Source organism: Phascolarctos cinereus, unplaced genomic scaffold, assembly GCF_003287225.1.
Source record: "Phascolarctos cinereus isolate Bilbo 61053 unplaced genomic scaffold, phaCin_HiC Scaffold_2;HRSCAF=192, whole genome shotgun sequence".
Taxonomy (NCBI): domain Eukaryota; kingdom Metazoa; phylum Chordata; class Mammalia; order Diprotodontia; family Phascolarctidae; genus Phascolarctos; species Phascolarctos cinereus.
The window spans coordinates 211220118-211364296 of NW_027555625.1; the positions used below are offsets into that span (position 1 = coordinate 211220118).

Consider the following 144179-nt stretch of genomic DNA (forward strand, 5'->3'; position numbering starts at 1 on the left):
ACTTGGGCACTATAGTAGGATATGGGGAAACATTCCAAATGAAAAATAAATTCCTGCCCCAAGAAGCTTATATTCTTCTGGAGTATACAATATATAACAAATACATTAGATATATGTGATATGATATGTTTATCTATATCTATATCAATCTATACACGTGTGTGTGTGTGTGTGTGTGTGTTGTGTGTCTGTGTGTGTGTGTATGTAGGGAGAGCACTTACAGCTGATGAAGATCAGGAAAAATGTCATGAAGGAAATAGAGGACTCTGAGGCAAGAGATGGAGTTGTCCAGTTTGGAAAACAGCTATGGTTCAGATAGGTAAGGAGTTGGACCAAATTGAATAGTATTACTAGCTATATAGGTATTCATATTAGGAGGTTTCATTCCTCTCAGTAGAGTAGGAAGAAAGGGGGTGGGAATAAAGGGTGGAGTTGTGGACATGAGGATAAAGGAAATTTCCTCATTGTGGGAAATGTGGCAAGCAGCAGCAACTTAAACAGTCTTTAAGCCAGAGATAGTAAGAGGATTGGGCAGCTGGTCAGAAAGAGACTACAGGTGACTATAAAAATCTGCTGGATAACTAGGAATATCAGGATGCCAATTCAGAAGAAGACAATGATGTCAAACAGTTACAAAAAAAAAAATGAAAGAAAAATATGAATTGGAAACAAACCCAAAATCAAATAACAGTGTTAGAGGAAAAATAGGTAAAGAAATGTGAGTAAAGAAATAAAATTAGGAAAAGACTATTTACAGCTTGGGAAAAGAGGCACAAGAAGTACTAAAGAGAATAAAATATTGTTTGATCAAATCATTTTTTAGTATTAGATTATTTACTTTCCAATTACTTTTTAGTCTACCTTTCCATGTCCCTTTCTTACATATAATTTTTATTGCATCATGATCTTAAAAGGATGCATTTAATATTCCTGCCTTTTTGCATTGGATTGTGAGGTTTTTATGCCCTAGTACATGGTCAATTTTTGTTTATGTCCCATGTACCATGAGAAAAGTATGTTCTTTTCTACCCCAATTGAATTTTATCCAGAGGTCTGTCATGTATAACTTTTCTAATATTCTATTCATCTCTTTAACTTCTTTCTTACTTATTTTGTGGTTAGATTTATCTAGTTCAGAGAGGGGGAGGTTGAGTTCCTCCACTAGTATAGTTTTGCTGTCTATTTCTTCCCCCTGAACTTCTACCCTAAGGTTTTGGATGCTATACCATTTGTTGTATATATGTTTAGTAATGATATTACTTCATTGTCTATAGTGCCTTTTAGTAATATGTAGTTTCCTTCCATATGTCTTTTGATAAGATGTATTTTTGATTTTGCTTTGTCTGAGATCAGGATTGCTATCCCTGTGTGTTTTTTTTTTTTTTACTTCAGGTAAAGCACAATATATTCTGCTCCAGCCTTTTACCTTTAACCTGTGCGTGTTTCTCTTTTTCAAATGTGATTCCTGTCAACAATATATTGTAGGATTATGGTTTTTAATCCTTTCTGCTATCTGGTTCTGTTTTATGGGAGAGTTCATCCCATTCACATTCACAGTTATGATTACTATCTTTGTCTTTCTCTTCATCCTTCCACCTTCCCCATTTATGCTTTTCTTTCTCTTTTCTCCTTTTCCCTCTTCACTAGTGTTTTGCTTTTGACCACTGCCTCTCTGCTATTAGCCCCCTCCCTTTTCTTCCCCTTTACCCTTACTACTTCTTTCCTTCCTTCTATCTCCACTCCCTTTTTTCCCCTTTTCCCTCCTACTGCCTATAGGGCAAGTTAAATTTCTATACATAACTGATTGTGTTATTCCCTTCTTGAGCCAAATCTGATGAGAGTAAGGTTCAAATAATGCTCATCTCCCTCCCTTCTTTCCCTCTGCTGTAATAGGTTTTTGTGCCTTTTCCTGTAATGTAATTTACCCTTGTCTGCTTACTCCTTTCCTTTTCTTTCAGTACATTTTCTTACACAAGATTAATCCATTTACTTGGATCTATTTAACTCACTTGATTAATTTTTTTTTTAATCATTACTTCAAAGTCAACTTATATCCACCGCCTTTATGTATACCCCTTTAACATGGTGTAATAACAATACAGTTCTCAAGAGTTATAAGTGTTATCTTCCCTTGCAGGAATGTAAACAGTTTTCCCTTATTGACAACATGTTGTATTTTTCTGTCCTGTTTACCTTTTTATGTTTTTTGAGTCTTGTATTTGGAGATCAAATTTTCTGTTGAGCTCTGGTGTTTTTATCAGGAAGGTTTGGAAGTCATATTTCCTTTAATATGCATCTTCTCCCCTGAAATATTGGGTTCATTTTAGCTGGGCAGTTGATGCTTGGTTGTAATCCAAGCTTCCTTGCCTTACAGAATATCACATTCCATGCCCTATGGTCTTTTAATATAGAAGCTGCAAGGTCCTGTGTAATCCTGACTGTGGTTTCCATGATATTTAAATTGTTTCTTTCTGGCTGCTTGCAACATTTTCTCTTTGACCTGATAATTTTGGAATTTGGCTACTATATTCCTTGGCATTTTCATTTTAGGTTCTCTTTCAGGAGGTGATTGGTGGATTCTTTCTATGGCTATATCACTCTCTGGTTCTAGGACCTCAGGGAAGCTTTGTGATTTCCTGAAAGATACTGTCCGGGATTTTTCGTCATGATTTTCAGGTAGACTAATGAGTTTTAAATTGTCTCTCCTTCATCTGTTTTCCAAGTCAGTTGTTTTACCAATGAGATATTTTATATTTCATCTATTTTTTCCATTCTTTTTTTTCTGTTTGACTGATTCTTGCTCTCTCATAGAGTCATTAGCTTCTGTTTGCCCAATTCTAATTTTTAATACATTGCTTTCTTCTAGTAGATCTTGTACCTCCTTCCCCATTTGGCCAATTATATTTTTTATTGACTTGTTTTCTTCAGTGTACTTTTTTTCCATTTAGTCAATTGTATTTTTTAGGGACTTCTTTTCTTTAGCATATTTTTTTTTTCCATTTGGCAATTTATATTTTTAAGGACTTGTTTTCTATAGTTAATTTTTGTCCTTCTTCCAAGCTATTGACTCTTGCATACCTCTCATTTTTTCTTCTACCTCTCTCATTTAAAATACTTCTTGAGCTCTTCTAAGAAGGCTTTTTGGGCTTTAGCTCAGTTCATATTCCCTTGTGAGGTTCCAGATGTGGGTTTGTTGACAGTGTTGTCCTCTTCAGAATTTCTGCCTTGATTTTCACTGTTCTCATAATATGAATCTATCATATGTTTCTTTTTACTCATGTTGTTTTCTTATTTCCTGGCCTTTAAAGAGATTGAACTCTCCTGCTGAGGAGCAGAGGGCACTGATCCAAGCTTCTTGTGTTGGGAACCTAGGGCCTGATCACTGGCTTTGTGTGCTGGAGCCTCTGATGTTGGTAGTTGGAGGCTGTAGGGTTCTGGCAGCTTACCTGGTTTTGCTTTGGAATCAGCAACACTAGAACTCTAGGGGTAGGACTGGGCAGTCTGGCACCTGGAGTTTGCCTGCTTTTCCTTTCATTTTGCTTTCTTAAGCTCATTTCAGATGGATGTTGCAGAATGTTTATCCTCCTGGGACCCCTTGGAGCACTTCACAGAGTTTTACTGAATCGTGGGAGACTGCTGTAGAATGCTGAGGCACCTGATGGTTTTCTAAGCTGGTTTTCACCAGTTCCCTGGCCCTCACTGAGGAACGTGGGGGTCCAGGTGTTGGTGTTTGCCTCTTTCAGCACTTGGGTTTCAGGATCTCCTGATATGCTGAAGTGGTGCTTTCTGCTAGCTTGCTGGAATGTCTCCCATTCTGTACTGCTCCCCTTCCCCCAGGGCAAGAGTGATATTTCTTGTTAATCCCTCAACCTACCTGGGTTACTGGACTGCTGCACTCCATCTTTATTCTGGTTCAGCTGTTCCAGGGTTTTTCCTGGGATGATATTTTCTGGGCTTTCAGAGGTTGGTAAGGGAGGGTAAGAGTGACTTACTTCTTATTCTGCCATCTTGGCTGTTGGAAGTAGAAGTTAAGAAAATAAAATCTTAAAAACAAAACAAAACAAAACAGAACTGGCCAAATGAAATATAAGAGGTTTAAAAGCTCACTGAAGAGAGCATTCTGGGAAGAAGGTGGAGCAGGCCAGAAAATTTCAAGTTCTCAAGATTTTCCTTTCAAAAGAGATAAAATAGTATCTCAGGGCAAACATAGAGTGGTTAAAATAAAAAAGAGTGGAGTAGAACAGTGATCCTCCTAACACAATCATAGAAAAGTTGAAAATAAATCGCAGGATGATGTTTCCTCCCCATGAAGAGTAAACACCTCCATGCTAAGGACTACTTAAGCAACAAGCAGCAATGCACTTTAACAAGTGTTAAACCTTGGGGTTGTTGGGTCGGGAGGTTGACTCAGACCCAGCCACAAGAACTTTTACCCCAGAGACAGTGAGGAGAATTGGGTATCTGAGCTGAGGATGATGAAGATAATCTCTGCTGACAAGGAACACCAGACCTAGCTGTGCTGTGGAGATGTGGTGAGGATTAAAAGGAACCAGTACAGGTTGGGTGAATGCAGAAATATTGGCTGTGAGCACTAACAGGAGTCTGGAGGTCTTTTGTTTTGTTTTGTTCTTTTGGCTAGGCAATGGGGTTAAGTGACTTGCCCAGGGTCACACAGCTGGTATGTGTTATGTGTCTGAGGCTGGATTTGAACTCAGGTCCTCCTGAATCCAGGGCCAGTGCTCTATCCACTGTGCCATCTAGCTGCCCCAAGGCTGGAGGTCTTGACTTGAGTTCAGGGTCAGAGGGGAGAACTGAAAAGGATCTGAGATCAGAAGTACCATCCCCCATACCCCAGGACTAAAGGTGATTATAAAAACTAAACTATTACAAAAAAAAATGCATAGGCAAAGGACAAAGAATCCAAACATAGTGAGAACTGCTATGGGATTAGAGAAGACTGGAGTTCATCTTCTGTGGAGGATACTGAAGCAAAGAAACCCTCTTCTACCCAAATAGTAATGTCAAATGGTCACCTGACCAAAAAAGAATTCATTGAACAAAATATTTTAAAAATCAAATAAGAGAGATTAAGGAAAAACTAAAAAGAAAAACGAGAATGATCCTAGAGAAAAAAGATTATGAAAATTAAGTTAACCATTTGTGAAAGGAGATCCAGAATAGTGCTTTCTATCATTCATTTATTTATTTATATGCTCATTTATTTATTTATATATTTGTTTGTTTGTTTATCTATTCATTTATTTATTCATTTCTTTGTTTATTTATTTGCTTACTTATTCATTCATTAATTTATTAATTTATTTATTTGTTTATTTTTATGGCTGCATGCTCAAAAATTTTTATTGATAGATATATGTAATTTAAAAAAATGTTTAGATGCCTTTACTCCAGGGACTCTGCTGAAGAAATCAGACTTTCTTGGATATCATTTATCACAGTGTCTTTAAGATCAGATGTCATCGAACAAGAATTCTAATCTACTGCTCTATAGATGTTTTAGAATTCTGTTTTGGACATGTGAAGCATAAGATGCCCACAGAACAGCCAGTTAAAATGTCCAATAGACAATTAGTCATGTGGGACTAGAGATCAAGAAAGAAGGTTAAGGCTGGATAAATGAGAGATCCAGAATCTTAAGGAAGAAAATGACTCCTTGAAAATCAGAATTGGGCAAGGGGAAGCCAGCAAAGTTATAAAAAATGAAGAAATATGTGTGTGTATACATATTTATATCTTCATATATATACACTATATATGTATATATATATATATATTTTTTCGTATATACATATAGATTCTTCATATTTGTAACAAATAAATGGAAGACAATGTGAAACATTTTATAAGAAAAACAACTGATCTGGAGAACACATCAAGAAGAGAAGACATCAGAATGATTGGATTACCTCAAAGCTATGATCAAAAAAAGAATCTTGATATGGTAATATAAGATATAATTAAATAAAATTGTCTTGAAGCATTAGAACAAGAAGAGAAGGGAGAAATAGAAATAATCCACTGATCATCATCTGAAAGAGATCCTATGAGGAAAACTCACAGAAATATTATAGTTAAATTCTGAAAGCAACAGCTCAAGGACAAAATATTATGAGCAAAAAGAAAAAAAAATACGTATGTCAGTACCACAATTAGAATAACACAAGACCTAGCAGTGGCAACACTGAAAGACTGCAAGTATTGGAGCACTATGTATCAAAGAGAAAAAGAATTGGGCTTCTGGCCAAAAATATCATACCCAGTAAAGCTTAGCATAATTCTGAATGAAAGAAACATGGATATTTAATGAATTGTCAAACTTTCAGCACTTTGTTTAAAAAAAAAAACTGAACTTAATAGAAGATTTGACATACAAGAGCCAAGAATATAAAGTACATACCAGTGACTGATTACAAGGGATTCAGTAAGGATAGACCACTTACCTTTTATGTATGTAAAATGTAAAACCTATGTCTAAGATTGTTATTGGTATTTAGGTAGCTTAAAAGCAAAATTGGGGCAGACTTGAGTATGATATGACTTCAAAAAGTAAAATCATTTAAGAACAGCTAAAAGAATAATTATCTTATGCAAATGAGGTGTGAGACAAAGAAGCAACATAGAGGAATTAGGTGGGAAGGGGAGCTTGAACCCAGGAATGGGTTCAAGAGGGAAAAATACATATACACCTACAAGAGTATAAAAGTCTTCTAAATTTAGAAGAAATAAAATTCTAAGGGGATAGGGAGGGGGGAGGGTATAAAGAAGGAATCTTTAGATTGGAGGGGAGAGAATAGGTAAAAAGGTAGATATAGAAGGGTGTTTAGATGAGTGGGAATGGGAGAATAATGGAGGCATTCTTGAGAGAATAAGGGAAAGATCATTAGAGGAGAGGGTGAGGAAATAGGTCAAAGGGGTGTACAAAAAAGGGCTTTGATTTCTGAGAAGGGGAAGATAAAGGAGGGATGGTTGTGGGCTGGTAGTTTAAGTAATAAGAGGGCAAGGTAGCTGGTAGTAGAGGAGTTAGGAGAGATAAGAAAAAAGAGATATGCACAAACATAAAAACAGATATTAGGAATAAAATCTCTTAGGGAAAGAATATGTTTATGTGTGTATGTATGTATGTATCTATATATGTGTACATATGTATATATCAATATTTCTATATAAGTATATCCATGCTTAAATGTATCCTGGGAGGGGAGGGAAAAAGAGGGGGAGGGAAAGAAAAAAGTAAGAAGTGTAAGGCAGAGAATAAGATAAAACTTACAAGGAAGCAAAGAAAAGATGGACAGCTTTCAACACTGTATCTAATATATAGACTTAATTGAAATGGAAAGTTATTGCCATATGTTTGGAATCCTCTACTACTTACTGCCAAGCAGAAAACATTTTTTCTTTTTTCTTTGATATTTAAGTTTATAATATCTTTCCTTTTCTTTTCTTATTCTTATTGTGTATTTAAGTTTTAAGTATTCAAGTCTAAAATAAAAAAGAAAAGAAAATTTTAAAAAAGGCTCCTGAAGAAAATAATTCCTCAAAAATTAGAATTGGGCCCTTCACCCTCCGGAGCCAGTATGGGTCACATTCAGACCAACACTGTGAAGAAGGCGGCGTGAGTCATCATTGAGAAGCACTACACCCACCTGAGTAATGACTTCCACACCAACAAGCACGTGTGCGAAGAGATCGCCATCATTCCAGCAAGAAGTTCCACAACAAGATTGCAGGCTATGTTACTAATCTGATGAAGGGATCCAGAGAGGCCCTGTGAGAGGTATCTCCATCAAACTGCAGGACGAGGAAAGAGGAATGATGGACAACTATGTCCCTGAGGTGTCTGCTTTGGATCAAGAAATCATTGAAGTGGACCCTGATACCAAAGAAATGTTGGAACTCTTGGACTTTGGTAGTTTGTCCAACCTGCCAGTTACCCAGCCCACTGTTGGGATGAACTTCAAAACACCAAGAGGAGCTGTTTACTATTTACTTCTGCTTTCTTTCCAATCAACTTGGGAACCCCCCCAAAAAAAATTAGAATTGGGCAAGTGGAGGAAAATGACTCCTGAGACATCAACAAATAATGAAATAAAAAAGTTAAAAAGTATGAAAAAAATAGGAAAAACAACTGACCTGGAAAATAGAGCAAAATGATATAATTTAAAATTTATTAGACTACCTGAAAGCTATGGTCAAAGAAGGAAAGTAGAAATAATATTTCAAGAAATTACCAAGAAAAAACTATGCCATTTTCCCAGAATTATAAGGTAAAATAGAAATAGAAAGAGTCTACCAATCACTACCTGAAAGAGATCCCAAAATGAAAACTCCAAGGAATATTATAGCCAAATTCAAGCAGTCAGAAAGAAACCATTTAAATACCATGGAAAGGTCAACCAAGATTTAGCATCTGCAACCTTAAATGAGAGGAGAACTTGGACAATAATATTCTGAAAAACAAAATAAATGGGATTACAACCAAAAATAACTTATCCAGCAAAACTGAGTATTATCCTTCAAAAGAAAAATTGATATTTAATCAAATAGGAGACTTTCAAACATTTCTGAGGAACAGATCAGGGCTGAATAAAAAATTTGACTTTCAAATACAAGACTCAAGAGAAAAATAAAAAAAACATAAAAGAGAAATCATAAGGGACTCAAAGGAGTTTAACTGTACATTTCTGTATGACAAGATGTTAGATGTAACTTCTAGTAATTGCATCATTAATAAGGTAGTTAGAATTATTCTACACAGAAAGAGGGTGAGAAAGTCAAATACGTTGAGATGATGTAAAAAAAAGAATAGTTGAAAAAGAAGGATGAACTAGAAGACGGTTGAAGGGAAAGGAAGAATGGGGGACTTTTTTCATATAAAAGAGGAATGTAAGGAAGAGCTTTTAAAGTAGAGGGGGAAAGGGGTGATGGCAATGTTTGAACCTGACTCATTTAGATTGCTTTGAAGTGGGAACATACATATGTATATGTTTTATATGTGTGTGTGTATGCATATATACACAAATACATATATACATATACATACACACACACTCAATTTGTAATAGAAATATCTCTTATCTAACAGAGAAGTAGGAGGGGAAGGGGATAAAAGAAAGAGAGGAAGTGATAAAAGGGAGGGCAGATAAAAGAAGAAAGTGGTCAGAAACAAAACAGAATTTAGAGGAGGAACAGGATGAAATGAAGAAAATAAAATGGAAATCAATGCACACTTGGTAATTATCACAGTGAATGAGATGAACTCACTCTTAAGATAGAAGTAGATAGCAGAATGGGTTAGAAACCAGAATGCAACAATATGTCCATTACAAGAAAAACACTTGAAACAGAGAGATGCACAGAGAATTAAAATAAGGGGCAGAAGAAGAATCTATTTTGGTTCCGCTGAAGAAAAAAGGAAGGGTCGCAATCGAAATATCAGAAAAAGCAAACGAATAGATATACTTAAAAGAGAAAGGTAGGAAAGCTACATTTTGCTAAAAGTTACAATAGAAAATTAATTAATATCAGTAATAAACATATATGGGCAAAATGTCATAGAACCAACATTTTTATACTGTATTATTTTTATAATGGTATTTTATTTTTTTTCCCTAATTACATGTAAAGAAATTTGCAACATTTACCTTTGTCAGGTTTTGAGTCCCAATTTTTTTTCTCCCACCCTCTTTCCCTTTCCTCCCTCCCTATCTTCTTGCTCTCTAAAATGGAAATCTGATATGGGTTATACATGTACAACCATATTAAGCATATTTCCACATTAGTCTTATTGTGAAAGAATAATCTGAACAAAAGGGAAAAAAAACAAAAGAAAAAAATGTGAAAAAAGTATGCTTCAATCTGCATTCACACTCCATAGTTCTTTCTCTGGATGTAGACAGTATTTTCCATCATGAGTCTTTCAGAATTGTCTTAGATTACTGTTTTGCTGAAAAGAGCCATGTTTGTCAAAGTTGAACATTGCACAATGTTCCTGTAACTGTGCACGGTGTTATCCTGTTTCTACTTACTTCATTCAGCATGAGTTCATATAATTTCTCCCAGGTTTTCCTGAAATCTGTTCTTCATTTCCTATAGCACAATAGTATTTCCATTACACTTATATTCCACAAGTTGTTCAGCCATTCCCCAATTGATGGACATCCCCTCAATTTCCAATTCTTTGCCACCACAAAAAGAGCTGCTATAAATATTTTTATACATGTGAGTCCTTTTTCCCTTTTTTGTGATTTCTTCAGGATACAGACCTAGTAATGGTATTGCTGGATCAAAGAGTATGCACAATTTAAAGCCCTTTGGACATAGTACCAAATTACACTCTGGAATGATTTGATCAGTTCACAACTCCACCAACAATATATTAGTATTCCAATTTTCTTATATCTTCTCCAATACCCATTATTTTCCTTTTCTGTCATTTTAGCCAGTCTTCCCTGGCCCTTCATTACACATATTTATTGCATCATGATCTGAAAAGGACACATTTAATATGTTTTGCTTTTTTGTGGTTTTTGTGTAGTTGCCATGTATCACCAAGGAAAAGTTATAATCTTCTTTATCTCCATTCAGTTTTCTCCAGAGTTCTACCATATCTAACTTTTCTAAAATTCTACTCAACTCCTTAACTTCTTTTTTGTTTATTTTATGGTCAGATTTATCTAGTTCTGAGGAGGGGGAGTTAAGGTCCCCCACTAGTATAGTTTTGCTATTTCTTTTTGTAACTCATTGAACTTCTCCTCTAAGAATTTGGATGTTATACCACTTGGTGCTTATAAGTTCAGTAGTGGTATTACTTCATTGTCTATGGTTCCTTTTAGCAGGATGTAGTTTCCTTCCTTATCTCTTTTATAGGTCTATTTTTGCCTTTGCTTTGTCTGAGATCAGGATTGCTACCCCTGATTTTTTTTTTAACTTCAGCTGAAGCAAAAACAAAACAAAACAAAACAAAGAAACAAACAGCTGAAAACCAAAAACAAAACATTCTACTCCAGGCTTTCACCTTTACTTTGTGTATATCTCTCTGCTTCAAATGTTTTTTTTTTCCCTTTTGTAAACAGCATATTGTAGGATTCTGGTTTTTAATCCACTCTACTATCCACTTCTGTTTTATGGGAGAGTTCATCCTATTCCCATTCACTGTTATGATTACTAACTGTATATTACCTTCCATCCTATTTCCCTTCCTTTTCATACTTTTCTCTCTCCTTTTCCCCTTTCTCTTCTCACTAGAGTTTTGCATTTGACCACTGCCTCTCTCAATCTGCCCTCCCATGTATCAGCCGCCTTCCCTTTTCTTTCCCCTTTCCCCTACTATTTCTGGCCTCCCTTGTATCTACCCTTCCCTTTTCTTTCCTTTTTCTCATCCTCCTTTCCTATAGGGTAAAATAAATTTCTATATCTACTTGAGCATGTATGTTTCTCTCTCTTTAAGCTGAATCTGATGAGAGTAAATTTGAACAATGTTTACCACACTCCTTTCCTTCCTTCTATTGTAATAGGTCTTTTCTGCCTCTTCACGTGATGTAATTTACATTATTTTACCTCCCCTTTACTCTTCTCCCAGCAAAATCCTTTTTTTACCACTTAATTTTTTCTAATGTCATTACATCAAAATCAACTTATACCCATACTCTTTTTCTATGTGTAACCCTTATAATTGCCCTAATAAAGATATAATTCTCAAGAGTTATAAGTATCATCTTCCTTTATGGGCATGTATACAGTTTGAGGTTTCCCTTATTGAAAAACTTATTTTTTTTCTTTTCTGTTTACCTTTTTATGCTTCTCTTGAATGTTGTATTTGAAGATTGAATTATCTGTTTATCACTGGTCTTTTCATCAAGAATTATTGAAAGTCTCATATTTCATTGAATATACATCTTTTCCCTTGAAAAAGTGTTTGATTTTGCTGGCTAGTTGATTTTTGGTTGTAATCCAGCTCCATTGCCTTCTGGAATATGATTTTCCAAACCTCTGATTCTTTAATGTAGAAGCTGCTAAATCCTGTGTAATCCTGATTGTGGTTCCATGATATTTGAGTTGTTTCTTTCTGGCTGCTTGCAGTATTTTCTCCTTGACCTGATAATTCTGGAATTTGGCTACAATATTCCTTGGACTTTCCATTTGGGGATCTTTTTCTCAGGAGGTGAAGAGTGGATTCTTTCAATGACTATTTTACCCTCTGGTTCTAGGATTCTAGGGCAGTTTTCCTTGATAATTTCTTGAAATATGCTGTCCAGGCTCTTTTTTTTAATCCCAGATTTCAGGCAGTCCAATAATTCTTAAATTATCTCTATTGGATCTATTTTCCTTGTCAGTTGTTTTTCCAATGAGGAATTTTGTATTTTATTCTATATTTTTCATTATTTTGACTTTGTTTTACTGATCTTCAATGTCTCATAGAGTCATTTGCTTTCATTTACACAATTCTTATTTTTAAGAAATTATTTTCTCTTCTAGCTTTTGTACCTCCATTTCCATTTAACCAATTCTATGTTTAAAGGAGTTGTTTTCTTCAGTGGATGTTTTCCCTGTTTAACCAGCTGTATTTTTTAAAGAATTGTTTCTTCAGACAATTTTTTGTTTTTCCTTTTCCAAGCTGTTGACTTTCTCTTGTGTGCCTCTTATTTCTTTTCCAAATTTTTCTTCTACCTTTCTTATTTGATTTTTAAAATCTTTTTTTTGATCTCTTCCAAGATTTTTTGGGCTTGAGACCAATTCATATTCACATTTGAGGTTTCCCATGTAGGCATTATGACATTGTTGTCCTCTTCTGAATTTGTGTTTTGATCTTCCCTGTCACCATGTTCTCTATGGTCAAGGGTTTTTGTTTATTTGTTTGTTTTGTTTTGGTTTTTTGTTTGTTTGTTTGTTTTGCTTCTTACTCATATTTTGGTTAATTTCATGGCTTTTCAAGTTAAGCTTTGCTCTTGGGGTTCAAGTGGCACTGTTCCAAGCTCCTTTAGCTGGGGGTCAGGGGTCTGGGACCATCTAATAAATAAAGTGATAGATTAGTGGAATAGGTTAGGTACACAAGACACAGCAGTCATGACTATAGTAATCTATTGCTATGGCTAGGCCACCTTCTTCTGCATTTCTTTTCATTAATTCACTTAACATTCTAGACCTTTTCTTCTTCCAGGTTAATTTTGTTATTATTTTGTGTAGTTCTACAAAACAATTTTTAGTAGCTTGATTGTTATGGCATTAAATAAGTGAATCAATTTAAGTAGAATTGTCATTTTTATTATATTAGCTTGGCCTGCCCATGAGGAACTAATGTTTTTCCAATTAGTCAGATCTGATTTTATTTGTGTGAAAACCGTTTTGTAATTCTGTTCATATAGTTCCTCAGTTTGTCTTGGAAGGTATATAATAGGTAAAATTGTCCAACCAAATTCTATCCATGACACAAATATGGTTTTCATATGTAAAGCAGGAAGAGTAAAAAAATGGAGAAAGAAAAGTACAAACCAATTTCCCTAATGAATATTGATGTGAAAGTGTTAAATAAAATACTAACAAGGAGATTGCAGCAATATTTCACAATGATTATATACTATGACAAGATGGGATGTCTACCATAAATGTAAGGCTGGTTCAATATTTTGAAAACTATCAGCATAATTATCCATGTCAATAACAAAATTAACAAAAAACATATTATATCAATAGATGTAGAAAAAATCTTTGACAAAATACACTTATTCCTATTAAAACACTAGAAAGCCTAGGAGTAAATGGAGTTTTCTTAAAATGATAAGCAGTCTCTCTTTAAAACAAAGAGCAAGCATTATCAGTACTGGGGATAATCTAGAAGCCCTCTTAATAAGATCAGGGGTGAAAGGAGTATACCCATTCTCACCACTATCGTTCAATATTCTATTAAAAATGCAAAGTCTAGCCATAGGGCAGGAAAAGTAAATTGAAAGAATTAGAATAGTCAATGATATAACAAGACTTTTACTCTTTGAAGATGATATGATGGTATACTTACAGAATCCTAGAAAATCAACTAAAATAATTGTTGATTTAGTTAATTACACTAGCAAAGTTGAAAGACATAAAAGAAATCCACATAAATCATCAGCATTTCTATATATTACCAACAAAACCCAGTACCTAGAGACAGAAAGATAATTTCCTTTTAAAATAATGGTAGACAGTGTAAAATATTTGAGAATCTACCTGCCAAGACAAACCTAGGTACTCTATGAATACAATTACAAAACACTTTTCACATTCCAGAAAGACAAATTAAAACAATTGGAGAAATAGTAACTACTCATGCATAGGTTAAATCATTATAATAAAAATGACAATTCTACCTAAGTTAATTTATCTATTCAGTGCCATACTAATCAAATTACCAAAGAATTATTTCTTAGAGATAGAAAACAATAACATTTAATATTTTATTTTCTCCAATTATGTGTAAAATCAATTTTAACACTCATTTCTTAAAGTTTTGAGTTCTAAATTTTCTCCCTTCCTTCCTTTCCTACACTTCATTGAGAAGGCAGAAAACAAGCAATTTGATATAGTTCATACATTCGCAATCATTGAAAACATATTTCCATGTTAGTCATGCTATGAAAGGAAACACAAAAAGAAAGAAAAAAGAATGAAAGCTTTTTTTTTAAGTATGCTTTGATCTGCATTCAGACTATATCAGTTCTGTCTCTGGAAATAGCATTTTTTCATCATAAGTCCTTCAGAGTTTTCTATAGTTGTTCTAGTATTGCTGAAAATAGTTAAATCACTCACCACTGATTATCTAACATTATTGCTGTTACTACATGCAATGTTTTCTTGGTTCTGCTTATTTTACTTTGTATCGGTTCACATCTTTCAAGGTAATTTTTTTTTTTCTGAGAGCATCCTGTTCATTATTTTTTATAGCACAATAGTGTTCCATCACAATCACATGCCACAACTTGTTCAACTATTTTCCAGTTGACAGGTATCACCTCAATTTCAAATTCTTTCTACATATATGTCCTTTTCCTTTGTTTTTCTCTTCATATGTTTGGGATGCAGATCTAGTAGTGGTGTTTCTGGGTCAAAGGGTACGCATGACTTCATAGGCCTTTAGGCATAGTATAAACAAATAATAACAAAGTTCATCTAGAAGAACAAAAATTTAGAAATACCAAGGGAATCTATGGGGGAGGGGTAAAGTTATGTGGCCTAGCAGTACAGATTTCAAACTGTATTAAGAAGTGGTAATTATCAAAACAATCTGATACTGGCTGAGAAATAAACTTGTTGATTAGTAGAATGTATTAGAAATACAATACACATTAGTAAATGACTATAACAATCTCATCTGATAAACACAAAGATTCAAGCCTTGGGGGCAAAAACTTTTCCACTTGAGAAAAACTGCTTGGAAACTGGAACACAGTCAGGCAGAAACCAGGTACTGACCAACATCTCACACTGTATACCAAAGTAAGGTCAAAATGGGTAAATTATTTAGAGAGAAAGGGTAATGTTACATCAATTAAAGGAAAAATTGCCTGTAAGGTCTATGAAGAATTATAAGAGATTGTTTATATTGAGTTAAATTTCAGCCCACTCATTGTGGCTGCTGCTTTGGAAATTCACTCACAGGATCATGTGGTTTTGAGGTCACTCCAGACCCCCCAAATGAGATAATTTTTAATGCACTCAGCTTAGTGCTTAGCTCATAGTAGGCACTATATAGATACTTCTTCCTCTTCATTTGCTTACTTTCCCTCACCTTCCTTCATCTTCTCCTCCCTTCTTGCCCCTGCCCCTATGGTATCTCCTCCCCACAAACCACTTTTCACCTCTTACTTTTGAAATAATAATTAAATTTCTATTACCATTGCTTCTAGGAAGAGAAATTGATTTCCACATAGCTACTCTCACCATTACTGTGAATTCTGGAAACAAAATAGCCTTCTTTAGCCATCAGCTACCTATGTGGGTTGCCTCTACTTAGTAGCATGTATACTCCTTAAGGGAAGTACTCTGTCTCTCCCTCCCCCTCCCCCTGTCTTGCTAGCACTTTACATGGAGGCAGCTAAATGGCACAGTGGTTAGAGTACTGGACCTGGAGCTAAGGAGACCTGAGTTTAAATCTGGCCTTAGACACTAGCTATTTGACCCTGGACAAGTCACTTAAGCTCTGTTTATCTCAATCCACTGGAGAAGTTAGTGGCAAATCTCTGTAGTATCTTTTCCAAGTAAACTTCATGGACAGTATTAGCATGTTATGGTCCCTAGGGTCATGAAGACTCAGATATGACTGAATGGCTGAACAACAAGCACTTAGACAGTGACTGGTGCATCATACATGCTTAATAAATGCTTTATTCATCATTTAAATCAACTAGTGAATCTGGTCTAATAAACAAGTTGAACTACTTTGTTTAAAAAACACCAGGCATTTGACATAATTGACTAAAAAAATGACTCACTGTGGAGTCATACAGGCATAATCCCAGTGAACATTTATCCAGCACATGTTGTGTAATAAGAACTAGTGGGTACCACTGAGAAAGACATAAGTAGATAGTTCTTCCCTTAATAAGTTTATAGACTAATTTGGGACAACAGGGTGTGGGAGAAAGAATGTTCTGACTGAGTTATGGTAAGCAAATTTGCCTGAGTGATGCCCAAGCTAGTAACATAATGGTAGACAAAGGCAGGTATTGAAAGGAGTGTAGGTTTTGAATTTGAGCTTCTAATCTCAGTTAATTAGATCTGAAAGAGCTTTCTCTTACTTAACATGCCATTCTTTATTCTTGACCTTGTGAATATTCACTGCATCTTTTCATAATTAAATCTTGATTTTGTCTTGCCCTAAGACGAATAAAAACAAAACTAAAGTATTTATTTTCAAGTAATAAATCAGAGAGCAATTATCTTCATTAAATCTAGGGATTGTCAATGCTTTTAAATTCCATATGGTCCAGTGATTAGGAAAACATTAATAACTCTTTTTCTTAATATAGCTTCATTGAATGCTGGGTCAACTGATAAAAAATTTACATTAAAATGATTTTAAAAGTGATTAAGGTCCTGATTAAAAAATTCATGGACTCTCCTGCCATATAGAGGGTTTTAGTTTATACTAATAGATGAGTTTCATTTCTCATTTCTTATAAAATGTAGACTAGTTAAATCAGCAGTTGTTAATATTTCCTTGTCAAATTTCTGCCACTTAGTATCTTTTGAGACCAAAGGTGTGTGCCCATGTAATGAGGATTGCAAGATTATGACAAAGAGAATTAAGATTCCTTCATTTTCTCAACTGATATGCATTTATTTAATCTCCACTATATGCCAGACACTGTACTAATTCTCTGGATACAAAGACAAAAATAAGAGTCTTTGACATCAAGGTGCTTGCATTCTATTAAGGGAGATAGTGCGTGTGTGTGTGTGTGTGTGTGTGTGTGTAGCTGAAAATAAGCACAAATCCATTAAATTGGAGAAACTAATATATGAATGGCATCAGGAAAATCTTGATGAAATAGGTAACTTTTGAGTTGATCTTTGCAGGGAGCTGAGGAGTCTGAGAGCTAAAGAGGATGAGGAAGCAGTACATTCTACTTATAGAAGATAACTTGAATAGGAGAATGCTGTGTGATGAATGGCAAACAGGCCAGCTGGGATTCAGTGTGGTATATGATTGGTGATAATGTATAAGAGTCCTGGAAAAGTATGTTGGAGTCAGGTTATAAAGGATTTTATTTTTCAATATATAATCAACAAACATTAATTAAACATGTGCTAAGTGACAGACATTGTGTTAAGTGTAGGGAAAAATGGAAGAGTTTGTATTTGATGTCTGAGGAATAGGGAACTTCTGGAATTTATTAAGGATTCAAAGAAATCTTCCAAAAAAAAGGTTTCTCCTAGACAGATGTGCTTCATAATACCAGTGACTAAAATTTATTTAAAAAAAGTATTATTGGTCATTAGGAAGGAGAAATTTTTTCTTCTTCTTTCCCTTCCTTCCTTCCTTCCTTCCTTCCTTCCTTCCTTCCTTCCTTCCTTCCTTCCTTCCTTCCTTCCTTCCTTCCTTCCTGCCTTCCTTCCTTCCTTCCTTCCTTCCTTCCTGCCTTCCTTCCTGCCTTCCTCCTTTCCTCTCTCCCTCTCTCCCACTCTCTTTCTACTTTCTCTTCTTTTTTTCTCTCTTTTTCTTTCTTTAAAAACATGTTGGCTATTTATAGTGTATTGATTGTGCGATTTCTAGTCTTTCTGTTTTGGTTTGATTTTGAAGATAATAATCATTTCTATAACTTGAAGTTGTATTGGATAATTTTAGTTACATGTTACAGAAACACAAAAATACCCTTCCCAATTTAATTATGTGCATACTTTAGGCACAATTTAAGTGGTTAGAATCATACTGAAAATTATTTTAATTTAATGATCTGAGAACTGTGATTTTTAAAAATATTTCAATATAATTGATTTCCTTTGCAATACTGTGTATTTTTTTTTAATTTGTTAAAAACATTGTTATGTTAAAAGGCCCATAGACTGCCAAGGGGGGTTATGATACAAAAAAGGGTTACAAATCTCTGTTTAATAATCTATTTCACTTTGTTGCATAAACATAGTAAATAGCTGCTTCACATTCCATTTAGCTCCAAATTTTAATATCTTACAGCTGAATATTAATTAAGACATTTTTATTCAAGGTATTTTGCTAGATACAGAAGGCCTACATCTACAGCATTCTCCTTGCATCTAAAGAGATAAGAAAACAAGAAACACAAACACATTGAACAGTCATATAATGATATGCTATAATATATGAGATTGTAAGGTGGTTAACAGTTGATTATTAGATAAAAGATCAAAGGATCATGCATCTAGAGTTGAAAAAGATCTGGGAGATCAAACAGTTGAACCACTTCATTTCACATATAAGGAAACAGAAGACCAGCAAAATTAAGTGACTTCCCCAAGGCCACAGAAGTAGATTCCAAAGTGGGATTTGAAACTATCTCCTTATGTTGCTGATCGAGTCATCATTCTACTGTGCCACATTGCTTTAAAGATATAGACATCTGCTATCAATAGGGAGTGTGACAGTAGTGTACAATATGAAGAAAATTGCATGAGCAAAGTAGAAGCTACTGTCAAAGGCACGCACCTAACTAATTTGAATGGAGTTCAGGAAGATAGTGGGGAATAAATTTGGATAAATAAAAAACAGCCAGTTCTATTCAGAGTATAAGATATTTTACTCTAAAGACAGAAGGTTTACATCTGTAATGATGGAGCTATTTCTCAAACCAATATTACTACTGTTGGTTGGTTGGTTGTTATCTTTCATTCTTGAAGAGGAATAAAATAACCTCACCGTGTTGGAGTCAAGGTACAGTGTTCCAGATGATTAGTTGCTGAAGGTGGTGTGAATGGGAATAGAGAGTAAGAAATGGAGGTAAGGGATCTGTGGAGTAGTTGATGGATAGATTTGATAAATTAACCATAGAAATGATAGCTGAAGATGTAGGAATGAGCGACCTTTCATAGAGAAGGAAAGAGAAGGAAGATAAGAAGATAAAATAAATATTCTTGATGCAAATTTGAATTAAGAAATCATGAAGAGGATGAAGAACTAGTATAAAGTATACCATACTGGTATAAAAAATAATTTCTATCAGTTGTTAGAAAAAAACAACTACACATATAGGAGAACACACAGAGAGTGTGAGGTCTCTGGCACCAAGGGATGACAAGGGTATTGAGGAGGAGAGAGTGGTCAAACATATGAAAAACAGTAGATAAGTTATGGAGAATGAGAAGCAGCAGACAAAACAAGGAATATGAAGACTGAAAGGAAGGTCATTGGACTTGGTAATTAGTGGTTTTAATGACTTTTGGTGAAATAACTTCAATAAAGTTTAAATAATATGTATGGCAACAAAATTTCAAAGGATTATAAAGACAAATGGTAGTGAAGAATGGAATCATTGTATTATAAACATTTTTTTTCAATAATTTTCACAGGGTAGGGCAATGGGAAATGGAATAATACTTGGGTACGTCTAGACAAGTCAAGAAAAGTTTTGTTGCTAATGTTTTTAGTTTTTTAGTTTTTTTTTTACTTTTTTATTAGACAGAGAAGAAAGAGATGGTAGGGAGGAATGGTTGAAGATACTCGAGAAAGAGTGCATGATGATTGCTTGATCAACTCAATTTGTCAGACGTTTCATTAAACATCTATATGCAAGGCACTTGAATGAATGAGACTGAACGATTTTCTAAGGAGAAACCTTCCAAATTTATGAGAGTTATGAACTTAATATGTATATTTCCAGACAATAATTAGGGGAGCTAAGGATGAAGTCAAGAAAAAGAAAAGTTCACTTCTCTAGTAAGGAGGTACAGCCACATAGGGCACAAAGTATAAAGTAAAGGGTTATCAGCTACTTCAATTAGGCTATTAAAATAATAAATAGAATGGAAGTTGATAGGGGGCAAAAATGTTATAATTTTTAGCTGATGTACATTCTGATCTTTATAATTATATTTTTGAATGAAATTGAACCACGAGGATTACAAAAGTATATATTTCTTTTACATTGAAAAGTGATTAATCAAAGAACTTTAGAGCTAGAAGAAATTCTAGAGCTCATCTCTACCAATCCTTTATTTCCACCTAGAATATGAGACCCAGATAAAATCATAAAAATATAAAATTTGATCTGGAAACAACCTCAGAGATTATCCAGTTAAATTCCCTCATTTTAAAGATAAGGCAATAGAGGTCTGACAGTTTAAATGACTTGCCTAACATTACACAGGAAATAAACAAGAGGAGCAGGATTTGAACTCAGCATTTCTATCTCTAAATCTACCACTGTTTCTCTTTGACCAGGTTGATCATAGGCTTAGAATTAAAAGGAAAGAGGATTCTCATGACAATTTAGAAACATAGATGCTATTTTTATTCCTATTTTAAAGTTGAGGAAATTGAGGCTGACAGAGGTGACTTGCTTAGAGTCACACATGTAGTAAATTTATGAAGCTGGATTTTAACTCATGTGTTTCAGACTCTAGGCCCAGAATTCAATCTACTTGTCCACCTAATTGCCTCATAGAGGCATTAATAGTCATTTAGTCCAACTTTCTCATTTTACAGATTAGAAAACTGGTGCCAGCAGAGGCAAAATTATTGATCCAGGCTTGCACAGGTAAGTGTTAGGTGACAGAGCCACGAATCAAGCCCAAACCTTTAGCCTCCATGATCAGCTTTCTTCTTACTGCAACAAACTGAGATATTAAGTGACTTGACTGAGGTCAAACAATTCATCACCAGAAGAGCAAGAACTAGAACCCAGCTCTCCTGCTGACCACTTTAACATATACTCAATGTATCAGCTGGCTTTGACTGTGCGCTGTTCCCCCTGATACTAGCACTGGAATGGTATTCTGCTTCATTGGAATATTATACTGAGGAACCAACAGAAGACTTAAAATGTGATTCTCCCTCCATAATTCGTATCTGACCTCATTTCCCTTTGGCCAGTGAGCTGAATCACTCTTATGCAGTTAACCAAAGTTTTACTGTTGCAGTGACAAAAATGGAGTCCCTTTGCTCTTTTGTAAATAGACAATTTGTGATGTAGAAGGCAGAAGCCTTTTGATTTTCTCTCACTGTTCGCACTGTAAGAATCCTTGAACATGTTCCCCACCACAGTTACAAAAGAAAAGGGGGAGTAAGGTGAATGGAGATGAATGGAGCCTGATAAAGAAATAGCTAACATATATCACATCGTCATTTAAAGATCAATTTTAAAATGAGAATCAGGGAAACAGGATGTATCGATCTACCTAGAATCAATACCAGAAAGTCATTTCTATGAGAGTTGACAAAACTGGTTGAAATGCCTTTGAGGCTCTGTAATTCAGTAACTGGTAGGGCAAGCTTGAATGATTGAGGAGTCAGGTATTACTCTGGTAGGGTCACCAGGAGAATACAGCTAGTAGAATCCGTGCTAGGGGGCTCTGAAGTTCAGCAGGAAGGAATGATTTCCCCATCAGCCAGGTGGAAAATATTTGTTTATTTCTTTTACCTAGCATGTACATCTCCTCTAATTACTCTGGCCACTTATACGAGAGTCAAAAGAAAAAAGAAAGAAAAACAAAAAAGCAGAGAGGTGAGAAAGGATAGAAACTCTCTACCACGAAGTGCAAAATAGGACTTGATATATGGAGGAAGGAAAAGAGAGAGGGAGAAGGAGAAGGAGAGAAAGAATGAGGGAGAGAGCAATACATGTACATTTTAAAATGCTTTTGTATGCTATAAAATATTGTGAAGCTCTGTATACTTTTTAAAATAAATCCATGAGAGGTCACTATCCCTACTGCCTCCCATCTTATACCCATTTAAATTTTCAGGTTAATAGTTCTGGATTTGGTTAGAGGTTCTGGGTTGAAATCCTTGCTACTTGCCTTGCCAATGCTACTTTATCTCTGGCATATAGTTTTGCCTTTTGTAAAATGAGGACCCTATAATCCTATGTTTCACTTTTCTTATGATTCTAATCTTTCCTACCTCTGAGACATCATGACTATGTGGTCTTTAACAAGTAACTTCCCAGAACCCTAGACAACTCTTCAGATTTGTCATCTTCAGAGACAATGCTGCTTCTGTGAATTAGTATAAGAAGCTCCTATACCAATGAAATTATGTATCCAATGAAAAGGAAAAAACACACACATATACATACATACATACATACATACATACACGATCAGAAATAGTAGAATAGATAAAGTAATTAGAAGAGTATATACAAGAAATCTATCAAACTCCAGAGTTGGTGGTCACGAAATTTCTAAACTATCCTATACAAAATGTTTCCTCAGTCTTTATCTGGCCTTAAGAAATAACTGCCATATATCAAATGTTTTAACCTTAGGAATCCACTTTACATATCATTGGATCTTCACAAGCCTGGAAAGTAGGTGCTATAAGCAGTATTTCCATACTTGTCAGGAAGACTCAGAAAGTTTAAATGTTTTGACCAAAGTCTCAATGCAAAGAAGTGTTAGAGGCAAGTTTAAATGTAATTCACACCTGATTACAAATCTAGCACTCTATTCATTACAGTATATTGCCATCCTTAGTCTCTATGAGTTAGAAATGACAACTACTAGCCTGTATCTTTTAGGGTTCCAAATGAAAAGTATTTTTCTACATAGAAAAATTGCTAAACTATGTTGGAAAGTTTTCCCACCTAGGTTCTTGAACTGAATTCATTAATTCATGCCTCCAGTATTGACTTTCACTCGCAATCATGAAACCTTCTGATCATCGACAAATCACATTTCACCTATATCATTATATACTTCTTTCTCTGATTGGATATATTAGTTCTCTCTTCATTCCATTCCTTAGCACTGAATATAGTAAATAGTATTTGCTAATATATACTTATTTCCTTGCTTCTTTCCTTCCTCCACCATTTCTGCACACCACTACTATAACCAAAAGACAAATACAAACAGAATCACATAAGAAAAGCACCTCACCTATTACTCCACAGGAAGAATAATTCAACATGCAAAATAAGCAGCCCCAGCATCACAAAATAAATCACCCTTCATTATAACACTGAAAGGCTCATTTTATGTTAATACCTATGCTTGGATGGTGATGAGGTAGAAGATATTAAGGATGGTTGGGATTTGAAGACTAGGCAGACCCATTAGTATGGAGTAGTTAAGCCAAGAAGGTCCCTACTGTCAGTAATAGCAGGAAATTTACAGAGATGGGTAGAAGCTAGGAGTTGGCAGCATGGAATAGAGAGAAATCTCTCTAAATTCTGGTGCAATATTTCCTTTGCTTGGCAAAAGACTGATCTCAGAGTAAAGGATGAGGTTAAGCCATTATTGTTGTTGTTAATCAGTCATTTCCAACTACATGACTCCATGGATTTCACTGTCTATGGAGATTTCTTGGCAAGAATACTGGAATAGTATTCTTTCTTCAATGGATTAAGCCAAACAGAGGTTAAGTCACTTACCCAGGGGCACATACCTAGTAAATGTCTGTGGCGGCATTTGAACTTAGGTCTTCCAGACTCCAGATCTAGCACTCTATCTACTGAGCCATCTAACTGCCCAGTTAGGCCTATAGGCTTAATTTGATCCTCTACTATGAGACCTCAAAGTAGTAGGGAAAAACAGCCTGGCCATTCATTGAAGTGTAATTATGTACTCTTCTAGTTGGGGAAGCCTGGTAGAGGACTTTTCAGAACAGAGACTTTGAATCTTAGAATTACTGCCCATGCCCAGTTAGGAAGCGTATTGGTCCACAACTCTTCTGGGATATACATTATTCACTCACTTGGGATGCCAAGGTCTTGGGATCCCAGCCAATAAAATGAGGCAGTAACTATTGGTATGTGAACCCTTGGAGAATAGCCATTGCCTTCTTTTGATACTACTTTAAGTCCTTACCTGTTTGTCAAAAAATTCTTACAGTGGCTCTAAAAAAAACCTTGAATCCGTGACCAGAAAAAAATTTCCCTTTGCTGAAAATCACATAAAAAAATCTGGTGAGAATATTTCACTGATTTACTGTGATAAATAAAAAGATTACTATATTCTACCATTGTCATTGAAAGGGATTGTCAGTAAGTCTATCATTTCATATTGGAAGTGCTTTTGAAGGTTTTTTTTACTGTATATCTTAAAATATATTGCCCTTAAGTTCTTCAAAATGCGAGTCAGTATCTTCCTCCTATAGGCGGCCTTTTCTGACCTCCTCTTACAGGTGTTACTGCTTCCCCTTCACCCCAATAAAAATGCATTTGTTTTGTGTACATATTTATATTTCTTTAGTAGTATAAAATATATTCTGTTTCTTGTTAATAAATAAAATACCTTAAGGGGAGAAGTGTTTTCTTTTATTTCTGTGTCACTAGAGGCTGGCAGAATTCCTGGCAGTTAGCAGGTATTTAATAAATGCTTGTGAATTGATTTGAAATTTATCATTCTAGTGCTCATTCCCACCAACTTCTTTCCATGTGTTATAGTGGAAAGAGCCCTGACCCAGGGCTCAGAAGCTTTGAGTCTTCTTGGTTGAAGAGCTCCCTAGTGGCCTTTAAGCAAAAACTAGATTTGCACTTACTTTTGGAAATAATACAAAGGAATTTCCAGTCTAGGTGGCCTTTGAAATCGATTGTGTCTGAGTGCCCTTCCCACTCAGATTCTAAGAGCTCATTCTCTTAGTTCTGGTTTTTCCATTCACTATAACTATTACCTGGTACAAGTTTCTTCACCTCTGAGCTTCCATTTAAATAGATAGAATACTGTCTTCACTACTTCACAGCAATGTTGCAAAGATCAAATTAGACAGTATTTGTAAAGTGCTCTACAATTATGAAATACCAATGAGAAGTATTATTATTACAAATTAATTCTACAAATACTTATTTGTACCCAGTGTTCACAAGGCACCTTACTAGTAAATTATGGTTATATTAGATGATAAAAGATCAGAAGGGCAAATTAAGCCGAAAGACACCTTAAAGTTTCAGATAATATAATTCCCTTTTGTACCAACATTGTTATCAATGCAATTAGGGTCACCAGGGAACTGGAGTTGATAGTTAAAACAATAATTACATACTGTGTAGTTAATGGATATTGGCTCAAGTTGTAATCCTGTAGTGCTTGTCTAGTTAAAAGTTGTGAATAAAAGAAAACAAAACAAAGCAAGAAAGCTTAGTTCCATCACATTTTATGAAATGAGATAAGGAAAATTCTAAACAATGAAACTTCAGTAATTTTTGTTGTCCCTACCACCACCCCAAAAAACAAAGCAAAACAAAACAAAACAGTAGAACTCAAGAATTTTTTATTTTATTAATTTATTTTGATTTATTAATATTTATTTCCATATGCTTTTGAGTTTAAAATTTTTCTCCCCCTTCCTCCACACTGCCCTCCCCAAGACAGCACACAATCTGATATAGGCTATACATTTACATTCCCATTAAACATATTTTTCACATTAGTGAAATTGTAAGTAAAAATTAAAATCAATAGAATGAATCATCAGAAAGAGGAAACAAAACTCAAAAGACAAGGAAAAAAAAGACAGCAATTCAACTTCCATAGTTATTCACAGTTATGATTACTATCTGTGTCTTTTTCTCCATCCTTTTTTCCCCATTTATCCTTTTTTTCTCCTTTCTCCTTTTCTCCCCTCACTAGTGTTTCACTTTTGACCACCGTCTCCTTCAGTCTCTCCTCCCTTCTACCTTTTTACTCTGCCATCTTGGCTCTTGGAAGCAGAGAACTCAAAAATAATTAAGGTCCTCATTGACAACCAAGAAGAGGCAATAGAGAAGAAATTCAAATCTTACCTGAGGTTTCAAATTAAATTCTATCCAAAAGAATGAGCACTTCAGGTAACAAGGAGGTAAGGCCAGTTACAACTAGGGTCACTAAAGACAATTTAAAGATATGTTTCTGCAGGTACTGAGGGAGGGTGAAGTTGGTGTATGTGGGATAGCTGGGGGGGTCAAATCTCATCAAAGTAGCATATCTATACCATACAAGAAAACAACCATATTTTACTGCCAGAAATGTCACAGCTAAGGAAGAAAAAGCCAGAGTGAAGACAAAAATAGTCCATGCAATTTAAAATTTCCATCTTTTATCACAATGGTCTCTATGATTTATCTGGTTCAGACATTTTTCATGTCTAACCATTTAAGTCTTAAAAGCATTTTAGCAGTAAAAATCTATCATGCTCATCTGAAGTGAAAGGAATTATTTTTGTTTTTGTCTGTGGATCAAAACTGGCATAGACTTAAAAGAAGACATATGAAAATTGACAAAGAAACAGCATCCATATGAATTTTTAATATCATTGTACAAATCAGTAATCTCTTTGCAGACAGACAAACCTTTAGGCCAGCAGTTCTTAACCTTTTTTAATGTTATGGATCTCTCTGATAGTTTGGTGAAGCCTGAGGACCCCTTCTCAGAATAATGTTTCAATGTCTATATTCATAATTGAAGAAAATGCTAAAATAAAGTCAGAGCTTACTGAAAATAAAGAATTTTTAGTCTATATATTTGACTTTTCCCATCTAAGTTCATGGATCCCCTGAAATCTCTTCATGGATCCATTGTGGGGAGATGAGCCCTAGGTTAAGAATCCTAACATAGGTATACACCCTCCGTAATGTTGTACCAATATCACTTTATAATATCATCTTTGATATATTATAGCTAAAGCCCACTATAACCTCATGCAGTATTATTATAACGTAATTTGATTCCAAAGACTAAGACACAGATGGAAAGTCAATGAGATACCAAACTGGTATTCCGAGATCACATGCTAATTCTCCCGAAAATTAGTGGATTTACTGTTTGCATAAACAGTAATACAATGAAGCTAACTTCCTGCCATGAGTTTGTTTCTCCTAATGTCATCTTTTTGTAGAATCAATGCATGACATTAAATAGGATATACCTACATAAAGTGAGGTGAATACAGTGGCCTGTTGTGTACTTTTATTAATTCAGAAAATTTAAAATATAAAACTTGAAGAGAGCAATTTATTCTAAACAGCTGTGAATGGAATATGTTGTTATGATTGTCTTCAACTGTGCAGTGACTTTTGCCTCACCCTGTGAATGCTGATGTGAAGCCTTCAGTTAAGGAGAAAAAAAGGTCAGAGAATTAAGGGTTTGTCATCTAAAAACACCAGGAGGATGAAATAGTCTGGTCCTACAGATGCAATAAAGATTTACAACATCGTTTGTTCCCTCAGCAGTTTTCAAAATACATGTGATTTCTTAATCTGATGTTTTTAGCTGTGAGAACATCATAATCACATTGAAATGTTCTAATTACAGATCTCATTTTCAATTCTCGGTATATAAAAACCTCTTTTTTATCTCTTCACTGCTTTCACCAATTCTGCCACCCCATCCTCACCCCCTTCACTCTAAGGTGCAGGATGATCTGAAACGTTATGTTCTTTCAGAAATGGATTTTCTTTGAAGTTTCTCACTAATTTTCTTCCTTTGACTAAAACTTCATTTATTAAAAGAATGCACAAAGAATGAAAGGGAGAAAATATCCCAAAAAATTATGTGTGGAGAATGATTTTCAGATAGAAACAACAGTTAGATAACTCATGGGAAGCTCTTTGGGATTTTTCTTTTCTCTGACTGTACATTGCCTTGTTTTATTTAGACATCATCTTTTAAACTCATTACAAATACATATATAACATAATTATGTATAATTATGTTATATACATGGTCAGCTATGTGGTGCCTAGCCTAGAGTGCCAGGTCTGGCTTCAGGAAGACCTGAGTTCAAATCCAGCATCAGAAATGTACTAGCTATGTGACCTTGGGAAAGTTTCTTAATCTTGTTTGCCTCAGTTTATACATCTATAAAATGAAGTGGAGAAGAAAATGGCAAGCTACTCCAATATCTTTGCCAAGAAAACCCTAAATGGGGTCAGAAAGAGTTTGATATTACAGACAAATGACAAAATGATATATAACAGTAGTGTATGTGTATATATATATATATATATATATATATATATATACATATAGATATAGATATATAGATATATAGATATACATATTAGATATATATCTATATTTTATCTATATGTATATGTTTATATCATATGTGTGTCTATATGTGTATATGTACATGTGTGAGTATATATACACACAAATACAGAGCTGGAAAATAAAAAGGAAATGTGTTGTGACTGAAGTTCTATATTGTGAAACAGCGAGGTGGCACAGTGGATATGAGTGCTGGACCTAGAGTCAGAAAGACTTGAGTTCAAATTTAGTCTTAGGAACTGATCAAGTGTAAGATCCTGGGAAAATATCTTAACTTCTATTAGTCTCAGTTTCCTCATCTGTAAAATGGGGGACATAATAGCACCTTTCCTCCCAGGATTAAATGAGATAATATTTGTAAAGCACTTAGCATAGTGTCTGGCATATAGTAAGTGCTATATAAATGTTAGCTATTTTTTTTTTCAGTACACATGCTTGAATATAGTTGACACCATTTTTGCTCATCCACCTCTTACCCATGAGATTTTACCTTCTCATTCTCCTTTGCAGGTTCATCACCTTCAACATACATACATACATACATGCAAATAGATGTATAGATTTACATCTAGATAGATAGACAGATAAATGAAAAAATAGGCATGCTACCATCCTAACTGTAGGTATATCCAAAGGCCCTGTCCTATATCCTCTTTTATTTCTCTCACCCCTCTCTGACTTGGTAAATACATTAGTTCCCATGGGTTTAATTATTCTTTCTATGAAGTTGACTCACAGATAACTCTCTCATGCATAATCAACTCAATATATCCCAAACTGAAATAATACTAGTCTCCCAAGGCTACCTTCTTCCAAATTATATTTTTTCTGTTGAGGGTAGCACCACCCTTCCAGTCAAACCGATTTTGCAACTTCAACATTATTCTTGACTCCTCATTATCCCTGAGAACACATATTTGATTTATTGTCAGATCTTCTAATTTCTATGTCCACAACATCTCTAACATCCCTTTATCTCTAGCCACTTGACCACCACAGTAATTCAGGCTCTCATTTCCTCACATCTGAACTATTACAATATCATCACTTTCCTATATAAAATAACCCAAATAATTTCCAATGGCTCCCTAGGGTCTCTAGGATCAAATATAAGCTCTTACGACTTCACTTTCACAGTCCTTTGCAACAAGGGTCCAAACTATCTTTCCAAGGTTATTATATATTATTGTCCTGCCTATACTTCATGGTCCAGCCAATTTTGCCTTTTTGTTGTATTTTACACAAGACACTCTATCAACTGTCTCCATGCCTTTGCAGTAACCTTAATCCTTAATTGTTAATCCACATAATATGAGTACTTTTATTTCATTTAAGTCTTAACTTAAACACCACTATTTACATGAAGGCTTTCCTGAATCCACTTTTCCTTCATTGGCTTACAGTATTCTCCTCTCCTCCCAATTTTATGTATATATTTATGTATGAATGTCTACTTTGTTTCCAATTTTTTACTATAAAGAAAATTGCTATTATAAATATTTTGGTATATATGAAAACTTTTTATCAATAGATTCCTTGGGAATAAACCAAGTAATGGAATCTCTAGAACAAAGGGTATGAACATCTTAGTCACTTTATATACTTAATTCTGAATTGATTTCTAAAATATCTGTACCATTTCATAGCTCCACCAACAATATGAATGTAGTTCCTTAACCCTTCCAATACTGAGTATTTAAACTTCTGTCATTTTTTCCAATTTAGAGGATGTGAGGTGAAACCACAGGATTTTTTGATTTGCATTTCACTTATTACTAGTGATTTGGAGCATTTTTTCCATGGTTGTAAATGCTTTGCAATGCTTCTTTTGAGAACTGTTTGTTCATATACATTAGCCACTTATCTATTGCAAAAATAGCTATTACTTTTATATCATTATTCATTAATTGTTTATAACCATTAGTTATCAAACCCTTAACAGAGAGATTTGATACAAATATTTTTTTCCCCCATTCAGTTAATTGTCTTCTTATCCTAAGTACTTTAATTTTGTCTGTATAGAAGCTTTTTGGCTTTATATAATCAAAATTATCTGTTACATCTTTTGTAACTACCTTTCATGTTACTTAAAAATACATCTTCTATCAACAGCTAAGAGAGTTACATGATATAATTATCTTCCTTTTTTGTAGTCTGACCGTTAATATTATGGTTGCACATGAAAAATGGACTTTTCAAAAGTTACTTAATGTTGAATACCTGTCATTTTATGAAGACAAATTAAAAATATATGTCAAAATCTTGTGAACCCAATGGAAAAAATCATGGAAAACAATTGATTGGTACAAAAGTACATATTGCAAATAATTTTATAGGTACAAAATGTTGCATCATTTATTGTATGACAACTATTTTTTTATTTTGTACCTTTTAATTGCACACTACTATAGGTGCTTAATAAATGCTTGTTGATTGATTAGATATACTACCTTGCTCTTTGCTATCTGTGAATTAATAAGAATGCCATCTATTTCTTCAATCAATTGGTTACAAGACTATTAAATAGACAGAGCTCTATAGTAGACCACCATAGAGATATAATATGATAACAGTAGTAGTAGCTAAAATTTAGTGCTTCTAGGTTTATAAAGTACTTTACATATATTACGTCATTGGTCTTCAAAACAGTTACTTAAAGTAGGTGAAACTGTGATGCCCACATCACAGATGAAGTAACTGTTGCTGAGAAAGGTTACGACCTTCTCGGTGTCACAATGCTAGAAGTGTCTAATGCCGATTCCAAGGCCCTACCCTCTATATACTCTGCCACTATGTCTAATACTGATTCATTCACATTTTACCATGAAAATGCAACTCATAATGAATCATATCTGTATTATCATCTAGTTCTCATTTCTCCATCTTGTCTACAAGTATATTAAAAATTTCTTTGCCAAATAGTTTAAGTTTATACATATTATGCCTACCATATTCCCATTACTTATCAGTCTAGTAACCATAATAACAAAGGAATTGATATTTATTTGGAATGTCTTATTCTTAATGAATCAATAAGGTGTTGTAGTGATTATTATTTCCCTTTCAAAATGCTTACAGACTTTCTTGTAAGTCAGCCATAGGGACAGAACAGTCACAATGAGGTACAGGAAAATGTGATTTTTTTTTCATTCTAAGAAAGGAACCTATCAGTAAACAGATTAAAAGATTTTTATTGATTTGTTAGTTTGTTTACTTGTTTTTACTGAATAAGAGTGCTAGCCATGATCTTTGTGGCTAAAATTTATTACCACAGCATTTATTCTTCTAGCAGTTTTACAATCTATAATTTTCAACATAATGGAAGCTAAAGAATTTTTCTGAAACAGATTTTGCAATATAACCAGAGTCCCTCAGCAAATTTACACACTGCCCTTATTTAAACATTTTGTCTAAATTGTCTATTAATTCTGAATTATTGGCTTCCCAAGCTAAGAATTTTGCCCATTGAGAAACTGTTCTAATTCAAATCATCCTGTCATTAAGTCCCTTATTTTTCAATTAGCTTAGACTACAAATCTGATTTATTGTTCAAGCTTAATATTTTGGAAAGCATTGCTATTCATCATAAAATTAATCTTAATGTTTCTTAATCTATCTCCTGCACATTTTGAAGTTTAATTTACTTTCCATTATTTTTGCATTTTATTTCATCAAAAGAAAAAAAATCATCTTGAAGTTACAAAGTCAGCACATAAAATTTCTATGCTAAATACTTCTTTTTTTTAATTTATGTAAAGTAGTTATCTTATACCAATCTCCCAGTCCAGAAAGCAACCATAATGTGACAAAAAGTTTTTTTTTAATTAACTATGATAATGTAACCACATTACTGATCCTTTTTATGAACTTTGAACTTCTTTCTCTGATGGAATTAAAAGAAGCAACCTTATTAGCTATATCACTAAAGTCTTAAATAGTTAGGGTCTGCAGAGTTGTAGGTGTTGCAATCCATGAACTGCCTTTAAAGAGGAAAAGAAGGGAATTTTTCTCCTCCACATGCAATCAACTCCTTTGTTTTTAAGTGGAGCATTCCTACTAGTCAGAGATACTACATTTAGCAGAGGACAGAGAAACACAATTCAGATAGACACAGACACCTAAAGAAATTAACCTTGGGAAGTGTTTCTTAGGACTCTGATCCCTGGTAGCACTGTTGGACTGTGATGAGGGATAGACTCTAGAATCCTAACTGAGTAACCTATGTGGCAAAGATACTGCATCCAAGAAAAGCAGAATGGCTCTATAAAGAAAGGACTTTTAGATCCCGCAGTACAAAGAGTCATGAATTGCCTCCTTGGTATATGTGTATTTGAGCACACTCACAAATCCCATGGGTGCTCTATGCATTTTTGAGAGTGTACCTAGCGTTTTTTTTTTTTGGGGGGGGTTTGTAACCTATTGTTATTCTATCACACTAAACACCTTTACTAAGAGACAATTGTAATTACTAAATGAGATTGATTGGAAGCACACCAGTTGGGGCCTGTGGTCTCTGGGGTTAGTAGGGTAAACCTACAGAGTTATCACTAAAAGCTGGAGTTATCATCCTTTTTTTAGAACTCAAATGTAAAACTGTGAGGCATTGGGAGTAATAGAACTACAATTCTTAATAAAGTAAAATTTATTGATTCATTTTAAATATCAGTGAGATCCAAATAGTTTCAAAACACAGCATTCTCTCTTAATTCCATTTTGCAGTTTGCAAAAATATACTGTGGCTACCCTTTCTAAAATATTTCCTATTTATACTGATTAGATGGGCTCCATAGTCATGGATCTCCTTATAGATTACCACTTTTAAAATAATGAGGCAGTTCTAAATTTGGGGATTTCTATAGCCAAAATGCTTATGTGTTATTGCTACCATTTTTGATGTAGCCCTGTCTGTATCCTTGGGGGAGGGGATGTTTCAAGGAAATTACAGATATAATGCTAATAAATTTTGTCCTAGAATGAGTTTTATTTAGGGATTTGGACAGTTCCCCAGGCAGTTGGGGGAAAAATATTCCTGTAGTAGACATCTGCAGTGATAGTTAAATGTTAATAGAATACATGGATATGTATGAAATGTATTCAATAGGTTAGTGAACCCTGAATTTTAAATATCATAAACCACATCCAATTATATCTTTCCTTAAATGTTTAATGTATTATGTATCCATTTGCTGCCATTCTCCCTGCCCTGCAGAGACCTCTAGAGCTGGCCCAAATCATTAAGCTCCCTTTGAAGTCACCCAATGCTCCAGGCATAGATCAGCTAGGCAGGGATGTGGAATGAGACAAGAAGTAGGAACCTGTATAATTGTGATTGTAATTTTGTAATTTTTTGCTTCCCTGAACCTTTCCCTGGGAAGCAAAATTAATGCAACATATTCTCATCCTACTCTCAGGGGAGTAGGGGAAGAGAAGGGCATAATTGAAACCTTGTAAAATTATTTTCACAAGTAAAATCAAAAAGGAACATTTGCTTTCATCTTGTGGCCCCACCTTAGTTTGGTCTTAAATTTCTAACATTTCTCAGCAGATCCTCAGGCTCACTCTCTGGAATCCTTTGTGTCCAACAGAGGAATCTGAATCCCAATAATCTGGGTTCTTTATTACCTACTCATGTTGGTGATTTTAATATGTCTTTTGCTTCTTTTGGAAGAAACTATGGTGTTAGTGTTGCTGGAATATTTGTAATTGTAACAAAAATTCTCATATATCCAGGACCTTTTCTGTAGCATTTATAAGATGTAAAGGAAAATAAGAGATTTTTTTTAATGGAAAAGGTCTAACCACTAAAGATGATTCTTTACAGGCTCCTCCTTACATGTGTTATACATGTGTAGTTTTGTTAAATATTCAAATGTTTTCAGAAAAAATATATATGTTGGTCAATGGAGCAAAGAAAAAGTCAGGGTCATAGTCAATAATGAGTGAACAGACATGTTTAAAGCACTTTGCAAATCTTGAAGCGCTATACAGTTATTATGATTATGATTATTAGGTTGGGACAAGCTCAGAGTACCAGTATGGGTCAGCACAAACAAAAACAGTTAGGAAAAGAATCATGTAGTTGGGCTTTCCTAGAGGAATATGGAATCAGAATTATTATAATATATTTAAGAAGGAAGAAGTACAGTTACCAGGATTTATAGAATTATTACCTGCCTTTTCTTCTTCTGCTATTGTTTCATTTTTTGTTTTTTGTTTTTTTAATACTTGGGGGAAGGGAGATTCTTAAAGCAAGAGTTCCATGTATTTCTGTGGTTGTTCCACTCTTTAAATAGGATCCTCAGGAATCTTCCTAGGAGGAACTAAGCCACTTGGCTCTGAACTTGCTAGAATCATGCCTTCTCAAATTTATCCCATCTCAATTCCATTCTGCCATGACATACACCAACAACAAGAACCACAATCATTTATATAGTGCTTAGTGTGTGCCACTGTATTAAACATTTTACAATTATGGTCTTATTTGATCCTCACAACAGCCCTGGGAATTAAATATCATTATCTTCATTTTACAGATGAGGAAACTGAGGCAAATAGAGCTTAAGTAACTTCTCCAGAGTCACACAGTTAGTAAGCATCTGATTTGAACTCAGACTTTCCTAAATCCAGGCCCAGTGTTCAATGCACTATTTTACCTAGCTGCCTCACCCACTTTGTTCTTCTTGCTCTGAGTTCTAATTAAAAAAAATAATAAACTCATTATTATTGATTTCCTTGTTGCTTCATTCATCATTTTTCTGACTTCCTGGACCAAAACATCCTTCCTTACCTTTCATTGCCTTATATGTATTGTTTCTCCTTATTGGAGTCTGAGCTCCTTTGAAACAATGTCTGTCTTGTTTTTATACATGTATCTTCCAATACTACTAGTAAAGTACTTGGTACACAGTTAAATACTTAATAAATGTATTTTCATTCATTTTGGGAAGCTTGAAGAGTGTGAGAATGATACTATCTGTTTCTCGAAGAGTAATGTTAAAATTGAGAATATTAGGTGAATGTAAGATATGTAAGGTTAAGATATTTACTTGTATATCTGTTGACAGATGATTTCTTTTCTTCACCACCAACTACTCAGGTTATTGAAATCCTGGCTCTGGGTATGTTTGAAAAGCAATTATGAGAGAGAGAAACAGAAACAAAGAACAGACCATGTGGATTAGTTATTAAGTGTGTTCAAGGAAGGCAATCATTTTGAATATAGAGCTAAATCAAAATATAGTGTAAAAGTATGATCATTTGATTGTGAAAAAACTTTAAATTGCACATTCAGTTTATCAAGAATGGGTTCTAAGAGCACATCTCAGGCAGATCATCCTTTGTTGCCTTTGGGACTGATTAGAGTGGCTAGAGACCCCTGAGTCCTGGGTCTTGGGTCCCTGGATCCCTAGTGAGCAATATTAGCACTTGGGCAACCTTGATAATGAATTGGTAATATTGCATTGCTATAATTATGAGCACAGGGAAATCTAGATAGGAAAAGAGAATTCTCTATAGGAGAAGCCTAAGGAACCAGATACTTGATATAAGCACGTGTGGGTCCTTATGAAGAATCTTCTCTCTACGAACATTTCTTTGTCTTGGAATGAGATGCAAAAGGAAGTAGTCAGGGGAGAGGGTTTTTAACCCCTTCTCATGTGCTGGCCTTTTTTTTTTCCCGTTTTTTTCCTAAGCCCTAAGAAGAACATCTTTCAGAGTTTCTTTGGCTGTATTCCTTTTAGAGAATGCTTTCTCTAGCCAAGTTGACTTTGTCACCTTTCAGGCTTAGTTTGAGACCTAACTACATAAACACTGAAAAATGGTCTTAACATTATACCACTCATAATCAGGCAATTAAAAATTCTACTTTGATATCCACAAATATTGTACTTACACATAGCAATTTGTAAAGAAAAAAATATTAAACTGGATCAAACAATAATACATATAAGATTAATTATTAAAAGATACACACATCTACGCAGTCAAAAATATAAAATATAGGAGCAGCAATAGCTATTCGTCTTGACCCAATCTATTGATTAGCATTAACATCTAAGGTAATGATTCTTTTTTAATTTTTTTTAAATTAAATAATTTATTTTTGGTTTCCAACATTCACTTCCATAACATTGTGAGTTCCACATTTTCTCCCCATCTTTCCCCTTCCCCCACCCCAAGACAGCATGCAATCTGACATAAGCTCTATATATACATCCATATTGAACCAATTTTCACATTAATCATGTTGTAAAGAAGAATTAGAACCAATGGGAGAAACCATAAGAAAGAAGAAACAAACCAATAGAAAAGAAAAGAAAAGAAAAGAAAAGAAAAGAAAGAAAAGAAAAGAAAAGAAAAGAAAAGAAAGACCAAATAATGGGTTTCTATCTGCATTCAGAATCCATAGTTCTTTTTTCTGGATGTGGACAAAATTTTCCACCATTACTCCTTTGGAGCTGTCTTGGATCCTTTCATTGCTGAAAGGAAATGAGTCTGTCAAAGTTAGTCATCGTACATTGTGACTATGACTATGTACAAGTTCCTCCTTCTTCTGCTCACTTCACTCAGCATCAGCCCATTTAAGTCTTTCCAGGTTTTTCTGAAGTCTGTCTGCTCATCATTTCTTATAAAACAATAGCATTCCATTACATTCATATGCCACAACTCATTCACCCATTCCCCAACTTATGGGCAACCCTTCAATTCTCAATTATTTGCCACCACAAAATGGGCTACTATAAATATTTTTGTATATGTGGGTCCTTTTCCCATTTGTATGATCTCTTTGGGATACAGCCCTAGATGTGGACTGCTGAGTCAAAGGGTATGCACATTTTTGTAGCTGAGGTAACAATTCTTAACTGGGGATCCAGTCCTACATTTCCAATTTTCTTATACCTTATCCCTCTCTACCTTCCATGATCTAGTGATACTGCCATTCTTGCTGTTCCTCACAAAAGATGCTCTATCTTCTAAGTTTAGGAATTCTCATTGGCTGAACCCCATCCCAGGAACTCTCTCCCTCCTCATTTCTGTTTACTGGCTTTCCTGCCTTCCTTCAAGTCTATCCCACCTTTTGTAAAAAAGATTTTCCTAGTCCTCTTTAATCTGTGTGTTCCCTCTGATATTATTTTTAATTTATCCTATGTAATATCTTATTTGTACATAGTTATTTTAATGGCATCTCCCTCATTAGATGAATTCTTTGAAAGAAATAATACTTTTTAACCTATTTTTATATTCTCAGTGAGTATCACAGTGCCTGACACATACTTGTTCACTTGCCTGGAGAGAGGAGAAAGAGAGAGAGAGAGAGAGAGAGAGAGAGAGAGAGAGAGAGAGAGAGAGAGAGAGAGAGAGAGAGAGATAGTACTATACAGTAAAGTTAACAGATTTTTTTAGGACATGATTTTTAGAAGTCTTTATGTAAAATCAAATTTGTATAATGCCAATTTACATAAAGCAAGAACTTTCTATATACAGACAGGTATAGAAACCTATCTTATCCAATAGGGAAGTAGGAGAAGAAGGGATGATAAGAGCAAGATCAGATTAAAGGAGGTAGTGGTAAAAAGCAAAAGAGACTTTTTGAGGAAGGGACAGGAAAGAAAAAGAAGTAGATAAATAGAAAAGAACAGCATGTAGATCAAAAAAACTGAGTATACAACTAAAATTTGGGGAAAAAATGAATTCAAAATTCTCAATTAAACCCCAAAATAGAAATCTTGAAATCAGAGAAGATAGATGGAGCCAAGACGGCAAGTAAAAGCAGTTACTTGCTTGAGCTCCCCCACAAACCCTTCCAAATTCCTATAAAAAATGGCTCCAAACAAAATCTAAAGCAACAGAACCCACAGAAAGACAGAGTGAAACAAATTTCCAGGCCAAGACAACCTGGATGGTTGATTAGAAAGGTTTATTGTGCTGGGTGGGGAGAGAAATGCAGTTGGGCATGGGCACGCAGGCAAAACAGGCTTTAGTGAACCTGGAGCAGGCCTCAGGCATCTGTGGTTGTTTGCAGACTTCTCAACCCATGAATGCTAAAAACAACTAAGAAGGTCAGTAGGAAAAGTCTGTGACTGTGGTAGGAAAGAAGCTCCATCCCAGCCCCGGTTCCTGTGCATAGCCCTACACGTGGCAGCTGCTTCTGGAGCTTCCAGGCCACAGACTGAGAGGGAATTGATAGGCTGATCAGAGGGCACTTGCAAGGATCTCTTTGCTGGTGCTGAGACAAGATTCTTTTGCTTTGCCTGTGCTTGGATATGGGTCACAGTTCTGATTGGCAATCCTGGGGCAAGTAGGAGTGCTGCTGCTATGGAGCTTGTAGTGATGGTGAAAAGCAAATCCTCCTCATAGTTCCAAGGCAGAAAAGAGTGCTTGTGGTCACTTATAGCCAGAGCACAGGCCAGGAAAGGAGTAAACACCTCACCCTTGATCATACCACCTTGGAATAACTGAAAATTTACAGGTCCCTAGAAGTAGCTCTGAAAACAGCTGTACAAAACCCCTGAAACTTGGGACAGTACAGTCTCCACACTGGAGGCAGACCCTTACCTTAACAAAGAGTTTGTAACTCAAGTAATTGGGTGGGATCATGAGCAAATTTTGTGAAAAAAGTCAGACCATAGAATCTTTCTTTGGTGACAAAGAAGATTGAAACATACAACCAGAAGAAGACAATGAAGTCAAAGCTTCTACATCTAAAGCTTCCAATAAAAACATGATCCCAGACTATGGAAGAGCTCAAAAAGGATTTTGAGAAACAAGTAAGAGAAATAGAGGAAAAACTAGGAAAAGAAATGAGTGATGCAAAAAAAAATCATGAAAAACAAGCCAACAGCTTGCTAAAGAAGACCCCAAAATATAGCGAAGAAAATAACACCTTTAAAAATAGCCTAACCCAATTGGCAAAAGAGGTCCAAAAAGTCAATGAGGAGAAGAATACCTTCAAAAGCAAAACTGGCCAAATGGAAAAGGAAGTCACAAAGCTTACTGAAGAAAATACTGCCTTAAAAATTAGGATGAAAACTAGTGACTTTATGAAAAATCAAGACACTGTAAAACAAATCCAAAAGAATGAAAAAATAGATAACAATAGATAACATTGGAAAAAACAACCAACCTGGAAAATAGATCCAGGAGAGATAATTTAAAAATTATTGGACCATCTGAAAGCCATGATAAAAAAAAAGAGCCTACACATCATCTTTCAAGAAATTATCAAGGAAAACTGCTCTGATATTTTAGAACCAGAGGGAAAAATAGAAATTGAAATAATCCACCAATTTCCTCCTGAAAGAGATCCCCAAAGGAAAATTCCTAGGAATATTACAGCCAAATTTCAGAGTTCCCAAGTCAAGAAGAAAATATTGTTAAGCAGCCAGAAAAAAACAATTCAAATACTGTGGAAATATAATCAGGACAACAGAAGATTTAGCAGTTTCTACCTTAAGGGGCTGGAGGGCTTGGAATATAGTATCCTGGAAGGCAAAAGAGATAGGATTACAAGCAACAATCACCTACCCAGCAAAGCTGAGTATAATCCTTCAGGGGAAAAAGTGGATATTCAGTGAAATAGAGGACTTTCAAGCATTCTTTTTTTGTGTGTGTGAGGCAGTTGGGGCTAAGTGACTTGCCCAGGGTCACACAACTAGTAAGTATCAGGTATCTGAGGTCAGATTTGAATTCAGGTCCTCTTGACTCCAAGACTGGAGCTTTATCCACTGTGCCACCTAGCTGTCCCCTACTTTCAAGCATTCTTGATGAAAAGACCATAGTTGAATAGAAAATTACACTTTCAAATACAAGATTCAAGTGAAACATGAAGAGGTAAACAGGAAAGAGAAATCACAAGAGACTTATTAAGGTTGAACTGTTTATATTCCTGCATGGAAAAATAATATTTGTAACTCATAAGACCTTTGTCAGTATTAGGGTAGTTGAAGGGAAAAAAACATATATGTATGTATACATGCAGATAGATAGTTAATTAGATAGATAGAGAGATAGAGAGAGAGATGACTAGAGGGCACAGGGTAAGTTAAAGATGAAGAAGTGATATCTGGAGAATAAAATTAAGGAGTGAGAGAGGTTCATACTGGGAGAAGGAGAAAGGGAAAGGCAGACTGGGGTAAATTATCTCACATAAAACAGACAAGAAAAGGCTTTTACAATGGAGAGGAAATGGTTGAAGGTGGGAGGGAATGAGTGAATCTTATTCTCATTGGATTTGGCCTAAGGACAGAATAACATACACGCCTGATTGGGTATGGAGATCTATCTTACCCTGCAGGAAAGCAGGAGGGGAAGGGGACAAGAGAGCAGGGGGTTGATAGAGGGCAGGGCAGATTGAGGGAGGGGGTAATTAGAAGCAAACACAGGATCAACAGAGAGAATAGAATAAATTGTGGGGGGAGGAGAGGATTAAGGGAAATATACTTAGTTTTTCACAACATGACTACTAAGGAAGTGTTTTGCATGACTACACATATATAACCTGTATTGAGTTGCTTGCCTTCTCAATGAGGGTGGGTGGGGAGGGAGGGAAGGAGAAAATTTGGAACCCAAAGTTTTAAAAACAAATTCTAAGAAAATTATTTTCACATGCAACTGGGAAATAAGATATACAGGCAATGGGGTATAGAAATCTATCCTGCACTACAGGAAAATTGAAGGGTAAGGGGATAAGAGATGTCAAGGAGGGATAAAAGGGAGGGCAGATTAGGGGATGGGGTATTCAGAATACATGCCATCTTGGGGTGGGGGGAGGGACAAGATGTTGAGAAAATTTAGAACTTAAAATCTTGTGGAAGTGAATGTTGAAAACTTAAAAATAAATTAACTAATTAAAAAAAGAAATCAAAGAAAATAAAACAAAATTAAAATTAAAAACAAAACAAAACAAAACAACACAACACACAACACTGAAGTAAACAAGACATCCAGGAGCTGGATTTATGTAACAAAAATCAATAAAGTAAACCACCGCCTAATTTAATTTAAAAAGAAAAAAAAACTAAATTGCCATTGTCAAAAATTAAAAGGGTGAATATAACACCATTGAAAATAAGCTGTTTGCCCCAAATTTGTATCAAAATATACTTACATTCTAAATGAAATATATGGATATTTACAAAACTATAAATTGCCCAGGTTAACAGAAGATGAAGTAGAGTACTTCAGCAGTATGAGTTTTTTAAACTCCACATATTTATGTTGCGCTACAATACTGATAATCTGTATTGCACTTTAAAGTTAATAAAGTACATTTTATCCATCACCTCATTTGATCCTCATAATAGTCTTATGAATTAAGTAGTGTGGTTATTATTATCTACATTTTACAATTGATTAATGAGTTCATAATGATTAAGTGACTTGTCCATGGTCACAAAGTAGGCAAATGTCAGTCAAGATTCAAATTCAGTTCTCATAAACTTTCTACTATATCATTCTTCATTTTACAGATACAAGTTTAGTTTCATATTTTGTTTTTCTGTTTGTTCAATTCAAAATACGATGCATGTAATGTTTGAGTATGTCTTATAAATTTACTTTTCCTAGCTTTTGTTTTTCTCCTCCTTATGAAATAGGAAGTTGAGTTCATGTATGATTTGTAGCAGAACTCCGCAATCCCATTTTCTTTCCAGCAAATATGATTCTAAAATTAACATAAATCCGTGCTTTCTGTACCAGCATGGCTCCTGCGATGCTTCCATCCTGTTTGTTTGCTATACGACAGTTCTTAAAAAGCTTACTTTCTAAAATAATGAGAAGAGAGTATATAAGAGAGTGATGGCCAAGGGGTGTTTTGTTCAAACATATTGTAAAGATAATGAATGGAGCTACAGAGTAATTGACTGATCTATCCATTCTTGGAATGGTAGTGGTGATTTGATTATGGTTCCCAGAGTTACAGGTGGAAGGATGGAAGGGTGAAAGGGAATACCAGGGTGAAGGGGCAGAACCAGGAAAAAAAGTGTGTACAAAAATATTCATTTCAGCTCTTTTTGTCATGCCAAAGAATTAGAAATTGAGAGGATGCCCATCAGTTGGGGAATGGCGGAACAAGTTTTGATATATAAATGTAATGGAATACTATTGTGCTATAAGAAATGATGAGCAGGCAGACTTCAGAAATACCTGGAAAGGTTTGTATGGTCTGATGCTGAGTGAAGTGAGCAGAACCAAGAGAGCATTGTTCACAATAACAGCCATGTTGTGCGATGACTAATATAGATAAACTTAACCCTTCCCAGCTATACAAAGATCTAAGATGTCTCCAAAGGCCTTGTGATGGAAAATGCTATCCACATCCAAAGAAAGAATTGTGGAATTTGAATGCAGATAAAAGCATACTATTGGCAATTTTTTTCTCTTCTGCTGAGTTTTGTTTCCTCTTTCTGGTGATTCCTCCTATTCATCTTGATTCTCCCTCACAACATCACTAATGTGAAAATATGTTTAATAAGAACATATATGTATAGCCTGTATCAGATTGTGCACCATCTTGGGGAAGATGGTGGGGAGGAAGGGGGAGAACAATTTTAGGCTCAAAAGCACATGGAAGTGATTGTTGACAAATAAAAATAAATTAATTTTAAAAAATGTGCATGGCAGTATGATATGAAGATGTCCAGAAATTAGCAGCATCGTAAGTCTTATTTAAGCAATAAATGGTCTCACTTATCAAAAGCACATGACAGAAGCTAGAGTGCTTAATTGTAAGTAGAGGTAATGGAACCAATTAAGTTTACCTGGACTAACAAAGCTTTTCACAAATTATCTAATACTACTTTTGTAGAAAAATAGAGGCAAAAAATGATTAAATTGTAATTAAAAGGATCCAGAATTCACTACATGTTCAGACCCAGAGACTTGTCATTCATAGTTAGACATCACCTAGAAAAGAGATTTCCAGAAAAGTACACCTGAAATGTTTGCTAAGCCCTCTAATTTTTTAAACATTTTTGTTTAATCAATGTATGTGTTATTTTAAGAGATCTTACTTTAGTGTTAATGCCTATTTGGGGAAATATTCTATACCAAGACCAATATGGTAATAAGTATAGGAAAAGTATATAATATGCACATCTATATCTATATCTATCTATCTATCTATCTATATCTATATCTATCTATCTATCTATCTATCTATCTATCTATATATATATATATATATATGTATTATATATAATAACACAAACTTGTGTGTATGTATAAATGAATATATATATATGAATTTTAAGAAAGCATCACATACATGAATATATATATATATATATATATATATATTTATAAATAAAATTATAGTCTCTCTCTCTATATATATGCGTGTGTGTGTGTGTGTGTGTGTGTGTGCGCACACATGTGCGTACCTAAAAACATAAACCTCTTTAGGGCACAGAAGTAAACACAAAAGATTGTAATATTATAAATCTTACAGTATTAAGTTTATGACATAATATGTTATATCTCCAAAATATTGTTTTGAGGAAAGCTCCAATATGAAACCAAGTCAAAAATTGACAATTGAACTCATCTTATATTTCCTCCAAAACATGCTCCCTCTGCCAATTTCCTTATTTCTATCAATGTTGCATTGATAGAATCTTCCAGTCACTCACACTCAATGTTTCAGGAATTATTAGTTTTCCACCTCTTGCCATTCACTCTTTCTATTTAATTAGTTCTTAAGTGTCTGTAATACATCACTTACAGACGCCTTCCTCTGCTACCCTACAGACACAAGGATGGTTGATAGATAGTGTGTACTTGGCAGAGGTCATGCCTTCTTACAAAAGGACATGTCTGATAAGAAGTTGTCAAGATATTCTGGGACAGGGAAAACGAACAACAACACTAATGCATAGATACAAACACAAGGATCAGAAGTCCTGCTGAGCTTTTATGAAGTAATAAGAATCACACAGCAAAGTGTTTCGCATCTCCAGAAAATTGTCTACTAAAAAAAAAAAGCAGCTAAAGTCTGGTGTTGGTAAGATAAAGTAATTACTTGTTTATGAAAATGTGGAATAAGTTATCATTCAAAATTGTCATGAACTCTTAAAGGGAAATGCTTAATGTTCTTTATAAAAAAGAAATGTACATATCTATAGTATGACTGTTCTATACAATACAGTCTTCCCCATACTGTACCTGAGAATAAGTCAATGTGGCTTTTTTGTTACCAGTCCACTAAGATATAGGGCTGTGGAGTCACATCTTCTTGTTTAATAAAGCAAAGAAAAATGCATAAGGCAAAAGGATTTTTTGCATGTAATCCAGTTAGTCTGTATTTTTGTGTGTATAATGGGGGGCTAGCTAAAAAAAGTATAATGTCTTCATTTAGTCACATTAGGAGGACAAATGAACATTGATGGGAATTGCCTCTAAATGACACAATTTCATTTCTTGTATGAAAAATTAGTTTTGAAGTGCTCACCTATCTTCATCAACTAAATCAGTAGTGGTGAACCTATGGCCTGGAGGCCACATGTGGCCTCTAGGTCTTCAAATGCAGCTCTTTGACTGAATCCAAACTTCACAGAACAACCCCCTTAATAAAAGGATTTATCCTGTAAAGCTTGGACTCAGTCAAAAGGCCATACCCAAGGACCTAGAAAGACACAAGTGCTCTAGAGGTGGCAGCTTCTACACCTCTGGATTAAGCTGTCAACAACACCTAAAGACAAAACTTGTTGCAAGTAGGATTAAACCACCATGAATGTATACTTATTTGTGTCCAGTTGAGATGCAAATTGATGTGATGATATTAGAAACAGTTTGGTAGTATGCAAATAATCCAGAAAATAATCATACTCTAACAAAATAATCACATTTTTATGTGAAGGATATGATAAAGAAGTTTTATATATATATATATATATATATATATATATATATATATATATATATATATATATATATATATATATATATATATGCACACATACATATATATACATATACACATTAATATGTATCACTAATGCCACTTCTTAGCTATTAGTGGTCATTAGGAATATTTGTGATAATGTGCATCTCTTCATTATACTTTGACGAACAGCAGCTTTGATTCTTCAAAGACTATTGTTTCAAGGATATGAACTAGAATAGCACCAAAAACCATTTGCAGTAAAGGAAGGAAAAAGAAAAGGAATAAGCATTTATATGGCACTTGCCTGGCACCATACTAAGCATCTTTTTTACAAATATTAGCTCATTTCATCCTTACAACAATCCTGTGAGGTAGATCCCCATATCACAGTTAACATAACTGAAGCAAATAGAGGTTAAATGACTTGCTCAGGTAGCAGCTAGCAAAGGTCTCAAAGTGAATTTGAATTCAGGTCTTTCTGACTGTAGGTTCAATGATCTATCTATTGAATCACCAGCTGCTTCTAAAAAAGATGGATATAAGTTCAAGTCATTAATGTACATATAACTTATACATGCATATGTAAACTTATAAATGTATACAAAAAGGGATAGAAGGGGTCAGGATGGCCTAGCTTCAAGTCCAACCTCTGACATGTACTGTCTGCATGATGCTTAACTTAGTGGTGGATTAGGTAACTATAACTAAATTGCAGAAAAATTATTGATATAACTCAGTTCCTAGAGACTGAGAGGGGGAGAAAAGGAGAAGGAAGAGGAGGAGATGGAGATGAAGAAGAAAAGTAAAAACAGAGACAGAGAGAGACAGAGGAAGAGACAGAGACACAGAGAAACAGAGAGATAGAGGAAGAGGCAGATACAGAGAGACAGAGACAGTGAGACAGAGACAAAGACACAGGGACATAGAGAGACAGAAACAGAGAGAAACAGAGATAGAGAGACAAGTCACTAATGACTCACTCAAAGGATTGGGCATTAACTGCATGTCATGAGTCTGGACAATAGATATACTTTACTCATATGACTTACCTGCATGTATTGTTGGAGCAGTATATTCTAAGTAATCATTCATCTTGTCTAAGAGTCCCTGTAATGCTCTGGTACCTGAAATCAATTGGTTGGTTGATTGTTGTCCTTCGTTCTTGAAGAGGAACAAAATGACATCATTATGTGAAACTACAGTGAGTCTGACCATGAATGATCATACCAATCTGAACTTAGAATGCTCTACAATCGGTTTGACACTAATAGTCCACATGAACATTTGGGGTGGATTCTCTAAATTTCTGCATCTTGCATTTTTTTGAGATACTTCAATTCTGCTTTGCTCATAGAGCACAGAACCTTCTCTAAAAAGGTATACCATGCTATGTGGTCCCCTGCCAATGTCTCCCATGTCATGCAATCAATTCCATTATTCTTAAGAGAGAACTTGAGAGTGTCCTGTATCACTTTTTTTGGTCCACCATGTGAGTACTTGCTCTGTGTGAGTTCTCTATAAAATTGTCTTTTAGGCAAGCATATGTTTGTCATTTGAACAATGTGACCAGACCATAGGAGTTGCACTCTCCGAAGCAGAGTTTGAATACTTGACATGTTAGTTTGAGGAAGAACCTCAGTGTCTGGTATTTTATCCTGCCAGGTGATCTTTAAAATCTTCCTAAGATAATTCAAATGGAAGTAATTCAGTTTCTTGGCATGACACTGTCCAGATTTCACAAACATACTACAACGAGGTCAGCAAAATAGATCTGTAGACCCTCAATTTGTTTGTCAGCGTAATACCTCTTCTCTCTCACACTTGCCTTCAGAGTCTCCCAAACATTGAGCTAGCTCTGTCAATGAGTGCATCAGGCTCGTTGTCAATATGTACATTCCTGGAAACTACATCATTTGAAAACAGGGACTTTTGGAAGACCCCATAGTCTATAGGGAATTCTACTTTTATTTCACCCAGTAGATGACATCTTCCACAAGAGTACTAAACACTCTTGATGAACATGAATCATTACCCAAAATTTCATCGCTGTGGAAATGGACTCAGATTTTCATAAACAACACCCTTTTTAACTTACCCTCAGTTGTTTCTCCCCTCTAATAGGAGGACTAGAGGATAAAATGCTAGACTGTTCACTAAGCCTTCCCTTATAGAGGGCTCACAATCTTGCCTGTAACTCCATTCTCAATCAGTATCTCTGTTTAACTTCTACTCCGTGGAACAATAGGCCTCCACATCCAGTACCCCACAGTAGCTGCCTCATCCCCTTTTTGAGCTTTCTTTTATGGGTTTTCTTTTCCCATTAAAATGCAAGTTGCTTGAAGGCAGGGATTTTCTTTTTTTCTTATTTGTATCCCCAACACTTAGCACAGTACTTGACACATAATGGACAATAAATATTTACTGAATTGAGTTGTTTAATTTTATGCTTCATTTTGGTCACTAATCACAGGTTCAATGAAAATTTATCTCTGATTATATCTAATAGGAATTCTATATGATTTTATTATAAGCAAGAATGATACCACATTGGGACAGGTAGGTGGCACAGCAGATAGAGTATCTCCCCTGGATTCAGGAGGACCTGAGTTCAAATCCAGCCTCAGACACATAACACTTACTAGCTTTGTGACCCTGGGCAAGTCACTTAACCACGTTGTCTAGCCAAAAAAAAAAAAAGAATGATACCACATTGGAGAAAGTCTTTATGACTTCATTTTGCTCTCCTGAGTATTTTTTAATGATCATTGGGATGTTGTATTACCTGTATCTTTCAGTCAAGTATATGATTTTAAAGATATGATTTTCTGTAAACAAAATATTGTTTGATTAAGCCTGCCTGATCCCTTCTTCTATATTAATCAAGGGTATCCTTAACAAGTATACAAATCATTTTCATAAATATTTAATAAAGATGAAAAAGTAGCAAATAGGTAACTAGTTAGGTAGGTCCTTATCCTTTTGGGGTAATAAAATCTCCAATTTGTTTTTGCTCTTTTCGTGTCATCTCTGCTGTTATGTACCTTGAGTCATTCAATGCTTTTAAGACTATTTACCTCCAGCACTGTTTTCCTCTGTCTGTACTTGTTTTGATCTAGACACTTCCAAGCCTCCATCTTCTTCTGTGCCATTTCTACTTCTTTATATAGTGCATTGGTGATTGTAGTGCTACAAAACAAAAGGAGAAATTCTACTAATTGTGATAATGAGCATAGATCTTTTTAGAAATATTGATAGACATCTTTCATCCTACTTCAAGTTTCAACTATGGATATTTGGTCAGAAAACAAGGTGTGGTTGGGTGTCATGTCAAACTTTCTGAATACACATTTGTAGTAAGAGGAATTCATTATTTTTATTCTTTCATGGAATAATGCTATTCTCAGTTTTCTGGCATCCTCCTCTGCAGTGTTTTCCAAGTGAATTTGCATTTTCTACCAGTATAAAGCTTCCCTGCAGCATCTTCACTTGGCAAGGAGCTACATTGTTTCTTGGCAAAGGGAGTTTTTGATTTTCTTCATATTGAATAAATTTTTGCAAGATACACTGATAATCGAGGGCAACATATTACCCTTTTTCATTTCTAAGTTTCATTTGTTTTCATGACACTAACTCATTTGAATAGGTCAGATTCATGATGTTTTCATTGTACACAATGCCTTCTCATCTTTATTCTTTCTCTAATTTGATATTGAGTTTGACCTTTAACTAGTTCATAGTCCAACTATGCAGACAGCTAATTTTTCTGCCATGACTCCCACTGTAGAAACGAATCATTTCCTTCCCCTTAAAATGCATTCAATTCCATTTTTAGTGATGTTATCTGTTGCTCACTGTAGCTAGCATCTTTGAACTCTGTTCTGGAATACTACACTAATTATTTATAGTCATGAGACTTCTGAACAATCTAAAAGTTTTTGACCCTTTTCATGACATAAAACAAAATAATATTTTCCAACATAATTTTGCTTTCTGTCTCTGCGCATTGAAGCAACTGAGTATTAAAATACATGTTGAATTGATTGGAAGAGTTTGATGAGTTCTTCAGATTTCTCTACCTTTTAATTTTACAAAAAAAACACATTCATATACAAATAACCTTCATGTTTATGGTAGTTTTTTGCTTCTGCTCATCATAGGCACAATAAAGCAAGTAACTATAATCTTCATAATACGCTATTGGGATATTGCCTTTGGGAGCATAATGAAATTAACATCAGGAAGTGTTTTTTTATTTTTACTCCTTTCTCCAAGGAGAACTTATCTCTCCATTTATCTAGCACTTTCATTTTGTTTGTTTTGTTTGCTCTGGTTTTGGTTATGGAGAAACTATCAATATTAATGATTTTCTGTTCTTTCCCAATTTTGCTGATACTTTTTGTGTGATTATGTGTGTGTGTATACATATATATAAATATATGTATACACACACACATACACACACATACATATACATAGTGTGTGTGTATATATACATATATATATATATACATACATACACATACGTATATGTATATATGTATACAATCACAATTTGAATAGTTTATGTATATAACAAGCTTGTGATTCTTAGCACTATCTACTTTCTTTTCTACTTCTCCAGTATCAATATTATAGAAAAACAATGTGCTTATACATATGAATGAGTATATAAATGTTTTATTTTTTACTTTGTTTTTTGGCTTTTCATTGTCAAAGATTTTATCAGCATGTTCAATGATCTCTAAAATGTGTGTATGTGTGTGGAATGTCCATGGTATGAAATCAATGTAGTAGACAATGAACAAATCACAATGTAGGAAGTGTGATAAGCAGTCTCTGGGCTTTTCTCCAATATGACCATACTGCCCCCTTCACCTGTTATCTAACACTTTACATATCTGCTTCTGGCTTGCTTCTAACTCTATTTTGCTCCCGTGGCTGTGCAAATTCTCAATTTCCTCCCTTTTCCATTAGACATTGGTCCTGATGTCAATACTACCTGTTCAACTCTTCTAACAACTGGTTAGAAAAAATCTCCCCCTGGGTACCCATATCCTGTTTCCTAGATCACCTCATTGCTTCTGGTGGGCACCTCCCTCCCCCACCCAAAGCACAGTCTCAACCTATTCTCTGGTATCAGGGGCTTTTGAATTTGAAAGAATTAAACAGAATTTTGTTGTTGTTGTTAATAGCATTAACAGGAAATAAGTTCTCATTCAAGCCACATATCAAATTAGTTGCCAAATCTTATAGTTGATAACTCCACATTTCTTTCATCTGTCTTCTTATCTCTATTTACATAGCTATTATACTACCTCAATATTTCATTACCTCTCATCTGGAATATTATATTATTCTCCTACTTGATCCCCTTACTTCAAGCACCTCCCTATTCCAAAACTCCACACAAAACCCAAAGTAATTTCCCTAAAACATAGATCTAAATACATCACTTACCTATTCATTAAATTCCTGGATCTTCACATTTACTATAGGATCAAATACTATACAATCTTTATTTTATTTTTTAATTTCCTAATTATTATAAGTTTTATAACATATAACAATTAGCATATAGATAATTTTAAAATAAGTATATATGCATTTTTTGCTGGTAGAGGTATATGGAATTATCTTTTAAAAGTATTTGGAAACCACTGATCTAGAAGACAACCCATTTAACTAGGTTAGTTCTCAAATTATAGGCATAAAGTTTTTATTTTTTTTTCCTAGGATAGTAGAACCTGACAGGGTTGCATTGTGTAAATACTGACAATAGTGCCTCACATTTAACAAAAAAAATAAATGAAGCTGTTTGCCATCAACTCTCTCTTCACTTCTCTTTTTCATCTGATATCATTCAAATACCTCATGCCACTATCTCCTTCACTCTTCATTTACAGAAAGAAGTATCTTTACTCCTACACACTTTTGTACATATAGGTCCTTTTCCTTTCTATTTTTATCTCTTTTGAAATACAGACTTGGTAGTGATATTTCTAGGTCAAAGGGTATGCATGGTTTTATAGCTCTTTGGCTCCAAATTGCTCTACAAAATGGTTGAGTCAGTTCACAACTCCACCAACATTGCAAAAAAAGTCTCATTTCTCCCATGCTATCATGAATTGAATGATCATCTCTGAGTGCCTCTCAAATCCACTTATCCTGCCCTAACCTCTTTTCTAACCTCAAATCTTACTTGTACAAATGTCTTTCAGACATCTTGAGCTATACGTCCTGGAGATGTTTTAAAATCTGTGTGTCAAAAATGTAATTCTCTTTCTTCCTAAACTCTCCATCTCTCCTAACTTCCGTATTATTATCAAGTATCACATAATTTCCCAGTCTCACAACCTTGCCATCTAGGCATCATCCTTGATTCCTCATTATCTCTTCCTCCTCCCCTCACCTCCATTCTCATATCTAATATATTGTCAAGTTGGCAGATTTCACCTCTGTAGAATCTTTCAAAAATGTCTCCTCATCTCCTCTGATGCTTCCACCACTCTGCTGCGTGCCCTCATCACTTATAAGTGGACTATTGCAATAACATGCTGACGGTTCTGCTTGCCTCAATTCTCTCCTCACTCTATCCCATCTTCCATTCAACAACCAAAGAGATTTTCTTAAAGTGCAGGTCTGACCATGTACTTTCCCTGCAACCATCCCTCAATAAACACCAGCGTTTCTCTAAAGACTTCAGGAGCAAATACTAAATGTCCTCTTCGACATTCAAAGCCCTTTGTACCTTAGCCCCATCCTGCATTTCCAGTCTTTTTGTGCCTTACTCCCCAACATGTGCTTTTTGATCCTGTGACACTGGCCTCCTTGCTCTTCCATGAACATGATACCCCAATTCTTTGCTCTGGAAATTTGCTATTTCTATACATGTCTGGAGTGCTCTTCCTATTCATTTCCTCCTACTAGATTCCCTGACTTACTTTAAGTCCCAACTAAAATCCCATTTTCTATGAGGTCTTTCCTCACTCTTTTTAATTCTAGTGCCTTCCCTCTGTTCATTATTTCCTTTTCATCCTGTATATAGCTGATTTGTGCATATTTGTTTGATTAGTATATAACCATTAGAATGTGAGATCCTTGCCCCATTAGATTGTGAGCTCTTGGAGGACAAGATCTTTGAGATAGAACTATCTTTTGCCTCTTTTTGTATCCCCAACGCTTATCACAGTGACTGACTCATAGTGGGTAGGTACTTAACAAACATTATTGACTTACTGACTGACTGATTTCTATAAAATTCTAGTTTTGTTTTGTTTTTTTCAGGATTTGGGTGTGTCCCCATACTAATTTCCTTGACTGAGTTGAAGCTCACAGAAATACCATATCTGTTGTTCACATTTTTATCTGCATAACATGTACAAATGATATTGATTGTATAGGTTAGACAATTTATAAATTGTACAAAACATAGGAAAAGGAGCCAGGATGAAAACTAGAGAGTTTTTTTTTTCCCTAGAAGTCACTTGGCAGGTCTGTATGAAGGTTTACATTGTTTGTTACTTTATTTTGTAAACAATGCATTTCTTTTATTTTCTGGCAAATTCACAATATCCCTGTTGTCATTTAACATGATTTCAATGAAACCCTTTATTACTTATAGATAATTGATTTCTCTTCTTTTGTCATTTCTTGCATAAGTTGCTGGTATTTAAAACGCTAACATCCACACATTATGCATTAGAATACATTTAACCCAGTTAAAATTCATGACAGTCTTGACAGATTCTGATTCAAAACATTAAATGTATCCTTCAAATTAATTTCTGTGACATAACTCTGAAATGTTTTAAAATTGGCTTTCAACTTTTTAATTTCATTACATAAATCATGACAGACACTCAATATTTCTTAGATATGTTCTCATTATATTCATCCCCCCATTTCTCCCTTCAATTTATTCAGAGGTTTAGTAATTTAGAAAATGACGTTATATATTTCTGCTTTACCAATTATGGATAAACATTTAGCATAATAAATTTGTGTCTTCCCAGGTATTTGTATGGTTCACATTAAGTTGGGGGTTGAGAAACATTTGCCATATTTTTGCTTTTCCCTCATTACTAATACTGTCATCATATTTGATTTTCTTTATAAAAAAGAAATCATTATTCAGTTGATCCTGATATTTCACCTGACTTCATAACTCATGAATTGCAAAATATTGGGGCCCAAATGTCCTTTTTTCCTTTTTCTTATGTTATCTCTCTTCTAGTAACTGGATGTGGTTTTATAAATAAAATGAATTAGGCATGGGCAAGACACATAAAAAGAAAGAAGTTATAATTCCAAGAGAAAAAGGCTCAAATCTTGCCCCACAATATATTTAGGTTTTTTTTGTCTTATACTGAGGTCATATCAGAAGTTTAAAGCACTCTATAAAGATTTATTACCTTAATCTAGAAAACTGGGAGAGTATCACTCTACTTCATGTAAAAAGGAAAAAAAAGGCAGTGATAATAAGATCATGTATTTGGGGTTGGATGGCATATGAAAGGCCATCTAATCTGAACTTCTCATTTTACAGATGACAAAACAAATGCCCAGGGTGATAGATGACTTGCCCAAAGTCTAAATGATTTTAAGTGCCAGGGGAAGGAAATTTAGCCTAGGTCCTCTGATCTACAGGGATACCTTATGATCACTCTTCCCAGGTATTTTCCATGCAGATGATAGAACTTTACACGCAAATATCCTTTATTTGTTCCTGATTTTAAATGACTTTGTGCTAATTGCGCCAGGGTAAAGAACATTGCAGAGGTCTCTTAAGTGAAGATTTGGCCAAACTATCTACACAGGAAAAACCAAGTAGATGACAATCATTTAGGCTGTGAAATAAATTTGGATGGACAACCAAGGGAGACAGTTCATCATATATCTTGGAGAGATGTTGAAAATGCACAATGAGTTTGAAATAAAATTGAAATGAAGAAACTTGGTGTTTGGGAAATTATACAATAGTCAAAAATATTCCAAGATACTCCCTGAAATGAAGGTCTAATTTTTAACGTGGCATACAACTGTGGAAATGAGCAGAGGGAGAATTTGTTTTGCTTATGCATGTACATGTATAGTTACATATGCATGCATATGTACATACATACATATATATACATATGCACGAAATATATGCATGTATATTTTTTACAATGGCTTTATTCAATATTTTTTCTCTGTTTTAAAAATTTGGGGTGAGGAGATAAAAGGGAGAGAAAAATAATGCTCACTACTTGAAAATAAAATGTAATTTCAAAGGGGAATAATATCCTGGTGATGATACATGTCTGCAAGTCATGGAATATCGCACTCTTTAAAGAATTAAAATTGTGGATCATTCAAAGGCCAATACAGAACAGCATGATGTACATGGCTTGACTGCAACATATTATTAATAAAGAATTGGTCAAGAAAAGTCACACAAATTATCAGAAAGATATATGAACAGAAAAATGTATATGGCATTTATGGATAGGAAGAAAAAAACGACAGATGTCTCTCATATTCTAATAGTAATCATGTAATGTCCAAATATCTGGAAGAATACCCCAATCACATTGAGAGTAAATAAATAATAGTAAATAATAATAATAACAATAATAAAAAAGTATTTGCATAGTGCTTTAAGTTTTGAAAAGCACTTTACAATATTTTCTCATTATCCTCACAAAAACCCTGGGATACAGTTGCTATTAGTAACTCCACTTTACAGAGGAGTAAACTGAGGCTGAGACAGATCATGTAACTTCCCTAGGATCACACAACTAGTAAATGTTTGAGACTAGATTTTAAAGCAGGTTATCCTGACTCCAATTTCAGTGTTCTACTTACTGCACTACCTAGCTGCCTTTAGTATATGAACAAGAGGAAGACAAGACAAGATTTGGCTACCTTGTGATAAGCAAAATTGGAGACACTACACTCATAATTCGAGGCAATCCATTGAGGTATCAAAATATCTATCTTCATTATGAAAAAAAAACTACTACTTAATCCCAATATTTGAGAAGAAAGTTTTTAGATTTTCTTTGTTTTGAATTATGTGAATAATTCTCAGTTCCCTACTTCTTTTCCCAGTGTTTAAAAAAAAGGAAAATAACATACCCTGCATATGACTTTTATTATAATTGCTACTGTTGGTTAAAGGCAAGAGACACCCAAATATTTATACCTTTATACAAATCTATTATTTCAATGCTTTGATGTTCCCTCCAATAATTTAGTTCAGAACCCATTCATGACATCTCTTTCTACATGGGTCCTCTCCAGGTTTTCCTATCAATTCAACACAAATTGTTTGACTGTTTTGCTGGAGGTGGTACTCAATTCTGACTTCAAGAGGATACTCATGGAATACTTTGCTTAGTCATTCAACCCTCACACCACAAAATATCACATACCCAACCTCCCCCCCATGTCTCTCTCTCTCTCTCTCTCTCTCTCTCTCTCTCTCTCTTGTTTCTTCTTCTTCTTCTTCTTCTTCTTCTTCTTCTTTTTCTTCTTCTTCTTCTTCTTCTTCTTCTTCTTCTTCTTCTTCTTCTTCTTCATCACCAAAAGATGTCATGATTATTACTTCATTACATAGGCTGAAATTTGGTAATGATGTTCCTTTTAATTTGTAGTCTTTCTCATTATTTCCTTTTTAGATTTCAGAGCTTTTATTCTATTTCCCCCCCCACACTGCAAATGTTGTTATTTTATCTAGTTCTCAAATTCCTTTCTTTAGCAATTTGGCATAGCTTTCATTCTGAAAATTACATGGAGAACTATTGCCATTAAATATGTGTACATGTATGTACATATATACATATATGTATAGCTATCTTTCTATTTGTCCATTCAGGCCAACCATAAGCAATACTATGTCTTTGAAATTATTTACTTTTTCCTTCTTTAAATAATGTTTCATAATTGCATATGTATGCATTTTGTATATTTTTGTTGAGTTAACTTCTATGTACTTCATGAATTTTGAAATCATTTTGAATGGAATTTCACTTATTTCTTATGGTTTTTATTGGTATTGTAGAGAAGTTATTTTTGTTTTTGTCTTTTTAGAGATTTCTTTTGCATTCTGAAGTCTTTTTATAGCTATTAATCATCTCAATTGTTTGTTTCCCCTGACTTTCTGTGGTTTTCTAAGTTTACTTAGAAAATAAGGAAATATTTCTTGTCTCTTTGTTGATGTTAGTAATCCTTTGCTATTATGTCTAGAAGTATGTTAAGTAATACACAGTAAGGAAGGATTCAAATGATTTAAACCTGTTTGTAGTGATAATATTTTTAATTTTTTTTGGTCCCATTACAAATAATGCTAGTTTTGGGCTTGAAATAAATGTTTTTAAACACATCAAGGACTAATCCATATTTATGAATTCTGGTGGTTTTTTTTACATGAACTGATTTTTCCAAAACTTCTTTTTCTGCACCTGTTAAAATTATGTACTTTCTCCTTTTTTATTTGTTTTTATGATTAATTGTGCTAATTATTCTCCTGATGTTGAACCTTTTTCAAATATACAGTATTAATTCGATTTGTTTATATTATTTTTCTCAATACATTTCTACATTCTCCTCATATGGATTTCATTTAATATTTTTGCATTGATTTTTAATAAGGAGGTTTAATTGGCTGAAACATTGCAAACAATCTGGTTGCCTTATTCTGAAAGCTGAAAAAAAAGAATGGCTCATGGTGTTCAGATATTATAGGAATATCATGCTGACCAGAATGTTATGAATATATAGTGAATGGTGATTTGTAGATTGTGAACTGACACAGGGAGGACTTTTAAATTATTTTAGGAATTTAGAGCATATTTTTGAGTTAAGATGATTGATCAATTTGATCAGTGTCCAGAGGCAAACTATATGACTGTTAAACAATTCCACTAAAATGAATATTATAAATACAAAATAATATTTTTTTTATGGCCATAATTTTCAAAGTTAAGAAGATGGTCATTTTGTAATTTAAGACAACAGTGGGAAGAAAAGTAAGGTGGTACAGTGGTTAGATCACTGTCCCTAAAGTCAGGGGGACCTGAGTTCAAATCTGTCACATACTTACTAGCTATATGACCCTAAGCAAGTCATTTAACCCTGATTGCCTTCAAAAGAAAGAAGGAAGGAAAGAAGAAAGAAAGAAAGAAAGAAAGAAAGAAAGAAAGAAAGAAAGAAAGAAAGAAAGAAAGAAAGAAAGAAAACAAAGACTTTATTAAATCTGGGGAAGGTACTTAGAGTTTTTCAAAGAAACAGATATTTTTGATGAATTATAGAGAGTTACTAGGGAAGTCTAATTAGTATTCCCAGAATTGATACATATAACATAGGAATACTGTTATGTTTTTTCATTTTATGAATGTCTAAAGAGATGGTGAGATTAATAAGCCCCCTTTTCTCAAGTGGCATGATCTCTAATTTCTACTGTATTTTTAGCAAAAATTTCCCTGAATTAGAAAAAAAAGGACCATAATCCTCACTTTCACACTCATAATTCCCCAGACATAGCTAAATGTGCTTAAATCATGCTTTTGGCAGCTATTCTCATCTTATCTTGTTGCTAGTAGATTTTGTAGACATGAAAGGGAGAGACAGACAAACATAAATATTTAGAGGCAGTATTGCTCAATGGATGAAACACTAGCCTTGGGTGGCAGGAAATCCATAGTTTTCTTCTACTTCTAACCCATACCTGAGATGTGTCCCTGGATAAGTCACTTGATATCATAAGGCCCCAGGCGACTCTAATACTGCTTTTTTCACCAGTGGGATCATAGATGCATACAATACATAAGCTAATTTATGAAAGAGGCTTTTTTGGAAGTAGTTCTTTCCTTGAGGGTAGAACTTGCATTTTGTAGATACTAAAAAACAAAAACAAAACAAAAAACCTTCTACTTAATGCTGGTAATTTAAAGGAACTGACCTTCAAATCAAATGCCAACCTAACATAAAAGGCTAGAAAATGATTTGGAAAAGAAGAGTAATTATACTACCAATTTACAAAAAGCAGTTGGATACTTCTGCCCATTATTATAAAATTGCTTCCTATTTTTTATCCATTTTTTAAATTCTAAGCATCTTGATTCCAATTTTAAGCATCTAGAAGACTCATTCAGTACTTTGAAATGAATAATATGGCTTTTTAAAGTAACATAAATTTAATAGAATTGATAAGTATTCCATAATTATTCCATTATTCTCTGTAAACATTTAGGGTGTATTTCCACCCCACCCCCTGTAAACCAATAGATTGAAAATAGACCCAAAAGAACCTCATCTACTTGCAATACCTATCTAATTTACAAGCCAATTAATACACTGTTTCAGTATTTCAGTTACACAGCTCCATTAATATCCCAATAATCTATAGTGAATATGTTTCTAAATTCAAACCATTTGTGGTAGTAGAAAAATCTGTGGCTGCAGCCAGCAGAAATGACTTTAAAGGTCTCAGGAAGAGAATTTATACCTTATCCTATCAGAGCCATTTGGCAAAGATAACTGAGATAAATTTGCCCAACACAGTAAACCACAAGGTAAAACTGCTGCTTTAACATTTTCCTTGTTAATCTTAATTGTTTTCTTTAGAGGAAATGCAAGTCCCTCCCATATATGTGTCCTATGTAACTCTCATCCCTCAGCTATAAGCAGATTAATAAACCTGAGTTCAAAGTACTCAAGCTTTAGTAAACTTTATCACCTTGCATGCATTCCTCTTGGCTCTTTGCTCTCCTCAGCTCTTGTTCTCATAAATCTCAAACAGACATAAGGAAGCAAAGCATCCTGGTTATTCATTATTATGCTTTTGTTCTTATCACTCCCATCTCCTTTAATTTCTAATGAGTGAACTAGATATTCAACTAGGCTTCAATCTTCATTTCTACTTCATCTCTGCTGTCCTTGGATTGTGGAATTAATATTCAACAATCATATAACTCTTGCCACCAATTTATAAAATAAACTACTCACTCTAAATATTGTATAAACCTAGCTCATATTCAATTTGATCTTTCTTTTTTTAATTAGATCATGAGACAATAATTCACAGATCCCCAAATCAATGAGTGGCTTTATATGGAACATTTTTTTCTTCTGTGTTTTAGGCTTTTCAATCAGCAAGCATTATATGCACGCTTACTATGTATTATGCATTCTGCTGTATGTTGAACTGAACAAAATGTTATATATTTATTATACGTATACATATATATGCACACACACATATATTTACATCTATTTGAAGATATATATATATACATACATATGTGTATATGTAAAATATATGAACTAAATTGTATAACTATTATCATTTAAACTGTTATATACTTGTTAGAATCATTAGACTGAGTAGTTTATAAAATTCTATTAGAGAAAATCACTACTTTATGCAAATGGTGACTTTTTTCTACCAGACAAAAAATTAATGTGTGAGTTTTTTCCTACTAAGGTGACTTATAATGACTGACATAGCCAACAGTTTTATTTCACTGAAAGCTAAGATAAAGTCACACAAGGCTTTTAATTCCACTAAGAAATGCTTTCAATGGCAATTGTGGGAAAGACACAGTCAAAATTATTATGATGGCTAAACACACCATCATATCTTCCCTGTTGAGCTAATATTTAAAATCAATAGATAAAGAAGAAAAACCCAAGTGGGTGGAAAAATTGTTTTTATTAATTGAATTCACATCAACAAATATTTATTGAGCTCCTGCTATATACAAGGCACTCAGATTACAAGATAAAAATAAAAGAGTTCATGACCTCAAGAATCTTTTATGATACCAGAAAAATACATCATGGATGCACATAGAAAAATGTAAAGTATCTACAAAGTAATATCAAAATCATTTCAAGAAGGAAATAGTGATAATTATTGGGTAGATCAGGAAAAGCCTCACATAAAAATAACTCCTTTGAAGCAAGCTAAGGATTTTACAGGATGAAATCACTGAGGGAGAATATTTTAGATTTAATAGACTACTTATGCAAAGGCAGAGACTTGGGAGATGAAATGTCATGCATGAGAGATGCCTAAAATGAATATAAATGAATATTAATATTCTCCAAGTATCAGTGAACATATCAAAGACAGAGAAGCATGGAAAAACTTACATGAACTGATACAAAGTGAAGTAAGCAAAGCCAGGAGAATAACATATACAATGACTACAGTATTATATATAGGAAAAGAAATCCATTAAACAAACAAAACTGTAGGGTATTAATTTTTAAAGAAAAGCTTTGCCCTAAAGAAGAGACATGAGATAATACCTCCTTTGAAAATTTAAAATCTAAGCATCTGGAATATCATATTGTCAGATTTTTCCATGTGTTAAGCAATTTTAATGTTTTTCTATTTTTCTTAAATAAAAATCTCTGTTAAAAAAGGCTAGCATTTATATAATGCTTTAAGTTTTGCGAAGTGCTTTTCAAATATTTAATTTTACCCTCACAACATTCCTGGGAGATAGGTGTTATTATTTATCCCTATTTTATATGAGGAAAGTGAGGCTAAGAGAGGTTTATTTAATTGCCTAGGGTCATAGAGCTAGTAAGTATCTGAGGCTGGATTTGAACTCAGGCCTTCCTAAATTCTGAGACTAGTTTTGAATTCACATTTGGTGCTCTATCCACTGTGCGACCTACCTGTTTGTTCATTTCTACTGCTGTAAGTAATGGCTCTCAGTGAAGGGGAGAGATGGAGTATGTTATCTGGTTGATTAAAAATTAAGATTGCTTGAAAAATCAACTGCATTTATGTGTGTATTTTAAATATATTCCTTAAGAATTTTCATTCCAAATGACTTTTTCATTAATTCATAGGAAACATCTAGCATAAAATTTGACTGGAATGGCGAAAGTATGAAGGAGAGGGAGTAATATAAGCTGGCTATGATGGAAGGTTGGAGCCACAATTTAGAAGGCTTTACAACCCAACCAGAAAGCCTTATATTCACTTCCTGAGGTGAGAGGGAGCCAGTGAAGATCACTGGCTGCATGACAGTTGTGTGAAGAATAAGGTTGAGTAGGAGAGAGGAGAGCCAGGGAGGCCATTTAAGAGGGTGTAGCAGTAGACCACCTAACAGGTCAGATGGATTAAATTATGATGATTGTGGTGGAAGTGGAAAGGACAGAATTAAGTGATATTACAGAGGCAGAATCAATAAGGCTCAGTAAGGAATTAGATTGGGGAGAGATACGTTGAGAGAGAAGAAAGAGAATGAAATTATCTTTTATCTGCTCTCTATATCTCATATTACCTAATTATTTATATAACTTGGTACCTTGATATTACATAAAATATTGGTCTCCTTAATGGGAGACCACTTTTCTCGCTTTTCTCTTCTTTGAATCTTTAGTACGTAAGATGGTTTCTGAAATAGTAAGTGATTTCTAAATGCTTTAGGGTGACTCCAAGGTTATGGAACTGGATGATAATAAAGATGGTAGTGGCTTTCACAAAAATAGGAAATTTGAGGGAAAATACAATGAATTTCAGTTTTAGATGAAAATCTATTTTTTAAGAGATAGGTAAAAAAGGACTACCCCATGGATTTTCATTCAAATGTTTTTTTTTTAAATTCATTCATTCAAAAGAAACACTTAGCAGATTAATTTGGGACATACCTGGGGGATGATCCAGTCTCAATTATCATTTGTTAAGTACATACTAATTGCCAGGCACTATGCTAAGTTCTGGGTATACAAAGAAAGGAAAAACAAACAAACACAGAAAAGAAAAAAAAAGCCAATACATGATCTTAAGGAGCTCACAGTCTGATAAAAACCTGGAAAGACAGGAAGGAACTAGGTTATTAAGGAATTTGAAAAACAAAGAGATTTTTCTTTTTAATCCTGGAGGCAATAGGGAGCCGTGAGAATTTACTGAATAGAAGGATAGTATGTTCAGGCTTATGCTTTAGGAATATCAATTTGACAGCTAAGCGGAAGATAGGTTGGAGTAGGGAAAGAGTTGGAGCAGTAAGATGAAACATGAGTCTGTGTTAGATCATAAACCAGGACAAGACAAAATCTAAAAACCTGGAAAATGTTTGGCCACCAATATCTACTTTGTGGGGCAAGGAGAGGAAAAATGGGAAGGGGGAGTTTTTCTTTGTTTCACAAAGCAGAGGAAAGGAGAAAGCACACTAGGCACAGTACCTAACAATACAGAAAGATGCTTGACTTTGGATAAAGGTTGACTTCAACTCCTCCTTTCACTAACCCTTCTCAGTTTTCAGATTATGAGAATAAAATGCCTAGACCATGTACATGAAATATTATGAATTCTTCTGAGAAATATACTTTTGATGGATTATCACCGCTATATATATATATGGAGAACATCTAGAACTTTGCTGAGGAAGACATTATATAAATTTCAATGTAACTGACATTTCTGAAAAGAACAAAAGCTTTTACTATGACTTATTTCAATGTATACATGAAAAAATATTTTTTGATCCATTTCGTTCTCTCTTTTTTTTTTCTTTCTGTTCCCTTCCAGGATTGTTCTTTTGGTTCTTACCACCACTTTCTTGTTGTAGACTCTTATCTTTATTGTATTCTGTCAGATCATAACCACATTTTACACAACTTGAGCTAATTTTGTGAAATAACATGGTAAGTGAGCAGAACTCATTCTTTTAACCATAGCACAAGGAAGATACCAAGGTCCCAAGGACTGTAAAGAATCATATGAATATATACTTCAAAACAACAACTTTATTACCTTCATTTACACATCGATATTAATCTTCATTGTTTTCCCTAAGTCATTTTGGAAACAAAGAGTACTCTCTAACAGAGTTTAATATTTTCAACCTCATGGAGGGTAGCCTTCTTTCTTGTATGTTAGTAGATAGCACTGCTATTATTTATATATATATATATATATATATATATATATATATATATATATATATACACACATACACATACACACATACACATGCATATATATGTGTGTATATATAAACATATATATACATATACACCTATATATATAATATCTTTATTTTTATTTTATATTTATGTATATACATACAGATATACACACCAATCACACACATATACGTGTGTGCCTGCACCTGTGTGTGTGTGTGTGTGTGTGTCTGTGTGCCTTTCTCAAGTAGCTAATCTTATTTGTACTACATTATTTCTCAGCTAGTCCAGAACATAAAGTAGGAGCATAAATAATCCAAAACAGCAGTTAATGTACAAACTCAGAATCCTAAAAGGGGGGGGGGCAAGAATAAGCATTTATATAGTGCCTATGAACCTATAAGGAGCAGTGCTAAGTGCTTTTTATAAATATCATATCATTTGATAGTCAGAACAACCCAGCCCAGTATGCATGATTATTATCTCCATTTCACATTTGAGGAAGTTGAGGCAAACAGACGTTATGTGACTTGTGAAGGGGAACACAATAAGTAACTGAGGCTAGATTTGAACTCAGATATTCCTGATTATAGTTCCAGTACCCTATCCACTGTGCCACCAGCTACTTTAGCTCTGTAAAAACTAGAAATAACACTGTGAAACTAAAATAAGTGCCATCTATATGCATCTATTTTTATTTTTGTTATTCTTTTGTTCTGCTAGATTAGGAATTCCTGGTGCAAAAACTTCCTCCACCATTGCAGAACAACATCTCCTCTTTACTTAGAGTCTTACAGAGTAGCCTAGGGACAGAGAAAAGTAAGAGTCTTTTCCAAATGTACTATGTGTCAGATGCAGGACTTGAACACAGGTCTTCCTGAATCCAAGACTGACCCTCATATTACTAATCTACCCAGGTGCCAAAATCTTTCTTGTCTTTTTCCTCCTTCTCTTCCATTTCTTCACCCTGCCCTTTCCTTCCCCCCATTCATCCCCAAAAAGACAGAGAGGAGAGAAATGTTGTTACCTGTACAAAGACAGATAGGAAGACAATGACAGAACTATGACTCAAATTCCAGCCTCCTTGACTCACTTTCTAGTTCTTTTTCTAAATTCCCATGAACTCTCACCACTTTCCCATCACTATGGGAAAAGGCTAATTAGTTTGGCTTTGTAGTTAGTGGCATAACTTTATTTCATTATCCTATAGTGCCTGAAAAATGATTTAAAATTATTAGAGACATTTAAAACCCTACCCACAAATGAAAACAGCAACAACAAAAAGAAATGGATTATAATTTGCCATCCAGAAACTAGTAACCAGGGTCTATACTGGATCACATTAAACAATAGTACTACAATGCAATTGATTTTGTCATCCTTCCCTCTCTGCTCTCTATATAGCCTGTCTCCTCACCTCACTCCCTTCCAGGACTGTCTTTTAAATAAGAAAACTTCTCTTGACCCTGCTCCTTACTTTGAAGATGAATCTTAATCACTCTGCTACTTCTCTGTTAAGATTTCAGTAGGATGAATTCTTGTGGTTTCAAGCACTCACATGACATTTGATCTCTTGTCTCTGTCCCCAATGCCTAGAATATGCTCACTACTCATATCTGCATCATAGAATCTCTTCCACCAAGATTTGATACAAATCCTACCTTTTACATAAAGCATATTCTGATCTCCACAACTGCTAGTGCCCTCCTTCCCTAAAGACCTTGAATTTGTCTTATATTTATTCTATATGCACATATTTTTTCCCTTAATATAAGCTCCTAGAGAGCGGAGTCTGTTTCATATGGCTTTTTGTATACCTTGCATTTCACATAGTGCCTGGAAATACATATGTAAGTATGTGTGTATGTGTGTATGTATGTATATGTGTATGTATGTATATGTGTGTATGTATATGTGTATATACATATACATATATGTATGTATAATATGTGTATGTATATGTGTGTATGTATATGTGTATATACATATACATATATGTATGTATAATATGTGTATATATACACACATATGTAATTGTTTGGGTTTTTTTTTCATTCATTTCAGTCATGTCCAACTCTTGTACAACCCCATTTGGGGTTTTCTTGGCAAAAATACTGGAATGGCTTGCCATTTCCTTTTCCAGATCCTTTTATTGATTAGGGACTAAGGCAAATAAGTTTAAGTGACCTGCCCAGGTCACATAGGTAGTGTTTGAGCAAGATGACTCTAGTCCTGCCACTTTATCCTCTGTGCCAACAGCTGCCCTGAATTGATTGATAGGGATAGCCTAGAAGTGTTACCCTTAGTTATTCATCAATTACCTACCTTTCATTTAGCTATTCTTTGGCTTCTATTCCTACAACTCTACTAAAACTGCTTTTGGCAAGGTCTCCCGTAATGCATTTGCCAAATCCAAAGACTTTTAATCATTTTTTCCTCTCCCTCAATATTGCTTCAATATTTGAGATTTACTCACCACCCCATCCTTCTGGCTGCTTCTTTCTATTCATGAGTGTGATGACTAGTACTCTTCCTGCATGCCTTGCTACTCCTTTTGATTATTCCATATTTTGGGTGATGTGATATTGTCATAATATCAGGTGGAGAAGGTAGTATACTCAGCTTTCATTAAGTAGATAATGTGATCTCTCCCACTCACCTCCAAAATCTGTAAGAGAATGAAGTTCTCCTCTACCAGAAGATGACAATAATCCACAACATGTTTTCACTTTTATGCTGCCATAGAGAGAAAATCGAAATTGAGCTTGAGATGTGATTATCTCTACCTGTCCTTGTTTCCATCTCCATCTTCCATTTGGTCTGTTCTCCCTAGTAGATAATATCTCCTAGACCTAAGAGTGTGCTGCAGTTCAACTAGCATATGAGAGCCAGTTATTAAATTTTCAATGGGAGCATTTACACCTTGGAAATCTACAACTGCTACAAATCTGGAATCGGTTTAGTTTTTTTGAGTGTTTAGACAAAACATGATGGAAAAATGTTAATAATGAAGATTAAACTTAAAAGTGTATTATTTGTACATTTTTTTCTAGACAGCTAATTGTTAAGCATTTACCCACCCACAACTGCTAGAGCTATTTCACCCAAAGCTATAGGCAGAGCAGTGTATCTGACACCCTTGTTCCTATGGTTTTATGACTGAGGGAGCCAGCTTCCAAGTTATCTTTATCATTCATCCCCTTTTAAGATCTATGCTTTAAGGTCTTTAAATATCAGAATTAGCTGAGGGAGGGGGGAGGAAAAGGGGGCTGAATATTCTTGTAAGTCATTATATAAAGTACACATATGAAACTTGTGCTTCCACAGCTTTAAAGGTAATCAGGATTTTATAAATTCAGCTCCGTGGTGTGTATGGGTGGGGTTTGGGTGGGAGGGGGTTGATTTTATATAGGGAGGTCCTTTAGACAATTCAGAAATATTACAATTAGCCAATTTTTTTCTAACTTGACAGTTATTCATCTGAGCTATAATGTACTAGATCTTTCTTCTTCTTAACCTTAGACATGGATATCCTAAAACATCCTCACTCAGCCTACTTCTCTTTTTCTATACTCTCTCCTTTAAGGATCTTATCCATGCTTATGCCTTCAATTAACCCTTTACGTAGATGACTCTGTAGTATATATATGTATATATATATATATATGTATATATATATATATATATATATATATATATATATATATATATATATATATACATATGAGTACATGCATATAGGTATGTATCGGTGTGTAAATAGATCGATACACAGATAGATTTAGTCCCAATATCTTGACTGAGCTTCAATCCTATATTTCCAACTGCCTGCCATACCTTTCCACCTGAGCATCTCACTAGTACCTCAAACTTAATTTATTAAAAAATAATCATCACACCTTTACCTAAAGTTTTCACCTTTACCCAACTTGCTAATTTTTGTTATGGCACCATCATCCATGCCTCCCCTTCCAATTCCTGGGTAAACAGTCTCAAAACCTGTGTTATCTCATTCACTTTCCCCTCTCTTTCACCCCTTATATATAATTATTTACAGAATCCTGTCATTTCCTTACATCTTCCCCTTCCCTTCACTGCTACCACTTATTTCTGTCTTTAACTTGCTTTTTTATACTCATTCTTCCTATTTAGGTTTATAATGCTACAGTATAGCCATGTTAACTATTCTTTGATATCATTTTAGCTTTTCTCATTTCTATAATTTTGTGCATATTATACCCCCATGCCTCAACCTATGCATGCCTCTATTTTGAAAGTCATGCAATATTTTCTATAGAAATAAACATTGGTCCATTCCCCCAAACATCAGTAACATTTATCACAACTCTGAAATTATCACAGCTCTCTGTTGAAATCTATTTTCTTATAGGCCTAGACCAAGTGTTCTTATCTTTTTGGGTGTGTCTTGAATACTTTTGGCAGTCTATTGAAGCATATGGACTCCTTTTAAGTGTGTTGTATGTATATGTGTATATGTATGTAAACACATATGTGTATAAATATATCATACATATACATATTTTGGTATATAATATACATGCCTAAAGTCACAACAGAAACCAATTATATTGAAATATTTGTCTCTATCTATCTGTACATGTATATGTGTGTCTCTGTGTGTATATATATGTATGTGTATATATATAAATACATATATACTCCAGGATAAGAAGTCATGGATGAAACCAACTAGTATCTACTTCCATAAGCCTCATTCTCCTCAAATTTCTTTAAATTATTTTTTTTCCTTTCCTAGCTTTCCACTTTGCATTTGTCCCAGTCTACCTTACAGAGCTACACAGCTTTATAGTATACTTATTTGTATATGTCTCTTAGCCCATTTATTAGATTGAGAGCTTCTGGAGGGCAGAAATCCTATTGCTTTTCATCTTTGTATTCCTGGAGTCAAGAACAATGCAGAGTAAATAGTAGGCACTTAAAATATGTTTAGTGCTTTTAAATTTTACTTCTTTTCCTTACCTGCTGCTTCCCTCCTTTTATTTTTTAAAGTCTAACTCTATTTCTATCTTGTTTATCATTGTCTCTGACATATGTCTTTCATCTTCCATTCTTCCATATAACCACTATTTATCTACTTTAGTAACAAAATCCTGGATTAATGAAGTTGCCCTCCCCCTTTTATTAATAGTCAAGAAGGATAGATACGCACTCAATGCTTCTTCTACTTGTAATGTCTATATACACATCATGGAAATAAAAATAGATTGCCTATGGCAATGGTGAGGAGAAGTTTGAGCAGAGAAGGATTTTTCAATTAAGAGCTAAATGAACAGCCTGGAAGATGGCACCTATCTCTTTGTGGGTGGAGCTATTTCTTTCTTGTCATCAGCATCAAGCACAGTATCTTCTTCCTAGTGGACACTTCATAAATGACTGTCAAACTTAATTGGATTGAAATAAATTAATGTTAGTACTTGGGTTGGGAGTTCTCCAAAGAGGTGAAAAGCAAAACAGATGATGCCTTCTTCAGGATAGCCATTTGGTTCTGAATCAACTAAAATGCATTTCTGGACTGAAGTACTTTTAAGATATTTGTGTGATGTTTTTAGCAAGTCATAGGATTTATCAAAATTCCAGTGCATGCTGTAGAAGGTGATTCATGTTGTGATTTTTTTTTCAGTGAAGACAGTTGTCTGACAAAACTATGGATGAGATCTCTTCCTCTTATCTCCATCAATCCCCCACCCCACCCCCAAAATGCAAACTATTTGATGTTAGTGATTGCTCTCAGTTTGTAGATATTGTTTTAATTATAGTTGTGTTTTTGGTTATCTTTTGTTAATACCTGGAATGTTACTTACTAGTACAGCAAATCTTTTAGCTGCATTATCTTAAAACCAGAAATAGAAATAGAAATGAACACTAAAACTGAAGTGTTTTTTTCCTACAACATTTCAGTATGCATTTTTTAAAATTACCTTTGTTTATAAAAATTAAGAAGTGGGAAAGCTTTTAGTTCAATTTTAAAGGTGGTATTGCATTTTCATTGTATTTATTTATTTATTTAATTTTGAAAATAAACACTCAAATTCACCAGCTACCAGATGTTATTATGTGTATCAACTATAAAATCTCAATAAAATATTTAATAAATGCTAAAGATGGGAGGTGTCCCCTACTACCAGATTAGGGCTATTAGATGTGAATCAGTGAAAGAAATCATCAGATGGAAAATCTCATTTCCTAGCTGACTCTGCCATTCCAGAGCATTGTCCCACTTATCATGAGCCAGATTATTTTTTAGAATATTGTAGAGTCTAGGTACAAAAGAAAAGGGTTGGGAATAATTGAGCTTCACTTGGCCCTTGCCACTCGTGATGACAATTTAGCCATTTGAATGTTGTAAATGGCCAAAATAGGCCTCATGGTGGAACACTGCAGGTGCATTTCTACATTTGTAATACTTTGCAGAGTGACTCTGAAGCTTTGGCTATTTACTAAATGTTTCCTCCTCCATTGTCCTGAAATGAACCATCTGAATCCAGAGAAGGTACTGGAAATGGGATAAATCAGGCACCATAGCCATGAAACAATGAACACAATAGTTTTATAGAACATCCACTATTGAAAGGGCAGGGAAAAGTTGAAGGCTACTTAAGAGAGCTTTGTAGGTTTCTGACAGTTGATAGCACAGTATAAGAAGTAGAATCCCAATTTTTTATCATTTTCTGTCACATTAAAGAGAATCAGAGCTATGCGATAAACCTACAACTCTCTATCTATCCCAAATAAATGTGATGGACAATACAGGGTATGCCTGGAAAAGGAGTAGTTGGCATAGGTTATAGTCACCTTGGTAGCTAAAGAGAAATGGAAAGGGGCCAGGAAATAGATTTATGTGCCTATACTTCTCTCATAAACATCTGTGAGTGCCAGATCGTGGAAAAATTTCCTAGGGGAAATCCTCAGTGCCTACTTAGTGCCACTAGAGTAACATATATGGATAAAAAACATGGAGAGTATGGAGTTTTCATGGAGGATTATCATCTCTGTTATGAAAGTTTGCTTAGTCCTTTTCAGGGTTACTCATCCCCCTTTAGTTTCCACCTATCACACACCTCTCCCTGTGGCTCCAAGAAGCTATAGTATGCACTGGGACCAGACCTTGGAAAACTGTCTTGGCAGATAGGCTAAACCAGGTTGATAGTAACCAACAGGCCTCAAACCAATCCATGAGTTACAGAATGTCTACCTCAAGCAAGCTTAAGAGAAATTGACTTGGTAGCATTTCCCAAAAACTTCACATGGTCAGACTTTGTGCTTCCATGAAAGAATAGCTCAAAAGCTACCACCTACATGAGTCCTCTTGATTTCTTCCAATTGTTAGAGTTCTCCTCCCTCTTGAAGTGATTATTGTGTAATTGTACAATTACTTATATGTACATATCTTGTATCACTCAAATAGAATATACTGTCCTTGAGGTCACATAGTTTAATTTGTGTATTCCTATCCTATTTTCCTAGGTCTAAGATTTCTCTGGTATAAGGGACTGTTAATGAGTAAATTCCTTCTACCAACAGTGACCTCAGCTCTGCAACCTATATTCTTAGAGATTTGTCTGAAACACTGAGAGGTTAAGAGACTTGCCAAGAGTTCCTCAGCCACTGTGTGTCAGAGTTGGAACCTAAATCTAGATCTTCCTAATTTGAGGCCAGTTTCTAGCCCATATATCATGTTGCCTTTTATAAATAATAAGTTTCATTTAATAACTGTTTCTTGAATTGAATTGAATTGAAATATGAGAAAATGTTTGAAGGTGCCTTTGGCTAAGAAGTTTCTAATACTTCCAATCATTTCTGATTGGCAGATATTTGCTTGAGGATATCCTTAAATGGAAATATTTGTATCAATTAGCTATAATTTACTTGTGTAGACTATAAATGGTAGGCATGGGCAGATCCATTCCAATCTATTATCAATATTATGCTTTGCAAACTCTTCCCTTTTTGATTATAAATTTACCATTAGAGTTGGAGGATGCCTTCAACCTGTGTGATGTTGGGCAAGTTATTTAACATATCCAGACCTTAGTTTACTTATCTATATAATAAAGGGAAGGGACTAGAAACCTCAAAAATTACTTCCATCTTTAAATCTCTGATACCATGATTTATTATCATAAGGATAAGACTCTTATAATTAGTCAATCAACAAGCATTTAAGTGCCTATTACATTCTAGGCCATCTGTCAAGTTCTGGATATACAAAGAAAGAGGAAAATATGGGCTCTAAAAGAGCTCCTGCCCTCATGAGCAATACAACATTTGAAATACTATGTCCATACAAGATGGACAGAGCAAATGGGACAAAATCTTAGAAGGAAGGCCTTAACATTAAGGGGGGCAAGAAAAGACTTCTTGTATAAGGTGAGATTTTGGCTGAAGTTGGAAGAAGTCAGGAGGCAGAGCATTTCAGATAAGGAAGATAGACATTTTAAATTAATGTGGTCAGGTGATAGCATATTGTGTGTGAAGAAGAGCTGAGTGGCAGCTAGGTGGTGCAATGGATACAGCTCTGGTCTTGAAGTCAGAAGGACGTGAGTTCAAATCCAATCTCAGACACATTACACTTACTAGCTGTGTGACCCTGGGCAAGTCACTTAACCCTGATTGCCTCACCAAAAAAAGCAAAAAAACAAAACAATCAAATAAACAAAAAACACATAAAGAAGAGGTGAGATGCCAGTCACTGGATCATAGGGTATGTAGAGAGAAATAAAGTGTAAGAATGCTGAAAAGGTAGAAAGAATCCAAGTTATGAAGAGCTTAAAAACCAGAAAGGAATTTTTTTGTTTGATCCTTCAGGTTACAGGGGAATGAAATGATCAAACCTTCCCTTTAGGAAGATCATAGATAAGTGGAAGATAGATTGTTATGAGGAGAGCTTTGTGGTTTGCAGACTAATCAGCCTCTGTTGCAATAGACCCCATATAAAGTGATGACAGCTTTTACCAGGGTGGTGGCAATGTCAGAGTATAAAAAGAGGGGTGTACGTAAGAGATGTTTTAAATGTGGAACCTACAAGACTTGACAACATATTCAATTTAGAGGGGGCATGAGAGAAATGAAGAAAGGGAGAAGACCCAAGACAAAGTGCTGGCCAATATCTATAGTTACGAGGTAAAACATAGATGGAGATGCATCGAAGGAGATGGAGGAATCATCAGAAACATACAAGGGCAGTTAGAAGAGATCAGTGTCCTGAAAACCTATAGAAAAAAGGAATATCAAGGAGAAGCAAGAGATCTACAGTGTTTAAGATTCCAGAGAGATCATGAAGGAGAGGGATTGAGAAAAGAACATTAGATTTGGTCATTGATCTCTTGATCTTTCATAATTAAGAGATCACCAGTGGGAAAGTTTAAAAAAAAAAGATATTGATTTAGATAGACAAATTTACATGAAATAATTGGTCATGAATTATGGCATGGACAGTGATTTTGAATTCTCAATTTGGGTTAAAAAAATGAGGACAAAGGTGAGCCCAAATAAGAATGATGAATTTCAATTAATATGACATCTATTGGTAAGTCATTCAAATATGAAAACATGATTTCAATGTGATTTCATTGAACTGTATGTTCTCTCCAATAATGCATTTTCTAAAATTTGCCCTGTAATGGACAGAGCACAACCAAATTATGAAATAATTCATTGGAAGAGTGAATGGAACTCCCTCTGTGTTTGTCAGATTATGTATAGCTTTTTGTGCATAGCTATTTGCATGGTGTTTCCCCCCAGTAGAATATGACCTCTTTGAGAGAATGAATATTGTTACCTTCTTTTATATACTCAGCACTCAGCCCAGTACCTGTCACATAGTAGGACCTTAATAAATGTTTCTTGAGTGACTATTCCTACTCATAGGCCTTGTGGCCTTGGCAATGAATCTATCTATGTGAACGTGGAATCACTCGTCATTCTCATAATGCTTTACACTAATCCTATTATTATAAGAAAATTAAATGAGAACCCAGGCCCTTATATCCCTACAAAGTGAATACTGGGTTTTAACCCAGACTTATAAGAATCAGGTTACACAGGGTAAGTAAAGGCTAGTTCAGATTCTGAAATTCATTTTCTGTGCTAGAAAGCTCAATAAACTCTATTAGGAGAATGCTATCCTCCAAAAATGAAAAAAAGGGGTCCTTTCCATTGCCAATTCTCCAGTTGCACATTGGAAATTCTTTCAATAGCTCAAGTGTATATAAAAAGCAAAACAAATTAATTGATTCTGTAGATGTGAACATAGCCCCTTTAGTAACCTTTGGAAGATGTAAACATGATGAGTAATATTTTATAACTAATGTGGGTCATCCTTCTAATTTTTTTTTCTAAATTGATATGTTCTGACAGTCACGTTCAATGACTATGCTTGTGGTTTGTGAAAACCCAGAGATTAATAATAGCCTACTTGAAAGGACAGATTTATTCTCTACTCTCAGTGGCAGAATAAAAATGTCAAAAGCTGGAAGCTAAACTCACCACTAACAATTATTTCCCAAATAATGTGTGCATTGTAGGAATGCTGGGAGTGAAGCCTTCATATTTGTATGACTCAGAAATGTCTACTGGGTAAGTGATGATCATGTGAGGCTGGTTCAAAGCACCAATAAATTATACAGTGTTGACCACATAGGGGAAAAAAGTAGGTAGTGAAAATAGGAACACCCCTTTAACAATAGACATGTAATTTATAGGGCAGGAATATAATTTCAGATACACTTTATCTGATCTTCAACCTGTCAAAAATATTTCCATTATTACCAGTCTTCATTGTAAACTGTACTTAGTGCTGACAATAAGAAGTGAGACATAATATTTTCAGAAAGATACTGAAAGGTAAAGAAGCTAACTTCAAACATAAACACGGAAGAAATGTAAGGTTTACAGAATGCTTATCCAGAAGATTTACAGCATTTTGAAACAAAATTATTTGGGGAGTATAAATCTTTATAAAGTGCATATTTTAGCTATTATGTATAATGTCACAAAAATTCCACTGAAGATATTTTTGTTTGTTTATTTTCTTTAACCACCAGTATTTCCACACTGAGCTACCTCCACTCTAGCCATAATCACCACTTTCTGTCTACAAAACCTTGGACTAAGCCTCTACACTCATTCTAGACACTAATCAGTAAATCATAACAAGGACTGCATGCCACTAAGTGGCCATCTTCACAACCTGCTTCCTCCACTATGGCCATCATCTCCACCTCTTCCCTGAAGGTTAAGTCCCCCAAAGTCCTGTGACTTTGATCTAGGCACTACTATGGGGTCTAGGACTTCAGTCTCCTTCTCTGACACCTCTACATTACACCCTTGCTCTAATTCAGGTTCTCTTTGGGTGTTGACTTCCCCCTATGGAATGTAAGCTCCCTGAGTGCAAGGTCTAGCTTGCTTATTTATATTTATGACTAGATGCTTAGCATAATTTAGCATTTTGCCTAGCACATACTCTCTCAGCCACTGTCTTTCTCTGCCTCTCTCATCTCTCTCCGTGTCTATGTTTCTGTTTCTCTATCTCTGTTTCTCTTTCTGTCTCTGTGTCTCTGTTTTTGTCTCTTTGCTCCATCTCTGTCTATTTTCTTTCTATTTTGAGAGTACTGTATTTTGATTAGTAAGGATTATAATAGAGACCAAAGAGGGACCAAGAAAGAAATAGATCATATTTTTATATCTCCTGAAATTGCTATGATGAGTCAGCATGAGATTCAAACTGAGATCTTCTTGGTACAAAGTCCCAAACTCTATCCATTACACCACTTCGTTTCAGTTGTCTTAGGGAAGGGGTAGAAGTGCAAGTCTGGTTGTATAAAGTCACTTCTCAAATATCAGAAATATCGATTAAAAGCAGGAGTTGGAAAGGCAAGGTTTGGGGTTGGACTAGTAGTATATACTGGTACAAGAGGATCTGTGGATTTTCAGAAGCAGCTGAAGAGATCTAGAGGCCCAGGTTGATTGAAAAATAGGATCTGATTCAAGTCAGGAAGCAATTATTAAATACTACTATGCACCAGTCATTGTGCAAGGCACTAGGGAGACAAAGAAAGGCCAAAACATGGTCTCTGCCCTCAAGCAATTCACATTTTAATGGGGGAGACAATCATTGCCAAGTGTTTTCTATTTTACCTCTGAGCATCTTTCTCTCAGTATATATAGAATGAGATGAGGTCCTCATCACTTTTCCCTGGGATTATTATAATAGCTACCAATTAGTCTCTGAATTCCTGTTCAGAATTCTTCTAATCCATGTTCCTCTTAGATGTCAAATTTAATTTACTAAAATATAGATCTTACCATTTATTCAAAACACAACCTTTCTACTTCCTACTATTTCTAGATTAAAATGAAAACTCCTCACTTTGACTTTTAAAGTTCTCCATGTCCAGACTCCTGTAACACATAGAATGTGTAAGAGCTATAATGTGAAATGCCTGAAAGGGAACCTACTATCCTGATTTCCAGTATTTCAGATTTATTTCATATTGCACCCCTTTATACACTTTATATTCGAGATTCCCTCCAATCATAGGTGTCCCTCATGGTTCTGTCCTGGATCTTCTCTTCTCCCTTTATACTACTTCATTTTCTGATGTCATCAGCTCTCATGGATTTAACTATCATCTTTATGCTTGTGATTTTCAAATATGCCCCAGTCTTTCTGGTGAATTCAAATCTCATATCTCTAACTGCCTCTCAGACATCTTGAACTAGATGTTCATTAGACATCTTAAACTCTCTGTTCCTCTTGAGTGCAATACCAATCTCCCAGACTCAATCCCACAACATTGGAGTCATTCTGTGTTCCTCACTATCTCTCACTCCCCCATATCCAAGATGTTGCCAAGACCTGCAGATTTCACCTTCAAAACACCTCCATAACATGCCTTCTTTGCTCCTCTGACATTCCCAACACTAATGTAGGCCTCCATTATCATACACCTTGACTACTGCAATAGTCTGCTCATGGATCTGTCTGCCTCAAGTCTCTCCCCACTCCAACCCATTCTCCATTCAGTCACTTAAGTGATTTTCCTAAAATGTAAATCTGATCATGTCAGACATACCCCTACTCAATGAACTCCAGTGGCTTCCTATGGCCTCCAGGAGGAAATATAAAATGCTCTGCTTTGCATTCAAAACCCTTCATAACCTAGTCCCCTCCTCCCTTTTTGTTTTCTTACACCACCTTCCTGAACACATACTCATCGATCCAGTGAAACTGACTTCCTGGCTCTTACATGAACAAAAAGCTCCCTTTCTTACTATAGGCATTTTCTCTGGTTATCCCCCATGCCTGGAATGCTCTCCCTCCTCCATGACTACTGACCCTCTTTGGCTTCCTTTAAATTCCAAATAAAATTCTTCCTTCTACAAAAACCTTTCCCTACCCTCTCTTAATTCCAGTTTTTTCTTTACTTCTTTTAATTATTTTCTATGTATCTTGTATATAGCTTGATTTGCATATATTTGCTTGCATGTTGTCTACCTCATTACATTATAAGTTCCTTGAAGGCTTGGACTGTCTCTTCACTCTTTATATCCCCCTGCTTTGCACAGTGCCTGGCACATAAGAGGCACATAGTAAGTGTTTATTAAATTAAATTGAAGAAGAAGTAAACTATTATCAGATGTATTTCCAGAACTTTGCATATTATCTTCCATTTCCAAGACTTTCAAAAGTTTATCTACATGCCTTAAATGTATCACCTCCTCATATAGAGAACTAAGCATCTTTCAAAGCTCAAGTAATGTCTCACCTATTATGAGAAGACTATCCTGCTTCCTCCTTCTTTCCATTTACTTATGCTGCTATGTCTCACTTCTGTTGTGGTAGAATAAAAGTTCTTTAATGTGTGAGGGAGAAAACTACATCAACTTTATCTTTATATCTCTAGTCAATGTTTTGGACAAAGCACAGACTTAATAAATGGTTATGAAATTAAATTGAATTGAATATATGTATTAAAATAAGAAATGGTACAGTGAAACTCAAGCCTACTAATTCTCAGGGGAAAATAATAAAGGAGTGATTCAAGAACATTACTTGTAGCTAAATATTTTCCTTATATAAAGTGCAGAGTATAGTTAACAAAGTAAAATCTAAATAATAGCTGAAGATTATAAATATATTCTCAGAATTACCATTGAGGCTTGGTGGAGATAGGATTTGTGACTGAACAATTGTGATAGAAGAATGCATTTTATTAAAACAAACAAAGTATACAGGAAAGGAAAAGGAACACTTTAAAATGTGTTTACAAAGGAAGTAAACATCCATAGGGAATTCCATAAAATTGAGGATAGAAGAATTACAGACTTTGAATTGGGAGAAAAAAAGAGCGAATTCAGAATAATGTCATGATAGAAATATACTGTGGAGTATGAAACCAATTTGGAAGGAATGGATAATAATTTCAGTTTCCCAATTTGGATTATAAAACTAGCATAGAAGCAAGTCCCAGTAATAATGATGGACTTCAATTAATATAATATCTGTTATTGTCATTCCTACACTAAAATATGTGCACTATGTGTTGTCATTGATTTGCATATTCCTTCCAAAAAAATGCAGATCCCAGACAACCCATTCCTTTTGCAATGCATATCCTTGTCTTCCCATAAATTCAAAATTAGGCTCCATGTGACATGTTAGAGACCTTCTCACATTCTCCTGACAATGAGTTGTGAGTGCACCACTTGGAATGTTAATCTGTCAACCTTTTTCTTGACACATGGATATTATATCTTCTTTTTCTACCATGCATTTCCTTGATGACATCTTTTATTACTGTTCTTTGAAATTCTTCTTTGCTGGGGCAGGTAGGTGGTGCAATGGATAGATCACTGGCCCTGGAGTTAGAAGTACCTGAGTTCAAATCTAGCCTCAGACACTTGACACTTACTAGCTACGTGATCCTGGGCAAGTCACTTAACTATGATTGCCTTGCTGAAAAAAAAAAAAGAAATTCCTCTTTGCTTACATGTTACGTCTTCTCTCATGCATCATAAACTTCACCATTGCTTTCTAGGTTATATCACTGCTTAACTCCTTAAAAGTGATATGGACCATATCTTACAGTCACAAAATGATACTTGACACCAGCACCTGCATCCGTGGCCATGGTCTGATGCCAGCAGAGTGTGAAGAGAGAAAGAATCACAGCCCAGGTGGGAGATGTGGAGAACAAATTCCGTTTATTGATCTGAGGGCTCAGGCTTACATAGTATTAGATCAAGCAATAGTAACATTATTTTCTAAGAAAAACATAAACCTAATTAAGTGATTTCCTTACTTCCTTGTACCTTGTCTGTTACTTTCTTTCCGCATCCTGCCCTGTACCCTATCCATTTCCTCCCTTCCTGCACCCTGTTCTCAAGAAACAGAACAGGGGGATGGTGAGCGGGACATCCTGAGTTTCACAGCTGTCAGGCTTAGTACAAACTACAGGTAAGACCCAGGCTGGCCTAAGCCCTCTAACTCCCCAGACAGGCCCTCTGCAGATACTGGTAGAATGTGTTGTTTGCGTGTATATACTCACAAGTGATTTACAAATATCTCAGCTGGTTATCAAAATAATCTTGAGAGTTGCTATTATTAACTACATTTTAAAGTGAGGGCAACTGAGATAAACAGAGCTTATGTAACTTGATTTAGGTCATATAAAACTATTCAGTATCTGAGGTTGAGTATTAGTTAAATTCTTGCTTATTTCAGGCCCAATACTCTCTATCCACTATGCCACCTACCTGCCCTTATAGATGTACTTAAAGATACACATCTCTCTTTCCCTCATGCCTTTCTCTCTCTCTCTCTGCATATATATATATATATATATATATATATATATACATAAATAATATATATGTATTTATATATATACATATATATGTTATCTATGATATTATATGATATATATCACAGATATCATATAATAACAGAGGGATGGATATAATATATGGAGAGAGAGAGACAGAGAAAGAGAAATAACTAGGGCTTAGCTTCTGGAAGATAACTGTGGTTATTAATACACATTTGTAATTTTATAAAGGCAATTGAACTTCTCTTTTTCCCCAATTTAAAGCTGGGCTCAATTGGTTTGTATTCCTTATGCCAGAAATTCATGGACAAGATCTATGGATAAGCAACCAATTGTATGTCCTAATTGTTGTTGTTGTTGTGGTTGTTTTCCTTTGTGGATTGTAAGGCTAAAATATATTAGGTAGTTAAGGATCTCTTCCATTAGGCTTGGACATATTCCAAAGCTTAAGGTGACCACTACAATGTCATTCACAAGTAGGATTATCTGGGGGTCTCATAACCTCCAGGAAATCCCTCTTTAACTTAAACTCTCTACTTGCTTGATCCAATTATAGACTGAGGGGGTCAATGCTGGCAGCATCTCAATTATGTAGATATTGAGGGATAGGTTTACAAGGTATCAGTAGGAAGTAAAATATAAATATATATCATTAAAAAACCTTTGACCTTATTAATAACTGCAAAAGGCAAATGAGAATTCCAACAAATACAACTTATGTGCTTACATTCTCATCTTACGATAGCATGCACATTTTTTGAAGTTCAAAGTAAAATAATTAAATTTGTCTTATTCAGTAGACCTTACAACATTTTACATCTCTAAAATATTTTATTTTGTAATATGTCAATTTTTTGAAAAATTCACTTCTGTTTTATGATTTTTCCATTGAGATCACACAAATTCTTTAATACCTCAGCAGGAAACCACATCTGTTAACATCGAACATTAAGAGTATCTTTGACAAACAATCCATTTCTCTAAGACTATTCTTGATTATAACTCATAGGTTTGTATTATGTTTAAGTAATATGATTTCCCAGATCACTGGAGTATATTTATCCCAACCACTTGTATAAAGTATTTAATCTTTTGTAATGTACAGTGTCCTTTTGGGGTAGTAGCCTCTGTTTTTAAATTTCTGTACTACAGGAAAAATTTCTGCTTTGATTCATTATCCTTTTAATGAATATAAGACTTCTAGGCTCAATGAAGTAAACTATCTTCAATCTGTGTGTGTGTGTGTGTGTGTGTGTGTGTGTGTGTGTGTGTGTTCATGTGTGTGTGTATGAGATTTACACTATAAAAAGATACTTGTATCTTATAGGATCATCAGAACTTTGCTGACAAACACTTTGGCATAGACTTTAATGAAAAAAGAAAGTGATCATATTGTCTTGGAGTTTCTACCCTTTACTTTAAAATAGGCAGATCTTAAAATATTGGATTTTTAAAAATACTTATCAGCCTATGGCCAGAGAATTCTGTAGGAAATATGACTCATGAGGTATGGGAACACTTCCCTACTCCCAATGAAATGATGATTATACAATTGTGACGTCTAATGAGTAAGAAAATTAGGGAAGCATTTAAGGAAACCAATGTGGTTTCAAAGAAAATGCTAAAGGAAACTCAAAGAGAACTCTAACTCTAGTTTATTTGTATACAAAGTGAGAGGAAGATCATATAAATAATGTGCAAGCAAAAAGAATCTCATGGATCTGTAAGAATAAGCTCAGCAAGTTAATAGCCCAGAAGAAACTGAGGCTGATGCCAAAAGCTTCATACAACCTAGGATTTCCTTTCAACTGTGTTTGAAGCACAGTGCAAGGGGGGAAAAATAAGTCAACTTATTTTTCTGACTTTTTTTTAATGCCACTCCTTTTTTCTCCCTCATTCAAAAACTCAGATAGATTCATAACCTTTAGAAGTTACTTCCAATGATGTAGTTCAAAAATAATGTCGTGTTATCCTTTAAGAGTTTTGTCCATGTCTTCTATCACTTTACCACCAGGAGTCCACCCAACCTACTAGAGACCTTCCTTACTTTCTCTTGCTATTTCTAGGTTATCAGTGAAATAACATGTTTGTCTACTTCTCTTTGCCACCTACCACCAATATGTGACCATCTTCTCTTTTTATCATACACTTTCATCCTTAATAATCTTTTCCTTTTGCTACCCACATAACAGAAGATTCTTGTCCCAAGAAAAGAAACTCTTTCCTCTTCTTTTTCACTTTTTCACTCCATAATAAGAAACCAGTGAAGCCAATGTGACCCAGGAGTCCTGACCTTTTCAGTAAAGTCTAGTGACCGTAACCAGGAACCATCTCCTTTTTCCTTCCTCATTCTACAGTACACATATACCCCAAGAGAAGTGCTAAATAGACATCAATGTGGTTTAGGTAATAATAGCTCTAATGAACTTTGTGCATATTCTCCATTCCTCCCTTGGTTGATGCAACACTTGACTCTTCAGTCCATCAGCCAATGAGAAAATAGCCTGTTCGGCTGAACCTTCAAAATCCTAGAAACTTTAAGATCTTAGTTCCATAAGAGAAGGAAACCTCACACAGGACACTTCTCTCTCTACTTACTCTGGGAACTGGTAAAATGTGACCCAGGATTTTCTTACACCAGGGATTCCTAGGGAAGTAGCTACCACTTTTTTTTTCTTTTTACTTTATTGTCCTTGTAGCAGAAAAAAATACAAATCTCAGAACACTGAGAACTAACTCTGAGGGTTTTGGGTAAGTTTAATTCCCATATGTTGTATTGCATACAATGGGCAATCATGTGAATGGGCAGGTCACCTGGGCAATTTCTTGAACAGTAACCAACTTTAGAAAATTCAAGACATGATTGAAAAAAAGATAACTTATAGATCACAGAATCTCAGAGTTGGAAGTTACTCAGAGGCCATCTAGTTCAACTACCTAATTTCATAGATGAAGAAGCTAAGATTCAGAAAGGTTCTTACTTATCTTAAATCACACAGACAATGAATGTCAGGGATGGGATTTGAACCCAGTTCCACTGAGTATAGAACAAATGTTCTTTGTTCCGTATTATGCAGTTTGTGTTTTGTTATATCTCCATGAGCTATCATTTAAATTGTCTATTTTCCATTTGAAAACCTCCAATGAGGAGGAATTATCCACCTAGTAATACAACCTTTTACACTTTAAAACAGGCCTAATTACTAAGAGTATCCATATCCTGAGATGAAATCTGCCTCTGGTTTAGAAGTTATATTCAATTTAACAAACATATATTAGTCATCTCCTATGTTCAAGGCAATGTGCTAAAATTGGTATTACAAATTATAAATAATACATGGCCCTAGCCCTCAAAAAATGAAATATAGTGTATAGTGTAAATAAAACGTGTACGTATATAATTGTCAGTAGTTTACCAGTTTAAATACAAGTTTCTCAGCAGCCTGATTTTTCAGAAGTCCCGGAAGCTAAACAAGCAGCAAAAATTACGCATCAATTATTTGATGGTGTGTTTTCCTACAGGTTCTTTAATCCAAGTGACTTCAAACATCTCAAAAATCAATTGCGATTGATTCTCAGTGGGTCAGAGTCTACTGAAAGAAGGTTATTTTGCTCTAAATAAGTGTAAATATTGTTAAGACTAAATGTCTTGTAAAATGCACAGTGCATGTTTGAGTACTTAAGAAAAGAAAGTTAATTGTGTTGGCAAATGTCATATCTAGACATCAAATGATTTATAATTTGCTTCTAAATAATTAAGGCCTTCTTATAGTAGATGCTGTGGAGTTTCTCTGCCAACTCTTCTCATTGATAGGTTAGGTCCCCAGAGGGCAGCTATTATTTCCCCCCCCTAAGGTTTCTAAGCATTACCCAGAGCAGGGGTGATTTTCTAATTTTGTACCTCGCAAGCTCCCACCAGTATTCTCCTCATCCTATGATTATCAGTTAATAATCAATTATTCATCAGACTTAGTTAGATTTTAGAAACATGCATTTACCAAGGTGATTCAGTTAGTATTTAGTACACAATATCCCCACTCCCAAAACCAGGTAACCACTGTTCCACAAGTATATACAGAGTTGAGGGGAAAGTGTATGCTAGCTTAAAGTACATGTGTCAAAAGGGAAAACTCATAGCTTGCAAGAACTCATTCTTTTGGAGTCCTTAAGCTGGTCCCCCAAAGTATGGTATAGATGTTGCAAGGCTCCTTAATTTCTGAAGGTTTTTTTTCCCCTTACTATGTCTAGTTTGTCCTTGGCTCCTAATATAGACACTGCTATCACCAGTAGCAGTACCCTTTGACTCAGATACACTGTTAAGATTCTGAAGAGCTGTCCAAATCCTTTGACTTTTTGAAGTTCACAAAGTGCTCTTCTGGTCAAGTGAAAGTGGTAGGAGATCAAGGCTTTTTCTCTTTTCCCCACCCCGCAAATAATTTTCTCAAACACTTGGCTGGAATTGTTCTTTCCTCTGAGCTATCAGGCACCTGAATGTTGGGTAATGAACCAGATTGTGATTTTATAAAAGCCCTACAACTTGGAGCATAGCATGCATGAATTTATAATCTTTGACTGAATGATTCTATAGAAATGTTCTCACTTGATAACAATATCAGACTTCAGTATTTTATTACCTACTTTAAAGGATAATTCATTGTTTGACTCAATCAGCCTTCATTCTTACAATGGAAAATAAGAACATTCAAGATGTGGAGGCTTTCTCACTTCTCCTATAGTATTTTTTTTAATCCGTGATCTTATTGATAAAGGAAACTCCTGATGAAGAAACTCCCTCTACCAACACAGACATACATCTTCTTTGAAACTTATAGTTTTAATGAGTTGTCTGGGGCACCTAAAGGGTAAGTGCCTTGCCAAGTTACATTTCTTGTATTATATATTTCTTATTATGAGAAGAAGAACCTGAAGCTAAATTTCTGTGAATTTGAGGCTGACACTTTATCCACTACACCTGACTGCTTCTCCTGCTACAGTGTTAAGCAGTCATAATATTTTGGAGTACGCTGAAGTACCTAAAATAAATCATCAGATCTTTTCATTTTCTTTTAATTAGAAGGCTAAGTGAAGAGAAAGACCAATGAGAAACAGGTTTAAATATGGAAGGGACTTCAGATGTCATTTTGTCCAACCCCCTCAATTTATAGATAAGGGAAATAAGTATCCTCCCCCTAAAATAAAGGATAAAGGCTATCTGTCCAAGGACACACAGCTAGTAAGTACATGAGGTGGGATTTGAAGCAAAGATTTCTGAATTAACTGCAGAGATCTTTAAACTGTATCATGCTGCCTCCTATTTTTTTTTAATAATTGATCAGTATTTTCAGTAAAAATTCTTAAGCTTTTAAAAAGGGATGACTGAGGTAGCACTAAGGCATACATTGTAGCAATGGAAAGATCTTTTGGCTAGAGTCATGAAAATTGGGTTCTAGAATTGAATTCTTTGAATAAAGAGGTAGATGGTATTGACCAAGCCACCATATGCCTCTGCATCCATGTTTTATCATATGTTTAATTAAGGCAGTTAACTTAGAGTTATAAGGTTCCTTCTAGCTTCTGTACTAAACATATTCCTTTACAACTCTCTCAAGGCTGAATTCACAAATGTACGCTGTTTTTCTCCCTTAGTTTAGCAGAGCTAAATCACCATGCATTGTTGAGATACAGTTAAATGCTTGTTATGTTTCACCCTAGAAGTAGTTTCACTTCAGTTAGACAAGGTGATCTTGGAACAGTCTGTCAGTGTGTCTTTGTAAATGACTTTTGAGGTGAAAAGCCTTCTGTAAGCATAAGTTATTATTTCTGTATAATACAGTCTTTGCCAGTCTCTCATAGCTACCTCTTATCTTAATGGCAAAGAAACTGTTGGGGGACACTTGAGTCCTTGGACTATATTCATTATTTTTTTTATCAGATGCTAAATGTTAGACTTTGTCAAATACATTTTTGACTTTGTCATGACAGATTCTATTTTAGCAACAAATTGGAGATTTTCAAGATTTTTTTACAAATTAATTTCAAATCGATTAACATTGAGTTCATAAACGAAATAGGGTACAATGCAAAGCCCATTGGCTTTGGATTCAGAGAACATGGATTCAAATTGTAGCTTGGTCAGTTACTCTTTGTATGACATCAGGCAAGTCACTTTTTTTCAGGATATTCAATTCCTTGTCTATGCAATTGACAGGATTGAACTATATAGCATCTAAGCGGCCATTGAAACTTTTGATATTGTCGTTTTATGAACAGTTGCATTAAGTAGGGATTTTTAAAAATATAAAAATCCTTTGCATCAATAAGTCAATTCAGTCAAAAAAAAGTTTATCTGATGCTCTGTGTAAAAATATTCTGGATATATATGGACACAAATGTTGAGGTGATAGTCCTTGTTTCTGTGTAAAAATGAAGTCTCAGAAGGTTTTCAATCAAGTCTGCAAGCAAAGCCTTCTTCCAGATTGCTGACCTGTTAATTATTAGAATACAATCACACACACACACACACACACACACACACACACACACACACACACCAAGAAAAATGCACTCACGAGAGTATAAATAATTAAATTAGGTCCTGGCGTAGGATCCTGCTAACTTAGAACAAGTAAGTCCAAACACCAAGAATCATGTATTTCGTCAGTTACTACAGTCCATGGCACTCAAAGATGTACACACAATTTTAATAAGAAAAGACAGAAAAAGTTTTCTACTGCAGGCAGGGGTAATGCCCTTGCAATTCTTTGGTTTTGCTAGGCAGTTAAATATAGCCCAGATATATTGTTCATGATCTCAGTGAGCTGATTTGGCAGGAGAGGTGGAAGCAATAATGAGGAGTGAGGAGGGCTCATATGCTGGTATTTACAGAGTTCTTATTCACTAGGCCCTATTGATAGGTAGAGCCATCATACTGGCAGGTTTGAATCAAAAGCATATAACAACAACAGTGCTTTCTGATTTTGGAGGCAATATAATCTACTGCATTGGCATAAACTCATTAAATTCATCTCTCATTTGAAAGAGTTGCACATAGTGTGGGTGCCTGGTTTATCAAGACATAAAAAATCAGACCTATTTTTCCCCCATGTAATTAGACCTCTTGTTGGTCTAGATAACTTTGATATATGACTTTCTGTAATGTATGCATAGCATAACATATTTAAAATAATGCAACATTTCATGAAGCACAGCTAGAATGAAATAAACATTGCTTTGTTTAACCACAGATATATTTCGAGTTTCTATCCTTGGCCCTCTTCTCTTCTCCTTTTATACTATTTCACTCGATAATCTCATCATATCCACTGGATTTCATTATCGTCTCTATGCTAATAATTCTCAAATCTAACTGTGCTGCCCAAACTCTTTGCTGACCTCCAATCACACAATCTCCAATTGCCTTTCAAACATCTCAAGCTGCATATCCAGTCATCATCTTATTCTCAATACATCCAAAATGGAGCTCATTTTCGTTACTCCTAAATCCTCACTCCTTCATATATTCCCTATTACTGTAAAGGGCAACACCATCTTCCCATTCCTCTGGTTCAAAAACCAGAAGTAACTCTGGACATTTCACTATCTCTTATTGTTTCATATTTAATGTGTTGCCAAGGCAGGTAGATTTCACCTTTATAAATGTTTCCAGTAAACTTCCTTCTCTTTTCTGACTTTGCCACTACTCTTATGCAGGCTCTTATCACCTCACCCTTGCTGTTGAAAAGGCTGCTGGTGGGTCTGCCTGCCTCAACATTCTCCCCCCTCCAGTCCTTCCTCCATTCAGCAACTGGAGTTATTTTCCTTAAAGAACAAGTCCAACTATGCCATGCACCTCTAGATTAAATACAAAATCCTCTGGCATTCAAAGCCCTACAAACTTAGCCTCCTCCTATCTTTCCAGTCTTTTTTTTTTTTTACATTTCTAAGCTGTTCATATTACTTTTATGAAAAACTGATCATGCTGCAGGGCATAAAAATATACATAAAACAGAAATATTAAACACTTTTATTACTGACCCCAACAGGTAAAATTATAATCGATAAAGGGCATTTCAAGAAAAAGTTGAAGTTAAGTGGAGACTAAATAATATAGTGCTTATCATTAAAATAATGAAAATTTCTTCTAAAAATGTCAACAATAGATAACATAATTTCAAAACACTTGGGAGGCAGCTAACGTAGTCATTAGGGAAAATTTTCATCTTTAAACACGTTCATCAACAAAAAATGAGAAAGACCAAATTAATGAATTGGATATTTTATACAACAATTTCATGAACAACAACAACAAAAATAGAATAGATTTATGAACTGGATCTACAACATAAAAAGAAAAAGACTAGAGAAGCAAAACAATAAAAGAAAAAAAATCCAACCCAAACATCATATACCAATGTAGACATTTTGTTGTTGTTCATTTTGTCGGTCTTGTCTGACTCCTTGTGACCCTGGGGTTTTCTTGGCAGAGATACTGGAGTAGTTTACCATTTCCTTCTCCAGATCATTGCATAGATGAGAAAACTGAGGCAAACAGGGTTAAGTGACTTGTCCAGGGTAACACAGCTAGTGAGTAGCTGAGGCCATATTTGAACTCAGGGAAATGAGTCTTCCTGGCTCCAGGCCCAGCACAACATCCTCTGCCTCATATTGTTGCCCAACAGAGACATACTGAAAATCAAAGAAGAGATAAAAAATCATTTAGTTGATAACAATACTGCAAGGTATTTATAAACTAACAAAACAGTATTATATCTAATTAAAAAAGGAAGACAAATTTACCATGCTTAACAGTGAAAGAGAATTCATTATCAATTAAGGTGACATCAATAAAATTTTTAGAAACTTTTTTGCTTAATTAAATTCCAAAAATGGTAACAAATCAATAGATATTTACAAAATTGCTAACATGAATGTGATTAACAGAACATGAATTAGAAAACTTAAAGTATCTAATGTCTGAAAAATTGTCTAAATCATAAAGGAATTTAAAAACTAACAATCAAAAAAATCAGCTGACGATTAGATAAAATTACGAGTAAAAAGTCTATTAAATTTCCTCCTCATGTTATTTTTGTATTGTCTTCATGGGGTAAAATAGTGGAAAGAGCCCTTATTCTAAATCAGAAAAACTCATTTCTAAATACCACTTGTGATACTTACTACCTATTTGACCTTGATCAAAAATTACTTAACCTCCCTGAAACTTAGTTTCCTCATCTGTAAAATGAGGCTTTTAAACTAGGTGGGCTTTAAAGTCTCTTCGAGCTAAATCTTTGATTCTATGATCCTAGAAGAGGCAATATGATACTGGACTTGGAGTCAAAAGACTTTTTTGCTTAAATTGTATTTCTGACACTTACTAGCTATGTAATCATAATCAAATCAGTTAACCACCCTAAATCACCTTCCTCAGTAGTGTAAATTAGATGATATATGTAAAGTATCTTTTTTAATCTTCCAAGTACTTTGCATGTCTCAGTTATAAGATGTCTCTACTAGAGTGCAACCTTCAAAAAGGCAGGAATATTGTCCTAGCTAAACTTTAAATCTCCACTAGTACAGCAAGTGCTTAAAAAATCTATTGTATTCATTTGAAGTGAATTGAAATGAAATGTCCCAATTACTTTCAAAGAACAATGGCTAGTCTCTCAGACATATTTCATTTTGACTAGAGAAAACTTTTCTAAGAAATTGATATTCACTCTCCCTTCCCTGGAGCCTCTTTTCCCCAAGCATGTACCTTTCCTTTGTATATGGTATACTGTTTTGATTTGTTTTTCTCTAAAGTTAACTCCTATCTCCAAAGCAACTGTTTCTTTTCTCAGTCGTTCTTGTATAGGCCAAAATGTAGCTTTGTTCTTTGGATCCTTGATAAAGAATGATTTGAGATTATGATTTAAAAAAAAAAAAAAAGAAAAAGACAAGTCTTATATTTCCTAAAGCTGTAAAACCAACTATTCTTGACAATGCCAGCCATAGGGATAAGGCTCAGGTGCCCATAGAGCCTGTACAGCAGAAATGAACAAAGATATATGTTTGATTTGGCCTGGCCTATTCTTATCAGTACATGTAATGTAATTCTGAAAGGAGGCTTTCCTCATTAAACGGCTTACTCTGCTAATGACGGTTTCTTATCTTCAATACATAATTGTAGCATTATCTCAGACAGACCATCCTCCATCCCAGCAATACAAAGTGAATCGAAATCCCTATTATGTAGTGGCCATTCTTGTTGGTCTCAGCTGTGTCACTTGTTCAGTGAGGGGTAAATCTCTTTGCAGAGATTAGTATGGCTTCTACCCAACAGCTGAAAGTGATTCTGGGGCTCTGTTCAAAGGAAGCCACCAGAAGATTGTGGCTGCAAAAGAGAGATGACTTTGAGCTGTGGACTGTCAAAGGGCATTCTATCAAACTTGCTCAGGCAGAAAAGAACGGCTGGCTCTAAGGTCCTCTTTTACCCTAGGACAGATCAGAAAGAGATCAAGCGATTGTGTTATTTTGCCACTTCTGCACCCTCAGGCTTGAAAGTTGATGAGTTATAACCAAAATGTGCCATTCTCATAGTCAATATAATAGGATAAGTAATTCTTAGTTTCCCATAATATAGATTATAATGATCATAACCAAATTGCTCAGATACTGAAGACTAGAAAACAAACAAATAAACTTCTGCTTCTTTTTCTCTTTCTCTATTTGTATCTCTGTCTCCCTTTTCTCTGACTCCTGCTCCTTTTCCCCTTCTACTTCCCCTCTATCTTTCTTTTTCTTTGAATTATTGACAAACACAAGTGTTTCAATATGCAAGAAAGAAGTTTGCAAAGACTCCATATCCTCTAGTCATATCTCCTCCCCTCACTTGCTCTGTTCTTTCTCTAAAACTCTCCTGTATCTAGAATCTTCTATCCTAAACTATATGTACTGTTTCTTAGCTGGCAAAGTGTTGAAGAGGAAACTGGATTAATAATATGCTCATGGACCAGCTTTATAGCATATATATATACATACACACACACACACATACATTTGCATATAATAGTTTTAACAATACATATTCTTCATTCTCACAGTTTGCAGTGATCACGATGTCATTCCTAAACAGGAAGAATTTGAGGGCTTCAGCACATAGAAGGAATATCAGTTCATTTGGGACTTTGTGCTGAACATCCTTTATGAGAGTGGCAAACAACTTTTGGAAGCATGTTTGATGGCTTACTTAATATCAATAATCAGAGTACTGACAAACAAAATAATCTCTAATGCTATATCTTTCAAGGAATCTCTTATGATTTTAACATATGAATTAAAGGAAAGCTTTTAAAATAAGTTTTTTGTTTATTTGTTTGTTTTTTAATAGTCAGCCCACTGGAAGCAATTGTACTGTTCCTGTCCCACTTCGGTTTCTATGTCCCAAAATGAAAGTTTATATTCTAGGAACAGAGAAGTTCCTGGAGTTTTTTTGTTTTTGTTTTTGCTTCTGTTTTTCATTCTTTTTAGGGAATATATATATATATATATATATATATATATATATATAAATTAAAGCTATCAGGGGGCAGCTAGGTGGTGCAGTGGGTGGAGCACCAGCCCTGAAGTCAGGAGGACCTGAGTTCAAATCCAGCCTTAGACCAAACACTTGACACTTACTAGCTGTGTGACCCTGGGCAAGTCACTTAACCCCAATTGTCTAAAAAAAAAAATTAAAGCTATCCAAAAGTGATGTAAACCTGAGGAATCATGATGGGTCATGGGTTACTGGTAGTATTCAATCAAAAGTTTGATGGTCCTTTTAGGGATATGTTGTAGATTGAATTGTTTATCTATGACTTGATCAAGAATTGCTGGTTTTTAGGGTCCTTTCCAACTCTAATATTAAGTAAATATTCATAGTGCTGTTCAATGGTTCCTATTTTAAGTGACTTCCAGGTAAATAATGGACATATCCAAGTCAATAATGTCCTTGTGAAATCTGAATGGTCAATACTTTAAACCTGTGCATGTAAATAAAGTCTAAATGTATAATTATGCCGATGATTTTGTTTGCTGTTTGGCACATAATGAATGCTGAATAAAGGCAGCTACAGGGTGCAATGCATAGAGTGCCAGGCCTGGAATCGGGAAGATTTATCTTTATGACCTCAAATCTGGCTTCAGATATTATCTGTGTGACCCTGGGCAAATCACTTAACCTTGTTTACCTCATTTTCCTCATCTGTAAAATGATCTGGAAAAGGAACTAACAAACCACTCTAGTATTTTGCCAAGAAAACCCCATGGGGTCACAGAGTCAGAAATGACTGAAATGAACAACAAAACACTGAATTTTTGCATTCTTTCATTCATTAAATTCTTTATTAGTAATACATATTTATTTGTCATTCACAGTTTACCAGGTAGTACCAACATGTAAGGAGAGAGAAAAGCTGCTACTGAAATGTGGTTCTAGTGTTCCAGGAGTATACTACCCCTGAAGGTTATCAAGTAAAACACGCTCATTTTATGTATGGTGGAATCAATAAAGGGATATGCTTGAAGTCAGGAAGATTTAAGTTTGAATCCTCCCTCAAATATTGACTGCGCGACCCTGGAAAAGTCATGGCCTCTCTCAACCACAATTTTTTAATCTGGAAATTGAGAATCACAATAGCACTTACCCCAAAATATTGTTATAAGAATCAAATGTGACAATATATATGTGAAACAGTTTATAAACCTTAAATTTCTGTATAAATAGTAACAATTAAGAAAAGAGTGAGTGGCAAGAGACCTGACGTGACTTTACCATGATCACACATTTAAATAGTGGCAAAATCTTAATTGATTGTTAGCTTCCCAAGTGTTATCTCCCACCAGTGTCCAAGATGTTTGCTGCTCTCATGACTTCTCTGCTAATATGTAAATACTGTATCACAGAGTTGTCATTGTCCCAAACTTATGTATGGCTACATGTGTATGGCAATAGCCTTGCTGTTTTTCCTTTGTTTTCAAAAAAGACCATGACATTAAAAAGGTGATGCCATTACTTGCAAGTGAATTGGATTTAAGTGAGAGAGGGCTGCGCAAAGTCACCAGCCTCACTTTGTCCTCCAGAGCCATCTGGGTCCATTGGCAAGACACAGATCAGGACAACTGGAGGGCACGCATATAAATGACCCATTTTGTACTCCAAACTCTTTCTGCAAGCTCATTCAAAACATAACTGTTATTCCTTAAAGAATTCATCTAGCTATGTGACAACCTGAAATGTTTTATGTTAGATTGGGAACTCTTAATTTTTGTCAATTTTTTTCCCACCAAATTCACGTTTTCTGATTCATATTCATCATTTATTATATCTAATTTGAAAATCAGAGGGGAAAACAATTTAGAACAAGACCTCCACTGATATGTGTACTTTGTCATAAGTAGGATTGGTTCACCTTTCTGAACCCAATACAATTCTCATAAAAGAATGGCATGACTTATCACTTCTTGAGAATTTTTACCAGTCACATTGTAATTTTCAACCTTGTTTTTGGCTCATTTCTTGCCTCTTACAGCACCATGCTAGTAGCTGGTTGGGAAAAGAAGAGATAGCAAAAGCTGGTGTACAGAACACAGTACAATAAGCCCAAAAAAGGCATCTTAGGGATGAACAGTCACCTATAAACTCCCAGAGGATTTCTCAAAAAGAGGAACTCAAATAGTATTGAATATCTATATTCTCTTGACTGACAGGCTCTCAAAGACTTGAGAAGATCAATTATAAAAGCCCATTCTATACAACAATCTTTCTAGTTAACCAAGTTTCCAACTTTGGCATTATCTAGTGAACTCCTTATTCTCCTGTAATTCATATAGCCAATCATTTACCAAAGCTTGTTTACTGTTGTAAGATTTCCAGCATATGCTCACATGGCTACCACCTCAGTTCAGGTTCATATCACCTCTCTCCTGGATTATTGCAAAAGTGTCCTAATTGATTTTCCTCTTCTTTAATCCATGTTCCGCTAAGTTGCTAAAATTATCTTCTTAAAGCACAGTTCTAAATATACCACACTTTTTCTCAATGAACTCCATTGGTTCCCTATTACTTCTATGGCCAAACACAAGCCTTTTTGTTAGTATTTGAAGTCCTTCATAATCTAGCTTGACCTAGCCTGTCAGCCTTATTATACATTACTCTCTTTCATGAACTACTAAGTCTTTCCAAACTGGCCTTTTTACTCTTCCTCACACATCAGCATACTTTCATTTTAATGCCTTTGCATTGGATTTCCCCCATACCTGGAAAGAATGTCCTACTGCTTCATTCTTATGTCTTAGAATATGTGTCTGCTATGTATCTGACATTGCTCTAGATCGTGGGAATACCGAGGCAAAATAAAAGTCATGTGTTCTATACCCAAGGTGTTCTTTTGGTTTAAAGACATTATTAACCTCCAAAGACACAAGTGTTAACTCCACTGACGGATGGAGTAGGACAGATAAAGTCTCTAAGAAAAGTTGTAAGGGAGCAGCTCCATGCATTCCACTGACAACCTTTTTTTTGTTAATGTCAAGCTTCTAAGAACCTATCTTGCCTTGGTCCTTCCATTCAGCAAAGCCTGCCGGCCTGGCTTGCGGTTACCTTAAGCTCTAGGGAGGCATGGTCTATGGCCACCTAAAGCTCCTTGGCCCTGCTTTGCCCTTGTGTTGTAACCCTCTACATTCCACTCTCTTTCCAGTCACACAACTAACTAACACCCTGAGACAACTCCTCCAGTGGACAAACCCCATGAACAAGCATAGTAGACATGAACACGTTCCTCAATGATTAATATACTTCTACTTCATTGCACTCACCCCATGCAAATGATTATGAATGCCCAATTGCCATTGCTCAAACCCTGTTCTCCATCCTCCATTGATCATTCTCCTATTATTATCCCTATAACCCCCACTCCATCCCACTCTAAAATTATCCAAATTGTCCACTGGGCTCACTAGAATGCCTGCTCCAAAAATATTAACAAACTGGATTTTTATCTCACTTCTTTTTCCTTTATTGATCCCTGTATCTACTCACTCTCACTAAGACCTAATTCCTTCCTGATGACTCAGCTTCCCTGGGCACCTTTATAGCACTGGCTGTACTTTCAATTGATTGTTTATGATTGGAGAAGTCAGGATACTGCTCACTCCCCATTTCTATTTCCAGGTTTTCCTCTTACCATTATCACTCATTAATATTTTATTTAAGGTTCACTTAATCCATATTTATCACCAAATCTAGATTCTAGTAGCTATTGTCTGCAGACCTCCAGATCATTCTCCTCCACAACCAACTCAGAAGATTTCTCTCTTCCTCTAGCCCTGCCCTCATACTAGTACTTCAAAAGGCATATTGATACTACTTCAAATACATTAAACTCCTCCTAATTCTTCAACTTAGTCTTCTCCTTACCCATCCACACCACCACAGTTACAAAGATAGTCATACCTTTGATCTTGCCATCAACTACACATATTTGTATTCATGTTCATGGACTCATAGATTCCTTTGTCTGATCATAATCTGTTGACATTTTATTTATCTCTATCCCTTGTAAATCCAAACTTTGTTCTTTACCCTCATCATCACTTCCAATTCCTCTACCTTTCCTTTCTTTCTCACACCATCAACACCGCAATGGCTACACTACTCTTTCCCATCTTTAACCCTTGTTGAACTAGTTCATCTCTACCCTGTCCTCATCTTGCAAGTCCCTTATCCCTTTATCCAATTAGAGGTCTTGCTTTTCTAAGTCCAAATCTTGGGTTATCTTCATTGTCTGCTTCCATAACTTCTATTCTTGAGCTGTGGAACAAAAATCATGAAGCTATGCTGCCTGAGTTCACTACAAGTTTATATTATATGATTTTTACTGGACCTCCCTGCAGCAATGCAATCCTTTTAGATCTCCCTAACTGATTTTTTCTCCAACTCACCATAGTTGATTACCCAAAACTTTTTTTTAACCCTTCTCAAATTCCCCACACATCCTCCTCCCTATACTCTCAGCTGAGAATTTTGTCATATTTCACTGAAAAAAAATTGCGGTATTTCACAAGATTTTCCTCTCCTCTCCATTCCTCATCTGACAACACTCAGATACCTTCTGCTACTATTTTCTTAATCTCTGCTTGACAAGAAGAAGTGGTCTTTCTCCTTGCCAAGGCAAACCCCTCTATATTCAAAAGAGATCTTTGTTTAAAGACTTTAATGCCTACTTATCTCTCTCCCTCTTCCTTTAAAAACTCATTTGAGGGGCAGCTAGGTGGCACAGTGGATAGAGCACCAGCCTTGAAGTCAGGAGGACCTGAGTTCAAATCTAACCTGAGACCAAACACTTGACACTTACTAGCTGTGTGACCCTGGGCAAGTCACTTAACCCCAATTCCAAAAAAAAAAAGCCTCACTTGATCGGCCCATCCATGCCAACTAACATCCTATATTCCTCCTTCCTTTTATGGCTAAATTTCTTGAGAAGGGTATTTATGATAGATATTTCCACTTCATTTCCTTTCACTCTCTTCTTATCTTTTTGTAATTTGTTTTCCTGTTATCATCAACCAAAACTGTTCTTTCCGATGTTATTAATGATTTCTTAATTGTCAAATCTAATGGCTGCTTCTCAGTCCTCATCTTCTTCACCTCTCAGTAGCCCTTGGCAGTTAATCACCCTCTTCCCCTTGATATTCTCTTCTCCTTAGTTTTTTTTTTTTTTGGCACAATTCTCTCTTGATTTTCCTCCTATTTGACTAAATGATCCTTCTTCTATTTCACCTTTGCTGGATCTTTATCCACGTCACACTTACTCAGAGAAGTTCATCAGTATTGTAAGCCAGAGGAAGGCATGCTCTCAGGGTTCTGGATTAAGTACAATACTCTCACACTTTGCCAGTCACTAATGGAATAAAGTAGGTCTCTGTGCTTGCTCCATCCTTTTTTAGCATAATTTTTCTCAGATGCTTTCAACAAGGATGAAAATAGCATCAAAGTCAGCTACTGCCCTGATGGTAAACTATTTAACTTGGAAAGACTAGAAGCTAAGACCAGAGAGGACGGAGATTTGTCTCTTGACTTTTTGTTTGCAGATGATTGTATAATCAATGCAGCCTCTAAGAGTGAGATACAACAAACTATGGATCAATTCTCTGTTACTTCTGCTAATTTTGGCTTGGCAGTCAATACCAACAAAACAGAGGTGCTCCACTAACCAGTACCACACCATCCATATGTGGAAGCACCCAAAAGGGGTCACAGTAAATGGGGAAATGTTGAATGCTATTGATAAATTCACTTACCTTAGCAGTCCACTTTCCAGGGATGTTTACATAGATAATGATATTGCATGATTGATGCATGCATTACCAGAGCTAACTCAGTGTTTGGAGTCTCTGAAGCAAAGTGTGGGAGAGAAGAGGTATTAGGTTACATACCAAACTGAAGGTCTACAGAGCCTTGTGCTGACCTCATTATGGTATGTCTGGGCAACCTGGGCAGTCTATCAATGCCATACCAGAAAACTGAACCACTTCCACTTGAATTGTCTTAGGAAGATTTTGAAGATTACCTGGCATGATAAGGTACCAGATACTGAGGCGTCTTGAGCTGACCTGCCTAGCATTCAAATTCTAATGCAGAGAGTACGACACCAATGAGCTGGGCTTGTAGACCAATTGCCAGATACAAGCTTACCTAAAAGACTATTTTACAGAGAACTGGAACAAGGAGAGCACTCACATGTAGATCAAAAGAAGCTGTACAAAGACCATTTAAGGTCTCTCTGAAGAACTTTAGTAGTGACTGTGAGACATGGGAGACACTGGCACAGGAGAGCCAAGAATGGCATGCCCCCATCAAAGAAGGTGCTGTACTCCATGAACAAAGCAGAATCCCAGTATCATAAAAGAAACATGAGCTGCACAAATACAGAGACAAATCTGTCGAAATTTTCTAATAGACTACTTATGTTTGACCTGTGGCAGAGCTTTCCAAACTTGCTGGATTGATCAGCCATAGCTGAACACACTGTACCTTGACTCTAAAATCTTGAAGTCATGAGTCCTCTTCAAAAAACAAAGTAGAAACAACAACAACGCATTACCAATGGGAGTCCCAAAGGCTCTTCTCTGGGCTCTCTTATCTTCTCCCTCTATTATATTCTACTTCATGATCTCATTAGTTTCCATGAATTCAATGATTGTTTTTATGGAATGACTCTTAGATCAACTTGCTGGGCTCTAATTTCTCTTCTGACTTCATATCTTACATCTCCAACCACCTTTTAGACATCTTATACTGGTTCATCATAAGCATGTGAAACTTCAGTACAAAACTGAACCCATTATCTTCCCCCCCAAAACAAAACAAAACAAAACAAACCTTCTCCTCTTCCTATCTTCCCTCTTCCTATTGAGGTTATAGCCATCACTCAGGCTTTCAATTTAGGTATCATCCACAATTCCCAATTCTTCATATCCCCCTCTAATTTCCAATCAGTGGTCAGGTCCTGATATTTCCATCTTTGTAATACCTCTTACAACCACCACCTTAACCTTTCTGACATTGCCGCCCTGGTGCAGGCCTTCATCCTCATGCCTAGCCTTTTCCAATAGCCTTCTGGTTTGTCCACTTGCTTGAAGTCTCTCCCTTATCAAATTCACTCTGCTCTCAAATTGACCTTCTTAAAACATATGTCTGACCATATGACCCCCTCCTAAACTCCAGTGATTCCCTATCACCTTCAGGATCAAATATAAAATCTTCTGTCTTTCAAATGCCTTAATAACTTGGCCTCTTTCTATCTTTCTAGTCTAGTCTTTCTAGTCTCCTGATTCTTTCCTCCTCTCCATATACTCTGAGTTCTAGGAATGCTGTCCTCCTTGCAGTTTCTCAAGTACACTTTATCCACTAATTCTAAGTTTTTTGTTTCTCACCTTCTTCCCCTCGACTATCACCCATGCCTGGAATGGTGTCCCTCCTTATTTCCCTTTTATAGCTTCTCTGTCTTCATTTAACTTTTAGCTAGAGTACCTTCTTCTGCAAAAAGCCTTTCCTTGTCTTCCTTAATCTGAATTCCTTACCTCAGAAATCATCCTGGATTTGTCATATATCTTGTTGATACATACTAGTTTTTGTGTTGTCTTCCTTTGGGGTCTGATGCTATTTCATTCATTGTTTTACTTTTTTTATGTGGGTTAGTTGACTTATTGACTGAAAGGACTTCTTTGACAATCAATCAATCTATATCTATCTATACACACACACACACACACATATATGTATATATACATATATATATTCATACACACATACAAATATACATATATACACATATATTCATACATACAAATAGGTATGCATATATGCCTATGCATTTTATATACATATAGACATACATGTGCATGCACATATATGTATACATATGCACATTTATGTACATACATACATATATGTATGCATACATATACACACACATATATACATACACATATGCGCTTGCACACACACACACACACACACAAACACACATACATAGAAACACTACCTTAGGAGAAGAAATGTTGTCAGCTACTACTTATGGAAGAGTGATGGCATGAAGGACAATGAAGATAATGGTGGCAAGAAATATTTAGATAAGAACATGCTAGAGAGTGGGTTTGTTTACATGGGTACAGAAATAAAAAATGCATCTGTAGAATGTATATGATGGAGAAGTTTCTTTGTTGATCTCGAAATCCTTTGCTGAGCTAAGTGGCAAATCCCTAAAGCTTGACCTTAAACATTGACCTTTACACTTCTCAGTCTTTGTTCTAATCTCAATTTGGGCCTTCCTTATTCCCCTTTCAGTATCTAGCCCTTGATCTTATGATGCATATTCTAGTTACTTTCTTATAACTATTCTATCATCAGGTTTCTGGTTCCTGTTTTGCATCAGAACATTGCTTCATCCTCTAATCTCCCCTTCACAAGATGGAGAGCACTTCCATCAGTAGTATTCAACTCACTCAATAGCAGACAATGGGTCTAGGAATAAGAGTAGAGAGGAAGATTAAAATTATACCCGAAACACCAGTGAAACAAGAAAAAAAATTCTAGATAAGCATTTGAGATTTTGGTTTCTGAGACTTTTTTTTCTAGTTGGAAGTATAAAGAATATCTTTCTTTACCAGAGTAGCCTCCATTGATTTCCCAGGTAGTGTTGTGTATAATGGGAAGTTACATACCTGAGTGATTGGACTTTAGGTCTAAGCAAATAGAACAACATGGCCTCTTCTTGACCCCTACTATCTGAACCAAGAAGGATTATAACTTTTACTTGGTACAGGCTCTATATCTTGTTTTGCTCCACATCTTGTGGATCTGAACCAAACACAGAACAAGTTGTAGCAGTTTCCTTATTCTGTGTGCTCTGTGGGAAGCAAGGTGGAGGGGGGGGGAACTTCAATCAAGAAAATCATGATGGAAAAAGTGAAGCAAATGAAGAAAAATACAAACCCTGTAGTGACTATTTCATAGAAATTTTTTTCCTCATGGAAAAGTTTCGATAAAACTCAATTACAGAGTCTGACAGGTTCTGGATCCACATACAGTACAATTTTCTAAAAATAAGACTTATCCAGATGTGGAATGGACTGATATAAGAGTTCATTGTGTAGTTTATCTCTCACTCAATGTCTTCTGGGAGAGTCTCTACAAAAACTTTCCAGCTATGTTAGTGAGTAGATAATTGCTCAGGAGATGGAATGACCTTTAAGTTCAAGAACCAGTACTGATGGTTGAATGTTCAAAGAGGCAAACTTAGGCTTTAGGTCATGGAAACAAACAACTTGCTAATAGTTAGAACTATCACTAAATGAAATGGGCTGCCTCAGAAAGTATGAGATCCTCTTTGGATATCTTCAACCAAAGGCAAGTCTATTATAATGGAGATTCTTTTATGATATGGGTTAAACAAGATGGCTGCTGACACCTTTTCCAAATCCCAGATTCTGTAGTTCTGTAACTGACCCTTCCAGCTGAGATATTCAGTGATTGGATAGTTACAGCTGCTGAAAAGAACATGCTTCCCTTCATTTAAAAAAATGCATAAGTGTGAAAACAGCTATCATTCAGTAAGCTCTACTCAAGCTTACATTAATATTTAAAATGTTTTATATTTTTATCAAGACCATCAAAAACACTCATTGAGCTTTAATTTATATATATTCTGTGCTAAGTGCTTTCCTAAAAAGGTTCATTTGAGAAATATTATTTTTTAGTGTTGACCATTTGATAGGCACTGTGGGGCTATTGGGATGAAAAAAGAAACAGTTCCTACTTGCATTGTAACCACAGTCTAATAAAGGATATAAAACCTGTATTCACATACATTTAATACAAAGTAGAATTCAAGAGGTCAAGAAGATGTAAAAAGCATTTTAATTTAATTCACTTCAAAAGTATTCATTAAGCTACTACTTTGTTTAAGCTTCAAGAATCAGGATCTAAAAATACAAAAGTGAAAACTCTGTTTAAGGATCTGACATTCTATGGATAGAATACAACATGTACAAAAATAAACATAAAGTAAAAAAAGTTTAAGAAAGCTAGAATGCTAATAACTCAAGGGTACTATCTGAGATGTGCTTTAAAGAAACTATGGATTTTATAAGTAGAAGGTGAAGGTAAAGTTTATTCCAGTTCTAGGTCATGGAAGCTGGATATAGAATGTTGTGTATGGGAACTAGGCAGGACGCAGTTGCCTGAAATGAAGAGTGTAGGAAGCAAAATAATACAATTGGAATAAAATTGGAAAGAAAGGTTTTTGATTATGATTGGTTTAAATTACCAGGAGGGAATTGATTTTGTATTGTGCTTCAATCTACACTCAAGAGCTCATCAGTTCTCTCTCTCTGGATGTGGATAGCATTTTTCATCATGGGTCCACTGGAACTGTTGTGGATTGTGTATTGGTCAGGGTAGCTATGTCTTTCATAGTTGATCATTTTTTCAACACTGATAATGTGTACAAAGTTCTCTTGGTTCTACTCATTTCATTTTACGTTAGCGCATATAAGTTTTCCCAGTTATTTTTTTTTTCTGAAACCACACCCTTCATCATTTCTTATAGCACAATAGTATTCCATTGCAATCATACACCATAACTTATTCTGTCTTTTCCCAAATGATGAGTATCCCTTCAGTTTTCTTTTTTTTCCTTTTTCTTTCTTTTTTTTTTTTTGTACCACAAAAGAGCAGCTATAATTTTTGGTACATATATGTCCCTTTTTTTCTGACATATCAGGGTTACACACCTAATAGCAGTATTGCTGGGTCAAAATGTATATATATATAGTTTTATAGTCCTTTGGATAGAGTTCCAAATTGTTATTACACCAGTTCACATCTCTACCTACAATACATTAATGTACCAACTTTTTTTGTTTTACAAGCCCTTCAGAATTTGTCATTTCCCTTTATTGTTATGCTAGCCAATGTGATGAGTATGAGGTAATATCTTAGTGTTGTTTTATTTTCATTTCTTTAATTATTAGTGATTTGGAACATTTTTATAAGAATATTGATAGCTTTGATTCCTTCTTTGAAAATTTCCTGTTCAAATCCTTTGACCATATAGCAATTGGAGAATAGCTCTCACTTATTTTCTATATATTTGGTTCAATTTGTTATATATTTGAGAAATTAACCCTTTGTTAGGGAAACTTAGAGTATTTTCCTCTCATTTTCCTGCTTTCCTTCTGATTTTGGCTGCAATGATTTGGTTTTTTGTTCAAACCCTTTTTAATTTGATGTAATCAGAATTATTTGTTTTACCTCCTGTGATCCCCTCTATTTGGTCATTAATTGTTCCCTTATCCAGGGATCTGACAAAAAACTTCTTCCCTATGCTTCCCTAATTTGCTTAAGGTCTCACCCTTGTTTTCAAAATCATGTACCCATTTTAAGCATATATTAGTATATGTTACAAGATTCTGGTTTATACCTAATTTCTGCCAAACTGCTTACTAATTGTCCTAGTATTTTTTGTTGAATACTGACTTCTTTCCTCAATGGTTTGGATTTGGGGGTTTATCAGACAGTAGATTATGGTGATCACTAAGTCATGTATTGTGAACGTAATCTAATGATCAACCACTCTATTTCTTTTACAGTTGTTCAGTAGTATCAATCTTGTCTTACTCTTTATGACCCAATTTTGGGGTTTTCTTGGCATAATACTGGAATGGTTTGACATTTCTTTATCATACCATTTTATAGATGAGGAAACTGAGCCAAACAAGGTTAAGTAACTTGCCCAGAGTCATAAATCTAGTGCCTGAAGCCAGATTGGAACTTAGGTCTTCCTGACTCTAGTCTTGGCAGTCTATCTGCCGTACCACCTAATTGCCTGATCTTATCTTATTCAGAAGATTGCTTTACCAATTACTACTCTGCATCATAGTTTGAGATCTGGCACTACTGGGGCACTTTCCTCCACTTTGTTTTTCATTGATTAACTTTGAAAAATCTTAAAGACCTCTATAAATGCTAGCCAATATTATTATTACAAAGAGAATGAGAGAGTTTAGGAGAAAGGACACATTGTGTATGCCCTTTGAAATTTGAATTGATTTTAGATATGCTGATTTTATTGGTCTTGATGCAGACAGCTGGTTAATGAAAATAAGGATTTCCTTCTGTGGTCAAGGAGAAAATCATCATTGTCCATAAGATATGAGATTAAAGCTAGGTAGCAATTGATTGACTAGGAGAAGAGGGAGGGATTGAAAAAAAAAATTGGGGAACTCAATCCCATGACAAAAAAAAAGAGAATGGCATAAGGTCAAATAATAATTTGTTGTAATCAGAGAACAAAATATCAGTTTTCATGATCTTAGAGGAAGAAATGTGAAAAGTGCCAATAAGTTCCAAAGTGTAGCCATAATTATGGGTGACTGCAATGGAATGAGATGAAAGGGCATTTAAAATAGGAAGCTAAGAAATGGTGAGGCCTGTATGCTAAAGCACCATCACCATGAATGATGAAAATACTCAACATGATGTCAGTGGTTGGGATGAAAAGGAGAAAAAATGCTGAATTAATTATGGAAGGCAAACTATTGCTTTCCAGGATCCAACAGTCTAAAAAAGAAAATAATAAATACGTGCAGATGGACACTTACACTAAGAATTCTAAGAAAGCATTGATCGATCTGTCATACATGGCAAATTTTCTGTTTCCCTCATTTTCATTTAAAAAAAAAAAGTATCTGAATTCTAAATTGTGTCCTCCACTTAGGAGATGCTCATGCTACATTTTCTTCTCATGAATAAATATAAAAATAATTAGAAATGAACAGTCCAATGGTCCATTTTTAGTCTATTAAGCCAGTTAAATCCACTTGATACAAAGAAAATTGCTAATTATTGAAGTGATGCAAATAAATCCTTGAGAAAACAAGTAACCACTATTCCTGGCATGTTTGCTAAACTAATAGACATTACAAGATGTGCTCTTGTGGCTCAGGAGAGATTGAGCTTCTTTTAAATTCAATACCCTCCTCTTTCTGTGAAGCTATTGCAGAGTGAGATGGAGTACAAAGCAAGGCACTGTTCAGCATCCTATTTAATGTAGTCAGTGAGAGGATGCACAGGGCATTCTAATAAAGACTCAGTATGTTGGAATAGAAACTTTTTATAATTTAGTGGCACTTGAGGCCACTCTAACCTCTTACTGGCTGTAGACACTTGATGAATCTCTCAAAATTAATCCAGTGTGATAATGGATACAGAGCTAGTCCAGAAGACTTGAATTCAAGTCTTATCTCTGAAAAATAGCAGATATGACCCTTGGAAATTCACTTAAACTCTAAGCACCAGAAGCAACTTTCTAAAATTGTCATGGAGAAGGCAGTGACCTATATGATCAGAGGAAGTTTCCTCACTTGAAGTTCCCTATACTGACAAAACCACAGGTTTGGAGAAAAAAAATAGCATAGCAGACCTTTTCATATTCATGTAGTGCTTTTAGGCTTACAAAGAACTTTGGTCATAAAAATCATGTGAAATAAATATAGAGAGCAATACATAGATACAGATATAGATATAGACATAGACATAGACATAGACAGACATAGACATAGACATAGACATAGACAGACATTGATATAGATATAGATATAGATATAGATATAGATATAGATATAGATATAGATATAGATATAGATATAGATATAGATATAGATATAGATATAGATAGATATAGATATGGATATAGATAGATATAGATATAGATATATAGATATAGATATAGATATAGATATAGATATAGATGTAGATGTAGATGTAGATGTAGATGTAGATGTAGATGTAGATGTAGATGTAGATGTAGATGTAGATGTAGATGTAGATGTAGATGTAGATGTAGATGTAGATGTAGATGTAGATGTAGATGTAGATATAGATATAGATATAGATATAGATATAGATATAGATATAGATATAGATATAGATATAGATATAGATATAGATATAGATATAGATATAGATATAGATATAGATATAGATATAGAAACAACCTTTGGAAGGGTGTGATTTATTAATGGCCTTTACCTTCTACATTCTCTCTTGTTAATCTCTACAGGTTTAAGCTATCTCTTCAGCATTGCAGTTTGCCTATTGGGTGTTTTTAATTGGATGTTTCAGAGATATCTTAAAATTGTCATACCCAAAACTGAAATCGTTATCTTTCCTCCAACCCCCTCCCCAACTCCCCTTTCCAAAATTCCCTATTTCTGTTGAAAGTGACACCTTCTTGCAGGTGTAGAATCTTGGTATTACCCTGGGTTTCTCACTTTCTTTTACTCCTTATAACTAATCACTTGACATATCATGCTTTTTCTACTTTCTCATCTTTCACTTTTGACCCCTTCTGTTCACTTACATAGGTAACATCTTAATTTAGGCTTACATTGTCTCTTTAATAGATTACTGCCACGTTTGGCATGGCAATAAGTATCATTGTCTAATTTTCCTTACAGGCTTGTCTCTCTCCACTTTAGGACAATCTATATGTTCCTGTCAAAGTAATTTTCTTTAAGAGCATATTTGACCATATGGGTCCCCTACTCAGTCAAATGCAGTGACTTCTTATTGCCTCTAGGATTAAATATGAACATCTTTGTTTAGATTTAAAGAAGTGTGCAAGTATGCCCTAACTGATCTCTCCAGACTCATTGGATATTACTCTTCCTCTTGAACTCAGCAATTCAGCCAAAGTTTCTTTCTTTCTCTTCTTTACAAATGATATTCACTCTGTCTCCTATTTGTGTGACTTTTCCATGGCTGTCCCACATGTTTCACATTTATTCTTTCCTTACCTCTGATTCAGCTTCCTTCTTCCTTTAGTCACGGCTGAAGCACCATCTTTTTCATATACTTTTTTCCTGATTCACTAAACTGCTAGTACTGCCTTTCCAACTACCTTATATTTAAATACTTTGTATATATTTGTTTCTTATTAATTTAATTTTATACTCTCTCTCTCTCTCTCTCTCTCTCTCTCTCTCTCTCTCTCTCTCTGTCTCCTCCATTAGAATGTAAACTACATAAGAATAAGGATTGTTTCATTCTTTGCATTGTATCAGCTGCACCTAACACTGTCCTGGCACATAAAAGGACTGAATAAAACCTGCTTATGTGTTGGTTGATTGATTGTGAAAGGAAAACAAGCAGTGACTGCCAGTGCAGAACAAAACATTAACCCTTGTCTTCTGATTCGAAGGCTGGGGCTCCTCAGACACAAAGATTTTATGCAAAATAATAAATTGAAAATAGTGAAAATCAGGGTTTAGAATATGTTGACAGTGCTTTTTCTTTCTTTTTTTTGGGGGGGAGAGAAACAAAAAGAGATAGCATGAATTTGCATATGTTATCTGTTGTGATATATTGAAAGCATATTCAACTAGGTATTTATATGATCATCAGATGTTAGATTTACAACTAGGAGAGAGCTCAGAAGCCAAGTAGCCCAACACCTTTATTTTACAGGTGAAGAAATTGAGACCTAGAAATGCTAAGGAACTTAGCCAAGACTTCAGAGGTGGAAAGTTATACTTTAAACTTCACTCTGCTGGTACTTAGTTAAATGACCTTTGGTAAGCCCCTTCATCACTCTTCAACTTGGTTTTCTCACCTATCCATGAAAAATATCTTTCATTTCTATAGCTTCACTTCTATCTCTCTACAAATGAAAAAAGGGAAAGGAAAGGGAATAAGCATTTATATAGAACCTACTATGTTGAAGGTACTAGGCTAAGTGTTTTACAAATACTTTTTCATTTGATCCTCACAAAAACCCTGTAAGTTAGTAGCTGTTATTATTCCCATTTTACAATGATGCAAGAGAGATTAAGTGACTTGCCCAGGGTCACAGAACTAAGAAATGTCTGAAGCCAAATCTGAACTAAGATATTCCTGCAAAATTGACAGTTTCACCTTCAGGGGTCACTCAGAACTCCGGGATTGTATCTCCAACTCTTTTCTAGACATTTTCAACTGAATGTACTACTAGACCTTAAATTCAATATATCACCAAACCTGACTTCCTTAACTTATTCCCCCAAACCTAGACTTCCATTTTAGCTACTTTTTTTTCTCCTGGTGGGTCATATTATTCCTTATCAATAGGTTGGCACTACTATCCTCACATTCACCCACGATCATAACCTCAATTCTTCTTATCTCTCTCTCACTCCACATCTAATAACTTGCAAAATGTTTGGAATTTGGTATCAGCAACACTTTCATATTTACTACCTTCTTTTCTATCCCATTGCAACAATCTTGGTTCATGCCTTCTTTTCTTCTAAACTATGCTATTGTTACATACTACAAACTAGTCTTTCCATTTGCCATTTTAACTCTACTTTAATTCGTCCTTCATGCCAATGATTCATCTTTCTAAATACCCCTAAAATCATTCTTGGTCTCAACATACCTTCAGTGGCTGGCCATTTCTTAAAGGGTCAGGTATAAACTTTTGATCCTGGTATTCAAAGCTGCACTAGAATCTGCCTTCAATCTACCTGTCCAAACTTATTTCATATTATCATCCCTCTTTAATGTTTCAGCAAAATTGGATGATCATTCATCCTGTCCTTGTTAAGTGAACACTTTTGTCTCTGATCCTTAGCTTACCATAGCTACCATTCCCAGAAAGACTCCCTGCCATCTCTATCTGTTGGGCCTATCCCTTATGTCCTTACTCAGCTACCAATATTTATCTATAAATACTTCCCTGATTCCCCTAGTTGAATGTTATTTCTCCCTCTTGAAAATTCTTAGTAATTTACCTAGATAGGCATTGTGGAATGGTGGCCAGAAAGATGGCTTCAGTGTCAGCATGATCTGGCTTTCAGTCCTGCTTCTGATATAAACTGGCTGTATGACCCCAACTAAATAAGTCATTTAACTTCTCAGTATTTTAAGAAATTCGATGTGGTTATAAATTGTATAGAAAGTACTACCCTACATTGGTAGATATTTCTTCATCTAGAAGTTCCCAATACCAATGAAATAACAAGTTTGGTTTCTATGCCCGTTATAGTCTTTATCCCTGGTCCTGTCCTTATGCTTATCCCTATCCCTGTCCATGTTGCTAACCTCCTTTTTCTCCTACTTTTCCTTTGTATTTATAGCAATTTGTTCTGTAGCATAATTATTTGTGGTATCTGTTTATTTGCCAATTTGGTCCTTAAATTCTCTGAGAATATAGGTTTTTTTTTTTTCATACATGCCATTTTATCCTCAGTAACTAATACTGTTCTTTGCATAAGGTAGTTGCTTAATGAATTTGGAATTGAACTACTCTGAACTGAAAGAGAGAAAACTAAAAAAGCAATGATGTCCCGTCCTGGACTAGTGATCAATAGATTTGATGCCACATATTCCACTTTGTGTTCAAATTTCAAATTATTCCTTTGAAAGTTTAATATAAGAGCATGAACCACATCATCAGAATTATTTCCATAACAGATATGAGTTACTGGCAGTTTATAGGTAAGAAACATTTAATTTTAATCATGAGGTCCATCTGCATTAGACTTAAGAATTTGATTTGTTTTATGTCATTTGAAATGAAACACTGAAAAATGTTTTGTCATTTTGTCTTATGCCACCTGGGAATTCACATTAACTTGATTATTCAGGAAAGAACTCAATTAGTAGAGTAGTTGGGAGGTAATACCTAAATCAAAGGAAAGAACACTACAACTAAAGGTACCAGACATTGGTTCAGATCATGGCTGTGCTCATTAATACATGTAAGACTTAACCTCTCATTCTCATCTATACAATGAGGAAATTGGACTAGAAGGTCTCTAAGTTGTGATTTAGCTCTCATCCTATGATGCTCTTTTTAATCCTTTGCAGTTTTTAGGACTTATCAGAGATATCATTGAATTGTCAATTTCTTAACAGATCAATATTTTGGAAATAAATCTATATATCTATATAATTTTATTTATATGTGCATATGTGTATACATACACAGAGACACAGAGAGACAGTGAGAGAGAGAGAAACAGTGAGAAAGAGAGAGAGAAAATGAGAGAGACAGAGAGAGAGAGAAAGAGAGAGAAAGAGAGAGAGAGAGAGTCAGTGCTAATAGAGCAGGGAATGAAAAAGATGACAGACAAAGAGTGAATCAGCCCCTAAATACTTTAATATAAAGTTGTCTAGAGCATAGTTTTATTTTGCCTGGATAGAGTGCTGGGAGTAAGGTCAGAAGAGCTGGTTTCCAGGTCTGACTCTACCTTCTGTTTGCTAAGTTGTGTGTTCCTACACAAGTGTCTTCTAAGTAGTATCAGTAAAATAGGTAAAAAATAATCTGGCAGAGTTGTTGTGAGCAAAGCACTAAGCAAAAGATAAAGTATGACTTAAATTTGGAGTTATTTATTATTGCTATCATGATTCATGAATTTAATCTTTGCTGATGTTTCAAATCTGTATCACAAAAGAAGAAAAGAGTGGTCCAAGATGTCTCTCACATTTACTTAGAGACATTACTTAATATACCACAAAAACAAGGTAAAATGGGCAGGACAAAGAAACTATAAGCATAACAGATAAGATTAACCCCCACCCATTCCCCCCCCCAGGCCTAAGAAAGTACCTGTTAATCCACAAAATGTTTATCAGGATTATAATGGAGATAGTGGATACTCAATAAGTAAATGCTGAATTGATTTGGATGTTTGTTAAATCCATAGTAACTACCCCTGCTTTTTTCTTTCTGGTGAAATTTTTACTTTCCTTTTAGGTTGGTTCTAATTTACTACATACCAGAGCTCATTTACATTGCAGTGGAGAGTATATTCATGAGAGTAAAAATAATAATAATAATAATAAAAGATTGTCAATTATAGGCAAAAAAAATAGTCATTTCCTGAGCTGCAACCTTTCTCCACTCATTCCAAAGGAATCTAAAGCAATTTACAACTGCTATAAACTTGGGGTGTGTTCCACTTTTATTTTTCATATATATATGCCTTTTTAAAGTTCAGTTTTAGGTGACAAAGCAAAAATATATATCTTTCTAATACAGAGAAATGATTGATAATCTGGAATTCATTGTACAAAAATAAAGATGTCTACACTGCTATTTCTCTCTCATTAATTATATTAATTAAGGACCAATCACATCTATATTCAACCTGTTTATGGCTTGACTTGCTGATCACAGTTAGTACATGTGAGTAAACAACCTACCATTTGAGTTTTCTTGATTCTTTGGCTTTTGAATATATGTGAATACAAATGGTCATTTTCACCTTTAGCATTCATCTCAGGCTTCTGAATACAACTTCAGGCCTGAAACCTTATCCCAGTCTTAACAGCCAAAAGTTGAAAAAAGGTCCAAATATTATAAGTTAGCAGTCAACTTCTTATAACACCCTGGTAGCAGCCCTAGCCTTTTTACCAATCCCTATGGATAAAGATTCAGGGTGCTGGCTTTAATAAGAAGGGACAATGTCACCCATTTCTATGGGTCTCAATCTTGTCTTACTAACTGCGTGACTTAGAGCAAGTCCTTTACCATGCTGGGTTCCAATTTCTTCATCCTTAAATTTGGGAGGTTGAACTATATGATCTATATAATGTCTCAATTACTTTCTAGTTCAACACCTTTAATCCTGTCATCTTTTAGTGGAGACGGAAGAGCTTCTTCCCCCCTAGAGAATATAATAGAGAAAATGGTAGGATTAAAGCGTAACCCAAATATGAAGTCCCACTCATCCTTTTGTGACAGGGTTTATAAAGAGAAACTAGAAGCATAGATCTACCTCCCTTATTTAAACAGAGCCAAGTATGATAAATGTGCTCTATAGTAACTGGGAATACGGACATGAGTGCAGGTTTATTGAAACACTAATCTTCCTGACCTAGAGACAGGTTGGAAAAATGGGATGGTGAGGGACATTTGGTAAAGACTATTCAGAATACAAAGTGGTTGTTTTAATTATGAAACTGATATTTTTAAAGGCTTTGCAATGTTTCCTTCGATGAAAGAATTCATGGAAAATTTTGCTTAGAACGCAAGAAAATCTGATTGTCAAGGGAGAGATTATTTTGTGATATGAGGGATGAGGTCATACTCATTACAAAGTATAGAGTCAGAATCATTCTTTAAAGGCACAAGGATCTGACAGGCTTCTCTTGTGTAGGAAGTATTAGTTCTTATTCCTGGTCACATTAGAAAAGGAGAGTGGCTTGACAATGATAGCAGTGCAGGAGCATCAGGGCTCTGCCTGAATTAATTTGAAGTCCTCTTCTAAAGTACTATTATCTTCCGTTACTACACAGAAACTTGATTGTGCTAATAATGCATGCCCAGCTTTTCAAGAGACATGTAGCAAGACAAGAGAAAAAAAGATTCCCAGAAAAGTAATAGGATGCTGAAGAAAATAACCAAAGCAGTCATACTGGACTTCATTCACTCATTGCTTCATGACATTCAGCCACCATTTATTAAGTTCCTGGTCAGTGTCTACTATGTAAGGAAGTGGGACACACTGAATGGAATACTGAGTTTGGAGTCAGAACACTCTGAGATCAAATCCCACATCTCACCCTAAGCAAGACTTAGCAAATGACTTAACCTCTCTGAGCTTTGGACACATTTCTAAAACTAGACATTAAGGATAGGCTGGATAGGCTGTATTGTAAGGAGAGGATCTCTGCAATGAAGAGATCTCAAGTCATTGACATTAACTGATATGTATATGAATATATGTGTGTATGTATATGCACATATTTACATATAACATATATATGTATATGCAAGTCATTAAAGAAAAACAAAGAGAAAAAATATAATCACAGTATCACAGCATTGTAAGGGATCTCTGAGGTCTATAACTGATCAAGAGTCCTGTTTACACCAAGCCCAATAAGTGATTATTAAACCATTGCTTAAAAGACTTTTTTTTTTATTTTTAGGCAATTGGGGTTAAGTGACTTGCACAGGGTCATACAACTATTAAGTGTCAAGCGTTTGTTCTGAGCCAGATTTGAATTCAGGTCCTCCTGACTTCAGGGCCAGTGCGCCACCTAGCTGCCCCCCTTTTTTTCATTGTAGTATCTTTTTACTTTTTTTTTTTGTGAGGAAATAGGGATTAAGTGACTTGCTGAGGGTCACACAGCTAGTAAGTGTCAAGTATCTGAGGCCACATTTTGAACTCAGGGCCTCCTGACTCCAGGGCCAGAGATTTATTCACTGTGCCACTTAGCTGCCCCTTGCTTAAAAGATTTTGAGTGAAGGAGAACTTACTACTTTCTGAGGCAGCCAATTCAAAGATTATGTTATCTTTATTGCTATGAAATTTTTCTTATGATGGCTCTGAGATGAAAGCTAGAAAGCATTGAAAGGAACAAGACAGTAAATAACAAGGGAAAAAAAGAGCCACAGAATCACTAAGAACTTGAATGAGCAAACTTAAGCTGGAATCTAAATATTAAATTCCTTAATTATTCAAAAAGAATGGAAAAGGGAAGATAAGCTCTAGTCTTGGGATCTTGCTTTTGAAAAGGAGTGAGAGAGAAAGTTTGGAAACTACTGATGGTATATATGGCTCAAAGATGATGCATCTTTCACCAGTGAACTGTGAGGAGAGATAGACTGTAATGAATTATAACTGACTGCTTTTTAAGGCAAATTACTTGATAGAATGTATTTATATTGTGTATTTTATATGTGCATCATATATGAGATATGTGTGTGTGTGTGTGTCTGTGTGTGTAGTTTAGATATATGTATGTATGATATTTATAAGCTAGAATAATATTTTAAGACAAGTATTGAAATAAAATTGCTGCAGTTAAGAAATCATTTGGTCTAAGGAGATCAAAGTTACATTTTCACAAATGTGCACATGTATGCACATACACACACACACACACAGATGAGAAATGTAAAAAACTATCTAGTTCAATCTGCTTCATTTTATCAATGAGGAAATTAAAACCCATAGAAGTTAAATGACTTTAGAAGGATCAGACAGATAATAAGGGTCAAGGGGTAGAGTTTGAACCTGACTCCCCAAACTACAGAGATAAGAGTATTTCTTCAAACTTCTAAGCATTGTGCCAAGTTTTTCCCTTCCAATTGCTGTTCTTACAGTGGTAGGGGAAAAAGGAAGAAGGAAGGGATAGAGGCAGGATGGAGGGAGGGAGAGAGAAAGAAATGGAAGGAGGGAGGAAAGGAGGAAGGGAGAGAAGAAAGGAAGGAGAGAGGGAGGAGGATGTAATAAATGAAGAAGGAAGAAAGAAGAGAGGGAGGGAAGAAGGATAAAAGGAAGAAACGGAAGGAGGAAGGAAAGAAGGAAGGAAGGATAGGAAGAAGGAAGAAGAAAGGTAGGGAAAGAAGGAAGGAAACAAACAAAAACTTATTTAGCACTTACTGCAGGCAAGGTACTAGTACCATTATCTCATTTAATCTTTATAACAGCATTGGGATACAGGTGTTATTATCCTCATACTACATATGAGGAAATTGAAGGTGAAAAAAGTTAAATGATTGACCCATGATGACATAGTTAATAATTGTCTGAGACCCAATTTAAACTCAGGCAATAATGATAATAGTAATAGTAATGATAACTAATATTTATATAGCAACTACTATGCACCAGACACTGTACTAAGTGCTTTACAATTATGTGATTTGACTCTCACAATGACCCTGAGATATAGGTTGAAAACAGCTCCAAATAAAAAAGGCAAATCATTAATATTCAATCATCGTTTCATATTCTTTTCTCATGAAGATGATGAAAGAGAGAAAGACACACACACACACACACACACACACACACACACATAGAGAGAGAGAACAAAACTAAAAAGAAAAAGAAATTAAATCAAAAGAGGCCTCTAGTACTTCTTGAAAGATGAGATTTGGGAGTGGTCTTAGAGGTCTCTGCTGGCTCTAGACCTGTGATCTTATGACACTATTTAAGATTGATACATGCTACTGGCACAGTTTCATGCTTTTTCCATTGAAAGTCATGGAGAGGGAGGCAGAGCCAAGAGGGCAGAACGAAAGCAGGAACTCAGTGAAGCTCTCACCCAAACCCCTTCAAATACCACTAAAAAGTGACTTTGAAGAAATTCTAGAGTGATAGAACCTACAAAGAGACAGAGTGAGACAGATTGTCAATCCAAGACAACCTGGAAGGTTCACAGGAAAAGTCTATTGCAGTGGTCTAAGACAGGAGCATCTAGCGCCCACCCCTAGTTAAGGTGGAGCAGGCCTCAGGGAAATAAATGACTGCCAGCAGTGGTGGTTTCCAATCTTCTCAGACCACAGATGCCAGAGGCAATATAGAAGGACAGTGGGAGGGGTCTATCAGAACTGGGTGAAAGAGAAGCATAGTCAAGTGCAGGGCTTGCCAATAAAGCCCTGGCACCAACAAACTAGGAGCAGACCTTAGGAGTGACAGAATTGGCAGCAGTAGCAGTGGCAGCAGCAGCAGTGGTGGCAGCAAAAGCAACAGTGCTCCTAGAGCTATTAGCTCATAGACTGAATGTTTGAAAGTCACCTGTTTTAGCTTCTGGGAGCCAAGATGACAGACTAAGCAGTAAGTTATTCTCACTCTCCCTTATTGACCTTGGAAAACCCAGATAATATTGCCCTGGGGGAGGGGGGAACAGAAGGATAGCAATCCTGATCTCAGAAAAAAAGACAAAGAAATAGAGATAAGACCACACTAAACAAAACATGAATAATATCATTACCAAACATAAACACACCAAGAGTTATAGCATCAAAATGCTTAAAGGAGAAGTTCAGGGAGTTATAGAAAGAAATCGACCGCAAAACTATACTAGTGGGGGACCTCAACCTCCTCCTCTCTGAACTACATAAATCTAACCACAAAACTGGGGGAAAAAACTGACCTGGAAAATAGATCCAGGAGAGATAGATTAAGAATTGTTGGCCTACCTGAAAACTATGATCAAAAAAAAAAAAGAGCCTGGAGAGCATCTTACAAGAAATCATCAAGTAAAATTACCATGAGGCACTAGAACAAGAAGGTAAAATACCCATCAAAAGAATCCACCAATCACCTCCTGAAAGATCTCAAATTGAAAATGCCAAGGACTATTGCAGCAAAATTCCAGAATTATCAGATCAAGGGGAAAATTCTACAAGCAGCCAGAAAGAAACAATTCAAATACCATGGAACCACAGTAAGGATTATGCAGGACCTTGTAGCTTTTACATTGAAAGATTAGGGGCTTGGGATATGATATTCCATAAGGCAAAGGGGCTTGGATTACAACCAAGGATCAACTACCCAGCAAAATTGAGCATAATCTTTCAGGGGAGGAGATGGACATTCAAGAAAATAGGAGATGTCCAGACTTTCTAGATGAAAAGACCAGACCTCGAATGGAAGCAAAAGTGGGATAAAAATGTAACCAGAAAAGGAAAAAAAAACACGTTCTTCAATAAGGTAAACTTTTTACATCATTATATAGGAAGATAATAATTATAACTCCTGAGAACTTTATCTTTATAGTGACATTTAGAAGGGATATACACAGACAGAGGTGAGGGTGTTAATGTTGACCTTGATGTGAAGGCATAAAATCTAATGAAGTGGTGAAAAGGAGCTGTAATGGGAAAAGAGGAAAGAAGAAGGCAGAAAAGGGTAAATTAAACTAAAATTACATCACATGAAGTGGCACAGAGACACATTAGAGCAGAGGAAAAGAAGGGAGGGAAATGGGGATAGTTTGAACTTTACTCTTATCAGATTTGGTTCAAGAAGGGAACAACATACTCAGATATAGAAATCTAACTTAACATATAAGCAGTAGGAGGGGAAAGGGAAAGGGAAAGGGAAAAGAAAAGGTAAAGGGGACAGAAGGGAGGGAAGAAGTAGTGAGGGAAAAGAGAAAGAAAAGGGAGTGGGTGGATTGAAGGGAAAGCAGATTAAGGTAGGCAGTGGTCTAAAGCAAAACTCTAGTGAGAAGAGAAAGGGAGAAAAAGAAAAAGAAAAGCATACATGGGTGGAGGGAATAGTTTGGAGAGAAAGACACAGATAGTAATCATAACTGGGAATGTGAACGGGATGAACTCTCCCATAAAACAAAAGTGGATAGCAAAATCAATTAAAATTCATAATCCCACAATACGTTATTTACAAGAAACACATTTGAAGGAGCCAAGATGGCAGAGTAAAAACAGTGACTTGCTTCAGCTGTCCCCCAAACCCCTCCAAATACCTGTAAAAAATGGCTCTAACCAAATCCTAAAGCAACAGAACTCACAAAAACATGGAAAGAAACAAATTTCCAGCCCAAGACAACCTTTTATTGGAAAGGTCTATCCCACTGGGTGGAGAGAGAAACACAGTTCAGCTAGGGCAGGCAGGTAAAACAGGCCTCAGAGAAGCTGGAGCAAGCCTCAGAGGACTGAATCACAGGCAGCTGTGGCAGTTTCCAGACTTTTCAACCCACAAACACCAAAGAGAACCTAGAAGGTCAGTAGGAAAAGTATGCGTCCATTGTGAGAGAGAAGCTCTATCCCAGCCCCACTTCCTGGTACAGTCCCCAGGCAGCAGGCTGGTGGCTGCTTCCTCAGCTTCTAGCCCACAAACTGAGGGGGAATTCAGTGGCTGATTAGGGATTTCTTTGCTGGTGCTGAGGCAGGATTCTCTTGCTTTGACCTTGCTTGGATCTACGTCATAGTCCTGGGCTGTGGTGCTGGGACTAGGAGGACCTTGTAGTGGCAGTGAGGAGAGAATCCTCCCCACAGTTCCAAAGCAGAAAAGAATGCTTGTGGTCACTTGTAGACCAGAGCACAGGCCAGGAAAGGAGTAAACACATCACCCTTGATCATACCACCTTGGAATAACTGAAAATTTATAGGTCCCTATAAGTATCTCTGAAAACAGCTACACAAAACCCCTGAAACTTGGGACAGTACATTCTTATACTGGAAGCAGACCCCTACCTTAACAAAGAGTTTATAACTCAAGAAATTGGCTGGGATCATGAGCAAACTTCACAAAAAAAGTCAGACCATAGAATCTTTCTTTGGTGACAAAGAAGATCAAAACATACAACCAGAAGGCAACAAAATCAAAGCTTCTACATCCAAAGCCTCCAAGAAAAATATGAATTGGTCCCTGGCCATGGAAGAGCTCAAAAAGGATTTTGATAAGGAAGTAAGAGAAGTAGAGGAAAAACTGGGAAGAGAAAAGAATGATGTAAGAAAATCATGAAAAACAAGTCAACAGCTTGCTAAAAGACACCCAAAAAATATTGAAGAAAATAACACCTTAAAAAATAGCCTATTCCAAATGGCAAAAGAGGTGCAAAAAGGCAAATGTGGAGAAGAGTACATTAAAAAGCAGAACTGGCCAAATGGAAAAGGAAATCGAAAAGCTCACTGAAGAAAATACTTTCTTAAAAAATAAAATGGAGCGACTGGAAGCTAGTGACTTTATGAGAAACTAAGACATTGTAAAATAAAACCAAAAGAATGAAAAAATAGAAAACAGTGTCAAATATCTCATTGGAAAAACTAGCCTACAAATAGATCCGGGAGAGATAACTGAAAAATTTTTGGAGTATCTGAAAGCTATGATCAAAAAAGAGCCTAGATATCATCTTTCAAGAAATTATCAAGAAAACTACCCTAATGTTTTATATATAGAGGATAAAATAGAAATTGAAAGAATTCACAGATTACCTCCTGAAAGAGGTCCCCAAAGGAAAACTCCTAGGAATATTGTAGCCAAGTTTCAGAGTTCCCAGGTCAAGGAGAAAATATTGCAAGCAGCCGGAAAGAAACAATTCAAGTATTGTGAAAACACAATCAGGATAACACAAGATTTAACAGCCTTTATATTAAGGGTCCAGAGGGCTTGGAATTAATTTTCTGGAGCTCAAAGGAGATAGGATTACAACCAAGAATCACCTGCCCAGCAAACTTGAGCATAATCTTTCAGGGGAAAACAAAATGGACATTCAGTGAAATAGGGGACTTTTGAGCATTCTTGATAAAAAAGACCAGAGCTGAATAGAAATTTGACTTTCAAATACAAGACTCAAGAGGAACATGAAGCAGTAAACAGGGAAGAGAAATCATAGGAGACTTATTAAGGTTGAACTGTTTACATTCCTGCATGGTAAGATGATATTTATAACTCATGAGACCTTTGTCAGTGTTAGGGTAGTTGGAGGGAAAAAATATACATATATATGTATGTAAAGATAGATAGATAGATAGATAGATAGATAGATAGATAGATAGATAGATAGATAGATAAATAGAGGGCACAGAGTGAGTTGAAGAAGAAGGGGTGATATCTAAAAAATAAAATTAAGGGGTGAGAGAGAATTACACTGAGAGAAGGAGAAAGGGAGAGGTGGAATGGGGTAAATTATCTCACATAACACAGACAAGAAAAGGCTTTTACAGTGGAGGGGAAGGGGAAGGAAGGTGAGAGGGAATGAGTGAATCTTATTCTCATCAGATTTAGCTTGAGGAGAGAATAACATACACACTCAACTGGGTTTGGAAATCTCTCTTACCCTACAAGAAAATGGGGGGGAGGGGACAAGAGAGTAGGGGGTTCATAGAAGGGAAAGCAGACTGGGGGAGGGGGTAATCAGAAGCAAACCCTTTTAAGGAGGGACAGGGTAAAAAGAGAGAATAGAATAAATGTAGTGGGGGGGGCCTGGATAGGATTAAGGGAAATATAATTTGTTTTTCACAACATGACTACTATGGAAGCATTTTGTATGACTACACTTCCATAACTTGCATTCTCAATGAGTGTGGGTGGGGAGGGAGGAAGGGAGAAAATCTGGAAGCCAAAGTTTTAAAAACAAATGTGAAAAATTGTTCTCTCATGCAAGTGTTAAAAAAGATATACAGGAAATGGAGTATATAAATCTATCCTGCCCTACAGGAAAATTGAAAGGGAAGTGGATAAGAGAAGGGAAGGGATAGAAGGGAAGGCAGATTGGGGAAGGGGTATTCAGAATGCATGCCATCTTGGGGTGGGGAAGGGAGGAGATGGGGAGAAAATTTGGAGCTCAAAATCTTGTGGAAGTGAATGTTGAAAACTAAAAATAAATAAATTAATGTCAAAAAATAAAAAAAAAGAAACACATTTGAAACAGAAAACAGGGGTAGCAATGCTGATCTCAGAAAAAGCAAAAATAGATCTAATTTAAAGAGATAGGTAAGGAAACCACATTCTGCTGAGAGGCACCACAGACAATGAATTACTGAACATAAATTCATCAAGTGTTATAGCTTCTAATTTCTTAGAGGATAATTTCAGGGAGCTATTGGAAGAAATAGACAGCAAAACCATAAAGTCTGAATGCAGATCTGAAGCATACTTTTGCTTTTTTTTTCTTGTCTTTTGTTCTGTTTCTGTTTCTTCTTGTTGTTCTTCCCATTGGTTCTAATTCTTCTTTACAACATGACTAATGTGAAAATATCTTCAGTAGGAATGCATATATAGAGCCTATATCAGATTGCATGCCATCTTGGAGAGGGAAGAGAAGGAGGTGGAAAAAATTTTAAACTCAGAAGCTTATGGAAGTGAATGTTGAAAATTAAAAATAAATAAATTAATAAAAAATTCTGTCAAAAAAAGTAAGAAGGTCAGGGTGGGTTCACTACATATTTCATGCAATCATAGAATCTCTGTTGGAAGTTTTCTAAGAAGTCTAAGTGAGCACAGTCCTGAACTTGGAAGAATTGAGTTCAAATTCTGCCTCAGACGTTAATTAGATTAATTAGGTATACGACTTGGGCTATGCATTTAAGCTACCTGGGTCGCTTTCCTCAACTATAATTATTTACTCCTGTGAAGTCACATTGCCCAAATCATATTTAACCAAGAAGGCTCTCAACAATATGTTGTAGTGATCATCTAGGCTGACTTTATGACCTCTACTTAGGGAGAACTTTACTGAAACAGTTTCTTCCCCTTTGAGATAGTTATAGTTGCTAGGACATTATCCTCACACACCAGATTGAAATATTTCTCTTTCAATTTTTCCTAATTCTGCCCACTGAAGTCAAGAGGAACAAGTTGCATCACTCTTCAATAAGACAACCTTTTAAATACTTGGAGACATTATTCTCCAACTAAGTTTTCTTTTCTCTAGGATTATCTTCATCAATTCATTAAAAATGATCCTTAGGGTATGCTTAGCCTTGTCAATGTGTGGATATGGGAAGGATTTGTGATTTAGTTAGTGTGGTAAACTCGGTGGATGGACATTCCTTCCTACAGAATAGATTGTAACCCTTCTATAAATTAGGAGATAAATCCTAGGGATTTGCCCAAGAGACTTAGAGGTCAAGTGACTTACAAAGCTAATAAGTGTCAAAGACAGGTTTTAAATTCAAGTCTTCCTGACTCCAAGTGCAAACCAGTGCACTAAGCTCCATTTACAATCTTGAGAGTGTACCTCCTAAAATATGGCCCTCAGAATTCAACACAATTATCCGTATGTGTTCTAAGCAGTTTAGATTTCAGAAAAACTGTTGTTTCCTTTGTTTTACAGCTTATGTCTTCATTAAAGGAGCTTAGATGGCATTAGTTGTTTTTCTGTTGTTGTTGTTGTTATATTTTATTATTCACTTAAATGAATCTGTAGTCCACTAAAACTCCCTCATTTAACTCACATTAACTGTTGTCTAGCCATATTTCCTCCATCCTAAAATCTTAGAATTGTATATTTATTTAAGTGGCATCACATATGCAGTTGCTCTGAAATTTTTAGACTTAGAGATTTCCTGGGACAGAGAGAGGTTAAGTGACTTATCCCAGGTAATACAGCTAGGTGTGTCCTTTACTTTAGATTATAGTAAAACTGAAAACAGTTCTCTGTCCATTAAGCCAAAGTACCTTTCAAAAATGATGATGAAATGATGACAGCAATGCTGACAAGGATGATGACATGTTGTATTACAAAGCACTTAGAGTGCTTTCTTTTGAAATGGATGATACAGGTATCATCATTCCCACTCTGCAGGTGGGGAAAAAACAGGCCCCAAAGTGAAGAAAGTTGTTTAAATTCACATGGTTATTTCGTGACAGAGAATATTCTAGAATCAAGATCTTCTGACCATAGAGCTCCATATACAAGTCAGATTGGTACTGCTTCTTAGAAAAGGGTACTAAAAAAGAAGGAAGGTTTTTGCTATTCAAATGTCAATTGTCAGAGTTCTGATGAGTTTACCAGTAGAGGAAAAAAAAAGAGAAGAGAACAGCTTTAACTGTCACTAGTATTTTGTTTCTAAGGCATTATGTTTTTGCTTTCAACATCACACTAATGACTCATAGCGGGTTTACAATCCACTAAAACCCCTAGAACTTTTTTGGATGAACTTCTGTCTAGACATTCCTCCATTATCTTTCACTGGTGAATTTGATTTGTTTTTAATCCAAGTAAAAGACTTCATATATACCCCTATAAAATTTCAACATTCTTGAGATTTTATCTTTCCTTTTCTGAATTCCTTTATAAAACATCATTCCACGGAGTATTACCTGTGCTGTTTGAAATACATTCTCTTAAAATCAAGGGCACATGTTATACTTCACTATTTGTCCCTTTCCTACCTTTCTAATCTTTTTATGCTTTGGTCCCCTCTACTTTATTCCCTGAGTTTCCATGATTCAGCCACACTGGCCTTCTGCTGTTCGCTGCTAATTGTACTCCATTTCTTACTCTAATGTGCTTTTGCCTTGGCTCTTCCACACATAGTTTCTCTGTCCTTAACTGGTTTTCTTGTTTTAATGGTTTCCTTAAACACAGGCTAAATCTTACCTCTTCAAGAGTCTTTTTTCCCCTCCCTACCTGCTGTTGCTAGTGATTTTTGTCTCTGATATTATTTTCCAACTATTGCTTCTATATATCTTGTATTACCTAGTTATTTTCATAATTATCACCTCCATTATACCATATGCTCCTTGAGGGGAAGGGATATTTTTGCCTCTCTTTGTATTCCTAGAATTTAGTATAATGCTTCACACAAAGGAAGTGTTTAATAAATGCTAGTTGACTGACTTCCTGACTCTCCCCAACTTTCTCCTCCTTTTTATCACAAATTCTAAGAAAGAGTAGTCAATTCATGTTCAAGTTTCTTACAATTTTCAAATCTAGCTATCATTTCATCCGAATTGGGAATAATCAGATCTATAATATATTTCCCTTAGTTGTTCCCTCCATCTTTTGAAGGATAAAAATATCACTAAACCAAATCAACCATTATTAGTTGCTTTGCATTTAGCAACACCTCTAATCAACCAATTAATAAACATTTATTAAAAGTCTACTATGTACCAGACCCTGAGCAAAACACTGGCAATACAAAAAACATGGGGAAAAAACGGGCCCTGCCGTCAAGAAGTTTGCAATCTATTTGGAGAAACAACATGGAAACAAAAATATACACAGCAAGCTCTATGCAAGATAAATAAGAAATAATTAGCAGAGTAAAAGCACTAGAATTAAGAAGGATTGAGGAAAGCTTCCTGTAGAAGGTGGGATTTTGGTTGGTACTTAAAGGAAGCCAGAAAGGTCAGTAGTCAGAACAGAGAAGGGAAGTGAGCTAGACATGAGAGACAGCCAGAAAGAATGCACAGAGCTGTGAGGTGGAGTGTCTTGTTCTTGGAACAATATGGAGGCCAGTGGCACTGGAATGAAGAGTATGTGTTGAGAAGTATAAGAAGACTGGAAAGGTAGGAGAGTGCTATGTTATTAACCACAAACAGAAGAAACAGAGCATTTTGTATTTGCTCCTGGAGCCAATAGGAAGCCACTAGAGTTTATTGAGTGTGGGGCTGTGGGAATGGGGAGGAGGAGTTGTGTTATGTAACATAATTGGACCTGGAATTAAAGTCCCTTTTTACTAAGAAATAATTCCTCTATGACAGATTTGTGATGATTCCTGAGCTCCTCATTTATAACATTTCAATAGCATATTTTGATGATAGTATTACTTCTGTTTCTGCCCACATGCCCTACTCCATGGTCTTACCTTTTATTTCTTTATTTCCTCATTTAAGTATATCATCTTATTGTGCAACATTACTAGGCCTCCCTCCCCCCATTTACATATCTATTTTTCCAATTCTCAGTGTAACATAGTACAGAATAAATGCTTAATACATGTGTGCTGATTGGTTGTTTGAACAAGATGTATCCTGCTGGATCCATATTTTCGTCATAGGTGTCATCTCACTATGTCTCAATAACATTAAATATTCCTCTTTTACAATATTACATTGGCTGTATAGTTAGAACACACGGCATCTTCAAAGTTCTTTGGTTAGAACAATCTTTCACACTCTTTCCAGATGTGTCTAGGGGTGAAGATCATCACATGATGAGTAACATGCACTAATGTGAGTGAGGGAAAGTATTACTTTCCCCTCTCCCTTTGCCCTCCCCACCAAATGGGCTTGGAATGTTGGTCTGCTTTGTCATTTTAAGTTCTAGAAATAGATAGTAGAGCCTCTGGGCCTGGCGATTTGAGCCATGGTGACAACGGAGCCTGGATTCCAGGCAAGGTATAGAGGCTAATCCCATAGTGAGGACCTAGGCTCCAGGATACAAGTCCAGGGGGACTTTGTACTTGGATCTTGATGGGACTGTTTTATACAGGAACTGATTTAAGCTGTGAACTCAATACAATTCCCCACATTCCCAGAGATGGATATAATGCCCATGGGGTAGGGGGAAAACTATGTGCTAGGGGCTAGGGAAATGTTTGCATGTTTCTTTTGAGTAAATAACCCTTTATAAACTCTACTCTGACTGTCAAGTGGTTAAATGGAACATGGTATAGGAGATCCCCAAAACTGAAGAAACACAATCTGGGAGATTGAGCCAACAGCAGAAATTAAACATCTCAATCTCCTTTTAAGAGTACTGTAGAATCCTGTGTGTAGGGTAAAAAAGTACGCTGCTTGTCCTCGTGTAGTAGGGAACAAAGCCATCACTGTTAGGCAGAATTTAAAGTAGGCCTGCACAGTGCTTTCTTTGTCTGATGTACTTTAACAAGCATTTGAGAAACAATAAAAACAAAATTGTCCTATCTTCAAGTAGCTTTTATTCTACTAGGGGAAAAGTGGCTCGCAAATTGGTTAGTATTAAATATTTACAATGTAAATACAAAATAACTTCAAGGAAGTACACAGATAAGTAGACAGAAGGAAAGACCTTTCACAGAAGCCCTTGAGGAGAGCCTTAGAGGAAGCCAGGGATTCAACTATCAAAGGTAAAAAGGGAGTATAATCTAGGCAAGGAGTGTTGTTTATGCAAAGCACAGAGGCAGGAGATGAAATTCCATCTATGTGGAATAGTAAATAGTCCAGTCTAAGTTCCACAGTAGGATTCCTCTCTTGAGCTGATAAAAATTCTACTGTGATTCTGCTTTGGATTAAGTTTATCCTGTGATTATTGAGATTTGGGTTCAAATGCTTCTTCTTTCCTGTAGTCTTGTTTTAGTTACTTCAATCCCATTGGGACCAGATCAGTCTTGGTGTATTGGAAAGACCAACATCCCCCACCCCTTCCTTCTTTCTCCTATAAGTTCCTATTTACTTAAGATATGACATTTTTTACCAGTATGGGGTTATTATTACTTGGTTATTACATGTAAAAAATGGTTATTATTACAAAGATATTAAGTGTTCTTCTGCTACATATTCTTGGACCCAAACTAACAGCTGCTCACTTTCAAACTAGACAGTAGAGGGGCAACTAGGTGGTGCAGTGGATAGAGCAGTGGCCCTAGAGTCAGGAGGACTTGAGTTCAAATCCCATCTCAAACACATAATACTTACTAGTTGTGTAACTTGGGGCATTCACTTAAACACAATTGCCTCATATAAAAAACAAAAATAAACAAACAAACAACAAAAAAAAAACCCAACAGAGTAGCCAGTGTAGCCCTACAAGTTACTATTACAGGCTACTTCTTGCCTCCAAAAATTCAGCAAGGTCTAAATCACGCAAGTATATTATCACCTAACCTACAACTGCCTACCTTTCTCAATAAGTCCTCATGAGGGGTTTAGGTAAATATATTTCTGAAGTGTACATAAACTGAGATTCTGGTATTTCCCTGAACTGCCAATCTAGTAATTGTCAACAAAAATACATAAAAGGAAAAGAGGGTAGCCTGTCACATTCTGTTGTTGAATAACCCATGCTAATTCATAGTAAACAACAATTATCATTCTAAATGCCTTTAAACTGTTCCTTCAGTAATGTGTTCTAGAATTTTGCCAGAGATTAAAGTTATGTGCACTGGACTATAATCCAGAGATGCTACCTGTTTTCTCCTTTTTTTTTGGGGGGGGGAGGGAATTGACATATTTGTCTTGCTTCAGTCCCTCAGGACCTCTACCATATTCCATATTTTTTTCAAAGACTTTTTTCCTATAGCTCAGAAATCACATTTCCCAGTTATTTTTATGTCCTGGACATGGGCATAGTTTATCTTGATCTATTGACCAAGGCACAAACTTATTGAGGGAAAATAAGTATTCTTTTACTATCTCTTGTCTTACCTTCAGTTTTAAGCCCTCATTTAAGTATATTCTTCTTATTTTTTTTTTAATAAAAGTAATATGAGAGTCAGGTAGGTGGTACAATGGATAGAACACAAGCCCTGGCGTCAGGAAGACCTAAGTTGAAATTTGACCTCAGACACTTGACACTTATTTAGCTTTGTGACTCTGGGAAAGTCACTTAACAGTAATTGTCTTTCCAAAACAAATAAATAAATGAAGCAATGTGAAGTAGTAGATAGAGAACCATCCATGAAATCACAAAGAATTTAATTCAAGGTTTGCTTTTGAAATATACTGACTCTGTGAACCTGAATGAGTCACTTAATTTCTCATTGTTCTGGACAACCCTCTAAAATTCTGTGAGGCAAGAAAGTATTGATTTGTACTGGTTGAGGAGTTTCCTCATTTGAGAGCTCTCTATGCAAATGAAACAATTAGTTGATCACCTCTCCCTTCTTGGCCCAAATATTATCTTTCTTAACAGAGAAAATAGAAACAAAATTAGTCCTGACTTCTTTTCATCATCTGTTATCATAGTTTAATCCACACTGAGAAATTATCCTATTAGTCTGTTGAAATATCTCTTGCACTCACATTGGCTAAAAAGGGCCCCTTTTTGTTGTGCTTAGTATTCAATGCCCATGAGGAATGTTCATGCTCTTGGCACTATTCTCAAAAGGACTTGCCCACCGTATTTTATTAATTCCATGTTATCTGACTTTTATTTTGGCTTTCATACATATATTTTAACATATAAAATGGGTGATGAGTTCCTTTTATGGCCATATCAGTTTCTTTATACATATAACTACTCTTTTTTTTTTCTTTCCTTTGCAGTCATTTATATCTGTACCCTTCAGAATTTGTCCTGCAAGCTTTCCTTTTTTGTATACAAGATAAGTAAGGAGATATTGAGAGTACCTATTTGTCCCTTGCAAATTCACATCATTTTGTCTAGATGAACTACTACTTTGAGGATTAAAAGAACTGGCAGATACAATTTCTGAGCTACTGCTATTGACATTTGAAAGTTTGTTGAAGATGATAGAGGTATCACCATGTTGTAGGACAAATATTGTCCTGATTTTAAAAAGGGGTGAGGGAGAAGATAGAGAGAACAGCATCTATTGATTATAGCTGTGTTATATTACTTTTAATTCCTTGAAAACTGTAGAATAGACAATTAGAAAAAGGGTTGGTGGATATCTACAATCAGTGCTTACAAAGAGGCAAATGGTTTCACACCAAGAATTAAATATTCCTAGGACACTAATGTACTGTTCATGGAATTTTGAACTGATCCATACATTCTGGAGAGCAATTTTGAACTATGCTCAAAGGGTTATAAAACTGTGCATACCCTCTGATATAGCAATAGTACTATTAGGTCTATGTCCCATAGAGATTTTTTTTTGTTTGAAAAAGAGAAAGGACCTGTATATACAAAAATATTTATAGTGGCTCTTTTTGTGGTGGCAAAGAATTGGAAGTTGAGGGAAATGTCCATCAATTGTAGAAGGGCTAAACAAGTTGTGGAATATGATTTTAATGGGATACTATTGTGCTATAAAAATGATGAGAAGGATGATTTCAGGAAAAAAAATGGAAAGATTTACATGAACTGATTCAAAGTGAAGTGAGCAGAACCAGAAGAACACTGTGCATGGTAACAGCAATATTGTACAATGATCAACTGTGAATGGCTTCTCTATTCTCAGCAATACAACAGTCTGATTCTGAAGAACTGATGTTAAAAGGTCCTATCCACTTCCAGAGGTGGGGGGGTGGGGACTGACGGATTCTGAATGCAGATAAAAGTATATTTTTTTAACCCTTCTTTCTTTTCCTTTTTTTTTGTCTGTGTTTTCTTTCACGACATGACAAATATGGAAATATATTTTGCATTACTGCACATGTATAACCTATATCAAATTGTTTGCATTTTCAGTGTTGGGAGTAGAGGGAGGGAGAGATAATTTGGAACTCAAAATTTTTTAAAAGTTTGCCTAAAAATTTACGTGTAATTGAAAATAATATTTAAAGAAAATTAGTTGGATATTCCAGTTTAACTTTAATTTTCATTGTGTCAAAAAACCACTAGATGAGGCAAATGTTGAGGTCTAGTTTACGTAGATTTTACAAAAGAATTTAATAGAGTTTCATACAATTTTCTGAATATGACAAAGAGATATGAACTAAATGATAATATAATTATATGAATTCAAAACTGTTTAGATGCTCAACCTCAAAGAGTTAATGGCCCAATGTCATTGTATAGGGTAACTCCAGTAGAGTATTGCAAGGATCTATACTTGACCTTGTGATGTTGTATGATTGCCATCAATAAAGATATATATCAAATTTAGAGATGGCAGTAAGTTGAGAGCTATACCTAACATACTGGATAGAATAATCGAGATCCAAAAAATCTTTTTACAGTCTAGGATATTGGATGGAACCTAATACAAATACATTTTATAGGGATAAATGTAGAAGTATCAGGCTTGGGTAAAGATAATCAATTTCATAATTACCATATGGGAGAATCATAGACATCAATTTGTCTAAAAATATTTGGGGGTTTAGTGAACTTCCAGGTCACCATGAGTGGTGGGATATGGTATTAAAAAAAAAACTTAATGAGGTATTGATCTATATTAGGAGAGGCAAAGAGAAAGGGAAATTATAGTACCTTTATATTCCATTCTAATTAGTGTTAAGATTAAGTTGATATCTGAAGTTTTGTATTTATTTATATATGTATTTCTATCTATCTATCTATCCATCTATCTATCCATCATTTATTGTAGCCTAATTTAAAAGGGACATTAATAAGCTTTGAAAAATGCTGAGAAGAGGGCATCCAGGATGATGAAAGGTCTTGAATCTAAATCATATCAAGAACACTTGAAGAAGGTAGGGATAATTAGCCAGAAGAAAAGAAATCTTATAGAGTACATAATATATGTCTTATAGTATTTTGAAAATTGAAAAATAGATGAGAGATTTAGACTTCTTTCATTTGTCCTCAGGGTGCAGAATCAGGAGAAATGGGTGGAAATTTCAAAGACACCAATACAGGCTTCAAGTCAGAAAAATTTTCTTAAAAATCAAGGCTGTCCAAAATAAAATGGGCTACCTCAAGAAGTAACTAGTTTTCCCTTCTTAGAAGTCTTCAAAGTGAGGCAGATTAATTTCTTTGAGGGATGTTATAGTGAGGATTCCTTTTCCGTATATGTTGGACTAACTGGCTGTTAGTCTCCCTGTGATTTCCTCAAGCCAACTTTGTTTATAAATTGGATACATCACGTCCAAATAGCCTTTTTCCCAAACTCTTTGAAAGATATTCTCCTCAAATAGAGGTTGCATATCAGATTATTTCTCTCTTCTACAAATAATTTTTAAATTAATACTCACTTTCTCCTTGATTTCCCTAAGATTACATTGAGAAAACCAATGGGATAACTGAATTTACACTAATATGTTAGTGACTGACAACTTAATATATAACCTCTCCAATGATTATTTGCATTTTAATTAAAACCTCTTACAGCTATCAATGCCTTAACCTAGAAAAATGAGTCACTTGTGGCATAAATTTTGGAATTCTAGAAAGGAGTTTGGGGGGAAAAAAGCACTCTGTGTTTTCACCTGGAGGAGAAAGTGCCTTCTTGGCACCCTTAATATCAAACTGTATATATCAATTCAATTCAATGTGATAAACACTTATTAATTATCTACTGTTTGCAGAGAACCATCCTTGCTATCAACTAATATAAATACAAAGCTTAGAGAAGATATAGACCATAACCTCAAAGACCTTACAGTCTGGAATAAGGATAAGAAACAAATACAGAAAAATATACATATTGTAACCACTAAAGAGGTATATTACAAAAGACTTTGTGAGATCCAGAGGGGAAGGATTAGTTGAAGAAAGTAGAAACATTTAGTTTGGAAAAATTAAGTCTGGCAGAGGAATGACATTTTTCTCAAAGTATTTGATTAAACTTCTTGACACTAGAACACAGAACTAAGAGGAATAGGTAGAAACTGCAGAGGTAGATTCAGACTGGGGAGGAGAGGGAGAACACTTCCCAACAAACAGAATGATCTAAATATGGAATGGAACTAATCCTTTCATGAAAAAAGTCAGGCAGTTAATAAAAAAAAAAAGTATATTAGGAACTTACTATGTCCCAGACACTGTGCTGAGTATGGGGGAAAGAAAAAGACAAAAACAGTCTCAGAGAAATGGAGAAAGATAAGGAAATCCAGGACAGAGCCTTGGTTTTATTTATACATAATTGGATATGGATCATGGTATTGGAAAAAAAACCTTAGGAGAACTGGTCAGATTGATAGGAGAAATATAACATGAAAACACAAGGATGACTAATATTAAGAAAAAAATTATTGTCAACAGTGTCAAAGGCTTCAGAAGTGTCAGAGAAAGAATATTGAGTAAATACTATTGGACTCAGCAATAAAGAGAACTTTGAAGAGAAAACAATTTCATTTGAGTGATATGCATATATGTGTGTGTGTAATATATGTGTGTAGTATGTATGTATGTATATGTGTACGAACACATACATGCATGCAATACACATATGAATATATATGGAGAGAAAAATAATCTATACAGAGATATAAATACATGTATGTGTATACATATTGATATGGATGTGTGTAGTACATAGAAAGAGATGCTTTGATATATGGATGGATATAGAGAGATAGATAGATAGATGGGCATATTTATCCATATATTGTGCATAAGGATATCTAACCATCTGTCTGTCTGTCTGTCTATCTATCTATTTATCCATCTATATCTATCTTGTCACCCTAATGAAACTGCTCTCTCTGTTAGGTTCTTTTTTACTGATAAATGCAATAGACATTTTATGGACACATACACATATAATACACAATATATTCATACATACAAGCATGCATATATGCATGCACACATACATACATCTTAGTGTCTCTCACACCTGGAATGTGTTGTTTCCTCATCTCTGCCTCTCGGAAGCACTCTCTCCCTTCAAGGATTACCTTTAGCATCATCTCCTAGAAGATTTTCCTAATCCCCCTCTTTACTATACTTTTTCCCTTAGCTTTCTTGTGTACTTCTTGTCTCCTTCTCCCTGTATGATCTTCAAAATCAGAGAATCCTTCATTTTTGTCTCTGTATGCTTAGTGCCTGACATGTAGTAAGCACATAATAAATGTTTATTGCTTCAAATTGCATTGAAATGTATTTTAGAATATGATTTTGGCAGCTGAGCAAAGAATGGATTACACAGGGAAGGGAAGGGAATGGAAATGAGAGGTCACATTGGGATACTCTTGTTATAGTCTTGGTGAGAGCTAATAAGAGCCTCTCTTAGGCCAGTGGCCACATGAATTAAGAGGAAGGGATGGATATGAGGCATGCTGTGAAGTTAGACTTGACAAGACTCAACAATTCATTTTATATGAGAAATGAAGTAGAGTAAAGAATCACGGATAACTTTTAGGTCAGAAACTTGGGTGACAGGCAGCATAACAATTGCTCATGTAGAACAGGAGAGAAAATAGGGCTAAATATATAAATCTGAGAGTCATCTGCATAGAAAGGAGGTGATTGGACATTTACTTCTTCCTTATCAATTTTGCCTTTGACTGTCTTGAGCACCACATGTAAGGACACAGGCAACATTTTTGCAGGGCCGGAGTTGAATAGTGATGAGACTTGATGTTCCCAATTTTTCCACTTTCATTTTCTAGCTTTTTATTGGGTTTATATGTCCAGAAACCCCTCTGCCTGCCTTCTTCCTGAATTGTCTGAGTAATTACTTTCATTCTCAGCCTTGCCTCTATAGTGGCTATCTTTGGGGCCCTTTTCTTCTTCCCATCGCACAAGCTCCCAGTTATTAAGGTGAAGCAATGAGCTCAAAGTAACTGACTGAACCTGACAACACAACCTGTTCACTTCCCTAACTCAGCTAATCAGAAGCAGGAGACAGTAGAAGGATTTCTCTCTTTAAATGTTTTAAGGTATGTAGACTTAACCACATAGCACAGTACCTATTGCTGCCTTTCCCATTCATGCTTTACATCCAATGAGTAGTACCATGATTCTCATCACCCACAGTCCTCTACTTAGCTGGAGATTTCCTGCTATGTTGGGGGAAGAGGGCAGGAAGAAGAGCTAGAGTTAGCGTAACTTCTTCTGCTGCCCTGGCTCATTTATCTTTCCTAACTTCTGGACTATCTGAAGCTGAACTAGAAAATTCAGTCTGGTTGACCCAAGAGAGTAATTTCAGAAATCTGGGTCATGCTTTCAGCCAACTTGCTTTCTATACACTTAGGTTTAAGCTTTCTGCTTAGCTAGAAAGCAGCTAGGTGATGCAGTAGACTGAGCTAGTGGCCTGGAGTAAAGAAGACTTGAGTGCAAATCTGGCTTCAGACACTTACTAGCTATGGGTCTCTGGGAAAGTTGCTGCCTTTACCTGCCTCAGTTTCCTCATAGTTGCTGCCTTTCTCGAAGAGGACATCGCTATGTTAGAATCCAGTTACAGTGTGTTTGACTGTGGTTGATTAGACCAATATGAACTCAAAATGCTCTACCAGATTGGGCACAAATAGACCATGTGAACATTTGGGGTGGATTCTCTAAATTTATGCATCTTATGTTTCTTTTGAGCTATTTCAATTCTGCTTTGCTCATATAGCACAGCACCTTCTCTAATGTGAGCACACCGTGGTGAGCATTCCAGTGCCAGTGTCTCCAATGTCACACAATCAATTCCAAAGTTCGTAAGAGAGATCTTGAGGGTGTCCTTGTATCACTTCTTCTGACCACCATATGAATGCTTGCCCTGTGTGAATTTTGCATGAAATAGTCTTTGTGGAAAGCATACATTTTTCATTTGAACAATGTGGCCAGCCCATTGGGGTTGCACTCTCTGAAGCAGAATTTTAATGCTTGGCAGTTTAGTTTGAGAAAGGACCACAGTGTCTGGTATCTTATCCTGACAGGTGATCTTCAGAATCTTCTTAAGACAATTCAAATGGAAGCGATTCAGTTTCTTGGCGTGGCACTGGTATGTTGTCCAGGTTTCCCAGGCATACAATGATGAGGGCACCACAATGGCTCTGTAGACCTCCAGTTTTGTAGTCAGTCTAATACCTCTTCTCTTCTACGCTTTCCTTCAGAGCTTCTCAAACACTGAGCTAGCTCTGGCAAAGTATACGTCAACTTTGTTATCAATGTGTACATCCCTGGAAAGTACACTACCAAGGTGAATGAACTTATGTACAGCATTCAGAACTTTTCCATTTGCTGTACCGATGGTTCCATGTATGGATTGTGTGTTGCTGGCTGATGGAGCACCTGTATTTTTTTGGTATCTGTTGTTAGGCCAAAATTAGCACAAGCAGCAGTAGCAGCAGCAAATCAATTAATACTTTGTTGTATCTTATCCTTAGAAGCTGCAATGAGTGTACAATCATCTTTAAACAGAAAATTGTGCACCAACACTCCCTCCACTTTGGTTTTGGCTTGTAGACTTTTCAAGTTGTAGAATTTCAAATCACTGTGGTAGCTGACCTTGCTGCCATATTTCCCTCATTGAAGGCCTTTGACAACATGGGTGAAAACATCATGCTAAAAAGCTTGGGAGCAAACACACATCCTTGTTTCACTACATTAATGACTGGGAAAGCATGAGAGCGTTGTTCATTATCTAGAACTCAGGGAAGCATGCCATCATGAAATTGACACACAATGCTGATGAACTTTTCTGGGAACTCAAATTTTGGCATAATTTTCCATAAGCCCTCATGACTGAAAGTATCAAAGGCCTTGGACACTATCATATGTTGTGCACAGACCACTGTTCTGCTCCTGGCATTTCTCCTGGAGTTGTCAGGCAGCAAATACCATATTGACTGTTCCTCAACCCTTTCTGAAGACATACTGGCTTTCAGGTAGATAACCATCTTCCAGGTGAAGGATCAGCCTATTAAGGGGGTTTCTGGCAAAAATCTTGCCAGCAATGACTAAGAGAGTTTCCTCGTATGTAAAATAGGGATAATAATAGCACTTATCTCCCAGGTTGGTTGTAAGGATTAAATGATGTAATCTGTTTTTTAAATAAAAAAATTAAAACATTTTTACGTAAAGTTTTGAATTCCAAATTCTATTTCTCTCCCCCCTCCCTGAGATGGTAAGCAATCAGATATAGGTTATACATGTACAAGAAAACTCAAATGAAAGAAAAAAATAGCATGCTTCAGTCTGTATTCAAACAATATCAGTTCTTTCTCTGGAGGCAGATAGCATGCTTCACCATTAGTCCTCTGGGATTGTCTTGGATCATAGACATACCTAAGTAAATGATATATTCTAGTGCTTAACACAATACTTAGCACATAGTAGGCATTTAATAATTGCTTCCTAACTGAATTGAAAAATCATAGAAACAAATGCAGATTTTAACAAAAGATATTGTTGGCATAAAATTAAAACAATAACAACAACAAAAAAATAAAGATCACAGAATCACATGCTTTTAGAATTAGAAGGGATTTCAGAGAATAAACCTTGGGAGATTTCCTTTCTTCATGAGGAGCATGGATGTCTATGTTTTGGGTACATTCCTACCCATAGCTGAAAAAAACTCCACTGAAACAAGAAATGTCAAACAAGGAATTTTTCATCCTCTATATGAAGAAGGGGAACCCACAATTCTCTTAAGCCCATCTTACTTATGGAGAGCTCTGATCATTTAGATCTTTCCTCCCCTTATATCATCTAATATTTTCCTTTTTTAGCTTCTCTAGACGTGATCTGATTCTTCTTACTCAAGAAAATAAGGCATTGTTTTTTAAAATGATCTGTGTTGTCAAACTTACTATTTGTTTTTTTATATGAACCTCATCACTTAAAGAAGTGGAATTGCAGACTTTTTCAATCCACTATCTATGCTTCCTCACTAGTAGGAAAAAGGAAAGAAATCCAAATCAGCTATCAACCATTGTACCTAATTTAAATTTAGCTCAAGCTCTTCATATTACCTGTAGGCCTTCCTGATTCCACCCCTTACCAGTACCTCCTCCTTCAAAAAGTCCCTTTGTATTTGTTTTAAGTATATTTATATGTGTTCATCTTGTTTTCTCAGATAAAATATAAGTTCTTTGAAGGAAGGAACAGTTTCGTTTTGTCTTTGTATCCCCAGCACCCTGCATGGTACATAACACACAGTAGAGACTTAATAAATACTTATTGATTATTATGTATGTGTATGTGTGTGTGCATGCACTCATGCACAAGGAGGAATATTGTATGTGTATTATTTATTGTTGTTGTTATTCTTTAAGTTGCTCTTAATTCTTGATTTGTGCAGCATATTAAAATCTAGCTTGACCTTGATTCAAAATTACTAGCATTTGTAACTGCTTTGGGATGTGTGTATGCATTCAACTGACAATATCAAAGTAGAAGTATGAAAGAAAAGGAGCCAATGAATATCTTTCAGCACATAAAGAAAAAAGTAGAGAAGATAACCCTTCCCTGAATGTTAGGATGGAAACAATTCTTTTCTTCCTTCTCCTCCAACTTCCCCACTCCAAAAAAACCCTAGAGATCCTGGAAGAGGGAGTCTGTTAACAGATGCCATTTTAACCCCCATTTTGCAGGTGAAACTAAGGCTTAGAGAAGTTAGGAGACTAGCTCAAAGTTGCACAAATATTAACTGTGAGGCAGGATTAGGAATCAAGCATCCTTGAGTCCTAGGGTAGAACAATAGCACTATGCCACCTATTAGAATCCATGTGAAAGAGGGAACTCATAAGGCAGAACTACCTGAAAGTGACTTAGGTTGCCTCTGATGTTTTTGAGCAGAGGCTGGGTGACCACTTGTTGGCAATGTCATAGTGAAGTTTCTTTATTTCAGATATGGGTTTGACTAGAAGTTATCCCTTCTAACTATTATATAGCTCATTTTCTGAATCAAGGAGTCAGGATCAGAAAAAGAAATATTTGAGCTGAGGCTTAGAACAAAGGCTTTTTTTTTTCTTTTTGCTAGGCAATCAGAGTTCAGTGACTTGCCCAGGGTCACACAGCTCATAAGTGTTGTGTGTCCGAGACTGGATTTGAACATGGTGGCATTTTATTCATCAATTACAGGCTGTAAGTGATATCATTTTCCCCATTTTACAAATGAAGATACTGAGATTTGGGGAAGGAAAATGACTTTCATGTGTTGGCTAATGAATGTCCAAAGCAAAATTAGAATAAAATCTCCTTGATTCCCAATCTAATATTCTTTTTACCAGTCCACACTGACTTTTTTTTTTTAGGCTACTAAGAGAACAGGAAGGTACATTGGGCATAGCCCCAGAAGTTTGGAGCATGGCTAAGTTGTACTGCAGATGAGGAACTCCTACAGCCCTGATATCAGAGACAGACTTTTGACAAAATGAGATGAAAGTGAAATTCAACTTTGATGCCTCTGTCTTCCTTTGTGGAGCTACTATAGCATAGGGGAATAAACTTAAATCTTAAGGTCAAATCCTAACTTAGTTTCATATTGGCCTTAGAACCTTAGATAAGATGTGAAGCCTCAAATTTTCTCATGTGTAAGTAAAATGGGGATAATAATATTCATACAACCTCTCTCACAAAGTTGTTATCAAGACTATTATTATTCTCTTTCTGGGCCCATTTCTCCCTTATGGAAGCCATTCCATCCTTCTTTCCTGTCAGCTTCTTAGGCTTCCTTACTTTCCCCTAAGCCTCATTAAGAATGAATCTTTGAAGATTTAATATGTTACCCATTGCAGGGTGAACTTGCAGATTGAAAAAGGACCTGAGGGAGAAGGGAATGATTAACACAAAAGCATTAATTGTTGATAAAGGGCTTTTAGTAATTAGTGAAGGAGACATTTTATAGTGAAAACCACTAGTCCCTCTAATGCTATGTTGCAATTGTTTACTTTGCCCAGCTGTAACCTGACACTGATTATCACCACATTCCTCTTCCTTTGAACTGGTCCTAGTTCCATAACTGCGTGACTGTGGGCAAGTCACTTAATCTGCCTTAGTTTCAGGGAAAGGTTGGACTGGAGCTCCCCTGAGCTCCCTTCCTGCTCTTAACATATGATCCTATGAACCCTGCAACTTCCAGGAAGCCAAAAAGTCTTGATGTGGACAAACATCTTGCCATCTTCTTGTTATAAAGCAAAGCCTGTGAACCCAATTCAATTCTTCCTACCTCTACAATCTACCAAAATTCATCCGCATGCTACACTTGGAAATAAAAAACAAAAACAAAAACAAAAATGCTCAGCATATGGAATAAAGGGCTAAAGAAGTGATTAGCATAGGTTTGAGTATAAGTATCCCAAATCCTAAATTACTTAATGGACAGAGCAGCATCCAGGGTATGGGGATGGTCTTTCTCTGTGGCACCCTGCCTGGAGACCCATAACTTCTGTCATTGTTTGGTCTGAGCCACTTGGCATGACTTTACTTCGTCACCTCTGCCTGGGCTAAGTTACCCAGAGAGTTTCATAACTGTAATGCTCACCATTTCAACCCTTATGAGACTGAAAACTTGACTCTTTGGATTCTGAGGGATAGCTCCCCTTCCAATGTAACTGTATCTATGGTTAGACTATCTTATCCCAAAATTTCTTGCTATCCAAGCCTCATCAAACTACTTACATTTTTTTCCTTTCATTGTTTTATTTTTATCTTAGGAAAAATAATTTCTATTTTATGTCACCAATGAAGATGACTCAATATCTAGAATGCATTTCTTGATCATATATACTTATTTGTTTTATAACTGTGCATATTCATACATATATGCCTATATAAACAGTTTGGTATTAATCAGTTTGTTTTGAAAACCCAAGGTAGAGTACACCTCAATCTGGATATAAGGAGTTCAAAAATTTAGTGAGTGCTCAGTGAATTCAACATGGAATTGCAGGTTGATTTTAGGACCTACTGTCAATAATTTCTCATGAATTTTGGAAAGGAACACCGTGGTGCAAATTCTATCTCCATTTCTCCCAGCAATTTGTCCCCCATATTTGTAGCATATAACACAGTGAGAAAGGAAATTCATGCCAAGGCACTGAAAGTTTTAACTTATTTTGTTTGAATTGACCATATAACAATCTTGTTTTTCCACTTCATAATTCATAATAAATCATTCTTTCTGAATAAATATACTGCTCTGTAAAATGAATATAATGATCTCAAAAATGTTACTGTTTTTATTCTCATCATGGCATGACTTTTTTTCTGTTGAATCTTACCCTTCTTTCTTCAAATCCTGACCTGAAATGCTAAATGATCTTAAACACTTAGTTATTTTATTTTGTATTATGATTATTTGTTTGTTTTTTTTTTCTTCACTTCATCCTCCCTATTAGATTGTAAGCTTCTTGGTGGCAAAACCTATGCCTGAATAAAGATAGATATGAAATGGTAGAAAAAGTGCTGGACTCAGGGGTGCTGGAGAAACCGGAATTGAGTCTAGACTCTGCCATTTATTAAATAGGTGGTAGTAGGCAAACTATTTAACATCTTAGCTTAAGTTCAGGACTGTGGTAAATAATAATTGCTGCATTATTTACCTCACAGGGTTATTGTGGGGAAAGCTTATGGTAAACCTTGAAGGGTTATATAGGGTATCATAAAAGTCTTAGTGAAGTTTTAAACTATCAAAACTTTAAAGAAGGAGAAAAGAAAAAAAAGCAATTATTAAGTTCCTGCTATGTGTCAGACACTCTGCCAAGTGCTTTACAAATATTTTCTCATTTGATCTTCACATGAGCCTTTGATGTAGGTGTTATTATTATCTTCATATTATAAATAATGAAACTGAAGTAGATAGAAGTGAAGGTACTTGCCAAGGTCACATAACTAGTAAGTGTGCGAGGCAAAATTTGAACTGAGGTCTTCTCAGTTATACTCTCAGTGCTCTATCTACTCTGCCATCTAGCTGCTTTAGTGGGTAATACTGCCCATTATAAAAGGAATAATTTTTTTTATTCCTATCCTTCAATATCTAATAAAGTTTATTTCACTTGTCAGATACTCAGTAAGTGTTTGATGAATCAATTATTGAACTCATTATAGAGAAAACAATGAAAGAGTATGTGTAAAACTTTATAAGATCTAGAAAGATGGATTTTAACTGTGGGACTCCAATCACAGAATTTTTAGAGAAAGGGAAGATCTTAAATTTAATTGGATTTAATCTACTCATTTTACAGATGAAATTGAGGTTGTATCTTGTTTATATTTCTATATCTATACATACATACATACATACATACACACACATACACACATGTGTATATATTTGTATATGTGCATATATGTATATGTGCATATATATGTGTGTGTATATATGTTTATATGTGCACATGTGTGTGTGTGTGTGTGTGTGTGTGTGTGTGTGTGCGTGTGTGTGTGTATGGCAATTGTGGTTACATGACTTGCCCAGAGTCAGACAGCCAGTGTTATGTGTCTGAGGCTCAGATATGAACTTGGGTCCTCCTGACTCCATGGGTGGTGCTCTATCCATTGCAACACCTCACTTCCCCCCTCTTATTTATATTATTAAAAAAAATGTATTGAAGTGACTTGGCCAAATAACTTAGTGATTTAGTAACAAAACCAGGGTTATATTCAAATGTCCTGACTTCCAGGTTAGTATTTTTTTTCCATTACATCACACTGGACATTGCTTTTTTGTCCTCTTCTGTCCTCTTGACCTTCATTATTCCTCTCTGACAAAGTCCTTTCTTTCATATTTCCCTTGATCCTAGCAATGCAGATTTCAAATGGGAATTGTATCAGACAACCTTGATTTGTCCTTCACTGAAATATCTTACAAATGTTTGTTTGGACAAGGACAGTTTTAAGAAGTAAAATATCAATCTATGTGCATGATGTTTGTAGACATTTCTAGTAAATCAATTTAAAAAAATCTTACATATACCAGTATTTCCAGCTCATCCAAATGAAAGCTTTCTCTACCCTACGTCAGGGCATGCTGCCGTCTAAGCCGGTCTCTTGATTGAAGGGGTGGTTTGTGTAGCCAAGGGGTAAGACACAGACTTTCTGGAGTATAAACAAGCTTTATCAGAAAGCAGAATTGCCTTGCAACCAGGGAGAGGGGAGAGAGGGAGAATATATGTTGGTTTGTGGTGTGGATGACAAGTTCTTCCAGCCACAGTGATGCAAAATGTCACTTAAGGTAATGAAAACCCATAGTAATGTGGTTAAAATGCTTGCCACAACTTATAACTGGCACAACAAGCTTTGAGAGAGCTTTTTACATGATTGTTGTTGTCACAAGTGAAATGAATCCATAGCTCACAATTTCCATCTGCAGTGGTAATTCAGGGCTGGTGGTTATGATTGGCGGGCAATGTGGGAAAAAGCTGCAGTGTAAGAAGCACCTGTTGTTGCTCTTCTGGAGATGCAGAGGAGCAAAAGAGAAACAAAGGTAGAGAGAATAAAATGTGGATAGTTGTACTCTGAGTTCTTCAATGAATATCAGCCAAGGAAGCGACCTTGGAGAGCAGTAAAAAGCCCAGTAGAATGGAATGAGCCTTGATTTGATATCACAAAACTTCCTACCTATTAGTCAATAGCCAGGTCAGTCAGACTTGCCAGGCCACAGTTCCTTCATTTGTTCTAATACAGTTTTAAAATTTATTTTGTTAAATATTTCCCAATTATATTAAAAAAACATGCATTTTTACAAAATTTAAGTTCCAAAGTCTTTCCCTTTCTTCTGCCCCTTTCCCACCCATTGTGAAGGAAAGCAATATATCAATTATACATATGAAGTCATAAAAAATTCATATTAGCCATGTTGCAAAAGAAAACACATAAAATATGAGAAAAATATAGTGAAAAAAGAAGTATGCTTCAATATTCACTCGGAGTTCATCAGTTCTCTCTTTAGAGGTAGATGGAAATTTTTATCATGGGTCCCATGGAATTGTCTTGGATTATTGTTTTGATCTGCTGCTAAGTACCTTAGTGGCTAGAGTGTCAAGTGTGGAGTCAGGAAGACATCCTTCTGGGTTCAAATCTGGCCTCAGGCACTTACTAGCTGTGTCCCTGGGCAAGTCATTTATCCTTTTTGCCAGTTTCCTTGTTTATAAGATGAGCTAGAGAAGGAATGGCAAACTACTACAGCATCTTTGCCAAGAAAATCCCAAATGGGGTCACAAAGAGTCATACACAACTGAAATAATTGAACAAAACCAAGAAAAAATGTCTTGATCAGAGTAGCTAAGTCTCTCACAGGTGATCATTACTGCAATATTGCTATTACTGTGTGAGATATTCTGATTCTACTCCATTTTGCATCAGTTCATATAAAACTTCTCAGGTTTTTTTTTTCCCTGAAACTATCCTGCTCATCATTTCTTATAGAACAATAATATTCCATAATATTCATATACCACAACTTCTCCAACCATATCCCAAATGTTACATATCTCCTCAATTTCAATTATTTGCCACCAAAAAGAGGGCTGCTATAAAGATTTTTCTACAAATAGATCATTTTTTTTCCCTTTAATCTCTTTGGGATTTAGACATGGTAATAATATTTCTGGATCAAAGTATGCATGGTTATATTGCCCTTTGTGCATGGTTCCAAATTGTTCTCTAGAATAGTTTGACCAATTCATAACTCCATCAACAATGCATTAGTACCCCAATTTTTTAACAGCCCCTCCAGTATTTATCATTTTACTTTTCTGTCATATTAACCAGTCTGATAGGTGTGAAGTGGTACTTCAGTGTTGTTTTAATTTATATTTCTGTAGGCAATAGCTATTTAGAACATTTCTTCATGTAACAATTGATAGTTTTGGTTTCCTCTTCTGAAAACTGCCTGTTCACATTCTTTGATAATTTACCAATTGGGGAATGGCTCTTTTTTTTTAAATTTGGCTCAGTTCTGTGTATATTTGAGAAATGAGACCTTTATCAGAGAAACTTGCTACAAATCATCCCCCCTCAGTTTTCTATCTTTCTTCTAATTTTGGATGCATTGCTTTTGTTTGTGCAAAACCCTTTTTAATTTCATGTAATCGGAATTGTTTGTTTTACTTTCCATGATCCTCTCTATCCCCTCTATGGTCATAAATGCTTCCCTTATCCATAAATCTGACAAGTACATTTTTTCCCACACTCCCATAAATTACTATGATTTCACTCTTTATTTTTAAATCATTTATCCTTTTTAATCTTATTTTTGGTATATGATGTGTGATGCCAGTCTCTGCTTAGTTTCTGCAATACTGCTTTTCTATTTTCCTAGCAATTTTTTGTCAAAAGATAAATTCTTACCCCCAAAATTTGGATCTTTGGTTTTACAGAACGCTGGGTTACTGTGGCCATTTATACTGTGTATTGTGCACCTAATATATTCCACATGTTCACCACTATTTCTTTGACAATATCACATTATTTTTATGGTTACTGCTCTGTAACATAGATTGAAATCTGTTACTGCTAGGAGCCTTCCTTCACATATTTTTTTTTCATTTATTCCCTTGATATTTTTGACTTTCTGTTTTCCCAGATGAATTTCATTATTTTTTCCAGGTCTACAAAATAATTTATTGGTAATTTGATTGGTATGGAACAAATATTAATTTAGATAGAATTGGTTTTTTATTATATTGCTTCAGCCTCCCTATGAGGAATGAATATTTCTTCAGTTGTTTAAGTATGTCTTATTTGTGTGGAAAGTGTTTTGTAATTGCATTCATATGCTCCCTAGATTTGTCTTGGCAGGTAGACTCTGAAGATTTTGTACTGTCTGCAATTATTTTAAATAGAATTCTCTTTTGATCTGTTGTTGCTGGGTTTTGTTGGTAATATGTAGAAATGCTGATGTTTTGTGTGGCTGTATTTTTATATCCTGAAACTTTGCTAAAGTGTTCACTGTTTCAACTAGTTTTTCAGTTGATACTCTAGGGTTCTCTAATTATACCATCAAGTCATCTGCAAAGAGTGATAGTTTTGTTACCTTATTGACTATTCAAATTTCTTCAATTTCTTTTCCTTGTCTCCTTGCCATAGATAGCACTTCTAGTAAAACATTGAATAATAGTGGTAATAATAGACTTGCTTGCTTCACTTCTGAACATAGTGGGAATGCTTCAGGTTTATTCCCTTTACAGATAATGGTTGCCCTTCATTTTAGATAGAAAATACTCATCATTTAAAAATAATGATTCCTTTTAATGCTGTTGCCTAGTGTTTTTAATATGAATTGGTATTGTATTCTGTGAAAATATTTTTTTTTGCCTCTGTTGAGATAATCACATGATTTTGCTATTATTGCCATTGATATGGTCAATGATGCTGACATTTTTTCCTAATATTGAACCATCCTTATGTTCCTAGTATAAATTCCATCTAGTCATAGTATGTAATCTTTATGGTTTATAGTTATAATCTTATTGTGCATGTTTTCTTTTTTAAAAAAATTTTGTCAGTATCTATTAAGGAAATTCTCATATGTTTGTGTGTATGTGTGTGTGTGTGTCACTAAAGGAATTTGGTAGAACTCTTTCTATACCTATTTTTTCAAATAATTTTTAGAATATTGGAATTAATTGTTCCTTAAACATTTAGTAGAATTCATTTTTAAATTCATCTGGTCCTGGGGATTTTTTTTTCTCAGAGAGCTTATTGATGGCTTGTTCAATGTCTTTTTCTATTAGAGGATTATTTAAGTATTTTATTTCCTTTTATTAATCTGGGAAATTTATGTTTCTATTAATATTCATTCATTTCAATTGGACTGTCAGTTTTCCTGGTATATAATTGGGAAAATATATCCTACTAACTACTTTAATTTCATCTTTTTTGGTATGGCCTTTACCCTTTTTATTTTTGATACTGGTAGTTTGGTTTTCTTCTTTCCTTTTTTTAAATCAAATTAACCAATGGTTTATCTTTTCCCCCTAGAAAACTGGCTCCTAAGTTTTATTTATTGGTTCATTTTTTTTGTTATTATTTCCATTTTTTTAGCCTTTCCTTTGACTTTCAGCATTTCCCTTTTAGTGTTTATTGGGCATTTTTAATTTGTTCTTTTTCAATTTTTTTTTCCATGTCCAACTTATTGATCTGCTCTTTGTCTCTTTTAATGGTGTAGGCTTTTAGAGATATAAATTGTCCTTTATGTACTGCTTAGGCTGCATCCCATAAAATTTTTTATTTTGTCTCCATGTTGTCATTCTATTTAATGAAATTATTGATTTTTTTGTTATTTTTTCTATGATTCATTGATTTGTTTGGATTAAATTATTTAGATTCCAATTAAATTTTAATCTGTGCTCCTTTGTTCTCTTACTGAATGTAATTTTTATTGCATTACAGTCTGAAAAGGATGCATTTAATGGTTTAACTTTTCTGTATTTGGATATGAGATTTCTGTGCCTTAATAGTAAATTTTTTTGAAGGTGTCCCATACCAGTATTCCAATTCAATTTTCTCCATATGTCTATCTTAGCTAACTTTTCTAGGATTCTATTCAGTTATTGAACTTTTTTAAAAAATTTATTTTATGGTTACATTTATCTAGCTCTCAGAGGGAAAAGTTGAGGTCCCCCCTAGTATTTTAATGTATATTTTCTCCTACAATTCATTAAACCTTTTCTTTTAGAATTTGGAG

The 144179-nt window shown here is 35.3% G+C and overlaps 1 pseudogene; it reads left to right on the top strand.

Annotated features, from left to right (window-relative positions):
* Window positions 1-7595: 7595 nt before the first annotated feature.
* On the top strand, window positions 7596-96548 carry LOC110198194 (small ribosomal subunit protein eS17 pseudogene; annotated as a pseudogene).
* The last annotated feature ends 47631 nt before the right edge of the window (window positions 96549-144179 follow it).